At 38.0% G+C, this 108,581-nt stretch overlaps 1 protein-coding gene across 1 annotated transcript; it reads right to left on the bottom strand.

Annotated features, from left to right (window-relative positions):
* Positions 1-6,791: 6,791 nt before the first annotated feature.
* LRIG2 (leucine rich repeats and immunoglobulin like domains 2) lies at positions 6,792-48,288 on the bottom strand. Its single transcript, XM_072425864.1, has 19 exons — positions 48,007-48,288; positions 38,112-38,183; positions 37,091-37,165; positions 36,159-36,293; positions 34,849-34,992; positions 34,585-34,728; positions 33,536-33,679; positions 31,875-32,018; positions 28,106-28,186; positions 27,428-27,499; positions 24,406-24,474; positions 23,171-23,334; positions 21,280-21,600; positions 20,737-21,018; positions 20,013-20,462; positions 17,987-18,136; positions 16,447-16,596; positions 15,971-16,222; positions 6,792-15,407 (listed from the first exon to the last, which is right to left on the bottom strand). The coding sequence occupies exons 1-19, from the start codon at positions 48,183-48,185 to the stop codon at positions 15,172-15,174; spliced, it is 3,264 nt and encodes a 1,087-aa protein (XP_072281965.1). The 5' UTR covers positions 48,186-48,288; the 3' UTR covers positions 6,792-15,171.
* Between the last annotated feature and the right edge of the window lie 60,293 nt (positions 48,289-108,581).

Raw genomic sequence — 108,581 nt, 5'->3', positions numbered from 1 at the left:
AAAAATGATCTCTGTGCATCACAAAAATTTGAAGATTGCACTACATATGGTTCATTTATGTCTCCTCTTGAATCCTCACAGTTGCTCAATAATACAATGTCTGATAGAAATCTTTAAAGGTTCACTTACTCTCTGCAGGTAAGGAGACTAATATCTCATGGGTGTTGTGTGTGTAGGAAATGCATGGAAGACTCAACTACAGAAATACATTTTAATATACTTTTCTTTAATATATTTTCTTTTATTTACTCTAAGAAAGTTGGGGAAATGAAAACACATTTTTTTATCTTTCTTAAAGTGATGTAGCATATGCTCTTTGCATGTCTTTTGCTAGCCTTAAGAGTTTACACGGCTTCAGTTATTATTTATTCTGCTAAGTGTTCCTACTTTTATTTGCTGAGTATTTTGAAGGAGAAGAATGTATTTGTAAGTATAGGGATTCAACCTGCAAAGCCTTGAACTCTTGCTATGCTGTTCACCAACTAGATTGGCATCAAAAAGCTACAATCCAGTCTAACCTTTCTATTAGCACACTTATAGATAGTCTTCTCCTGTGCTAAAAGCAATTTGTCCAATTTCTCTGAACACTGAGACATCTACACAACAAGCATTAGAAGCTGAAGGAAGTATCTTGGGTCCAGTGTATTTGATGTCTGATAGCCTACAAGGATCATCCAACCCACTCCTCCCCATTTGTGGTGTCTTGGTTCTCCTATCATCTTTTTAGCCCATCTCATTTTCATGTCTGGGTGTTCCCAAGGGTGGCCTGCTTTCAAATACAGCCAGTCCACAAATGCCTGTGTGCTGATATAGTGTGTGAGAGGCAGTGCTGCTCCTTGTTGAAGTTTACTATTTTTATAACATTCAATCTGACATTCACTGAAAAAACCCTGATGGAGAATCAACTAGGTCCATATATTTCAATCACAGTAATTGATTCTTTATAAATAGAAGCTTTGGCATTTATAGGAGCTGCAGACAAACCTGCATATTTAAAAAGTACAAACAATGGCACAGAATGAGAAGAGGACCCAGCTCAAGCTTACAATCTAAGACATTACTATAGGAGATATAAATCCCAAAGGTGTAATCAAAAAGTAGCAGAAGAGGTAGGCAGGTAAGTACGAGAATATTGTTGGAGCCCAAATACAATTGCATCGCCGATCCTTGAAAGGATGTTTGTGTGCTAGGTAGAAAAACAGTAATATTGCTGGATATATGGGTTCAATAGTTTGCATACATAAACAAGCCTAATTTCAACAAACAAATAGAGTGGGGAATAGAGTGGGGAAGATACACAGTGACAATATTAACAGAGGCCACTTTGAATTAGTACAGTTTAGAAGTATATTTTATCCATCATCCAGGTATTAAATATTCTCTGAAGTATTGAGTAAATATTTTGCCTAAGCCTAATGGACTGGGTTCTTCTTTTTCAACCAGAATTACTATGTAATATGCAAAAACTGAGGACTTTGGTGGAGGTGAGGTGGGTCTCTTGGAGTGCATTTTGATATAATGGAGAAATGCTTTATAGACCATTCAGAAATACACATACAAATAGACTTATTATTGCATTCAATAATTTGAGCTTTTTTATGTTAAAAACCCATGATCATGATCATGATCACTGGAACAAAATGAAAATTCACTTATCATGAGAGCAACCATTGTTGACCTTCCCTGAAATACAAGGTGGTTGTCTGTCATGCAAATGCTTTGACTTCAATACTTGCTGGTTTACTAATCTAGGCCAAGTATAAAGAATAAGCAATTCTGACATTTCTTTGACCTTAATGTGCTGTATTCTCCTTACAGACATGAGCAGACATGTCTTTAAAGATGGCAGGGATGTGTTCTTTCATACACAGTGATGGGCAAAGTTGTGAGTGGAGTGCTGGGAGATGTACATAGTGAAGTTGCACACTGAGCTTAATGGAAATCATGAAGGTAAGCAAGATGTGGGTCATTTTACGTAATTACTAGTAATAATGCAGAACTATTGTATATTTGATCTAATATTTAGACATGGAGATCCTAAATGTTCCTAGATGTTTAATAATACATTATCCGCCCAAAAAGAGAGACAACTGAAAAAGAAAGTGAGACCTGATGGACTTGGTTCTGAAAATTCCACCCATCCATGTGAGGGATAGGAGGTATGAAGATAGCAGAACAACCTATTTCTAAGCAAACCATAAGCCATAAAATGGAAGGGGTAGATTGGATATGGGTTCAATATTAAAAAAGGTAGTATGGTAAAAAAAACAAACAAATACTCAAAACAAATAAACTGCAGGACCGACCGGGAAAACCCTATACCCATGTCAGGGTTGTTCAACTTACAACTAGTAGGATCCACTTTTGTGGTTTGCTAGGTCCCAGGTATCTCCCACAGAGGGAACTAAGCTGATAGATGAGGATTCTGTGCAAATACCAATTTAATCAAGAGAGATGATAACTCTTAATAATGAAACAATAAACAACTTTTCCATTGTAAGCACCGCTTTCAAATTAATTTAAAATTTGTTCCAAAGCCCCTGCACACAATGCTGTCATGACCATTCTTGGCTACCGCTGCACCACCTCTCCTGCACATTTCTGTACTGGCCACCTACAATCCAACCACATGCAGGTGCATTTCCTTAACATACAGCAGGAGAGAGCGATAGCTGGGGCAACCTCAGCTAACAGTGGCTCTCTGCAAAGGTGACAGGAGGGCCTCTGTGTAAGTAGTTCCAACGTCCAATGTTACGCCTGGAAGCACACAGATCTGAGAGTGGCCCTTTGTGTTTCACAATTTAATTTTCTCCTTGACTATTCTCTATTTTGGGATCAAGGTTCTCTAAAAGGGATAAGGCTATCGCTCCTTCTGCCCATGAAGCCTTGCGACATTTGAACCCCTCACCATCCAACTCAATTCATTGTGCTGTGAGCAACTCGGACTTTGCTTTCCAGGACTTCACGTGCCACATTTCTTTACAAGGACAATAAACATCATTTAAATACAGAAACGGCTACATTTTTCATCACCCTTACCTGACAGCTGCCCTACACCTAACTTGTGTGTCTTGGACTTCTTTAAGTTTGGCAGTACTGGTTATGCCACCCAGTGATACAAAGAAGTGTTATTAGTTACACAGAAAAATAACCGAAATAAACAAATATATTCTACATTATCAGTTTAATTTTCATCTGTGATTATAAACTACAGGATATAATCAAAGTCATTTAACTATCTTAAGTGTTCACGCTGTCCTACTTAAATAAAAGGGAAAGGGAATAAAAGAACAACTCTCATACACTGGCACCGCAGTACTGCTCATTTATCCATAGGAAGATTAGTTAAGAATTAGTAGGACAATGGGGGATTGGAAAACAGGACACATGTATAAGGCAATTGTAAGGATGCATCTGTTTCTCTATTTCTCCAAGGGAAACAAAGATTATTCATCTCGCTTGTGCAAGGCTGTAATTTAAATATTTAAATACTACTGGGTAAATGAGAATATTAAATATTCAGTGTTCCAAACTGTGGCTGCCATTTGTTTCAAAGCTAAAGCAGCAAAGCTCCTTTATAGAAGTGTTCATTTCAATTCCAAGAACATCTTAGAATAGTCTTGCAGGCATTACATTAAATTTTATTTCCTTGGGGTCAAGGTATTGGTTAGATTCAAACCGAAAGAAACTGGCAATTTTTTTCCAATTATCTATGTAACAATGATGCACTGTAACCTTTTCCCACAGGCCCCAGTTTAATTTGCTATATGATACAAGATGCAACATATTGCCCTGTTTGTTAACAGGTAGACAAAACATGTTTCTTTTTTAAAATTATAGTCCACAGCCAGCAAGCCTTTATGACAATGTCTAAATTGTGGGTCCTGGAAGGAATAGTTGTAAATTTTAATAATTTGAGAAATAGCTGTTTTTGTGTTGGAAAATATGACACAGATGGAAAATGTACTGGTAGTTATTACCATAGAATAATATATTATAGAGCAGAGGTCCCCAATCCCCTCGGTGTGCGGCCCACTAGTGACAGGTGCCGTCTGATGGGTGGGCCATGGCTCTGGCCGGTGTACCCACCAGCAGGGTCAGGAAAAGGACCCCGCTTGGGCCAGAGCCGCAGACCATGTCTCCCAGAGAAATCTCAGGCGCAGACTTGCGATGGGAGAGTTCTGGCATGTTCTTAAAAAATGTTTTAATTTGAAAAGTATTATTTACCTGGGAAGAGATGGCAGCAGAATGCAAAATTGGAAGATGGTAGGCTGGTGGAGGTAGTGTGAAATCAAGTTCTCCTGCTAGATACTACAGGACACTTTCAGAAGTCTGATGAAATACATGACTTGACAGGTCAGGGCTTCTGGCAACTCAAGGGGACCTACACAATATTAGGTGCCCAGCCATTCACATGATTAAAAAGAAACATAATGCATCAGGCCAGGCAATGGTCATGGTGGCATCATGGTCCAGTTCAGAAGCTCATTGCAGGGGTTTTCATTGGTGGACACAGGTCAACTAGTCCTTCCTAGTCTGAATCTCTGCAGCAAGCTACAATACCTCTTCAGCTATTGGTAGTTAGTAGTAGGTAGGTAGCTAGTAAAAACTACTAAATAGAGGTTTGAGGCCGATTTATAAAAACTTGATAACCTTAAGGTGTACATGGATGTGGATAGCAGGCCCTACCAACATATTATAAGCAGGTAGAGAGAGCTTTTTAAATCCCTCAAGATGTCCTTTGAAGTCTGGGGACTTTCCTGACACTATGCTATGGTTCACTCACATACTTACTAAAAGCAACATATCAAAATCGTTAATGAAGCTCTAAAGTGTGCTTCTGGAACTTCAGAATTGAGACAGTGGAATGATGAATGTGGATGGATGTCCATATTTAAAGGATAGACTATCTTGTTATCCCTCTCTGACCGTGCAACTAGACATCCTGGACCAAATAGAGCACATGCTATGAAGGGCCCCCCAACAGACTTCTGCTTGGATCAGCACACAACCATCCAGAGAGAAAGGGCAGAGAGGTCAGGCAGCGCACTGCCAACCTGAAAATTCAAGTGAATCAAAGCGGAAGTCAAGATTTGGATGCTATAAACAATAACAACGTCTCATTGCTCTTTCATCTTAAGGATATGTAAACTCGCTATCATAGTATATAAGTGGGGCAGTGTAAGATTATTAACTACAGGCATTGCATTATTGAAGAGAATAAAACATTATGTTACTATTTTCTTCTCAGATCCTCCCCTTTTCAAAGTTAAGGGTACAGTGCTATACAGGAGGTGATATATTTTCTGTTTACCATAGCCTCAAGCACACAAAACAAAAGGCAAAAGATATGTAAATGAAATTATCAGGGTTCAGATCGTTTGTAATCAAACTTTTTTAAGCAGAACTAAACTTTTTGATGAGCTTTTGCCCTAAACAGCATACTTGCTTTTTTCCCCACTCCCTGCAGCAAGAACAGTTCCAGAATCCTTTCACTGGTACATCTCCTTAAGTAGTCATCTTTGCTGCCAACTTTTTCTGCTCCAATGGGACTCTTGCAGAGTTACATGGTCTCTGGGCATCAAGGTCATTTCTTGGCAGTGCCAGGCTCTACATGACACGTGCCACTAGTTTTTTTCCCTTCTTTCCTGCCACAAACCTGTCTCTTAGGGCTTTATTGTATTTTGTGTTGATCTCTGCTTCATCTTCTGTTGGAAAACATACTTTGAACTGTTTTTACAGGTGCTGATGACCATTTGAAATGCACTGAATCAAACACTTATTTTCACTTTCCATAGAAGTCTAGTTTTAATTTTTTTTAATCAGACAAAACTGTAAATGCAGAGCATTTGTCTGAAACAATCTCATGCTGTGCAAATCTTCAAATATACTCAGTGATTCTGTTTTAAGCCTTTAGGAATACAAATACCCCTTCCACTGACAGAGGGACTACATGACTGATTTTAATCTCTTGCTGGAGATACTAAGAATTAACCACTTGTCGGCAGTCACCTAAATAGGCTAAAACTGAGCAGACTTTTTCTGTCTCAAACCCAATACTAAAGTTGCAAGTGATATTCACTAAGCATAGAAAATGATTGCCAAACGGATGAGAGCAAGCTTCACAAGTAGCAAAGAGAAGCTATTATTCTCACAATGTAACACTGATTGCAATGTGCTACTAGTGTAGCTACCATCATAGAGAGCCATGCCTTTCATTTGTTTAGCAACTTTTTTTGTTAGCTAGCAATGCATTGTTAGTGACTACTGAAATGATCGATCTAAAAAAGTTTCTGTGTAGCTCAAGACTATTTGGATAAGTGTCAGTAGGTGGTTAAATCTCAGGAGCAACGGAGTATTAATCAACCCGGTAGCTCTAACTTCAGCATTTACTATCTTCTCCAGCTTGCAGTTTTTTTCATTAGAACTTCTTAAAGAAGCGCTTTTACCTCCTATTGTTTGAAAGTGGCTATATTACCTTGAAGGGTCTTTTTCGTGGTTGTTTCAGCTAGGAACCTAAACCCATTGTAAAGATGCTGCCTACTACACCATGTATTCATACAGGCATCCCTGAACACAGGCAACTAGAACCACTCACCCCACAAGTGATTGCCAGCAGATCCCAAGGCAATGTAATAAATAATGAGACATGTAGTCACAAACACTGTAATCAGGTGATTTTTGTTCAGATTTTTAATGTCTGCTTCCCAACAGGAAGAGCCGCAGAAGGCCAAGGTTTAGAGAACACAAAGTGCTGCTGGACAAATATGGTAATTATAAATAAGACAATGTTATATAGAAAGGACTTCATACTACTTTATTATGACAAATTTACAGAATTGAAACACCAGGCTTTGTTAGGTCATAGGACAGCATGAAAACTTAAGCATCCTTGCCAGAAAAAAAGGGCCACACATCCAACAGTGAAGTTCTTGCTGAGATTTTCACAAGATAATGAGTTTCTTCCGCCAAGTGCAATGTAAAATTTATGTGCTATTGCATCCCCATGTACTTGTACACCGAAAGCATCTGGCATTAAAAGAGAATCTGCTACCACCACCCAAAGGTCGCAGAATGAATTGTTAATTTATACAAAGAAAAACAGACGCACACAAGATGTTTTTGAACAGATTATATTGTGTGAATACATAACAGTACCAGGAACAATTGAGCTACAAGTACAAGAATATAGTTATCTGCTGTTAACCCCATCACTGGTAAAAATGGCATGCACTGATTCATGACTTGTGCTGCATGCTTACAGAGCAATGGCAGAAAAATATCAACATCTAGCTCCCACTAGACATGGAATTGTAAATTTCATGGGGAACTCAGCCTTTGTCAGAAGATTCACGGACATGATTATGGATCAACATAAGGAAGAATATGTACAATATTGTTCTAAAGAAAGCCGAGATCTGTAACTGGTCTTTATATCTTTATAGTTGAACTATTCAACAGTAAAAACAAAATCCTCTAATATGTGGGCATTGGCCTAAAATATTAATACCACCACCTTGATGTGTCAGTTATCTATTTAGGAAATACCCTACCCTCTGCCAATAGAATGCATCATGAGGTATTCCCAACCCAGTTGTCATATTCTTAAGTACCAGGAGTGTCCAGAGCTGTTCTAACTGTCCTTTTAGCCCTGTAATCCCAAACCTGCACCCTCAACCTATTTCTGCCTCTCAACTTTTTTTTTTTTTTTAAAAACATTTGGGAACTCTTTAAATATTTTCAGGTCCTAGGGAACCCACCATAAATTACTGCATTCACAGCTCACAGTACATTAGTGTGGTGGTCATTAAATGACACCTCCAACATTATTGTCTAGTGAAAAGAATATCACCCAAAAAGATCCCAGGTGTCAGAGGTAACTGACCTGAAAAGAATTATTGCTCATTGCCAAAGGATCGTCCACCGTATTTTGAGGAAACTCTGGTTAAAAAGCACTGGTCTATTTGGTTGGGTGATCATGAAAGTGAAGATTACTTTTAAAAAGGGCCAACTGCATTTTGACATAAGCAAAACAAGAAGAATGTCACCATGGTGCAAAAGTAACTTAAACGGAACTGATGGCTCCAGCACTAAAACACAAGTAATCCCTTACAGGCCTTCTGTAGCCCAAAAGCTTTAGCTTGCTGTTTTATTGAGAGCTTGTGTGCATATACAATCCAACACGGAATTTGTTAAGTCTCCACCCTACATAAAAAAAGCTTTGCTGAAACATTATTCAGTTCCAAAATCAATCGATTTTAGTAAGAGAACTAACTTTCACTTTATTCAAGCCTAGCAGCTCTTCGTAATCTGCAGTACTACTTTAGCCAGATTAAATGTCTGGTAGCAGTGTAACCCCACTTCTATTAAAATCTATATTTAGCATTCCCTTACTAGAATTGATGTTTGCTCTAAAGGTTACAACAAAGCTTTGGGAAAACTTTGTAAATGCTTCTAGTACACATTGTTCTTTCAAATGCTGAATATCTAAAAATCAGTTTGGGTAATAACTACACCTAAAAGTATGTTCCCCTTATTACTAGGCTGGCATGATTGATCAAACCTTTTGTAAGTCCCTCCTAAGCTCAACTTTGTTACTATGATTTTTGAACCCAACTGAACCAACATAGCAAAAGAAAAAAAAGTCACGTAGGTACATAATGCACCATGCAGAATCTTTCAAAGGCTGAGTATCCCTCTTTTCTGACAAGATAATGATATTATAAACAGCTACACAAAGCGTGTGAAATGAAGTGTACAGATATAATAAGTAGACAATATCTGTTACATGGAGTGTACAAAGACAAGTTACCCATATCTGCATCACCCATAAGCTGCAGTGCTGTCATCTTTTTTACGATATACTAGGTTTTTTGGTACAAATTACAATCACATATATTAAAACGATTTGCAAGTGTAGCACATATTAAGTTTTTATCACTTAAGCGGCTCTTGTGTTTTATGGCGGATGCCTAGAAAACTTTTCATTTTTTTTTTTGAAGGTCATAGCTTACATTTGCAGAGATCAAGCAACCCACTGGGCTAGTTATAAAACAGTTCCACTTCTGCCAGAAGCCATATAAATTCATTGTAGCAGCATGTGACGCCCTCACCGCCGCATCCAAAACAGGTGCAATATAAAAGGCAGCAGGGCAAGTGACTACACTTATCTCAGCTATTCATCATCATTCCTAATATTCTGCCGAGACTATAAAACCCTTTTGTCCTTTGCCATCTCTAAACAATTTATGTGGTTTCATTTCATGGAAGATTAACCATTAAAGAGCTATTTCAAAGCTTAGCGCCGAGGCAATAACATCAAAATAGCTTTACATCTAAAAAGAGTTGACCCACACACATCTGCATTGAGGATGTTAATAAAAAAAAAAACATTTCAAACGTTGTAAAGTGGGATAACAGACTGTCTGAATAACATAGAATAATCTAACATTTTGCATAAAATAAATGAAAACAAAAACAGAACACATTTACAATGATCTGACAAACAAGTATGTGCAATGTGTACAAAAATATTTTATAATTGCAGGTATATTTACATATATAACAAGAAGCTATCATCTTTGGCTGCCACATTTGGAAAACATGGATCAGAATTAGTGCATAAAAACATTTGCTATGAAAGTTTACAGACGTAGTATATAAACTATGGGAGAAATAAAGGTTTGCATGCCACAGAGTCTAGAATAAACATATACAGGAGTTGTATTGCTTGCACTTTACATTAGCTGACAAATGTTCGCAATATTAAGAGTTCATATGACCTAGGCAGTTTTTTTTTTTTTTTGAGAAGCCAATAGTATCGGATTTACTAGAGACTAATAACTAAATCCAGACATAACAGTCTGCAATGAATGGAATAAGAATCACAGTATCTAGATCAGCAAATAGCTGCTGTAACATGGAAACAAAATCACATGAAATTGGATCAGCTTTCAGAATGGCTGCCTTAACATATGTAGTGTCAAAAGATGTGTTTGCAAATGAGGACTGAAATCACAGACTTTGGGATCTGCACTTTAAGAGTGTATGGCTACATACACAGGTCAGATGATGTTTTAGGGATAGTATTGGACGAGAATCTGGCGTGTATACAGAAGCTGACCGATGTCGTTCATGTATCCATCCTGGCGGATCCACGAACAACTGTAATGCAAGTGAAGGGGGACAACGACAAAAGTCTAACGTGTGTACGTAGTCTAAGTTGTGTATACAATATATAGATTGAGAAGCTCCTGACATTTATGTGAGAAGAGCTACTAGCTTATTTGTTTCTTACAACTTGTCTGTCACTGGCTTAAAACTAATTATCCTTTAAAACCTTGTAATGCAATTAATAGAATAGCAAGCTTAAGAAAAGAGCAATGTAATTTTGGTTGCACATTTTGTAAGAAAAAAAAAAATGAAACAGAGCATGCTGGGAGCTTAAGGTCCCTGGATAACCCAATCACATGAGCAGATACTTGAAAAAAGCCCATTAGACCTGGGGCCACATTACAAGGATAAAAGTTTCTGGAAAGTGTTTAGCTCAGAGCCTACAACCTGCTAGCAGCCTAGTGGTTAATGTAAAATATTCACATTAAAAAAATAAAAAGGACTGTAATAATAATCAGATACTTAAAAAATGGGCATTTCCTTTAGTGGATAGTGATTAAAACAGCAGCATTGTGACATATTTCTAAGATAAAATTACAAACTAAACTCGCCAATACCAGAAATCAACTGAATCCATTCACCTCTATACAAATGCAGCTTTGAGGTAAGCTGGCAGAATTGTGCCATGCCCTTAGCAGTTCAAAAGCTGCCAATCCCTGCCCCTAAGCTTCCATAGCAGTCTACAGCCTTCATCTACCGCACTGCATGAAACAACAAACTTATGGTAGTAAAAGCTCAATAAAAACATTAACTGTAGCTGTGTATGAATTGAAACGCTTAAAGCGTGGGAAAAAAAAAAGGAAAATAGATGCATGTGCATTAACAGAATGGATCAATACGCCAAGATGTAAGTGGGCTCCTAGGATTCCTAAAAACAAAGAAAGATCATACATCTGATTGTCCATATTAACTCCTGCTATGTGCTTGAGGAGTTCTGTATCTTCATTCAAAGACTGACTGCTTAAGTTTGCAGTACTAGAATTATACCTTTCGCTGTTATAGAAAATAGATTTTTGCAACAAAACATTAAGAGGAGTGTCATTTTGTATAATAAAGTGCGGCGAAAAAATATAGAGGTTTTGGAACAGGTTACATACAGTAAACCAACCTTGGAACTCGGATCACTAGAACGAGTACCAGAGAAAGGATTTTATATATTTACAGGTTGACTATCAAATATCCGGCAACCTCGGGACTTGAGGATTGCCGTATTTAAGAGAATCCCGTTTTTTTTTTTTTTTTTATATATACTTACCTCCACACTCAGGCCAGCCTTACTCTGGCAGCACCCACAGGCATCTGGCCTGGTTTCAGGGAGCAGGGATGTCTCAGCATGTATTTAGTTTAGCAAGCACACCTAACAGCTGTTTCTGCAGAACAGCGCCAAATCATTAGTGGCCAAACAGTGTACTACAGTCCCTGTGTTAAATACGCGATTTGAAATTAATGCCGGGAAACTGAAGTAAATGGATTAACGGATTTTTGGTAGCCAAATTTTCCAATGTCAAACTGTGTATATATATATATATATATATATATATATATATATATTCACACATATACACACCAGTTAAGAATGTGAACACTTTTGGTCTATACCTTCAGAAACATTGGAGGGATGAGCAGGTATTCCAAAGGCTCAAGTAGTGTATACATGTACTATAAATGTAATAGTGTACTATATAGACTATATTTTGGATTTATTGGCATTGTATTGGACTACATTTTTATAACTTTTGGGTATATGTTGCTGTTTGCATAATTCACCTTTGCATAATTTTCTAGATTGTCACTTAGCTATATTAAAAACTGCTTTTGAGATCAATGTTAACATAATCACTTTGTTATATATCTCCTGTCACATTGACCACATTTATTTCTGTTCAATAATTACAATTTTATGAAAAAATGTTTAAAAGTAATACGGAATAATGGTAAAAGAAAGTGCTAATGTTCAGCCGAAGGCAAAGGTTCAAAAAAACAAGGTACTAATAATCTAAATATTCTATTTGTAGGAAATATACAAAAGAGTCGGACAAATGAATTCGGTCAGCCTTCTACAAGACCCTCTGAACATTTTAGAGTTGCCTTCTGCACTACACAGGCTGTTAATCACTGGTGCGGTGTGCTATGTACTGCACAAACATTCATAAAGCTAGTTTCATCTGAATGAGTAAGGTTTCCCTGCTCCATTGGCAAACTCATGTAGCTGACAGTGTATAGTATGTTCAGTTTTGCTCCCAATGTGTAAATGGAGCCTTTTTTTAGTAAATAAAACGGACTTGCTGTATATTTGCTCTATGATGGAAGTTGAGTAGTAATGCCCATGAAAGCATATGAAGGGTAGCTCAGATTAGGTCTTTAGCTGTGCAGTATGATATGGACTGTAAAAAAACAATGTTTACTGCCTCATAGTGTTACATTAGTCACAGCACGGTGTATTCGCTTACATAGGTTTGATATTTGCAAAATTTCAGTCACTATTACAGGCGTCTCCACAAAACTCCCTCTGAAATCAGTGTATAGAAAGGGGAAAAATAGAATTCAGGATAGGCAAGAGATAAAAAGATACATTGATCAGCCAAAATATTTTAACAGCCTACTTAATATTATGCACCCCCATTAATGCCACTGAAAAAGCTCTGAGCACTCAAAGTGTTGCCTCCACAAGACCACTGAAGATGCCCTGGGGTATGTGTAGCATTTGTTCTGACACCTCAATTTCATAGCCAGCAATAGGTTTTTCAGCAATGATTGCTGCAGAAGTTCCGAGAGCTTGGACCAGACATTTCGCCTTCTTGAGCCCATGCTCATCACAGAGTCTTACAACAAATCACTGAATACCAGGACCACCTAACATGATCTACTCTTTTGTACATGTTCTGACCGAGTTACCTATAAACACAATAAAGTTTTGCCTTTGTCACATGTTTTTGAGATACTTACACTTGCCCATTTTTCCTGCTTCCACCACATTACCTTTCAAGAATGGACTGTTAACTTGCTAACTAATATATCCCACCAATTTGACACGTTCCATTGCAACAATATAATAAAATTATTCACTTCACCTGTTTTTAATATTTTGGCTGATCCTCGTAGACAACTGCATATTGCAGTTCAGTTTTTAAAACAATGCAATGTACCACAGAAGGGTGTAACTCACAAAGTGTCAATAAGGCCACATCAGGATATTCATTCGTTTTAGATCAGCAGTATTTATAGCAATGGCATAGTGAGGCTAGCCAAATTATCCATGCAAATGGGTAAATGTTTCCAATGAGAAATAGGTATTAAATAAAAAAAAAAAATAAAAAAAGTTACCACCTCTGAAAGGAGTTTCCTGACAACTGAACATATTTTCTAAAATCAACCCCCAACTTAAAGCAAAATACACTTATACTTTACGTCCAAGTAAAGTAACCTGTGTAAAAACACACCTTCCTCAAATGTATAGTACATTAGTTATGTAGCAGCAATGGTGAGGCCATATCCTGTTAAGGGGCTTCACGTCATAAAAAGCATTTTGTTGCTTACTAATCTATTATAGAATCTGGATGGTTTACTCAGCAATTAGAAGCTTATTTCCTGCTTTCTAAAAATGAAACAATAGGAGGCTGATCCAAATGAAATTAAGTCAGTTTAACTACTACAGGAACTTTTCTGTAAAAAGGACTCTTTCCTAGAATTAATGATGGTATGGTAAGAGGGGAAATGTACGCTTTATTTCCTAAAGCTAAAATGTAGGCAAATATTAAAAAAAAGTTATTGGAATCCATACAGTACATCTTATCAGTTTAAAAGCTGTAATATACAGTATATCTATGTGTGTGCACTTAGGAGGGGGGACAGAAGGACGACCATGTGAATGGTACTGCTGCTTCTTTAATTGGCATGTTAAAGAAGAAGCGACTAGGAAATAGAAGCCTTTTTTTGATCAATGATCACCAATCAAATGAATATCATAACTGCAATTTCAGGGGGAGCAATGGGGTTCACCTCAGCAGCTATAAGACTATATAACTATATATAATCAAACAGCATTTTACCTTGAACTCCACTTTATCTTTAGGAGTGATGTGCTGAAGTCATTTATGGAACATAATACACCTAGCTGTGAGGAATAAAACCCTACCTTAATTCAGCATCAGATTAATAAAGTATAGGTTGTTTTTTTTTTCCATCCCCAGGGCATCGAGCAGATGCAAAAAAATACTGTAACTTATGGAATCCGGACTCTTTATCTTTCCAGTACAACATAGGAAATTAAAAAAAAATATTTACATAGGTTACAGCACTTTTAAGCAGCTACCGGAGCAGCAATTTTATAATAATGCCAACATTTTATTTCACATACACTAAAGCTCTTGAAAGCTAAAAAAGCAATATTACACATGTTGCCTTTCCATGGAATGTTTTCTTATGTAATTCTAGGTTTCTGTTATCGTAATATAGCTGGTATAAATAACATCAAATCATAGCTACTGCTTTCATGTTAACTGCAGCAACCTTCAAAAGCATTACAGATTATCACAGTACTTGTATGAATTTCAGACTAGTACCACGTGCATGAAACGTCCAGTACCAGATGTGAAGGTACATGTTTTGGAGTGTGTTCACATGCACACGCCAACATTGCACACATAGTAATGAATAAATCCACTTCGCTGTGAACTTATGACAGGAACATTCAAACCTGTTACAACTGTCCTGCGACTGTTATTCAAGAGATCACTTAACAATAAGTGATGATGGTCCCAGCCATGTCACAACTGACTCTTGAACTTTGAAGCAAATAACTGTAGAAGCGACAAGTGCTCTTGTTTTGACCAATCCAAGCTACATAGTGTTCACCTCTCTGCACTTCAATGCAGTGGCATTTTTGCATTGGTCCACGCAACATTTGTAAACAAGCCTATTATAGCACTTTTTGGCCATGGAGTAAATTCTGAGGTAGTCCACACAAAGTCAGCTGACTTGCAGATTAATTTGGTATATCTAGGTTGTTTCCTTGTAATCGCCAATAAATGGAGTCCTGCTTAGGTCACAGTCTTGGTCATATGATCTCAAACAAGGTCTTGGCAGGGGATGCTCTTCTGCCTTGGCTGAAGATGGTCCTTCATTTCTAATTAAGGATTTGTCATGACCAACAACCAAATGATGGCCTAAATTGGTGTGTGGGAGAGGAATGTTGCCATCTTTCTTTATAGACCAGTTTGGACAAGAACAGGAATCTGTAAGGGCAAAAAGAGAATAGGACATCATTTTACTAGTGTTCTACAAAATAAAACATTATGGCTTTAGGTCAGATAATGTATAGGTATTTTTCAGGTTACTATTACTAATGTTTATAGATAGATGGAGAATAAGTCTTAAAAACTATTTAATATGGATGTGTGAATACACGCAGATATATTATATGGTTGCACATTAAGATTTGGTACTTTTTCTTGGCATTTAATGAACAACATATACAAATATTTGAAGTTTTGTAAAAATGGATTAAAAAAAATCTTATACTAGAGATTACAAAAAAGAAAAGAAATACAAAGTGATATGCCCCTAGGATTTGCTGTAAATGTTTAGTTGTACAGAACACTGCAGTTTAGTAAGTCTGTAGTTTGTGAATATTATGTCTGTTCAGAGGAAAAACAAATAAGGATACACAGCTGCGACTGTCATTTTAACGCTCAGTTTAAAAAAGCCGGATACTACAAATAATCCAGTCTTCCAAAAAATGTCTTCTAAACAAAAAGACTGACGATCACAGAAGAAAAGTATGACACAGATTGCTTACCACAGCTGGGTTTTACACTTTTTCTGTCAAAGTTGTTGTGGAATGCAGACATATCCCTCTCAGCAACAGATGCGCCCAACTCATGAGAATGTGACACCAAAGTCTCCTTTGGGATGTGCGTCAGAAAGCTAGACAAGGTTTGGTCCATTTGATCTTCTTCTGTCATGTATGTATATGGACAATATTCTCTAGTTCGTGAGTAGATATTAGCGTTGTCATAACAATCCGAGCAGATCATATGTTGTCCAGCACCTACAAACATATGACACACATATAAGCAACATAATATTTACGCCCGGTGTCGGGAAAATAAGGTAAAACTTACAACTGCACTGGATAAAAACTGTAAATGTTTACAACGTGAAGTGTACAACGTCAGTTTTTTTTTATACGTAAACCAAGTTAAAAAAACAAAACCACTATCCACAAAAATTAAAACAGCAAATCTGCTCATTAACTATATGTGAACATCTCACCTGGTACAAGATGACTGTCGCGCATCTCCCCAGGGTGACTTGCTCCACGAGCGCCATATAACTGTGGAATTCTGACACTTTGTATATTTGCTGCAAATGGAGTGTTCAGGATTTCTGCATCTGCCTCACTACCAGTATCTATATATAACCCTTGGATAGGGAAAAAAAAAAGTAATAATATTACTAAATATGAAAATAAATACACAATTAAATCCTAAATCTCAGATTTTTCACTTAACATGAAAGGGTAGACAACGGCCTCTGCGCCGTGACGAAGACAGATACTGGGATGACGCAAGACCCGATGGAAGAAACCTTCCGACGGACAGACTGATCTGCCAGATTGAAGGTAAGTGAGATTTTATTGTTTTGGGTTTACTTCTGCTTTAAAGCTTATGGTAAACATGCATACAGAGACACACATAGATGAGAGGGAAACATGTATGCACATCCGGCACTTCAGTGTGTGGCATACAACTCGGCATACATTAAGACGCAAAAGTGCCTTTGAGTGACAGAGTGCCACGTAGACAACATTGGGGGACCATATGGAGAAAAGGAAGCCTGTGGGAGAAAGGGGTAAGGAACGAAAAAGAGTTCTTTATTGGTAACCTACAAGAAAACCTTTGCATTGCAGGGAAAGCCCCACTGCATGGGTATTTTTACATTTTTCATGGATTTCAGTTTCAAGACAGGAAATCTATTAAGGTTTCTGCCCTGTATTAAAAGTCTCTATCCTTCTTGTATTTTTTTCATTGTCTTCAGTACAAGGCAAACTGTAAAACCACAAAACCCGAATATAACAGACAATGGAGCTGCACAAAATTGTGGGAATATTGAATTAACATTTTAGTCAGAAGGTCAACACAATTGTAGATTTATGGAATGTTTCATAAAACTATTGTGATTCTTTACGATAAAGTGAAAGTTTTCTTTTATAATAAATACAAGAACATATACATCAATCCTTCTGTCCTTGTATCTTTTTCTCCATATTTGTCTACATACCAGATTGATGACATCTGCCACCATTTAAACTGACCAACATTTCTTAAAGCAAATTTATTACAATCCCTAATCAGAATGGTTTAAATACATTTTTTACCAATAATGTAACAAATGCGATACACAACGTTCTGGAGAATATGTCCTTTGTTTTAAGAGGCCTTTAGTGCTTTAGATCAGTGGTCGACAACCTTTTCGGTCCTGTGGACCAATAAAGTTACCGGCTCCTAACTGTGCATCACTGCGCGGGGAGCCGGGTGTCATTCAAAGGGGGAGAAACAGCCCACCCACTTCCCTAGGCCAGGGATTTGTACAGGGGACATGGTTCACACCTCTGGCCAGTTAAATTTGGAATTAACCCTCTGCACACTATAGCTTTACATATTTTCTAGCAAATGTAAGCAATAATACATTGTTACTTGGGTTGGATATATTGCAATATATATTCAACATGGCCAACTGAGTCAGAATGATATTGGATTGGAACACAGACATCTCTCATTTGAATAAAGTAAAACATATAAAACTACTATACCATCGGTTCCTTTGTGAACACAGCCACTGGCAGTAGGCATAAGCTGCTGGTGGCTGCCAGCTTCAGAATTACTGTATCCTTCTGGTGGCTCTGACAATGTTCCCTGGGAAGAAAGGTAGCTTGGAATGTCAGCAGGTAAATTCATGTCCTCTGTGAAGAAAAAAAGAAAATCTGTCAAATCACGAGCATTATTGTAAATTAATCAGATGTAGTGAAAATACCCATGACTTTCTAAATAATGGTTCAAAAATATCTATACAGGTAGTCCCCGGGTTACATACAAGATAGGGATTGTAGGTTTGTTCCTAAGTTGAATTTGTATGTAAGTCGGAACATGTACATATTTTAATTAAATGCAATTAGGACAGATGTTTTTCTCAACAAATTATTAGGCAAAATGGTGTTAGTTACTGTATACAATCCTCACTGTGAGTTATTCACAAAGCAAAAAAAAAAATCTTTATGAAGCCTAGACATTCATTAACTTCTGAAGCAAGCTGTGCTTTGATATGCAAAAAGAAACAACTGCAGAGTTTGTCACTAAAGAGTAACAAGAGGCTGCAGAAAGAGCTCACCCCCTAAGATCACCCACAACCTCAGCTGTGTTTAGCAAAAGATTTTTTTCTGCAAGTCATGCAAACCCCCCCCCCTATCGAGCTTCTGTCCTGCACACAAGGGAGCAAGAAAACCCTGTTCGTATCTAGGAGTCGTCTGTAAGACTATATAGGATATAAGACTTTCCTCAGAAGAATCTCTTCTGCAATAACCCAACATTCTTTTTATTTACAGACTTTCAGATTACTGTTGTATGTATAGCGGTCACAATTTACGAACAATTGCAACCAATACATTTTTTTAATTAGGACACCAAGCTTTTGTATAACAAACCCACTTAGCAAATGGCATGTAAAATTGAGAATAAAAAAGTTGCCATAAACACACTTTTTAAAAGGCAATTAATTTAATGTGTTCGAAATATAACTCCCACGCACCCCGTATGAAATGGCAATATCCTACATATAAAGCATTTTGCTTTATCAGATGTTTGGAAAGAGATTTGGGAATGCTTTTGAGTCTGCTAAGTAGTAAGCTGTACAATCAAAGAACATCTAGTGCTTTCTGTATAAACCTTCTAGAACTAAATTAGTTTAAGAGATAAAATACTTATTTTAACAAAATGTCAATCATTATCATGCATCACAACATAAAAAACTTATTAAAGCAAAATGATCTTGCATGATTTAAATGATTTGCCCTAAAAGGTAAAATACATAACTATACCCTGAGCTCTTAAAAGAATATTTCTCACATTCTCCTAACCATAGTTCTCTAGTTGCCAGGTACAGAAATCTGAACTGTGTATGTTGTGTCATATTTGACTTAGCATATCAAAGAAGTGAAAAAAAGAAAGCTTTATTTCTATGTCAAAATGTGATTACCCTGTTCTGCTCCTAGAAAATTGGAAGGGGTGGGAGAAGAGGCAAATAATGTTTTACAAAGGGTTGCTAAATACCATACAAACTGTTCACCTAGTAAACGGATAACAGAATAAAGTGGAAATCGTCTGAAGGTAATTATTCCATACGTTAAATTTTACCAATGATACCCTAGTTACACTACATAAAAGACTGTTGTTGATGGAAATATTTATTCAGGACTGTTTTCAGGGAAAGCAGGAGCAAACACTGTACAGACAGTGCCATTCCTTCAATTAAGGGGAGGGGGGGATGAGCAAGGCAATGTTTGTCCCCATAGGAAAAGGGAGCAGCTGTTTAGTGAATTGACAAGATGGGTCACTGAGCGATGCTGGGAGAAACCTGTAGAGTTGCTAGAATTCACAAAAGTTTATACCGGAACACAAATATATAGTATTTGTATGCGGCTTAAGACGGGAACTAGTCTGAAAATACAACATGTAATAATGTACCCAAGACCCTTTCATTTCACCATAATTGGAAAGGAATCTGACTGTTTATAGACGTATCTAGCCACTTTAGCAGAAATCTGTTTAAAATTAAATACTCACCGGTGCTAGTTATGCTGTAATCTTCATTCTTCCTCCGCATATGGTATATGACAATAACCCAGACCAAAGATGTTCCCACAACACAACAGACAACAACGATTATAACAATGCCTACAGTTGTCCAACCATCTTCTTCGTAGCCTAGGACATTTGAAGAGGAGTCGCAATTAGGCGATGACAGAACATAAAGGTTGATGTGACCTCTCTCAGTTCCAAGGGTATTAGACATACTACATGTGTATTTCCCTGCATCTTCAGGTCCTGCATCCACAATAATGAGCAGCTGATTTGCAGCAGCAAAGAAATGGCGCTCAGTGACCACCAGGGGCCCATCATCTTTAGTCCAATTCAAGCGTGGAGCGGGGCTTCCTCCTGCTATACATTGCAGTACAGCAGTCTCCCCACGAGCAACTGTTCTGTCTTCTAAGGGTCTTATGAATGATGGAGTTTCTGAAACAAAAGCAACAGAATAAGTTATAGGGTTTAAAAAAGCAAACAGATTGCACATAATAAAAGCAACATATTTTTAGTGAGACAAAAGGAAAGCTATCAAGATATTTGCTGCACACTGAACCTTAATCGAGTAGTGATGTATGTAATATCATCAGTTTCATACAAAATGTACTGAGCAGTTAACCCAATGTGTTACTCGGCTCTGCAATAGTTACATATAACAATTATTTAAATGTTCTAGGATACAAAGGATTCTAATATAAAATCTTACCTAACACAGTCAGTGTGACATTAGTAGATATACTTCCAGCAGCATTTTGTGCTGTACAACTGTAAAGGCCCATGTCTTCAATTTTAACATTGACAATGAATAGAACTTCATCTTCAGGCATAACATGCATTCGGCGTTCTCGGGCTGCAGGAAAATCTGTTCCTCCATCTTTTTGCCATGCAATTTGAGGGGGTGGATGTCCTTCTGCTGCACATTCTAAACGAGCCATGGCACCAGTGCGGATGGTCAGATCCATTGGAGTTTTCAGGAATGAAGGCATTTCTGTAATAAATGATAAGCAAATATGCCATTTTTTGCCATTTTACTAAAAACTGGAATTCAAAATTACCCTTCTTCTGTCTAGGTAGCTAAAACCCCATTAGGACAAGAACTTGCAACAAATTGCTTAGGACAATTAATGTACAACATGGTCAGAACTGGGAGACTAATTTAATAAATTCAATTCAGAAACATGCTTTACCAAAACTGTTAACATACTTTATATTACTGATAACAGATGGCAAAAAAAATCAAGACACATACCATTGACTGTAAGCTTAGCTTTAGTGGAGTAATTGGAACCAAAATGGTTAGTGATGACGCACTGATATTTCCCTTCATCTGTAAAATTCACATTAAAAAGATGCAGAACTGTAGTGTACTCTGTGAGCTCTGTTCCATTTTTGTAATATCTGGCAAAGGTTTCTACTTTGGCATCATACAGCACTTCTCCATCTTTCCTCCATGCCGTATACATGGGAGTATCACTGCTACTGCCAGCAGAACATGTGAAGGTAACATTCATTGCTCTTAATGCCACGGTAGTCTCAGGATGTACTTTGATTTGTGGTTTAGGAAAGTTATCTGGAGGAAAAAAAATAAAAACATTTATAAAAATACACAAAACAAGATATTTATGTATCTCTGAAATACTTGAATCGAAGGGCAGTAAAATATAGAAGTAGACTATCATTTAGCTTTGGATAACAAGACTTTAGATTTACCCCCAAGCATAAATGTAACAGAAGATTTTCTGAATAGGATGTCGCAGCAAAGGTTAGGAGACAAAGGAAAGTCGTAATGATAGATCCTAACTAATGGAATCCACAACCCTACGAGCACTGGAAGCTGTTGCCTGCTGGCTATTTTACTATATTGACTAAGACTGTTGTAGCAAGCTCCAAAGCTCAATCATCTAAACTATAATTTTTAAGGTATTAGTTCTAGAAAAAAGTGAATGTGTAAACAAAAAAGAAAGGAAAGGTTGCAAAAGATCCTGTGATATAAGTAAAAATTTTCAGGCATCATGCATTTTACCCAGAGAAGAACTGAATGTTTTTCTGGCATAAATAAAAAAAATATAATTTGGTAAAATAAACAGAAAAGCAGACAGCAAGTTGCCTCTTTCTAATATATGTTCCCTGTCTGCGTCTGACCCAGTACTTCAAGTCTTTGTTTGAAACAATCATTTAGATAAATATGTCAACTCCAGGGACAAAACACTTATTTAAATGTCATTTCTGATACATAGCATATAAATAAACCTTGTGTGCATCAAGTGTCTTTTTAAACTCAGTTCTGTGATAACTGTGCTGCACATAACCTGTGCAGGAAAAAGGGCTAGGGGAAGGAGCAAGCCCATTTTAACAGGACAATCAACTACAGGTTGAATGCAGAAATGGGGGTGGTTTTAAGACCAGGCACCCTGCCAAGGAGAGAATGCCGCAGTAACTAGTCTTTTTTTTTTTTATTTGGGAAGGTTTTACACAAAACAACAGAAATTATTGAAATGATTGGACTAGCCTGACAGTCTACCATTTTTAGAAGGAAATGTCTAGGATGGTAACAAATTAAAAACAAATGATCTATTAGGGAGTAATCATCCTATCCTGCCACCAGAGGTTCTGTAGGACCCTAGCATAGGACCCTGCAAACTGGGTTTAATAAACCATTAAGATATGACCTCATGGCCCCTAAACACGGCATTCAATCTACTCATAATGTAGCCCAGATGTATTTTTTCACAGGCAATTGAAGCAATGTATTGTGGTGTGAGATTTAAGTCACTGAATATCTGAAAAGATAATTCGTTCTTTTCTGGGCCCCTAGGGCACATAGTAAAACTATTTTTTTTGAAGGTGTATTAAATTGAGAAAAATAAAACAAAATTCTGATTGATTTTCTGCAGAAGATGATATTTTTTTTAATACCAGATACCAAACAATTTTTTTTTAAATCTACAGCTGTTGAGACCTTGGTTTAAAGTACCGCATCTAATATGAATTTATATTCATTGCAAACTGCTTACAATCGTGAACTTTTATGTCTTTGTAAAGAAGAAATAAATTGAATAGGTTCTTTCTTACATTGGCAGGAGGAAAATAATGAAAAGTCCCCAAATCGTGCAATAGCAGCATTGAACTAAAATACTAACCGCAGATAAAATCTCCTGAATCCACGCTGAGCAAAGAACGCCCGGACAGCCAATCAGGATGAGCACAATTCACAATAACTGAATGCTGGAAACCACTGTCAATGAGCCACTGAGGAAACCATTTTAGCTGGCAGTCACAAAGCAAATTGCTTGTGTTTAGGATTCTGCAGGAAGATTCACACAGTAGGTTATCAAAGAAAGAAGTGCTTTGTAAAAAGAAAACATGTATATAATGAACATTTAACAATAAAAATGGGCATGCAGAGCAATCCAACAAGCAACAGAAAAATATATCAACCATGAATGGAGAAAATGTTTTAAAAAAATCTTAACATAATAACAAAAGAAAAAAGTTTTGGCTTTATTCTAAATAACTTTAAGAAACCCTGAAACCAACTACAAAATATTGCAGACAACACAGAAAAATCTTGCAGTGTCCTTTTTTTTTTTACCATAAGCTATTTTCTTTTGCCATGTGCTTTTTAACATTTAACTTCTTCTCCCCAACCTGTGGTCTGTGGCACCAGCCAGAGCCAAGGATCATGTCTCTCGTATGCATTGCAGGCTCAGGGCAGTGGGCTGGTTGTATCTCTGGACAAACCCACCCACTCTCCCATCGCAGGCTCAGACCAAAGGGATAGTGGGAGGGTTCTGGCATCATGACGTCACTCTGGGGGAAGCTCTTCCCCTTTGAGGGACACACGGCTCTCCGCGCATGCGCAATTCAGAGTCCTTAAATTTAGTGGTCTGTGAAGTTCAATAGGTTGGGGACCACTGCCATAAACTGTTTCCCTTACACATCTCAGCCCTCTCTTCCACTGTTCAAATACCCTCTGCGTTGGCTGAGCTCCTTCCCCTCTGACTTTTTCTAACCGTTAATGTAGTTGTCAGGGGAAGAAATTAAAGTAAATATGATTGTGTGTCACTGGAGTGACAGGAGCTGCTAACATTACATTCCAGAGGGAAGCATCAAACAGCAAATCTAATGCATTTGGATGTCAAGGATGGCTATTACCTCTAACAAAAGGGTGGCATTATTTTATATTAACATAAAAAGAATATATTTAATGATAATTATGGTAAAATTTCACTGAAATGTAATGGTCTGCTGACAGGGTCTCTTTGCATAGTGTATTTCCCCTAATACTGTAAAAAGAGTAATAAAATAAGGCAACTTCATTCAAACATAACATTTTATTTGCTGGTCATGCATACAAACTTATGTCACTACTTACAATTCCTGAAGTTTAATATGAGCAAAGGCGTTCTCTTGCACAGACATGACCCCATTATTGTTTAAGTCACTGCAAAGCAAAAGTAGCAAATGTCAGAAAAATAATTGCAAACAGAACAGCCTCAGATGTGAAAAATCCATAGTAGTTGTTTATTAGCAGAGCAGCTCCATTAATTATACATTATGAGTAAAGAGAAGACTAGCTTAGTGATGTCACATGTAGTGTCATTTCAAGGGGGCAAACCATAAGTTATTGCTTAGTAAAGTGTTGTAAGGTGGTTTCAATAATTAGAAATAAAATTATGTATAGCAAAGACCAACTAAAGTTGAGGTATTCCTCCTGTCCACGTAACATGGAAAGATTTATTTTTGCAAGGTGCATCTTCTTTGAATTAGGAGCTTGAATAGCATCTCTTAATGGAAACTCTCAAATGCAATCCTTTAGCACAGACATGTCCAAAGTCCGGCCCAGGGGCTAATTGTGGCCTGTGCTCAGATTTCCACCGGCCTGCAGCCTCTGTCATAAAATCAATAATATGCAGCCCACCAACAATGTTGACCACAGTATAAAATACACACGTACAAAAAAGCTATTTTATATTTCATTAGAGTTGATCAACTGCCTAGCAATTATCAGGCCCGCTACTCGCCGGGCATAATTGGCAGTACGGGAGTGCCCATGTGTGCACAGGGAATCCCCTACGTTATAGTGGGCGTGTGCTGTGTGGGTCACGCACGGACTACGCCCATTCCGATTCCAAGAAGGTGCTCTGCACGCAGCCCGCACTGACACCGGGCTCCATGCACAGGGAATCCCTCACGTCACCCTGGTGGGCGTGTGCTGTACAGGGCGTGTGCTATACAGGGCCCGCGCAAACCACCCCCACACGAACCCTGAGTATGTGCTAAATGGTTGGGCCCCACACATTTTCACCTCACCAAAAGTTTGGACACCCCTGCTTTAGCAGCTCCAATATCATTTGAAGTAGAACAAAACCTAAGAACAAAACCTAAGAAAAATTCTGAGCAGGAAAATGTTTTTTTCTGCAATAAAACAAACATGCTGCCTGGTCACAATCTTTTGTTAAAGTGCACAACTCAGTAAGCGATCTTGGTTTTACTCAGCTGCCAAGAATGAATGAACTCTTGTGTGCTACAGTAGCGTCATTTCAGCCTGGCCAAGTCAAGATGAGAGAAGACCCAAACTGGAAGAAGACCAGGTGAAGAGATTGGTGCAGACGATCAAGAAAGGAGGGGCAAGTTTAGTTTCCCATTGAAATATGTACACTATAAATCCTCTTTAGGGACTTTATATTCTATATTGATAGAAGTGACCTAAGGACCTGTAATAATTAATATAAGTATGGTGTTTTCCTTTTCTGTTACCGCACAAATGTGGTGGAAGTAGAATGCAAAAAAAAAAAAAAACTTTCTTTTTTGGACTAAAGATATGTTCAAAACACAGATGAAGTAACATCAGAATTCTATCCAATTTGTGAATATACATTTAAATATTTGTTGATATAGCTCAAAGTCCTTCTGAGGAAGCTGCAAGGTGAAATGCATCAAGGATAGGTTACATTAAAAAAAAGAGAAGTTCATAAATCAATAAAAATTATTGTAATTAATTTATTGTATCATTATGTATAAATTGTAAAAGTGATGTTTTTAATATGCACACAAATTTTTATATTAAGAATGTTAAAATTTCATAAAATATTGTAATTTTAAATTGGTACCAAAAAAGGTACCAAAAAGTCCCCAAGGAGAATTTATATTTTACAATTTTGATAAAATTGGGATGTGGTACCACAATCATATTCCTTATTTAAGTAATTATTAAATTCCATTGAAGTATATTACCGATCACATTTTACAACAAAGGATCAGCATATTACAAAAGTAATAAATCGGAACCTAAGATTGGACCCTAACTCAAAACACAAATTAGTCTGCCATGTTATGTGATATCTAGAAATATCTGCAACATGCTCAGTAAGAGGACCCAAATCCTGCTCATGATTATCAATACAATAAAGTTGAATTTAAAAAGTATTGTGGGAGGGGTTAAACAGACCCTCAAAAGTAATATACTACATATTTTGGCAATGCACGCAGGGCAATGCCTTATCATTGTGTATAAAAGAACACTTCCCAACACCCATGCTTTATTTATATATATGTAATCAAGCAATTAGACAGCATTTAGAAAAAAGCATGCACATCTTTATTGATGGTCATCACATCTTAGGAGCCCCAGGAGACCCAGAGTGTTACAACAGACAATTCTGGGATGGGGAGGGAGAACGGCCACCAGAATGAGAAAAGCAGGATTTGAAAGAAGCTTTAAAAGTTACTTTTTTTGCTATGGTACGGAGCATTTATTAAAAAAAACACAATCTTATTTCATATTGTTTTATAATATATTATTATTACCAGCTCCAACTCGCTAGAAAAATATAAGTACAATTCTATTGCATAGGAACTCATTGTTTATGTGCAGCAGGAGATTCAACATTTTACTGGCAGGTGTATTCAGCAGGTCAGGAACATGACAATATGTTTCACCTAATCACTTAATTCACCTTTTCAATATCCTCTTTGAACTTGATGTACGTTAAGCAAGGGACATTTTTTGCATTTGTGTGCAGTTATGTAAAACCCATATATAAAGTGCTTTTTGTAAAGATCAAAATACCATTACCTTTTTCTATATATCCTGCTGACTGGGCGTAAATTCACCTGGTATGTTTTAGAACAATGCAAATCCCCTGACACACTAAGAGATGCACCAAGAGCATAAAGAAATCACTGTATGCACTTACCAAGTGACACTATTAACTTCAAAGTCAGCTGCTCTAACAACTAACAATACATTTATTCAAGTTCCACTTTACACGTCTTCCTCACCCCAAGTTATTGCAAAATTTTAAGGGTATCTGTTTTCTATGTTAATATGATCCGGAACACTGGCACATATTTCAAACAAGATTATAATATGATATGAATCTGAAAACACTTACAGATGCTGAAGGGAATCCAGGCCAGTGAAGGCTTTCTTAGTGAGGGATTTAATCTTGTTTCCTTGCAAAATGCTGAAATAAAGCATTAACAGCTCAGCAAAACACAGATCTCCGCACCATTGGATCAGATGAAACTACAATACTTAAAAAACAGCTAAGTTCCATATAACACATAAGGTCATCATTACAATTAAAATATTTTGTCTGTTTTTCTAATGACAAGGCTGAATTTGTACATGGACACTAGGAAAATTACAAGTGGATGTAACAATATACAGGGCACATAGATGTCCTCTGTCTGCTACCTTAAAAGCCTCTTGAATGAAAGAACAGGTTGCCTAAAAAACCCAGAGGAAGCTTTGTCAAAGAGGGACTATTGTATTAGAAAGACGAGGGCTTTAAGCTGCATATTGTTTCCTCCAATGATTTAATTTAATTCCAATTAAGACCAAAAAATCCAGGCATCACCATGTGCACTACACCCATCACCACGTGTAACTGAAGAATATTAAAATACATTGGTTTCCCCAAGCAGCATTTGCATAGTAAGGGTAGAGCAGGCTATTAAGAGTTTAAACTTCTCTTTATTCTAAAACATTGTAATTATCTACTAAATCACAATGTCATGCAGTGTTATACGTGATCTAACAATGACACTTTGCAATATGCTTTACTTACAGTGTATGCAGCTTAACCAGTCCAGCAAAAGCTTCATTCGAATCTTCAATAGCCCATGAGATCTCATTATTTCGAAGATCCCTGTATTAGAAAAATATAAAAAAAAATGTTTAAATAGTTTTTCAAAATAATAATAATATTATAATTATTATTATTTTTAGGTACGCAAACATTAAACAAAATCCAGTAGAGAAGTCAGCACAAAGGCTTTCAGATAGTAGAAAAGACACTCGCCAGGTAATAAATGCAATTATACACGTTTCTTGTATATGATATTTTATCTATTTCAATAGTTATGTATTAAAAGAATTCCCTTTCTAATCTGGCATCCGTATGGTTAATGATACATGACCATATGAAGATGGGAAACCAGTTTCCTTGTCTGAATGAGTTTCCTGACTCATGCTTGGTTAAGCATCAGTGATTGGAGCCTTATTTACCAGTGCTGCCCTCCTGCTTGTGAACATTTTATGACCCTGAACTGCATAGTCAGCCTGTCATCTGTTCCAATGCCCTTCCTGCACCGCAAAAAACTCCTAATTAATGTATTCTTGTTCTCTTTCATGCAGCACTAACTCTACCAGATTGGTTTTAATTATTGCATTAGGAAGGTTGCACAAAGGTTAACAGATATGAATGAATTCAGACGTTTTTCTCAGCTAGGGTAAAGGGGGAAAAAAGGTGGATGAATAATTGGGAACAAAGTGTGCAATTTCATGTTCTTTGCAGTCTATGGGAATACAGTATGGACACTGTTAAATATTAGGTGCAGAAATCCAATTTATTTAGCAAAGCATACAGCATTTACATTGTCAAAACAGAAAATGGAAACAGGATGGGTGGGCAGAAGTGTTAAAATGTAAAGATAGCAAAAGGTCCAGCCAACTCATGTGTGGACAAGGGAAAACTTACTGCAGATTGAAAAAGCATGTGAGCATACCACAATCCCTACTAAGAAAATAACCTGATTTCAGGAGAAAATCTAAAAGTATATTTGATGATACAAATAAACATCTCCTATACCTGACTTACACTGTACTTAGGTAAAAAAAAATCAACTACAGATATAAGTGTTCAGACCCTGCATTTGTTTTTATGCATTGCTAGGGAATCTGAACTCTAAAATTCATTACAGTAACCATTCCTTAATAGCTGAACGTGAGAACTAAGACCTGTGGATCTAAATAACACTTTGTCATCCATCAAAAACTACACAAATTAAATCTCCCTGAAGATCCTCATTGATCCATTCCATCATAGAGCCTTAATTATGTCATTCAAATTGGATCTTTGCTCAATTAAAAGAATTGACCAGCACACAAAAGTGCAAGAAGGTGTGTTCAGAGCAGAGCAGCCCAATGAAACAACCTATATTTGGTGTATATATTCATACTCTTTGAAACAATCTTATTGATAAAAAGCATACCTGAACAATGGTATTTTTCTGTGTAAATGTCGGTATCTCCTACAGCTGGAATGCTCATCTAGTGATGAGGAATCATCCCTTGAAGTCTGCTGGAAATCTGACACTTTCAGGAATGTCAATCTCTTTTCATCCCCTACCCAGCACTCCTTAGTCAATCCTGCTGACCTTCATGGTAGTAGAGAAGACCTCTATGGTCTATGTCAGCCTTTCTCAACCAAATAAACATGAGAAAAACCTTGAAAAAAAACTTTTAGGCCTTAGGAGACCCCTGACAATAGTAACAATATCCACAGATCAGAGTATAATAGCATAGAAAAAATATTTGGAAGAATGCCTCCGACATTGTTGGACAGTAGGAAGAATGTCACCCTTACAGACAGCAAAATGTGTTAGTGGTGCCAATGGTAATGGACATGAGAGGCAAAAATTGTTCATTGCTTAAGAAGCCCCTAGCAGCCCCCTCTGAAGGAACTCTGGCAGATAAACACCAGTCTTTGGCAACCAATCTTTTAGACTTGCTGTACAACACAAAGGACAGGCAGAGCAAAAGGACACAGAAGGAAGACAAAAATGTATACTTTCACTAGCAGTTATTTAACAGCCCTAAACCAAACTTGTTACTTAGAAACCACTTGACAATAATAAGTGGTTTTATATCACCCTCCCCGTTCTCTAACTTGCAATACAAAGCTTGCCATTTAGCTTGCTTTTAGAGGATTTCCAGAAAATTTACCATCAAAATCTATGCTCAGGAACAGCTAACTAAATAGTACCATCTGACAAATTGTATGGTCAATAAATAGAGGAATGTTTGGTAAAGGTTTTATAACATTTTTTTTAAATGTGGTCAGAGTACGGTGATTCATAGCACATTTTTAACATAGTAACTTTGCAGCAGTCTTCAAAGTGCAGCTTTACCACCCATATGCATTGGGTCAGAATTACATTGACTGAAGAGGAACATACTGCAGATAGAATTATGAATTATTGTTCAAAATAGGACACAAATATTGTCTGTTATGTTAAAAAATGAACGTCAGCTCAATGTACTGTTCAATTCCTTACATTATGGACCCTTTTTGCCAAGCTTGAAGCTTACACACTTTGAACAGCCTGCACACTGTGACTGCCCAAAGAAGAATTGGATCAAAAAGATTGTGGTGGTGGCGGCAGTAAGGGCTGGAGTATATTCATCTCCTTCCTATTATTCTTCCTATTATTTCTGTAGATGTTTTGCTTAAAGCAAACCTTAGCTAAGCTTTCCTTCCCCTGCTCTCCTTCCTGTCACGTTGGACACACCTAAAAATTTTAACTGTCAATTTTGGAACATTGGACCATTCCCGGAATAATTATCAAACTCACATATTTTTCTGACTCTAATGGGTAATTATTTAGGAAAAAAATTTAAAAAGTTTGTTAACATTGCTGTGACCTTCTACGTTCAGCAGAACTGCCAGCTGCTGACAAGGAGAACAGTCAACAACTTCTGAAAAGAGATTGGGATGTACAACCAAAAAGCATGTGTTGTCTTTAAAAAGGGAGCTCAGCTGTAGATTTGCTTTGCAGAAGTGTTTCTGAGTTCAAGAACACTTTAATACCCTACTAATTTAGTTGCAAGACACTTTTGAAATATTAGACTAGGGTTTTAGTAACCGGTGGAAATGTGTGGAAATGTCATTTTGAGAGGCCTGTGTTGGCAGACTTTTGTTTGCGTCACAAACCGACTCTCTTTTTATCACTGAAAATGTAAGAAGAGCGGAGCGGCAAGCAAGTTGATGCAAACTAACGAGGTCAATTTCAAGTCAGAAGCTTTCAAGTAGACTTAAATGTAAACAAATGCACCCTGAATAAAACTTTGTGTACATTACCAGAAGCTTTAAGCCCATTCACTTAGGTCTTTAGTGTGCAACGTTACAGGTTAACCTGCACAGTTATGGTTGCTTTAATATTAAGCAGTCTTCAGTAGTAAAATCTTAGTATAATAGACCCCTGCTTTTACCTTCAGGAAACCAGCACAACTATTTGCAACACATGTATTTCAAAAAATACTGAATGCATGCAATGAATAGAATAGAAAACAAATCACTTTTTCCTTTCTTCTCTAAAAAAATTGTACTACAAAAGGACTTTGATGAGATGCATACCAATAAATCAACAAACAGGCAGAAACTGCATCAAGCCAAGAATTTTAACTTTCCAGACATTTATTTTATATGTCTCTAAAGGTTCATGTAAATAACATCCTAAACCTCAAACCACAGTGTAGGCCTCACCTAGAGTTTAATTTTAAGTGAGTGAAATTCATCTCACGTAACAAAGTATAGGGAAATTACTACCACTTACAATGTCACAAGATTTCCAAGACCCTTAAAAACGCCTTCAGCTATGTGATTTATTCGGTTATCGCCAAGGTTCAGTTTTTCCAGTGAGCTCAGCCCAACAAATGCAAACTCATCCAAACGGTTCAGTTGGTTGTATGACACATCCCTAGAGGGAGGAGGTACAGGAAAAAATGCAGACGGTCAGAAAAGCAGAACAAGCTGGAAAATACACACATTTTTTGAATTATTGAAGAAAAAAATGAAGCAAAATTAGACATAATGCTTGACAAATCTAAACAGAAAAGACAGAACCTACAGTTGACATTCAAAAATCCGGCAACCTCGGGACCTGAGTAGTGCCAGATTTTCGAAAATTACGGATTTTTGAAAGTTATACTTACCTCCACACAACAGGCCAGCCTTACTCTCGCTGTACCCGCGGACATCTGGCACAGTTCCAGAAACAGGCAGCAGGGGCATCTCAACCTGTATTTGGAGTAGTAAGCAAGACCTAACAGCTGTTTCTGTAGAACAGCGCCATCAAAACACCAGTGGCCAGACAGTGTACTACAGTCACTGAATTGAAAATGCGATCTTATTTAAAAATTCAAATGTCCAAATTTCGGGGCACTGCTTTTCAACTAATAGTACTTGGTGATTTTAGGAGAGTCAGTTTAAGTGAGAGACCGGGGCCAACTAACTGGAAAAAAACAAAGACAAAATTAAAGCAGCCTTTTAAATGCCAAGCCACCTATGGATGGTGTCAGAGCTTGCTGTTAAGCTCTGCCCCAACATATTTCTACTGGTCCATCATTAATGATGATGGGTAGCTATAATGGCCAATAAGGAGGGGAAGTAAGTGGTTGAACTCAGGTTATGGTTGGTTTCTGCTGTATCCAAGACTTACTTAACTCCTTGAAATTTTGTAGCTTTACCCAGGTAGGCAAAAAAAACAAAACTCTACAGCATACGGAGGTCTTTCTCAATTTACAGTTGCATACAAGCAACCTACAGATTCAAATGGATTATCTGTTTCATGAGCCAGATGCACTTGCACGCCACACTAAAGATTAATTATGACTATGGTAGGGAAAATTCATTGTGAGCTTCTCTGGAACACAGTTAGCAACATAAATATGTAAAATACTGCACAGTGACAGAGATAAAAACGTATAAATAATTTTCTCTATACTTTCAGCCTGGAGGTTTGGTCAATCCAGTTCATCCATGTGACACCCAAAGAAAGAACAATGGATGCCAGACTACATTTGCTAGCAATACATTAGAAACTATGTGTCTACATAAGGGGAAGTATGTATAGTACACAAGAAGTAGTAACTTTATGATTTTTGCATGCCAGCAGACCCACTGGTATATCAAGTCATAACTGAAAACTAAAAGCCAAGAGAGGTTGTTAGCCTCTGTAGATAGATACATGATTTTTTTTGTTTAAATTGAACATTTTTTAAAATATAATAAGTGCACCAAGACAAAAGGGTTTTGGAAATCAAATACCTAAAAGTTGTAAACTAGGAATGACCCCCTTTCCCCAGAGTGAATACCCAAAGGACCCATTAAAACTCACATTATCTATCATTATTAAGAAAGGAACAGATAAAGAAAGTTGGGGCGGAGCTCAACATCTCCACAAACACACTAAGTGCAATGTATTTAAACACTTACAGATCCAAAAGATTCTGGCAGAACTCCCAAGCATCTGGACTGATCCAGAGAACAGAGTTCTGGCTCATGTAAAGCTGTTGTAGTGACCGTAATCCATAGAGCCAACCTTTATTTATGTCTGTGACATTATTATATTCTAATTCTCTGTAGGAGACAAGAGACACTTTGTATTAGTTTAGTTAACAACATATCTCTGAAGTCATTTAAATTATTCAGAAACAGCCCTAAGCTATAGAATAGAATCCATGTTCATTGGGTCATTGTATTTCTCCCTCCATAACCCATACATTTTTTATTAAATTAACTTGCAATAAAAAACATAATGCATACATGACCCCCCAATCTTTATCTTACTATTTTGGAGTCAAACCACATTATATTATTTTTTTTAGAATTTTTTTGCTTGTTATTCTATTGCAATGTTTTCTACCTGGACACTAAGCTCCTGCCATTTTTAGTTTAGGAGTGCAGAAAGATTAAACTACACGTTGGAAAGGTACCTTTACTCACTATAAAATAAACAGGTCAAGTGAAGGGAACTCTTAAGACACCCAGAAGGGCTTTTAGATGTCTACACAAGGCAGGCTTAACAGGTAAATACCATGCCTAAATGCACCTTATAAGGAATGATATGGTGACAAATTCTCTTGAACCGCCATAGTTATCCCAGGTGGTAACGTTTAACCTGACGATGTCACTGCACTAAAAGAAGGAGGTTTATAACAAAAAATGTCAACTTCAACTAAGGATAATGACATCCTGTTAGGTGTATAGGGGGAATCAATTGTTCTGGGTGAGTATTTATTGTTTATACATTATTGAGTGTTAGGTGATCCTTTTCTTTTGAAAGCACAAGAAGCCGATGAAAGGTCTGGTAAAAAAAAAATTAACACTTAATAAACACTAAAGAAATACTTGAAGTGTTTAGGGAAAATAGACTGCTACCATAACTAATTATATCTTGCACGTGCCTGCAATCATACAGCGTCAATGTAATGCAACTATTGTTTTTACACTGCTATCTTGAAATGTAATCATAGTAAACTTACAACTGCTCCATGTTGTCAAGACCAAAAAACGCCCCATCCATTAGTTTGCCGATACCATTCCGTTGTAGTTTTAAGGATTTCAGTGCTTCCAGCCCTTGAAAAGTCAAACTCTCCACAATTTGAATTCGGTTACGCCTCAATTCACTGCAAGAATGAAGTGTGTCAATTTACATAACTATATTAGTAGTAATCATCTGTCTTTTATTGCCATTGATCCACTTTATTCAGACATTCTAAACAGGAGGTGAAGAGTCAATCACTTACAGGAACTGCAAATGAGGGAGTTTTAAACTTTTTGGTTGAATCATGTTGATCTTGTTTCTGTTCAATTTTAATACGATTAAAGATCCGGACAAGTTGTCAAAGCAGCCAGCTTCCAAAGTAGTGATTCTATTGTTGCTTAGATTCCTGCATAAAAAAGAATTAAACGTGTAAGTAGAGTAAAGGGTGACCAAAAATAACTTTAATTTTTTTTGAATTTTTATGAACGTCTGAGAGATACCTTCCACTGGATACTAGATCCAGGACCAGGACTACTACTCACTACTTCAAGTAGTCAGTAAGCGATCTGCTTGAGAATTTGCTGTCTTAGACAAGTGTTTGCCCACACCCAGAAGCAGATGTCATGTTATCTGGATGGTGGATTTAGGAGGGTACCTTTACAAAGCAAGGAAAACTAAGAAGCATGGGGAATGGGTTATAGGAGGGTTGAAGTTTTTGCCTGGAGATGGCCTAGGTCTTAATGCCTAAGTGTGGACAACCTATCATTTTCAGGGGGTGTTTTGTGTAAAAGAAATTAGTCACATAATTTTATTAAAAATTCTAATGTTTAAGCAATATAGGAGAATAGGTAAATTAGGAATAAAATTGAACTGCAACAGCCCAATATTTTTTTAGGGCGTGTCTCTTTGGCAACTTCTGGAGGAAAGAAATTATCTTGTTGATCTTAGGATATTTAAAATTAGAAACATATGTTATTGTTCCTTCAAAAGCTGTGAAGATTAATGATCTACAATAATGCTGTTATACAATAATGACATTTTCAAGCATTTAGCTGTGGTTTAATGATGCAGTATAGTATGCATTTGTGAACTGAATGAGTTATGCCTCATGCTACGTGCTATGTTTAGAATCTGCCTACTAGTCTTCGTATCTCTATCAAGAACTAAGTGAAAGGAGGAGAATCCAGTGGTGGCAGGGTATCATTTCTGCTAGGTTCCCAAACACCTTGAACAAGCCATATGACAATTTAACATCATAGGAGTCCATCAAAATATAAATAAATTGACCAATTCAGGTTTTTAGTGTTATGTTTTGTTCCAAAGCACCAGTGTGGTTTATTCTGCAGAATTCCCTAGAAAGTGTACTTTCAGTATTTACCAACATTATTATTGGTTTTAATGCACTGTCTAATTTGATACTGGAATATGTCTAATTAATACTCCATACCATTACAAAACGGTCTATCAAAAAAGTCATTTCATTTCAAAAATGTGTTTATGTATGCTACAACAAAAGTTTCTAGGTAAAAAAATATGCATCGTTATAAAATCTGACACAAACAGATCACTTACAAGTACTTCAAAGGGATCCGTGGAAAGTAGGAGCTTTTTATTTCTGTGAGAAGATTTGAGCTGAGGTCTAAGGATTCCAATGAAAGGTACTGCTGAAGCAAATCTCCATTTAGCTCAGAAATTTTATTATGTATTCTGCAGATTATATAGAAAAACAGAAAATTGTTACTGCATAAACTAAAACTTAATGACATCATACAAGGCTTACATGTTTTTTTGCGGATATTAATTCATACAGAAAATTGATATATACAAGGACTAAAGGTGCATGTTAAGGTATTACACTATTTTATCCCCAAACCTTGTCCTCCTTCTAGATTTGATTTTGTCTTCACATTATTTTCTTCTATCTATTTTCTGTAGAAGGACTCAGCTTATTTTTTTCCTGTGACACCATCATACAACCTGTATGATCCAAACATTTATCAGTCTGCGGATATTAGAGGCAGTAAAAGCAACAGTACAAGAACCCAATACACTGCTGTAACTGGCTTCACGTGATTTCTTTGCAAAATCTAGGCATTCTATCAACCAATACTATTGAAACTGCATTGTTAAATAAATGAAAATGGTAGCAAATATCGCATCCCACACAAAGATAAGAATAGATACCCACCATAAAAAAAACATGATTGAAAAGATATGGGGATGTTTATTTTTTGCATTTACAACTTAGGTCCTGAGCTTTGTCAAGCTCTGAAACAAAGTAGCCTTTAAGTAACTTTGCCTTGACCTAACTTTCTGTCGCAAAATGACCTCTACTCAGAAGATAAAACCACTACCTTGCACAGTGGTCCCAATATGATTTTAAGAATTTGCTGGAGAGTAAACAGGGAAGACAGGATAGGATAAAGATTGACATTTGCAGGAATCTACAATAGGAGACATGAAATAAATCATATGCCAATACAAACATTTTGAGAAATACTTACAAAGAAAGAAGAGTGATATTAGCTGTTGGCTCTCCAAGGTGAGGAATTGCAGTTAGCTCGTTGTAATTCATTTTCCTAGGTAAAAAGACACACATTGTTACTAAAGTATAGGCTTTTATTACCCACATCGATAACCTGTAATATACAGTTTTTCACTGACCTTCAATAGATTGTCAATTATCTTATCTAATAATGTTATACAAATACATGGCCTCCTAGTACAACAATCAATTCATTGAAGGGTCCAATAACAAGAACTCCCTTTTCCAAGTTCTCCAGTAACAGATAGAAGTGGTGTCAGATATCAGGACCCAGAGGAGGACATGACTGACTTAGGACCTCCAAATGAAAAGATTCCTGGAGAGTACTAGATAAACTAGAGAGAACAAAAGTATTTTTACTTCTGTCTGTATTGCTGTTAGGACTTGTTCCCACTAGCCTACCCAACGTGTCTTGAAAACACATATGCGCTGGTGTGTGTTGGCAAGGAGGGAGGTAGGGCAACCTACTCCTTAGATTGGACTGGCCAACATACCAGAAAGCACAGAAAATCACTTTTGAAAGTGCACACTAGCGTGTTGCCCCTACCCAAGTTTTGGGTATAGAGGGATAGAAACAAAAGGCGCCATTGAATGTGTCAGTGGAATCGTTTATACACAGTCAATTACCAATGTCTGCATGTGTTTATTATTTGGGAGTTTGGGACTATAATAGTTACAAAAAGTCAAAATCATGAGGATTTAGATAATAATCTTGTGGGTATGTGAATCTTTGCAAAAGAGAAAAAAAATACATTTTAATGGCACCACCATTCCACCATTATATTTCATTATACAGCATATAAAAATATATAAAGATGTGCTTTAAGATTATTATGGACTAGTGGCCAGTGCATTCTGCATTTGCAAATCACATTTATCATAAGGCTTACAATACATACTAGTTCTGTAAACACTCATCATCTCACTAAACAATCACGCTGGTTTATCAAAAGACCAAGAATCAAGAAGACAGAACTTACACTTCTTGCAGAGAGTACAATTCTGGAACCAGACTGCTGTTGGATAAAGTCAACCAATTATGGCTTATCTCCCTAAAAAGAAAAAAAATAATTTTTCAGAGGAGAGGCTCACTACAACACTGCTTGTATTTCATTAAAAAGAACATTATATTTTTTTTTACATTTTCACCTACAATTGCTCGCCACCCAGCTTGAAGAAAATTCTGGGTTGAGCACTTAAGTGATCCAAAATTCTATCCAAGGGCCATAAATTCAAGACATTTAGTAATTTGTCCTGTATGTCAACATTCAACTGTCATGGCATTTTGATATTTGCATCATTCTTCTAGGAGCCATATCATTGCTTTTATCAGGGTCTAGAGCTCTTGGGATGAGTAATGTGGCAAGGTAATGTGATATAGGAATGCTTTGTACAGTACCCTGCCAGCTTCTGGTATGATCTTCTTGCATTGCAATATAGAGGACAAACCTTACATTGCAGGGTTTAAAAAAGGATGTGTATTACAAACGGAGAGGTTTTATTACATCATTTCAATTAAACGTTGATGAAGGAGGAACCAGGGAATGTAAAACATAAGCAGATTAAACTTTAGCATTTCAAATCAACCAGAACTGCAGTGCCCATTATATAATAGTAAAATCTCATATGTTCTATGTATGCCTTTCAAGCAAGATTCTTGTTCTATCAGTCACCACACTGCTTCCTGCTCTCAAACAGAGCTAAAAGCAAGTGTGGTTAGTTTATATGACTCACATAGAAAAGTATTGGCCATCAGCATTAGGTCTGATAGAGCTGTGTCTAGAAGAGCAAATTGATCCTTGTTTGCATCATTCTTTATCGACAGACTGTAACTGAAGTGATTTTGTAAATATTTCACGAGCAAGAATGTGTGCGCACAACAGGATTTGGTGGAAATGAGTGATGTCATGTGATCATCTATAACCCAACAGATAACAGCCAATACCAAACAGAGAAGGTTTAGAAATTTTACTAATGCAATATTAAGTCCACAAAGTGTTTAATTTCCACTAATAATACCCAAAAATTATAGACAGTTGTACAAACAGCTATGTGGACAGTTCAAATATATTCAGGGTAAGACATTTTACATATGTACATAACCAGACATTTTTATGATTGGTTGGTGACCTATTTTTTTTTTTTTTTGCTATATATAGAACTTTAGGTGAAGGATACAGTAGGAAGAGAAGGGGCATTTGTTACATGTTTATTACTTTTTGTGTTCCTACCGAGATTCACCATCTCAATTTGAAAATCATCACAATGTGGAGCAATTCATCCTTCAAAAGCACTTAAGTCTTTTTCTTAGACAACTAAGCTACCCCCTAAGCTTCTACAGGGACACTGTTTCCATACAGCTCTTTAACTGAATATTATAAAATGTAAACAAAAATATAAAAAAATGAAAGTTATATTACAAACTATTTAAGTATTACACCCAAAAATAAAATTGACCTCGAGTATAAGTCTGGTCCCCACAAATTGGGCCAATACATGGTAAAAAGCACCTTCTCAAGTAAAAGTTGCACTTGATATGAAAGCAATGCATTTTTGCATGCACAGCACTAACAAGAGATAATCTTCTCCCAGCTGGATAGATGGATGGTGAAGCGATAAGTTCTAAGAGATGTGTGGACTTGGAAATTTAAAGTAGGTGCTAAGCCACAGATACCTAAAGCAAACTCTACATAACAAAATGCAACACACACAAGTCTGATCAAACAATTCAATCGTGATGCCTGGTAAGTAGAGGGCTGGTGTATGTAATATGATGCAAGCTGTCCTCCCTTTCTAACCAATTTTTTCATGGACCAGCAGCTACAGTTTGACAAAAGCAACAGTGAGACAAGAATGTTTACAGTAAACAGTGGCTGAAGCATTAACTGCATTACTTGCTAGCCAGGGGATATTTGCCAAGAAGTTAAGGTGGCATTTTCTGTACTCCCGATAATGCTTTTATTCTGTGTAGAAACATTTCCGACCACTAGGGGGGTAAGTGGGGAATCCTGTGTATAAAGTGATAAACTACCTTTGGGATCACAAAATTGAAAATATAAACATCAATATGTTTTAAGTGCTGTATTTACTCAAACAGTGTTCTCCCCCATCCCCTTTTAGCCGGGCACTTTTCAGTAACCCACCGGCTGTTTTTGGGTGGTAACTGAAGAGTTTGTTTGCAATACAGGGGCTGCCACCCAGCTTTAAAAATTTCTGGGCTGAATACTGTACTCAAGTATAAAACAAAATTTTGTTCCTCAAATGTCATTAGACAAAAAAGGTCTTGGTTTATAGTCGGGCCCCACCAGGAGATAATGATGAGTCTCCAAGAGTTCCCCTATGGTTGCCGGGACTGAAGTTACATCATCCTGGCCTGGACAATCAAGATGGCTGAATATCTGAAATAGGAGAGAAGGTAGATGGCAGCACCCAAGACAGAACAGGGACTGGTCTTTATACACAGGGTTTAATTCCTCTTTTATTTTGTATTGTCATGTTATCCTTTTGGCTTCATTCTATGTTTTTTTGCAAAGTTAAGTTCATAAAAAAAATTAGGCAGAGCTGCTTATCTCTTCTGAAGCAGCACAGCTTTAGTATATCCTGTAAAGTTGTAGCTTTCAGGCATTTCATATCCGGAATCAGACCATGTCATGACCTTTCTTTAACATAGCGCGACAACACACAATGTATCCCATTTTTATAAGCAGACAAAAACTAGTAAATTGCTTATTTCCAGGCTCGCATCACAAAACAGAACTGGGTAAACATTTCAAATCAAGGCTAGCCATAGAAGTCATTCTAGGGAATCACATTAGAAATCAGAATAGATTTTTATGATTGTTTCGGATGAATATTCGCAGTTTAAATATACCCCAAAAATACATATTATTTGAATAGATGTGTTGCAGTACATCTTATCACATGGCCATGCAGTACAGAAGGTACTCCGTCTATTCTCATTAACATTGTCTAAAATCAGTCTAACAATGTCAATAGGGCTATACTGATCTACAAAAAATGTGCACACAGGTAACCAAGGATGTTTGCATAATTCAATCCAGACTGGCCACCAAGGCAGAACACTGGGTAGCCACTTTTATCATTACCAATGTTTCAAACAGGACATAAAGGGTCAAAGTTATAGAATCCATCAAAGGTTGGAAAACAAGATGTAAAGGCAAAGTACTATTTAGGATTACTAGTATTTGTAGTAAAAGTGACTCCAAACTCAGGAGCAAAATATATAATTGTGAACTACACTGCACTGTATGAATAAGCAACACTGTAACCATAGGTTGCTTGCTAATGATCTGGAACAGCCCTCTTCTCCCAATAATGGATATTCTGTAGTCCACAGATGGGAACTGACCAGAGCTGGTAACACTGCTTGACATTTTACTGTTGCAAAGTGTCCATGATGCTGCAAGTTTAATAGATTTATGGCTTGATTGACATTTTTCCCACTTGCAGTATTGTTTAAGAGACAAAAATGTATTGCAGAGAATTTTTTTTTTTTCTATACTGGACTAACACTTTAAGAACTGCTTTTTAGTTCAAAATACTAGCAGACTTGTAATATTTTAAGATATTAGTTGCATGACACATCTCAAGTAAAATGTATCCACGTGTAGCTGAGTACAGCTTCAAAGTAAACAATGGCCAATTGTGGGGCTGTGACAGAGAGACTTTATTCTAGGCTTACCGTCTCTCCTGAACAATTTAAAGCTGATGGCTACTTTAGCAGAAAAGGATACCTGAAAGCTCCCTTAGAATGTTCTTAATATGAATTAACTAAAACCAGATGTCTGTGAGCCAGCTACGTGTCCATAATTAAAATCCTAAGCAGTCTCTGCAGAGATATAGATGAGCCTTTCCAGCAGAATCTGCACCCTGCAGCAAATCCAATCTGATAGGTGAAGTGACAACTGGTTCTATACATACTCTAACTCAGCTATATTTCTGCGGAGAATGAGAGAGAAAATACTTTGAGCAAGTATACTTTCCTAGCTAGTAAACATAGCACGTTGCCACATACGTACAAATCCCAAATGTTCCGTATACCAATAGGTTGACATGTACATATGCACAGACAAGAGACCTTCGGGAGCAGTGAGAAAATCAAGCAAGTCCTTCTTACAAACCTCCCTAGATAAAAACAAGCTATAACCAAAAAATCAAAGCTCCAATTTATAAACAATAATTATTATTTAATAATTATTATTAACAAAAATAATTCATTTTCATAATACTGTTTATTGATTCTATTGTAGCCCGTTTTTCATAGCTTTGCCCAGGACAAGTAGTGCCAGGTAACTTGACCACTAATTTTTCTGATTGACAGTAAGCATGAGAGCTAGAAACATAATTGCTGCAAGGGGTTTTGACTATAGAAGTACTGCAGTCGTAAAAAGGTTAAACTATTTATCTGTTTTGGCGCCTCCAATACGCTCAGGTAGAGACATCATGTGCTGTGAATGCTCTGCAACACTTTCTTTCCTAAATAAACTAATGCATTGAATCCACAAAATTTTCACACACATGAAAGCAGCTAAAACTGCTAAGGCTTTTTTATACCTTTCAGTGAAAATATTGCTCTTCAAACGTTTCTTTTAATTACAATGCCCTTAAAGAGACAGAGAAGTCTAACTAGAATCTGTAAAATTTGACACTTTCTCAGGAATGCAAAAAAAATTTAAACAAGGGGCCATAAATTCTTTACGTCTTTGGTTAATAAACTGCCATAAAAAACAAATGTCAGAGGCAGTGCTAACAAAAAAAAATGGGTCAGTGTAGAAATATTTTCTAGTACAACTTTAAAATTAAATTGTAAATGGCAAAATACTGGCATTTGTTACATGTCTTTCTTTTATTTTATATGGCGATCCAGTATTTTACTGTTACTGAGGCTTTTATTTCTACCACATGGCTAAGCACTGTCAAAGTAAAACTAAATGAGAAAGAGGCATTAAAACTTTTTTAGTGGTCAAGAGAGGGAAACTTGTGATATCTGCTCTTGGGCAGGACTTTAATGTTTAAAGGAACATTCACACCTATCTGCTCTTCTTGAGATGCAAGAAAACACTGGAACTCAGCTGCCCCTTTTGTTCACAATGGGCCATCCTGTTCAGGTGTCAGTGTTCTCCCCAGAACCTTTTAGACGGTAGCTTCACCCAGCACTTTTCAGTAACCACCCGGCTGTTTGTTGGTGGTAATGAAAAGATGGATCACATCACAGAGGTCACCACCCACCAAAAGCCTCTTCCTACCCAGGTAAAACACTTCTGGGGAGAATCCTTGCCAAAACTAAAGGTTTGGAAAGGCTGTTTAGAATAAATGATTTAAAACCTGTGCTATGCCATTATTCGGGTATAGGTCAATTGATTGATAGGAAAGCCAAACAAACAGGATCATGAGCAACCCACAAACTAATTATATATATTGAAGCTTATTTGTCCTCTGGTGGCTTCACCTATTTTTTCTGTCTTGTTTTCTTTAATTTTAATTTGGTGATCTCATCTGTAATACACATTTTATCCAACAACGATAACACTAATAGCATTGTATGGAGTACAAACACCTGGTCATCTCTTTTATATGAGGTGGAGATGTTCTATAGTTCACAGAAAAGAACTACAAAAGCTGATAACTTTGGAGCATTCAGAAGTCTGAAAACTAATGAAGCCACCACAATTAGGAATTAGTAAGATGAAATACAACTTTTATTTTTCTATGGCCAATATATACTCCTAAGTGTATTTTTATTGGAAGTTTTGTTTTAGGGCAAGGTAGTCAATGGTTATAATTTCAGCATTTGTTTCAGGCTGTGTCCCCTCTGTATTATTCCCTTCACTTCCCCTCCTAAAGACACAACACAGAGTAAAAGGATGCCGATAGGTTAATGACTATCTTCTTGTATGTCTGAAGGTTCCAGGCAATAAGATTCTCTCACCACCTTCTGCATTATAATGTAAACAAATTGAAAATCCATCAGGGAGAGTGAGAATTCTTTGTTATGGCTGGGCAGGTGGCCAGAACTGTTAATACAAGAGCAGAAAGCTCAGCATCAAAGTTCCCCAGAGACATAAAGAACTGATAGGTGATTCAATCTGATGAAATATGACTTTGGAATAAAATGAACATAGACAAAAAAAAGTACAATAAGAAAAAATGTTCTATGCACCTTTCAAAACAAATATAATGGGTTAGGGCCTATGTTCTTTTGGTGTTTAAAATGCATTTCCGTCAGTCTATTTTTCTAAGGCTGCACATCCATTTAGAACTTTTGTCATTGAAAGGGATATTTCACACAATACTGAACACAAGACTGAAAGATGAAGTGCCGTTCTGCTCTATGGAGAGAAGTGAGGGAAGAACAAGCAAGCGGGCACCCTGCTGCGCTCTCTCCCTTCACTTGCATTGCAGTTGTCTGTGGATCCACCAGAACAGATCCATGAACGAAGTCAGATGGCTGCTGTACACGCGCCAAATTCTCTTCCGATACTAGCCTGAAGCGATAATCAGACAAGTATCATCTGACATGTATACCTAGCCTAAGACACAGGATTTTGTCTAATGTACTTAAACATGAAAATGGGAATAAAGGTCACAGCTTCCTACACCTTGATGCTCATATTCAAAAAATACTAATGTTGGAACCAAACATCCAAAACTAAATAGAATATTTAGTAGAGCAGTATAGGATGAATAAGTAATAATTGTTGGCCTTGCAGCTTGAGGAGTAACTGAAAAGAATGAAGCTGTAAAAGCGTTCACTTAAACATTACATGTTGGTGTCATATACCTTGGGAACCAAATCTGTCCCTAGCAGAATTCCCAGTTCCACACCCATTACAAAAGCCAAATTGTGCTGTTACTTTCTTCTAATGGATTTTCCATAATATAGAATAAACAGCAAAGACAAATGGCTGTAAGTAGCACCATCATTGTGGAGTACAGATGGCTACCGTGAAACATCATTAGTGGAGAAGTCCAAAGGATGGCTGCACTTTTTTAAAAAGTTCTTTAACTAAGCTAACATTTACCCAGTTATGTTCCTTGTACCTATGTGTGGGTCAAAAGCTTTCCCTCCTGCTCAAGCCAAGCATGACTAATAAAATCTCCTTTCATTTCTACAGAAAGGCCACTTGCCATATCTCCAATCATGGACCTTCTTGGACAATAATGAGGACTCTACTTTAAATATCTAACTGGAAAACATGAACATCATAAGCCTGCTCCTGCACAGGTCTACAATAGGTGAGGACAACAGGTTTGGGATTTAGAGGGATATTTAAAGAAATAGGAGGAAACCTGACTACATCACAGAACACAGTCAGTAAACAATTGCTTTTAATTATCTGACTATGGATGATCCATGCAAGTGTACATCACCCCACCTGTATACAACTACATGGGCTCCCCACAAAAAAACCTAAACCCCTTTATACATGTAGACCAAGCCCTGCAACTATAGTGACCAAAGCACAGGGCAAGAAAAGTCCTAGCTTCACATTCATGTCACCAGTCTGTAAGGGGCACTCCATCTCCAACCCCTACACAATATGTTTCTTTGCAGAATCACTTTATGGATGGCAATCACCCCAAGTAATTGGATGGTATTTGCACTTCCGCACATCATACCAGGACATGGTTCTGCTGTGTTCTCCCCAGCCCCTTTTATCCAGGTGCACCACCCAGCATTTTTCAACAACCACCCGGCTGTTTTTGGGTTGTTACTAAAAAGTTGGGTGACAGTACAGGGACCACCACCACCCACCAACAACTTCTTCTCGCCCAGCTTAAAATAAATTCTGGAGAGATTACTGTTCTGATAGGACATTTAACAATAAAGTTCACCTTAAACATTTGTGGTTTGTATATTCATTTCCTATGCATGATAAATACCTTCACTTCTCCTTCTACTGATTATTTCATTCCAAATCATAAAAACCTGAACAGAAATGCAGGACACTTTTTAACCACAAAATAAATAAATACAAACAAAAGAAATTCTTGAATCTGAACTCTGGGGAAAAAGTAAAACCACCCCTGCAGTGTTCTTTATGTACTGCCAGAACTTTTTCTTCCTGGTCTTAGATAAAGAAATGAAGGTTTTACATTGCAACCATTAGAGTTTTCTCCTCACATCCTGTTCTGCTGACAACACTTTTACTAGACAGGAAGATTGGAAAACTCCACGAAACCAACTCAGAAACACAGAAATAAAAATACAAATACATTTGTAGGAAAAGGCAAGAAACCCATCAGACATTTATTGCCTTCTGTGTCCCTGTTGCATATTAAACAAAAGTTCCAACCTTTCCACACCAGCCAAGGTAAAAATAACAATAATATGAATATCTTCTTTAACTTTGAATAGAATATGAAAACTTTGATTTCTTTATTGTTCTTTTTCCCAGAGATGCAACCAGAAATTTAGTGAAATCTCAGAACTCCCTCCTTAGATGATTCAAAGTTGCCCCAATAAAAGATATGTCTTCATCTCTTGTTCTAAGGACAACCCCAACATTTTGAAATTATCAGTAATGGTGATTATCATCATGAAATAGAGGTGTAAATATTCCCTGATGATACAAATATCAAATAAATCTATACAGAGGGCCTTACACTTCCCTACTGCCTAGACATTGCCATTAGGTCAGTGGTTCTCAACCAGTGTTCGCTGAAATCCAAAGGGTTCCTCCAGAGGTTGTTGGGGGTTCTTTCAGCAATTTAGATCTCTCAGGTGAGTTAAAGTGACACCAATGATGTTTTTAGCTATCTGTATGCTTGCCATTCTTCCCACTGACCACCAAACTAAAAAACTCCTAAATCTGGGGAAAATGAATTATAGAAAGGGGTTCCTGAAGACATTAAAGTTATTAGAAGAGTTCCCTCATCTTACAAAGGTCGAGAATTACCACATTAAGCATCGATCCTAGGTATGTGGTACATCAATGCATGTTTTATAAAGAGTAATGGTAAACATAAACCTTAAAGCGTATCTAAACTCACAAAAAAAAAAGGGTGTAGCACCACTTCCTAATAATGGGAGCGCAAAGCCTCCCAGGATACCTACGTCATGCATCCTGGAAGGGGTTGGGTACTCCTTCTGCATCTCAGGCAAGCGCAGAAGGAGCATTTTACCATCTACGTCACCCGATCCCGCGCCTGGGATGGGTGACGTAGGAAGAAGAACTCGGAAAATAAGGCAAAGATGGCGGCGCCTGGAGCGCCAGCACGAAGACGGGTGTTGGGACGATGCAGGACCTGATGGAAGAAACCTCCAGACCGATCAACTGCCCTGCAGAATTAAAGGTAAGTGAATTTTTGTGTGTTTAGGGGGACTTTTAAGTTTAGTTCCTCTTTAAAAACTACTGTAAAAGGCAGAGTACTTTGCGAGACCCCACAACAAGCTTAATGTGTTATCTACACAGAAAGTCCATGTGTGATCATAACCATCATATCAACAATATGCAATGAGGAGATATACACCAGTCACTTATTTAGGGTGAATGAGAACAGAAGTGTAAATCTTCACAATAGGACACAGGCAGGAAATAAAACCTGACACAGGTATTCTGTGTGCAGCCCACATCCCTGGTAGCCCAGTGTATATGATTAGGATCCCTGATGATCATGTGTATAGTATATTATATATATATATATATATATATATATATATATATTGCACACCCCTGGTGATCCTGTGTATAATATATATATATATATATTGCACACCTCTGGTGATCCTGTATGTATATATATTGCACACCTCTGGTGATCGTGTATATATGTTGCACACTCTTGTTGGCCCTGTGTGTGTATACATTGCTCGGCCTGTGTAACAAACCAGGGAAGCGATATATCACTTACAGGCTGGTGATGCCCTCTGGTAGGGGCGCTGCAGGAAGCCGGCCCAGTCTTCTCCGGCTGCAGTCCAGCATTCGGCCCTCGCACACACAGGGAGCCGGGCAGGCCGTATCGGAGGCCGCGGCCTCGAGCAGCAGCACAGCCAGGAAGATCCCCGGAGCCAACCATGAAGCGGCCGCCATGTTCCCCCTGTGGCTCCTACCCCGGAGCCCTCACACAATCCCGGTCACACAGCTAACACTCCCCGGTTAGGCCCGCTCTACCCGATCCCCGATTAGTAGTAGGACCGCCTACTGCTCACACTCCGCTCTGCCGTACAGCGTGATGACGTCACAGATCACAGGACAATTCACGCGTCTGCAAGGAACCGGAAGTGTTCTGCATTGTAAACAGAAGAATGTTACTGGGAGAACATGAGCTCAAGAGGACCGGTCATGTCTGGGAAAACGAAAACTTCTGCAATAATTATGATTTTATATGCTTACTTGTAAAAGAAGGTTACAATATTCTTCTATTCTTCTAGATTTTATTTTTTTGTGCATTGGTGTGCTATGCAATGTTTGTGCATTGTGGCTTATTTTTTAAACAAATGCAAATGTTGCTGCAATGCACCAAAACAATGTTACTGTACACCACAATGCACAGTACAGCACAATGTACACCGCAACGCACAATACAGTACAATGTACACTGCAATGCACAGTACAGCACAATGTTCACCACAACGCACAGTACAGCACAATGTACACCGCAATGCACAGTACAGCACAATGTACACTGCAATGCACAGTACAGCACAATGTTCACCACAACGCACAGTACAGCACAATGTACACCGCAATGCACAGTACAGCACAATGTACACCGCAATGCACAGTAATGCCTCAAGGTGTTATGTGCTACGCTGCAATGGAAAAATGCATGGCCACTTTTCTTGACCTGTTCCTTTGAGTCGCCTATGAATTTTGAATGGTATACCATAGCACAATATACTTTAATGTGTGACTTCATAGGATTTAACCGAGCGAATAGGGAAGATGGACAATCTATAAAATAATGATCATATATATTAAAATTATAAAAGCATAAATGCAAGCACACTAAGTAAAAAGTAAACTACCATAACTATACCCCCTAAATAAAAAATAGCAATAAAAATAAATGGCAGTGATTTGAATGGATAGTTTTCAATTCAACAAGGTGCTAGAAAATATAACCACCCATTTCTCGGTTACAACAGGAGTAATGAGTGGTCAACTCATCCGTAAAGTAAAAATCAAGCCACGGTGACCACACTTTCTGGAACCTGTCCATGGAGTCCATTGGTTTTGTTCTCATATTTTCATTAGACAGAAACCAAGACATTTTATTCTTCATTTGAACAGTGTTTGGCCTGGCCAACCACCAACCCAGGACCATTTTGGCTGCAGTGATCAGTGAACCAATTTGGATACAGGTAGTCCTCGAGTTAAGAACATCTAACATACGGACAACTACAAATGAACAGGGCTTACCTGCTCCCTCGTGTGCAGGACAGAGGCTTGGATGGGGGACAGTTTGCATGACTTGCAGAAGAAATCTTTTGCTAAACACTTCTGCAAGCTCTTGTAACTCCTTAATGACCAAGACAAACTCTTTTTTTTCTTTGTTTGTGATTAGCTCACAGTGGGGATTTTATCCAGTAACTGACACAACGCTGCTAATAATATGTTGAGACAAACATCTATCCAAATTGCATTTATTAAAATAATGTACCGGTTCCTACTTAAGTACAAATTCAACTTAAGAACAATCCTACAGTCCATATCTCATATGTAAGCCAAGGACTACCTGTATTTCGAAACTGTACATTAGGAGGGTTAAAGGTTGAGAAGAGCCTCCACAGTATGTTTAGGAAGCAAATGATCATCACTCGTTTCTACTGATTCAATATAAATTCTATGTGAAAAATGTGTGTCTTTTTATTATTTTTCTTGTAGCAGCAGTAAAGACTGAAGGGGAAACCCTCAGACTCCTGAGATACTTTCACCACATATCCCTGGAAGCTGTGGGCTGCTCCTTCTGGGTATGGCCAGGTTTGGGCATGCATCATCAGGGTGCTTTCCTCTAATGTAAAAACAAGTGCTTGATCTCATGCGTGCACAGTGGGATCAGAACTCCTATTATATACATTTGGGGGTAGACTGATGTCACACGTTCTTGTGCCTGCACAAGGGTGGCATTGGACAGGATCGTGAGTGTGGATGACCGAGTGAGATTTTTAAGTCCAATCTTGTGGCGAAACGGGCCTTTCTTGCTTACCAAACGTAAACGAGAACGGCCCTGTGATTCGACGTGAGGTCGTGTTCGCAGGCGTACTGAACCCGCATGACTTCTTAATGGAGATCCTCCATTAAAAGGTCATATGAGTTCAGTAATCCACCTGCGGTCATAGCTGATTGGAGGCTTGTGCAGGCATTCACATCCCTAATGGTGAGCCCTTGAAAGAAGAAGGAAGACAAGAGAAGTAAAGGTAAGTTAAATTTTTTAAAATTAAATTTCCGCTTTAAGGATAGTTGATAATACAATCCACCATCAGGTGAGGAAGGGGGGCAATAGGTAATGCAGGTCATTTAATGTACAGAAACAAAAGTGTAAGGTATGTATGTAACCATACAGCAGAGAGGTGTGGAGTATATAATATACAGTTAGGACTATAAATATTTGGATAGAGACAACTTTTTTTTTAATTTGGTTTTGTACATTACCACAATTCATTTTAAATGAAACAACTCAGATGCAGTTGATCTGCAGAGTTTCAGCTTTAATTCAGTGGGTTGAACAAAAAGATTACATAAAAATGTGAGGAACTAAAGCCTTTTTTTACACAATCACTTCATTTCAGGGGCTCAAATGTAATTGGACAATTGACTCAAAGGCTATTTCATGGGCTGGTGTGGGCAATTCCTTTGTTATCAAGATCAACCTTTACCAGAATGATGGCAAGAAAAAAGTATGGAGAAGGAGTGGAACAGCTTATGATCCAAAGCATTCTACATCATCAGTGTAATGGCTTGGGTGTGTATGGCTGCCAGTGGCACTGGGACACTTGTGATTATCGATGATGTGACACAGGACAGAAACAGCCGAATGAATTCTGAGGTGTTCAGAGACATACTGTCTGCTCAAATCCAGCTAAATGCGGGCAAATTGATTGGGAGGCATTTCATAATACAGATGAACAATGACCCAAAACATACGGCCAAAGCAACCCAGGAGTCTATTAAAGCAAAGAAGTGGAATATTCTTGAATGGCTAAGTCAGTCACCTGATCTGAACACTGTTTTCTTCTGCATCTGAGTTGTTTCATTTAAAATTAATTGTGGTAATGTACAGAACCAAAATTAGAAAAAGTTGTCTCTGTACAAATATTAATGGACCTAACTGTACATCTCATTGCACATACAGCAGCAGGTAATAATTAATGTACATCACAGTGTGAAGAATGAAGAGTTGTGAAGTATATCATCTACACCTTAGCGTACAGAGCTGAGATGTGTGGAGTATGTAGCTAGTCGTAAATTGGTGTGAAGTATAGATTGTATGTGGGACTGTGTGGAGTACAACACAGCATAAACTGTGTGAAGTATATAACGTAACGCTCAGTGCATAGACTGGAGATAAGTGGCATGTATAACCAGGTATGAGCCATAAATTCCCGGAATTTAATAATTAAAAAAATGATACTTTTATACTTGAAGTTTTATCTTCATTAAAATTGTCTTCTGCTGTATTGATGTACATGTCACTGATTTTAATGCTTGCAAGCATCCATGGAATTCATTTTCTGTCATTTCCTTCAGTGCATCCTGTGTTATCCTCCTAATCTCATCTTCCATCTCAAATACTTTTCTCTTGAGCTTCATTTCCCTTGAGTAACAAGGCTGCTGTTTATAAACCACTAGTAGGCTTGAGTGTGACCCACAGCCTTATCCCTAAATGTTTGTTTTATCATTTGGTGGGTCACCTTTGTCATCTTTCCCAGTCTGAAACAAAAGTTTACATGCAAAACACCAATAACCAATGACACATTCTTGTTGGAATCTGGCAATGATACAAACTGCCTACAGGCTGGTGCAGGTACTTAATAGTATGAAGAAGAACCAAGTCAAACTGGATGGAAACTGAAGCTGGCACAAGATTTGGCTAAGGCTGGAGTGGACAGTGACTGAATAGAAACACACTGTGCCATCTTTCAACACGAGATACACTACCTGAGCCCATAAAGTTAGTTGAGTTACCAAACAAAGCCAGCCCAGACTAGATCTGATTAGTGGCTTAGAACAGTGATAACTGTGTGTTGCTATGAGTTGAAGAGGAGGCAAAGGTAATCAGGTTTCAATAGGTTAAGATGCAAAGAAAGAACTGATCATTTCCAGGAAGTTGAAAAGAGGGAAGGGAGATAGGGAGCTAATCCTAATCTAAGGGTAGGGTCATATATAAACTATTATTTCTCCCCTTACTGAATTAATTAACAGTTCATATTATTTTTTTCCTGATTTGAGAAGTCATGGTACAGCTGTTGATCACCCCCTTCTAATAGGCTTAGAAATACATTTTTATATAGTATCAGGTGTTATTTATTATTGCATTGGGAGTTGTCTCCACTATGGCAGGGAGTGCATTGTAAGAGACACTGGAACATAATATGTTGTGATAAGTCATCAGCTTCATACCTTAATGGAAACATACAACATAATATAATAATAATATAATAATAAATAACACAACAGTAATATGGGTCAACAGACACAGAAACAGAATCTGGAAAGTGATGGGAGATTTAAAAAAGAAGCTTCTGCAGGCAGTAATAATGGACTGGAATGAGGTGCTGCTTTAGATTGTGGGGAGAGTTTCATTTGTTTTTGGGGGAGAGTTTCATTTGTTTTTGGGTGGGTGGGTGGTTGGTGGCTGTCAGTAAAGTGAACATTTTATTTTCGTAGAAAGTCCTCTTTAACCATATGTATTGCCATAGGTTTGTGAACTACCGGGACATTGTTTTTCCAGTTTTAATTCACTTGGGTGGTTTTATATATGCCTGTGTTTGCCACCAGAATATAAAATTAATAAAATAAAATGTTAAATTGCTAATATAGCCCCCCCCCCATATAATGAACACAGTGCATGTGCAGACCCAGGAATTTACCAGCTGAGAAATCACAAGTAGAACCTGAGAGAAATATGGGGAACGCATTTTTTTTGGGTGGTGAATCCAGAAAAGACCCCAGTTTTTTGCTATCACATCCATTTTTGTCAAAAACATACACATTTTACATACAATGAAAAAATAAGGAAAAAATACCTTGAATGTACTGTTTATTTAAATTTCTTTTGTTCATTCAAAGGATTTATTGTTAATCTCTATGACATTTTATTTTACAGTAAAACATTTGAAAATCATTCAGGTGAGCAGTTAAGGTAAAAATTTAGGCTTGTAGCTTTTCCTGGAGTGTCCAGTGTTAGGACAATCCCGCCGGATGCTCCAACTATAGTCAGCCATCATATGTACATCCAATCTACCCAGATACCGTCCTTTCATGACCTTCAAATCTTGGTGGAATCGTTCACCTTGCTCATCACTGTCTGCATCAAGGTTTTCCGGGAAGTTGGAAAGATGGCTATGCAGAAAATGCACCTTGATGCTCATATTGCAACCAAGCATTTTGTAGCTCTCCAAAAGTTTCTGGACAATTTCTGTGTAATTATTTGCTCATGTGTTTCCTCGTGTGTTTCTTTGATGAGCTGCCAAATCTGTGGACCATCAAACACACCGGCCTTAATTTTTTCAAATCACAGGCTAGGAAATGCCAAAATGAGGTACTTGAAACAGTCTCCTTCAGTTGGCAAAGCTTTAATGAACTGCTTCATGTTTAATGAACTGCTTCAGGTTTAATGAACTGCTGCACATGTTTCATGTGCAGAGGCGGGAATATATTATCCTTTCTATCAACAAGTGGCTCATATAGAATGTTTGGATCACCTGGTTTTAGGGCAGATCTTGGAGGCCAAATCCTTTCCACCCAATGCTTCTCACATACTCTGCTGTCCCACATGCACAGATAACAGGGATCCTTCTTGTCTCTGACCAAGAAGGAACCATACCATTTTAAGGTCAACATAGATGACCCAATTGTGTTGGTGATATTGCAACAACTCAATCACTCTCTTTGTCTGCATTCTGCATATTCTTCACAAAGAATGAATCAATCAATGAATAGTCGCCATTCAGTTGAGTTATAGATTGGAATTTTCAATTCCTCCAATAAACCAGGTATGTTATGGCAATACACAAAGCCACTGTCAGTTCTAAAGTACTGCAGAAATGCTATTTCTCTGGTTCGAAAGTACGATACCTTCATTCCTTTTTCAAGTAAGTTTTTCTCACGCAGTCTTGATGCTAGAAGTTCTGAAACCTTCTTTGAAAGTCCCAAATCATGTGCCAAATCACTCAGCTCATGCTGATCAAATCCCTTACGAATAGAGTCCTCTTCAATTTCGAACTTTTCATCATTGTTGTCACCTAGTTCATCACCATATTCATGTTCTTCAAGAGAGGGTAGTGTAACGAAAACCGTCACTGGGATTTCATCTGAATGAGCCACTGGGCGCATAGCCGATGGTAGACTAGGATACTCTATGTTACATTTATTTTTCTTGTTATATCCTGAAGTTTTCACTATACAAAAGTAACAGTCACTGAAATGATCTCCTGGCTCTCGCCAAACCATAGGTATACCAAATGGCATCTGATCACGTGTTCCCTTTGTACACATCCATAAACTCGACACCTGCACACCTTTTGAGGTGCCCAAGACTTATCTTGATCAAAGTTTAACTTTGAAATAGGCCAAATAGGTTTGCTATACAAATGTGCTGATTTTTGTTCGCCCTTTGACTGGGAACGGTGAAACTGCCACAAAATGCAACAAAATTAATCAGGGTTGTTTAGGCACTTACGACGAGAAACAGCAGAGCCAGACACGATCTGAAAGAAAGGAAATACGTGTGTAAGAAGTGTTGACACTGCAGACATTTCAAGGCTTTATCATAGTATATGAAGATACACTTGGGCAACTGCTTCCAAATATAAGCATTGATTTACTGCATCAGTTCCTTAAAAAAAACAAAAGCACCCAGGATAGGTAAAATGCAGAAAATATAAACGATTTTATGAAGGGCTAACATTTTAAAAGAAGCCAATCTTCCTTACCATTAAATTTCAGATTGTGCCAGGATTTGTTACTCCAAAGAGAGAGATGAAAGCAAAGCCATGTAATTTAAATTGAAGGAGGTGTTAAATTAATATGAAGCTATTTGATATCACAATTTGGCCATACATATGGGAACTGCCTCTGCAATTTATCTTAAAGAGAGTTAGAAATAACCAGACAGAGAATCTATGAGGTGGTATCCTTGCCTTCCTAATAGAAAACTTTAAAATGCCCGTGTTTGATATTCTCGGGAACTCTAGGAAATGTAATAGTTTTTTTTTTAACTAAGGTGATCATATAACCATTTGCGTAATGATTTTGGATACATAAGACTAAAGTTACTATACTATGACTTATTCAGCATTTACAACAATTATAAATATTATCACTTACGTGCCTATTTGTTTTGACTATCTAACAATTGTTGCAGCTTGATGATTTATTCTTTAAATGCTAGTTTTTTTAGAATATTAAACCTGTATTCCCGCCTACTTTAAGTCTCATATAGTTGTACTGTATGGCTCCTCTACTGACTTTGCTTACTCAGGCTGATTGCCCTTAGCCCCTTTTCATTCATTGGATTTCAATTCTCATAAACATGGAGGCTCAGCAACAAATATAACTATTATGTTTTAGTTCAGACAAAGAGATCCGCTATAAGGCACTTAGTCCTTTACTGTAGCTCTGATGTTTTAATTTAGAGTTACAGATTTAGAGGAAGTGCAAGAGCCTCCAAATATTTTATCCTCTCTGATTCATTTGAAAGTACAAAATTTGAATACATCTTTGTGTCCATAGCCACCACTCTTGTACAGGGCAATCAAGGGCAAAAACAAAGTAAAAAAACATAGGATTACTATGAAAAATGTTAATAATAACATAAAGAAGATATTTAAGTTGATGATTATGCCCTTCATCTTGACTTAGATGTAATAGGTTAAAAAATAAACAAATAAGGATAGCTATTTCTGTATCATGAATTGGATTCAAAATGCTTTCAAAGTAGGTCATCTTCTAAAGAAGAGCTTCTTTCCCAAGGATGAGGATCCTTATTTAATCCTGGACAAAGCTGAGCAAGGCTATCAAGATACATACTGATTCTCCAGCATACTTTGGTTTTATTAAAGAAAAAAAAAGAGGAAGACGAGCAATGTGAGCTCCAGATGGATGACAATCTACTGGGACTCATGTCAGGAATATGGAGCTCATTAATTTTAGATTTTCAATTCACAGCAGCTAATGATAAGCAGGTTTTAGCGAGCCTTTTGGGAGCAGAGATAAGAGCAGTGTGGTATATGGATATACTGCACTGACAAGCATAGGAGAATAATCCTTGATACCAGATTCTATTTTACCAACCGAAAAGTACTTTACTTCCTAAGGATTGTATTGGGAAGTAAATGGCTGTGTGAAGCCTTATCCTCTTAACGATTTAAAGCCTACTGAACTTTAAAAAATAAACAATTTATTTCATGCAACAGGGTCAGCATATAAAACACTGCTTGTTTACTGTCATTTAGTCAATTGTTGTAATTGCGCTTTCTTAAAGGTTTAATATTTATGAAATAATATCTATTTTACAATTTTAGGAATTTCAATAAAAATGTATATGATCTTCTTAATTTAGAAATGTATTTGAAATGCATTTCCATTTGCTCCTCTATCATGTCCCAGGAGTGTAGGAATCTATTAGCTGAAGGTTTTAGGGTCAGTATCCCAGGCAGCTGAACCCTGCAATTATATCGTCATTAACAATAGGTTGCCTGCAGATGCTGTGATGTTAAACAACATTTATCAAAGATGAAGTCTGTTGTTCATAGTAGCTCAGAGTATTGCTGGACCAACTCTGCAATCTGTAGTTTGTAAGTTTTGAAGTCTATTATCCTTTTTCAAAAAAAAAGAAGGAACTCTTTTTTAGATTGTTATTATTGACTGAAAATGTTAGTGACTGGCTGTTTAATATTTTTTTGGCCTTCTAAGCCAATAAGAAACTGATATTTTTCTGACACTTACTTACATAATTTTTGGTCTAGATCAGTAATACATCAGTAATACTACCTGTAAGGTCACCACCGCCCAGATGTCAAAATTTGCTGAGCTGCGCATGAGCAGCCCAGCATTGGTTGCCAGAGCAATCTGCATTCCTGGCTTTCCTTTCTTGTGCCAGAAATGAATGAACTAGTTGTGTCATCCTGGCTTGGCCAATGAAAATGGAAGTTAAGAAGATGGAAGATGGCAACGCTCTGCTATGGAACAGGGATAGGTGAGTAATTCTGGCTTTAGTTCTGCTTTAAACCCATCTCAACTATCTGGTTAAAAGCAATTCCCTCAATGAACTCCACTTCCACCTATTACAAATCAACCTCCCTAGCAGTTCATTTCTTTCTGGTTTTATATGTCTAAAAGCGGTACGTTGTTTTTCATGAAAATTTATTTTACAGTATAATATAATAGTATGAGTATAATAAAGTTTGAAACACAAAATCATGTAAAAACAATACATTGAATAAATTAAAAAAATCTATATATTTAAAAAAAAAAAATTTAAACTTTTTTAAATTAAAAAAAATACACATTATACTCATACTATTATATATAATGTAAAATAAATGTTCTTGAAAACAATCTACTGCTTTTACACATATAAATCCAATGTATTGCATTCAATACAGTTATTTTGTATTGAATGCAATACAAATAGATTTTGAATTTCCCACCCTGCCCCGCCGGCAATGTACACACGTACCAACATCACCGGGAACTCCCTGGTGACTCATCGGATACAAAAGCAGGAAGAAGAAAGAAGACGAAGATCGCGGCGCTGGACGGCATGGGACGCCAGCGGATCAGGTGAGGCTGTATTTACTATTACTTCCCATAGGTTTACCTACCCTGAGTGTGACTCGGGGTTACCACTTTTAGCAACTTTTTTTCTAGCCCACAGTTAGGGTTACCTCTAGGGAGGTTAAAAAAACACTCAAAGCCCCATTTTACTGTCTGCCATCACTTGTTCCCCAAATCTTTCCCTAGTCTTCTTCCAAGACTGGTTACGGTGGGGATTGGTGATCCTCTTTGGCAGTCTGGGTCGACTACCAGCTGTCTATGTAACCCACATTTATGATATTTCCATAATATGAATATCAGGTCTAAATCAGTTATAGATCAACTGTATGGATCAAATTTATTATTGATAATATTCCTCTTGGCATTGGTGGTGAAAAAAAAGGTATTGATGTTTAAGGAAATAGAATATATAATGAAGAGTTATATAAGTGTAGACTTTTATTTATTTTATATTTATGTATGTGTTTTATGTAATTGTGTTTATTATATAGTTATATTAAAATTATATTGTATAAGGAGTAGCAGCTAAGCTGTTTTGTTGTCTTTTTTGAGGGTGGGTAATCTAATACTATTTACTGTAGTAGCTGGCATTGTGAATATGTTTATTACAGTAGATTTTTTTTAGCAGTCTAAATTACATTTGATACTCTAAAAGTATAAAAATATACAGAGCCATTAAAATGATTGTAAGTGATCCAATACAAGTGCATTCTAATATATAATGCATGCTTCAAAATATGTTTGTGCGTCAGGCCCAGTGGTTTTCAGCTGTTTTGATGTTGCAAAATAAATACTTGTTTACAAATCCAAAATTATTTGTAAGGGCATGCATTTGCCACAGTTAAATGTTATATAAATTCTAACAATGAACTTCTTTTTGCACCCTTTATTTTGTTTATTGTACTAATAAAATCATTTGTTATATCTATTTCAATAATAGTAAAAATACTTGACCAGGGCAACCCAGACCCTTCTTTGCCCTACCCCTTCAAAAACTTTAAACCAAAAACCTTCACCCCTCCCCCCACTTGCCAACCAACTTTTTCTCCTCTTACCCAGTAATTCAAGCGACACCAGATTTGGACATAAAATTGGCTGGCATGTAGCCTTTTTTTATAAAACACATTTTAATAAATATCATTTAAATATACCATTAACCAATTAACTCCAACATTATAAATAACATACATAAATAACATGAATAACTTACCATCTTTCTCACATTATCAAAATTCACAGAATTCAACTTTAACTTAATTTTTTGCAAACCCTTATCAACTCCCAACTCCAACAACCAGGCTGCAAGTCTGATAAGGCAAGGTCCGTACCACCACCAGTTTTCCTTCTTTCCAACACCCACACCAAGCTCCTAGCCGCCTATCATTGCCTCAGGGGGCCATTACCATAATAAAATTACAGGGGAACTCCACCATAAGATAATCCCCCCATACCAACTTTATCCATTTTTCCCACAAGACCCTTGCCTTCTCAGACCCCAACCGCCACAAAGCACAGGTGAGACACTTCACACCTGTGCACCTCACCACACTCAAAGTGCTCGCTGAACCCCATCTTGCAAGACCAGGAACCACATATTCGATGGCATTCAAGTGAACCCCATCACTTCTCAGAAACATCCATGTTCTCTCCTCCAGCTCTCTGTGCTGCACCACTATACCACAGTTCCGGGCCAAAAAGGACCCACCTCCTTATTAACTTTGATTCTGGCTTTATTATTCCACCATAAGAACGCGCTCCCCTCCAACTTGTCCTGGCCACTATATCTGACCAAACTATAACTAAACCTGGAAACTCCACTCTCAACTGAAGAAAATATTTCTTTACATCCCTTATCAATTACCTCATAGAACGTTTTCCCAGATCATTACCATGGATCGTTACCTTGGATTAGCATGGATCACCACCCACCCCAAAGGTCTATCCTGAACCGCAAACCTTCGAATCTCTGGCACCACCCTTCTCCCCAGCATTCTGGGCACACCAATCCATCGAAGCATCACATCTTCCCAAGACAGGCTCAGCTGTCGACCATATGGCCTCACTTCCACTCTTCTAGCACCCCACCAGACATAGGAATGCCCGACGACCCATACCAAGCAAGCTGGACCACCTACGAAAAACAATAAATAAAAACAAAATGAACCCTCTGTCCGTCCCAACAACCAAAAGAACCCTCCTAGCAATATTCTCCAACCTTACAGCAAATGAGGTCTAAAATATGACATTTTCCCGATATGTCTAATCGCCTCCCCCCCAACCCCCACCTAGCCGCCTCAGTAGCGGCACCGAGGTACCCATGAAAGGAATGGGAAAAATAACCTTGAGTCCTCATTCCTAATTCCCGTGGACAATGTGTAAAAACTCCCAAAAACTGAAATTATGAAAAAAAACTTACCATCCTCGTGAAAAAGCAACAGGGGCCTCACCCCGCGTTCGCCAACTCATCAACTTCACCACCTGATCTGGACAGATCCCCGACCCTTCTAGACAAAACAACAACACAGTGAAACCCCTCCCCCTTTGTTTCATAGTTTACCACAGGATCACTAAACTCACCTGAAGTAGTCAAAACTACATCCTCATAAAGGATACCACCTGGAGGGGCTCACCAACTCACTTATCCTCATTGTCCCAAAGAATGCCATTACAAACGCTGTTCTAAATAAAACATAGTCTCCTGTACACACCTCCCCTAAGCCCACAAAGAACCTGTAAAAAAGCTGAAAAGACACCAGCCTTCTCCTATCCAATGCCCGCTTGTCGCTCTTGTACCCTTTCACTGCCTGCCGCATTACAAAATCCTTCGTCACATCTCTCAACCCATACAACTTACACCAAAAAGCCATCTCCGCCAATTTTCTACTGACCACCGCAAAATCTAGTGCCAACCAATAATACAACAGGTGCCCATAACCCTCCACCAAAACATGCCTAGTTCACTCCCTCAGAACTGCCTATTCTCTCCACACCCCAGAATAAGCTTTCCATGTTGCTGCACTCACCGACCACGCAATCAAACCTCCAAGGATCCCATCGCGATCCTCCACAAACTGTTGGGACAAGGGCAACCATGCTGCTCTGCCTCCGGTGCCAGCTCTCGAAACCTGTCCCACTGCCAATGAGACTACGCGTCGGCCACCACATTACACACTCCCAGAATGTGCCTAGCAAAAATCAATTTAATAAATCGCAAACACCTCAAAACTAAATGTCAGAGCAACCATACCACTGGTACTGAAGACACCAAAAATCCATTAATAGCCTGAACCACCCCCAAATTGTTGCAGTAAAAACAAACTTTCTTATTCGCCAGTTCCACCACCCACAATTCTACTGCCACCACAATTGATAAGAGTTCCAAAGCTACCAAATTCTGTTCCAAACCGGCCATCACCCACTCCTGCAGCCATACCTCTGGACACCACTTACCACCAAAAAAGGCCCCAACACCAGACGCTCCCACCGCATCTGTAAACGGTTCTAAATCAAATGAATCCACTGGACCATCCAACCATAAAGCCCTCCCATTGAACTCATCCAAGAACCGCTTCCATACCCATGAAATCCTCCCTTAACCCTCTTCAGCCAAATAAAGTGAAGAGACGCTGTAACTCCAGCCATAGCCGCCAACCGTCTACAGAAGATCCTTACCTGTCACATCACCAGGCAAACAAAGTTCAACTTACCTAACAACGATTCAACTTCCCCCAACCTCATTTTATGCCTGCCACATGCTGCCCTAACCTCCTGCAAAGCAACCAGTTTATCCTGCGGCAACCTACTCTCCATTGCCACAGTATCCAATTCAATCACCAGGAAAACTAAAGCAGTTGCTGTCCCTTACGGTTTTTCGGCCTGCCAAAGGCACTCCAAAATGCTCCGCCATATGCTGCAGAGTGGCCAGCAACACCCTGTAAACGGAGCTGCCTGGAGGACCAATCAACAAAAAGTCATCCAAATAATGAATGACCGACTCCACCGCCGCCACCATCCTCACCACCTACTGAAGGAATGTGCTACATTTTTCAAATAAAGCACACAAAATCGAACATCCCAAAAGATGGCAACGATCAACAAAATACTGCCCTTCCCACTGAATCCCCAAGAGCCCCAAAGTCTCCGCATGAACCAGCAACAACTTGAAAGCAGCCTTAATGTCTGCTTTTGCCAGCAGCGACCCAGACCCATAACGGCGGACTCATCAAATAGCTGCGCCAAAAGACATTTAAGCCACAAAGATCCGGGTCGATACCACCATTTACCGATCCCCCCCGGCGGGAACGATAAATGATGGTTCATCCTAAACTTACTCTGTTCTTTCTTAGGTACAATCCCCAAAGGGAGATACCACCAAACCCTCCAATGAGGGTCCTGAAATGACCCACTCATTCAGCCCAATCTTACCTACTTTGCTAACTTCTCCGCCAGCACTGCAGGATGCCGCAATGCAGATTTTAAATTCCACTGTATCCCTGCTGACTGCATCCCTCCACATTGGATTCAAAATCTTTCTTCAAACCCCTCCTCCAGCACCCACACTGCTTCCCTGTCTGGGTATCTACTTAAAAAGGGGCGCATCCTTTCTACCCTCATCTGGGTAATCCCTCTTTCCTACCGCCCCTACCCCCCTGGGTTAAAGCAACACGACAGTCCGTGGACTTCACCACACCCTGAACACTCATGCTTAAATATACACCCACCACCAAACTTGCATCCCCCTTCATTAAAAAGCAAGAAGACCCCTTTTCCTTGTTGACCAGTGACCCTCTTGCCTGCGGCCTATCGGCCCCACTCTGAAAAGACTGCGTGCTCACCTGTCTCACCAGTGGCAGCAACGATAAAACCTCCGCACATTCACCTCTCCAAATTTTTTCTCTTACCTTCTCTCTTAAGTGCACTTCTAGTGGTCCCTCAAAGCATACATAAACCTCTCCACTTGCATTGTCATTTACCTCCCTTCTGTCCACCGATGCTGACGCTTCTCCGCCACTCTGTCCTCAACCCAGCCCCCCCTCCTGCCCGAAGCACCCCAACCCCTGACAACCCCCCTTCCCTCCCCCACCGCCTCCCTATGATCATACAGGACCCCCCCTTTGATCCCCTCCACAACCTTCCAAATTTTTTACCACCTCCCTAAGACCACCCAATACTTCAGTCACTCCACCCACCCCCTCGGCCCCACCCCCTACCCTCCCTTTTCTCCACTGGCCCCTGCAAACCTTTTTCATAACCCCTGTCTCATACCCTCCCCGCATCTCCCCCCTTTCACCCTCCTAAAGCACCAACATCCCCACAAACATTATCAAACAACATATCTGCATTGCCCCCTACTCCCCACCCTCCCCACGGACCCAAACCCAGCCTACCTGGCAGTCCTGCTGATCCTGGACCTGCCACGGATCCTCCTGGGCCCTGCACTGCATCCAGTGCCCAGCCCACCAGCTCTCCATTTTTCAATAATGAAAGCTCCGCTTCTGAGTGGGGAGCTTTCTGATTCTCTGACGCAGACGTGTTACTTCCGGTGGACGCTGGGGATGCGGCCCCCTGTCAGCCACAGCACCCACATTGGTAGCACTCCTCCGCCAGAGCCTAGCAAAACGCGAGGCCCCAGCTTCAGATGCAGCCTGCCCTCTCCAGGCCTCACCATGCGGTAAACGGGGCTGCGGCTGCCTGGGAGCAATGAGCTCCGCCGAAGTGGGAGATTCCTCCCTAGTCTAGACCCTACCTGGTCATTAGCAGAACCAACAGGCAGACTAGAAGGGTTCCTTCTGGGGCTTCCATGCTGGAGCTGAGCTCTTTGAAAGTGCTCTGGGCTCAGGCGCACGTGAGGCCTACGCCTCCGAGGCCACAGACACTCTATTTTAGCTCTATTTTAGCAGCAGCCCCCCCCCCCCACCTCAGCTAACCTCTCCTGCAGCCTCCATCACTCTAACCTGTGTCCTCGCTAAACTTTTTTTATCCTACAAATAGGCCTCCCACTCCCGATACAGCCCCCTTTTAATTTTCTAACTAGCCACCCCTCTGAAATCCTAACCAATTCCCTTACTTCTCCTGGGCTGTGTACCCTGTCATGCAGGCCCTACACTTATCTTTAAAGCTGCAAGCCTCACTTTTCAATGATTTCAGAAATACAGAGTTGGCCTGTGTCCAACACTAATTTCCTGTGTTGTTTAAAGGCAAAGCATTAGCCTCACTCCCTCCCAGTTGCTTCTTTGGGACTACGGAATGACTTTGCTATGGGACTGATTTATTAAGACTAGAGATGATAGACTATAGCTACGTACACACGTGCAATATTTATCAATGGAAATGAACGACTAATGACTGATTTTCTGATAATTGTTAACAAAAAAAGTGTACAATGACTGGCCAACGAGGCCAATGAAGGAGGAATGTCGCTGAAAATGAACGACCGCCCTGGCGGATCTTATTGGGCGACGATTGTTCGCTATCTATTGTGTGTATGGTCGTTCAGTGATCGTGGATTGTACTGTGATACACTTTCTCCTGTCACTTCCTGCATAGTTCAATCGATCGTATCTAGTTTGTGTACACTATTGGTGGATTATATTTGAACGATTGTCTCGTTTCAGCATGTACAGAGTTGTGCACAATACAATCGTTCAAAAAAATTGTGAAACATTGTTGATCGGTCTTTAATCGTTTGCTTTCTAACGTCAATTATTGCACGTGTGTATGTAGCCTATCATAGGTAAACCCGGATGATCCAGCAAACCTGGAATGGATTTGGTCTAGGATTGAAACATTTCCCACATAACAGTAAATGATTTTAAGAAATCTATTCCTTGTTAGCTGGATCATCCAGACTCATCAATTATGGTCCATCTTCTCCAGTCTTGGACAGCTTTAAATCAGCATAAATCAGGCCCCTATATGTTGTGGAGAAGGGAAAGTAGGTGGGTCTAAGTTATCTGTGAAGAGAAAACTGGGCAGAGCTGACAACTCTTAGTCCAAAGTGCATTTTTGGCAGATCAAAAGGTATTTTCTTGCCTTGCAGTAAAAAACAAGCAAATGTGCATTTATTACAGAAATGTACTGTATAGGTAATTTTTTTGCCTTGACATACACCTACACATCTACTGTTAAAGCAATCTTTTTATTCATACATTTATTTCGTCATAATTAACTACAATTTGGAATGAAATCAAAGTAAACTGTATTATTTACTGAATTGTACTACAGCTGTGATGAAAATCAAGTTCTTGACTTTAGCTTGTAATCTGGGTCTTTTTTATACATTCCTTAAGTGTTTATTCAAGACCAGCAGCGATATCAATGAAGTAATAGTGACATGTGCACAAAGACTTGGATTATTTTTCTGTCCCTGCTTTCTACACAGCATGCATTGTAAAACAACAATCTTTCCTAACAGGTACATGATAATTGTCAAAATTTAGGTTATAGAATGTTAAAAAGTTACATACTGAGTCCATTGCATGTGTTGATTGTTTGCTCTGCATGATTTTTCTTTTGTAGTTATAGCTGAACTTATTAAAGGTCAGGGTAGATACAGTCAAACAAAATTGCTGCCATGAGATAAAATTAAAAGCTGCCATGAAAAGAGATACAATCAAAAGCATACTGTGTAAGTGTCTGCTTCTATTCTCGCCATGTATAATGTATACAATACTTTTTACAGCTCACAATGAGTTCTCTACCTAATCAAGCAAGCTATTGTTTAAAGCTTTGAAAATGAGTGATTAGCCAGGGGCAGGCGATGTTCTTACACACCTGGCCAAACGCGGTAAAAAAAACCCCAAAAAACTGGCACACCCTGGCTTCCTCTGCTGCCGCTGGGATTGAATATACTCTTGCATGCATTGAAGTTATGTCATCCTCGCCTAGCCAATCAGGATGGCTGAAGACCTGTGAACATGCCATAGTACTTATGTGACAATAGTAGATAAAATATAAGAGGTGATTACTTGGTGTTGGTGCTTTAAAATAAACATCAGGGGTCAAGAGTTTTTTATTAATTCTAAAAGTGAACTATCAGCATAAATATAAAATGTCTATGAAGGTTCTACATATTCCCAAACCTTTAAATAGTATTCCAAGAGTTAAGATACAGTTGACTCTCCAAACACCTTCTGTAATAACATTTTCAGTGGCGGTAATCTCCTGAATACTAGTAGTATGGGGCCTGATTTATAGAAGCTCTTCAAGACTGAAGAGGATATACTTTTATCAGTGAACCTGGGTGATCCAAAAAATCTGGAATGGATCTGGTCCAGGATTGAAAAAAATTGCTAACAAACAAGAGTGTAGTGGGGCAGGAACGCCGTGCCCTTGCTTTTTTTGGGAGTGGACACGCATGTACACCCATACCCCGCCCCCTGTGGGGTCAGGAGAAGGATCATAACCTAACTTGAGTCAGAACCTTAAAGTATTCTCAAACCTCCCTCCCCTTCATTTTTGTATTACAATTTGGTCCTGTTTTTAAATTACCTTACCCCTGTACTGCGTAATCCCTCCTCTTAGCCCCTGTGATGTGATTACAGGGGCTGCAAAAGATCTATACTTGGAAATCAGGAGCAGAGGTGTCCGTCATTCTGTCGGTGACAGGTATCTGTCATTCTTTGTAACCAGTGACCAGTTAGAGTCAGCAGATGTATCAGTGCAGGGAAAAAAGGGACAGATCTCTCTGCTGCTCTTATAGCTTAGCCCGATCACAGAAAAACTTCTCTTCTGTTTTAACATTGAATGCCGGGCATACCAAAAACTTGTTCTTTGTCTCTCTCTCCCTATGTCGAGCTAGTTTGCCAAACATTTTTCTACCAAACTTTGTAATTTTGATGCTTTGGTTTTTGACAGCCCAAAAAAACATACCTTTGTATTGTGCCTGTGCTGGTGCAGGCACATTGTTGGCACAGAAGGAACAACCCTGTAATAGCATAACTTGCTAAACTGCCATGTAACTACTGAGTCGACATTTAGCAGAGGTCTATGTAAAATAAACACCATGATGGTAGAAAAGTTATTTTTCTGGATTTTTCAGTTAATAGCACGGTCTCTCAGCACAAAGGAAATTGATGTAAGGAGCTATGATGTAAGTTTGCCAGCCAAGTTTGCTGGATAATGTCTGTCTATCTGAATTTCCATACTTAAACAATACAAGCATCTAGACCTCAAAATGAACTGTACAATTACTTTTCAGGGCTTATTGACTGCATCAGATATTCACCTATTGATTCCAATAGTGGACATGCCACACTCATTCCTGCTTGCACATGGTCACATTCAAAATCCTCATTTTGTGAGCAGGGAAAATGCCAACAAAAGCTAAGGGAGACCTGTTCCTGAATTCTTTTGCTGTTAATAAATAACCACTTATGAATGTTTCTTTGAGTTGTGTTTGGAATATACTGACCACTCTGATCTCACAGATTTCCTCAATTTGCTACAGTGGGTATCCCATGTGCAATAGATTACACATCCTCCATAGGAAATTCTGGTGTTAACAAGTTTCCAGATAACATCACATGATTCACACATTAAGGCATTACTTATTTAATAACATCTGACCTAAGGAAAAAGCTTTGCTACATTAAAAGTTGGAAGGAGTCTTAAAATATGCCAAATAAATATTTATAACTCTTTCTTAGTGCTGAACATCTTACTGAAAGATATGTGTCTGTGCATACTAAACCCTGAGATTCATAATTCATTGCTTAACTAATATCAGCTTTTCAAACAAGAATATTGGAGAAGGCATCTTATCAAGACTATGCCATCTTTAACTCCCCAAAAAATCAATTCCAACAGAAATTACAACAGCAGTTCACACTCAGGGGAAAAATATATATCTTAAAAATGAATGTACTGTAGGATGTAAAAATACATAAGATTATGCAAACTCCAAAAAAGCTGAAATATTTTTCTTCATTTTCTTGAGGTATGTATGCAGCTACATTCCACCAATGCAATGATTTTCTAATAAGAGGAATCAAGATTTAAGAGCAAAAATGCAATATTTAAAAGCAAAAGGAGAGGTGTCCTTTTCTGTGTGCCCTTGCTATTTGCAGGATTTAACTAGTTCACAAGTTAGAAAGTTATGATGTGTTATCATTGATCTTCAGAAAAACATTATTGTTAAAATACACATTGATGGAAAACATTCATTGTTAAGATTGTGAAAAGACATCTTTTGTTGGGATCAGATCTATAGCAATATTAGTTTCCTGTATGGTTTCTAAAACCAAAGAAATAAAAAGAAATAAAAACTGTACAGATATATTACATGGCTATTGGGGACTGAGCAAGAGAGTAAAAATAATTTTTTTGGAATTAATTGTAATTTTAGTGGTGTAAGGCTCTGGTCAGTACCAGTATTCTCCAGACATTAGTCCCCCCTGCTCAGCCTCGGGACACTGGTTGCATCTCCCAGCGCTTGGTTGACCCCAGGACTTGGTGTGCAAGAATGGTGTCTGGAAATAGGCAAGCAGCTGACCAGGAGCCGACAAATACACTGTACAGAAAATATCAGGGAATCCAGAAACAAGCCGAGTCAAAACACAAGAGATCAGTCCACCAAGCGAGGTACAATGGAACGAGGCAGAGTGGGGGTCATAGGCAAAGGTAGGTCCAGGCAGAGTTCAAATGGAAAATTGGGAACAGGCAATAGTAAGCAACAGAGAACACTCAAAATAACTCTAGCACAGGTATGCCCAGCAAACGCTATAACAGGCACAGATTACTGGAAACAGAGAGATCTATTAAATACTGGAGAGAATTTTGTACCTAATGGAAATCCAGAATTTTTTTTAACCTCATACTCAGGCTCACCTTCCACATCCACTAGGGGGGCTGATTTTAATAACGAGACATGGAAGGAGTCTACATTCCTAACAGAGCAAAGCAGGGTTACCCTATAAGTCACTCAAATAAGTCATTTATTTTCTTAGCAATAGGGTATGGACCAAAACATTTCGGTCCAAGCTTGGCGGAGAGCTAGCGAAGGTCAAAATTCTGGGTGGAAACCCAAACTAGATCCCCTGGAGCAAATTCTTGCTTTTTGGATTATTGTCGATCTGCAAATTGTTAACTGCTGACCAAATTGTAGTCATGTGGGTGAGCCAGTCCTCCAACAAAGACATGTCAGAGGGGGGACCAGAAAGAGAAGAAAATTTCAATTCTGCCCACCAAGACATTGAAATGGAGACATTTTGGTAAAGGAATGTACAGAGTTGTTAAAGGCTATTTCCGCAAATGGGAGATAGTTCGCCCATTCCTCCTGACAACCTGAAACAAAGCAGCGGAGGTAATGCTCTAAAGATTGATTAGTCCTCTCAATCTGGCCATTAGTTTTAGGATGGAAACCTGAGAAGAAAGAAAGAAAATGCCTAAATGCGCAGAACGAACGCCAGAATTGGGATACCAACTGCACACCTCTATCAGAGACTACATTGTCTGGGATACCATGCAAACAGAAAATATTCTCAATGAATAGTTGTGATAATTCCTTAGCCATGGGCAATTTATGAAGGGGTACAAAGTGTGCCATTTTACTAAAGCGGTCCACCACCACTCAAACCACAGTGCATCCTCTGGACACCGGTAGCACTTTTATGAAATCCATTGCTATAAGAGACCAGGGTTTGTCAGGAACAGGCAGTGCCTGAAGGGTCCCTACTGGGGCTAAGCAAGGAGTCTTACTACGAGCACACGTGGTGGTGCAAGCCATTACAAATGCTCCAGTAGCCCTAATGTCCTTTTCTCTCCTGGGTGTCAAGTAACCTTGGATTCATGAAACTGTTGGAGGCCCTGGCATAGAGGCAGTGGCACATATAACCGACCCGAGGGTTTGCCTGGAGGTGGGTCGGAATGGTGAGGCTCTAAAAAGACAGTTAAATCATGGAGGCGGTGACTGGTAGACAACACCCTTAGCACACAGTGAGAGGGAAGGATAGATTCGGGCAAAAAATCTGTGCGGGAGCCTGCTTCAGGGAAATTGCGCAATTTAACACCCACTCTAACAGTTTTGGACCCAGGTCTGTATGTAATAGTAAAATTAAAACGTGAAAAAAAAAAAGCCCAACGTGCTTGTCAGGAATTTATTCTTTTGGCTCCCTCCAGATTTTTGTGGTCTGTAAATACAGTCACTGGATGCTCTGCCCTTTCCAACCATTGTCTCCATTCCTCAAAGGCTAACTTAATTGTCAAGAGTTCTCGATTCCCAATATCATAATTCTTCTCTGCTCGAGAAAATTTTCTGGTAAAGAAGACACAGGGGTGTAATTGTTCAGGACTTTACCAGTGCTGAGACAAAATTCTCGGACCCCAAGCTCGGATGCATCTACCTCCACAAAGAAGGGTTGCTGGATGTCTGGATGTACCAGGATAGGGGCGCCTTTTTCAGGATAGGGCCTTTTTCAGTCTTTTAAAAGCTTCCCAAGACTGGGCAGCCCACCGGGAAGGATCAGCACCTTTCTGTGTCAGATTGGTAAAAGGAGTGACCAAGAACAAGTAATTCTTAATAAATCTTCTGTAAAAATTGGCAAAACCTAGGAAGTTTCTGTAGGGACAGCGGTGACCTTGGCAGGGTCCATCATTAGGCCCTGATCAGAAACAATGTAACCCTGTTGGACTTCAAAAACGCACTTCTCTAATTTGCCATACAAATGGTTCTCCCTAAGTTTCTGGAGGACCACCTTAAGATGAACACGATGCTGGGCCAGGAGGATGAAAAGACTAGAATATCATCCAAATAAACCACCACAAATTTCCCAAGAAATTCACGGAAAACATCAATAATGAAGTCCTGGAGGACTGCTGGGGCATTGCATAAACCAAATGGCATAACCAGGTACTCATAATGCCCATTCCTCGTATTAAATGCAATCTTCCACACATCTCCCTGCCTTATTCTGATATAGTTGTAAGCTCCCCTCAGGTCTAGTTTAGTAAAAATTTGGGCATTTACTACATGGCCAAACAGGTCATCGATACTAGGTAACGGGTACCTGTTCTTAACAGTAATTTTGTTTAACCCTCTATAATCAATACATAGCCTGAGGCTTCCATCTTGTTTCTCAACAAAAAAGAAGCCAGCTCCAGCAGGAGATGTTGAGGGGCGGTTAAAGCCTTTTACCAAACTTTCTTTTATATAAGCTTTCATGGCCAAATTTTCAGGGACTGTGAGATTGTAAAGGTGCCCTCGGGGTGGCATAGTACCTGGAAGCAAATCTATTGGGCAGTCATGGGGCCGGTGAGGTGGAAGAACATCAGCAGCCTGAGGAGAGAAAACATCAGAGAAGGCTGAATATGGAATGGGCAGCTTCTCTAGGGACGTACCAGCAGATGGTTTTCACCAGAAAATTTCTTAGGTAAAGGAACCTTGGGTTCAGCAGGGGTGGCAGCTGCCACAGCAGGAGCAAAGTTTTGTCTCTGACCTTCCTGCATGGTTACTCACTGTGCCAGTTGGTTCACAGCACCCGTCAGGAGCCTGACTTGCTCCTGTAAATCTTCCATGATTATAAATAATTTTTATTTGTGTTTTTTGGCCTGTTATAATGTAAGGCTCTGGTCAGTACCAGTATTCTCCAGACATCAGTCCCCCAATCCAACGCCGCCATCTTCACCAATAGCAGCCCCCGCTCAGCCTCAGGACACTGGTTGCGTCTCCCAGCACTCGGTTGTCCGCAGGACTTGGTGTGCAAGGCATGGTGGCTGGAGATAGGCCAGCAGCTGATCAGGAGCCCACAAATACATAGTACAGAAAATATTAGGGAATCCAGAAACAAGCCAAGTCAAAACACAGGAGATCAGTCCACCAAGCGAGGTATAATGGAACGGGCACAAGCAGAGTGGGGGTCACAGGCAAGGTTGGTCCAGGCGCGGTTCAAACAGAAAGTCAGGAACAGGCAATGGTCAGCAACAGAGAACACTCAAACTAACTCCAGCACAGGTAGGCCCAGCAAACACTATAACAGGCACAGATGAATGGAAACAGAGAGACTTTAATGGCCCCAGCAGCCAATGATAGCATGGGATAACACAGGAACCACTCTGCTAACCAGCTCCACACAGCTCCAATTCATTCAGCTGTGCAGAGGATGCCGAGGGAAAAAACCCAGCTACAGGTAAACAGAGATACTGCCACCCTCAGAGCACTGATTTAATTGTGCACAATTGAAGGGGATTTTGGAGGCAGATTAGTTCCTGACTCATACCTGTGCTGCAATTAGCTGCTAGAGCTTCACAGCCTTTCTGCTGGTGTGATTTCGCTTGATTTACTGTTGCTGTCTTTACCTGTTCCTGACCCTTGGATTGTATGCTGCTTGGACCAACATTTTGACTGTGACGCCCAACTCTGCTTTGTATTTCCCCTTGAATACCTCATACTCTCACTATGGAAGCATGATTCTAAAAGCTGCAATTTTTTGGGATCATATGCAAGTAGAATAATGTTTTTTTTTTATATTCCCTTCCACATGCGTGGGTATTCTATGCAAAATACATTTTCACTCGCTCATTACCTAAGCTGTAAAAAATATCCTTTACAGAGTCATTATTCACTAACCGCTGGTCTGGTTCACGAGAAAATTTTGGTGGTCCTTAGTCCTACACAACCCGCCCACTCTCCCATCGCAGGCTCAGATCTGCGATAGAGTAGTTTGCAGGTTCTGGCATCATGACTTCACTATGGGGGAAGTTTCTTCCCCTTTAAGGGACACCCAGCTCCCTGTGCATGCGCAGTCTAGAGCTGGTGATTTTAGTGGTCTGTAGGTCTGAAAAGGTTGGAGACCACTGCCTTATAAGATAGGAAAAGGTTAGACCTATGGTCAAGTACATATTGCTGTCTGTGTTCTCAAGAGGAGATTACCTCTGACAATCTGTCACAGTCATCACTGTAATTTATACACATGTGTAACTCTTAGTGTGTACATGCATGTGCGTATGTGCACATTCTTAGTAAATCAGAGCTAATATATGGGATGCTATTTGATGTATATATTACTTTTAAAACAACAGTTAGGTCTGTAACTTATTGGTGCGTTGGTGCGTTGGTGCGGCCGGGACTTAGCTGCTGGAAACTCAAATCATTTTGTATTGGATTCAATACAAAATATCTGTATTGAATCCAATACAAAGAAATCTTCAAATAATATATATATATATATAATGATGTTATATATATAATTTATACATGCTACTGTACAGTTATTTTACATGTTTAACTATTCTTTTATTTTTGTTTTAAGATTTTTGTGTTTTTTTTATAAAAGTTTATTATTAAATTTAATAACTATTGTACTTATTTTGGTTATGCCTAAGAATTATAGGTCTATAATGTAAAAGAAATTTCCATGCAAAAAATTGTACTGCTTCTTGCACGGAAATCTGGACAAAATTAGAACGCTAGGGGGGTTAATGTTATAATTATTACGTGTATACTAATTTGTTGATATTTGATTGTTTTTATGTTATGTTTAAATTGGTTATTTATATGCGTTATTTATTTGGTATATTGGTATTTATATTGTTATTTTAATAATAAAGTTAGTTAATAATTTGGTTATACAAGGCCTACTGGCCACTGAACTAACATATGGTTTAGTCTTTATTTTTGGGTAGGGGTTAAGAAAATAAAGTTGTAGATTGGGGTATTAAAAGAGGAGGGAGGGATTATGAGGTTTTGTAGGTGGGGAGGGAATGCATGTTTGCGTTACTATGTTTTGCCACAGTCATGTACACTTATTGCTGATATTCTGTAAATAATTAGGAAGAATGAATGTCACCCATTTTGTGTCATTTGCATGTCTTGCACCCGTTATTTCCAGACAGCTGCAGAAGTTCTCCATTCTCATTTTGAATGTGTTTGCCTTTATATGCACAGTATTCCCTTAACAGCTATTCTTTTCCATCTCTTCAATAATTAATAGCATCACACTCTTAACAATGCTTTTATTGCGTGTCAAAACAAATGGGAACCCATTTCATAGCTCTAGTATATTTTAACCCTTAAAAAAACAGGTATGACTAATGATATTTTTGTGTATGAGGTTTTTTTTGCTGGTAATTTAGACTTTTCAGGCTCACATTTAAAACTTTAATGAACAGAAAAGAATGGTTAAAGTATATGTAAAGGATATTTAAAGTGATTTGTGTATTCTTTTCTTTCTTTTTGGTCAGGCCAACAGGCAGAGCTGTAGATGTAATACAGTTGTTCAATTCCTTTTCTCAGCAGCTCAGCTCAACCTTTCCAGCACCTACACTTTATTTACAGCCTCTGTTACTGCTGGGAGGGGTCATCTTCCTAACTAACTCCTTCAGCCTTAAAACTTTTCTATTTTCCTTCATTTCCTCTGCAATTCACCATTCCTCCTTACATGTCCTAACTCTTCTTAAACACATGAACCATTCCTCTTTACATGTCGGTCAAGTGTTACAAGTGTGTCAAGAAAGCCTTTACCCTCTTATATTTAGAAGAAGATAGCGTCTACCTCTATAGATGTCCTTTTTTTTACATCTATGGAATGGTCAGTTTTTTTGTTTTCTACCTCCTACGGAGCTGTACTTTTTTATACTGTGCATCTAAGCTCTGCCTGTACTGCCTTCTTCTCCTGCTTAGTGTACATGTTCTTTGTGCTTTCTTCTTAACATTTTCCTTCCTCCTGCTCAGCGATACTTGTCCTATGTACCTCTGATCTCCTCTTCTCCTTAACTGCCTTTGGAAAGAACAGAAATACCACATTTTTGAAAAGCAAAAAGCACATTTATTGGCATTTTTTGCAAAATATATTGTGGTTAATGGGCAAAGCACATTGGATATTTTTTTTTGCCCACAGAATGCTATTAGAAAAAGATTCTTGGTTTATACTTAGTTAATAATGGTGTGGGATTTGCTGCAGTGCTGCTCAAGGATATGTTACAAGATAAAAGACCTAATAAAGTCTGTTACACACTTAACCTGAGGACACAGTGCCACATACTGGTGGCCAACAACATTACACCATACCTCGGTTTACATATTATATTTGTTTCATGTGGCTCTGAAGGCAACATTAAAAATACATGAATTATTTAAATAGTAAGCTTGGGCATGCCTTATAAAATTAGCACCCAATGACAATAAATTACAAATCTCATGTGTGGCAGTAATAATAGTGTCAAATTAGGTCGCTGCTTTGTTCAGGATTACCTGGGAAACTGTTATTTAGCAATGGGAGCGTAATTTTTGATCTCATTGGTTGTTGAGTCATTGTAAATGATGCTTGCATTAAGGCATGCATCATGATGCACATTAACATATGTCTCGGCAGATTGAGAGGAGTGAAGAAATTTATAATTAAGTGCAAGGAGACGCACATTGAAAATGTACAACACACATCAACGTGCGTTGACGTGTGTTTTCAGTATATTTTGTATTCATAAGAAAGGTTAATGCATAGGACTGAATGCACATGGGCATATTTCAGAGGATTTGTTTACATGTCCGACATTAACAGACTTTCCACAACCTCTTTTGTGTAAATGCATTGCTCATCCCTCCTTGACACTTCTGCTTTTCAGCTCAATTTTATTGCTCCCTACTCCTCTTTTCTCCTGCCAAGTTGTAATTGTCATTTGTCTGTTTCTCTGTAATTGTCATTTGTTTCTCAGTTCTGCTTCCACTGTCTCCTTTTCCTGCACCTCTCAGCTTCTCCCAGGCATTAAGTTGATTTTACAAAAAAATCCAATTGAAATGGTTTCCTTAGCCAATTTTAGGTACCCTGTACAGCAGACTGCTCTCGTTTTTTTTGTTCCATTACCTCCAATTTTACTGAGAAAACAGACAAATTTTATGCTACAATGCAACAAAAATTGCCTGTGTATACCTGGAAATGACTGATGTGATCTCACTTAGTTAACAGTGACAATAGAAGACCAACAGGTGAACACGTTACTGTTGTAACACTCTTTTTGCAGTATATATATGCATCACACACCTCAGATCACTTTACAGATTTCACTTTTCAGAGTATCCTGTAACAGGGCATACTGAGAAACATAAAAGTGAACCTTCTAGCAGGAGGCAGATGGACTGAATTAGTCAGGTTAGCCTTTCTGTATAAAGCTTTCTGTATAAATTAGTTGTGCATAGCAGTACCAAGAGCTGCCCAGAAGTAAGCTATCAAGGCTTAAATGATTTAGCACAAAGCCTGCCAGAAAGCCTTTAAGGCAGACCCTCGCCCAAAGAATAATTTGAAACTTGACACAAAACTAGACTTTTTTTGTTTTGGCAAATTATTTCCAATGTGCGGAACATGTACCAGAACTGTGATTATTACTAAGAGTGACAAGTAAGTAGAAAATAATATGTGTAAAATTTGTAAAGTGCACAATAGACTTTGATCCTAGGACAACTTTGTATCCAAATCTAATCCAGAGAGAAGGGGTGGGAAGATAATGAAAGGTGCATCAAATTACCCCTCTATTTACTGTATATAAAGCCTGTAGAAGTGCTCAATAATTGACACTGGAAATGAATATTAATGATCATTTCCAGTGACAAAAGAATGAACAAGCACTGTTAAAATAGCACCGTTCTGCTCTATGGAGAGGAATGGGATATCAGGTACAGCTGTACAGAAACTGGATGAAAATCTTGCATCTCTACATAGCTTTAGTGATTACAACTCAGACTGTAGGATTTAAATCCATGAATTTAAACCAGACAATTATATCTTATAGAAAATGTAAGCAAAACATGTAAGAAGTCATTAGTTCATACATGTGTAGACAGAGGAGAACAAATGTTTCATAACTTAGGTCTTGGAACCAAAACCCTTTTTTGTCCTAATTCAATATTTGTTTAGTCAGTATGCTAGATTGCACTGACCCATCCCTAAACATTACCTAAATCCTAACTTGAGCCACCACTAACCTATAATACCTAACCTAACTGTTACAAGCAATATTTAAACCCTACCCTGTAAATTAGGCATAAATGAAAAGAGGGGAGTGATAATGGGTTTGTATTTCTGTCCTAGGCACCAATAGGGAAAGAAAGGAATTCTTCCCATGGGGACTTCTTCTTATGCAAATTGTCATAGAGGGACTTCTCTTACATTAAAAATATATCTTCACTCCTTATGTTGAGTCTAAAGAACAGGAATTAAACAGAACCCTAATGAAACAGATGGCAAAAAAAGAAAAAACAACTACAGTGTTTTTACCCTTTACTCTACTCAAAATAAAAAAGCCACCTCTCAATGTAAGCTAAAAACTTCTGATAAGGTCCAAATTGTTTTCCAGCATCAAAATAGATACTACAATGAGCTGTGTTGACTTACATTGCCCATCGTCTGTAGCAGGAAGCTGATCCAAACCACTGCGTTTTAGCATACGCTTGGGAAAATACATGTTGGCAGTAAGTAGTTGTCCAGATAACATTAACTAAGATAGAAAAAGGATACAAAAAATAGATAAAAACACATTTTTCTGAAATAATAACTATATGGTGGGTGTTTTTTTTTACATTGAGTATGTTCAAGGAATGTTTGCTGTTTACTTACCAAAGAAATTTCACTTAGCTTTGTAAATTTGGTTAAAATTTACCCTGAATGCATTAATTCTGAAATCTAAAACCTAACCCCCTAATGCACAACAAAAAATAATGAAGCTGATGTGAACTTAATGCACAATTTGCATGTTGCATTTACAATTTGGCAGCAACTTTTCAAAAGGGAAATGAAAATCAAGTATGATTGTTACAAAGTCACCTATTTTGGTTGCTTACATGGATACAAGCATATTTTATTCTGTCCCTAAACATATCTTTCTATATTTTTTCATTTCATAAATCACTGCTCAAGAAAAACAGTTCATAATTTTTTACTATCTATGATGGACCACACAACACACTAATGCACAATAAAAATGATGGATTACTTATAATGGCAGTTAAAGGAACATTCTGTAATTCCTGAATCCCATAGCATAAGCTCCAGAACCTATCAATAGGACAGCCAAATACATGATTCCATTTACATGTTCATCCTTTCATAAATCTCTGCTTCTAACACATAGTATATAAACTGAAATGATGAAAGGTGAAAAGGGTGAACATGATTAGACACTTGACCAGCAGGTTACATAATTATTCCAAAATCAATAAGGTATCCGTGAATCGTTGCACAATCATTCTAAGGTCAGGCCTGAAGTGTGAGAGGCAAGGGAGCATAGTGGAAAACCGGCATGACTAGGCAGACAGAATAGGGTTAATAGGTTTGTTTTGGAAGTGAGTGGGGTTAGGTTAAGGAGGCAGAGATGAGGAAAGGGTTAAGGTGGTAAAAGATCAGGAAGAGGAAGTGGTGAGGCCATTAGATCAGACAGGGTGCAGAAGAAAGTTTCCCCTCCCTCTCGCCACTTTTTTGTATTATATTTGTTTTATTTTAAGGGTTGGATGGGAATGTTAGGTAGGGTTGGGCAGTTGATGACCTCTAGGGGTGTGTGTTGATTGGTACAAAGTTGCAGTGGAGTTGGGTACGTATCCTAGGTATGGAGTATCCATGGTTTGAAAAAGTTGTGGTTGGAGAAAATATGGTCGTAGGCTGGGCCAGAAAGTACTTAATCCTTCCTCCAAATGTTGAAGACGAGTGCCCACCCCACGAAAGAAAGAAAGAAAGAAAGAAAGAAAGAAAGAAAAAGAAAGAAAAAAAGACACAATATGATATATTTATTAATATATATAAATCTATTTAATGATTTAATATATCCTATTGAGCTGCAAAAAAACCCCCAAAAAACAGTTTCTTATTTCTATCTTTCTTTGCTTTTCCATATGGTTGTAGTCTGTTTTAAAGTATTCTATTGTTCCCGAACTGGGAGAATTGGTGGCTGGGAGCAATTCATATGAGATGGAGGCAAACTACAAGTGTACTTAGGTGGCCTTTGAGGACCAGCAACCAGTTCGGTTTAGGTTGTGAGTCTAAGATGGGGATCGTGAAGTTTCAGTGAATTATTGTTAATTTATAGTTATATTGTTGATATTTGGTTATTATCCCTGCACACAACCCGCCTACTCTCCCATCGCAGATCGGACGTCATGTTCAGTGGCGCCATGATGGCATAACCCTGCCCAATCTCCCATCGGCCCGGCCCCTCTGTCAAATTTTATTTCAGATTGTAGTCCCGACTAAAAATTCAACTATTCAGTTGAATGTCAATGCTGTAGGGAATTCAGGCCGCATTAAACATGGTTTACATAGTTTACAATTTAGCATGAATACATTTCCTACATTTCACAGACTGTATTATGTGCACCCATTAAAGCATAAAAGAAAGCTTTGTTTTGTAGATAACATCGATGGTGAATATTTATTTTGGTTAAAGTTTGGTGTAGAAAAGGCCCCATTAAAAAAGAAAACGTAAGCTGAATAATAAATTTATATCAGATAGTAAATGTCAAATTTTAACTAAAACTCCACATGTAAGACCATAGGTGCTTTTTTGCTACTTTCCTGCTGTACATTTGGAGTGCAATGTGGTTTACATGTGTTAAACTTAGTCCCTATGGAAAATGCCTTGTGATGGAAACTGCACTGAAAGTCCCGTACACATGTTGGTCAAATTAGGCGATTATTGATCATTGGGTTATCATTCTTTACAAAGTGTCCATGGAAAATCATAACGATACATGCTTACTCGTGTGGATAACAAGCAATTCATCCTGGCATATTTATTTGGATGATTATCTGTAATGTGCAGACTGTGCTGCTCAACACAACAGTGTTTCTAGAATACAGGAACACCAGTAAATACAATTGTATCCTTTGGGCCAAAAAACTAATTACCATCATTTTCTTCACTTCCACTACCGGTTAAACATGCATAATGATTTAACATAAGTTAAACAATTAGTATCTGCTGTGAGTAAAGTAGTCTATGCACAATTGTTTTGTTGCTGTATGTATAAGAATGTTAATCATTAATTTGCAATTACTTCTGTATGAGGTTTAAAATTTTATAAGCACAATTCTCTATAATCTACCAAACTAATAGGAGCTGCTTTTGTATCTGTAGTCCTAACAAGTAGCGGGGAAATGTTAAAAAAGTTATTTTCCATATTAGAAGTTAACTCATCTTTGCTTCAAATATTTGTCTTAAGTATTTAGATTTGTATAAGAAACATCACACATCATACTTTCCATTTTCATCTTCACTCCATCACTGTAGACCCAATAAATATTCTCTAAATCAGTTTGTTTTATATTTAGTGTGCTTGATGGACTAATGCCACTAGAGGGAAGCAGAGCTTTTAAAATGCAGATACCTGGCTTTACTCATTTTATTTCTCAGCAAAGAGAAACACAAACCTAGCCCTCCGCTGGGGTGTAAATGGAATTATAATTCCTAGGCTTAATTTACCAGTGACATTTGGAAAGAGATAGAGCTTCTTATTAGACTTTAAGGGCAACTCTAATTTCAGAAATAGAAACTGGACAAAGGTCTTGGAAGGATTTACGCTGGACATGCAGCGAAAAAGGATTAGGAAACAGGAACAGGAAAATTTGACTGACCTTATTCAATCCCCTGTCTTCTATTTAAAATTAAGGTGGAACAATCCTTTAAAACAAGGGCTTTGTAAGCCATTTCATCTCTGGTGAATAAAAACACTGTCAAGGATTTGTTGGTATTGCTGATCTATCAACAATAGCCAAAGGGACACAATGATGTGCAGGAGCTTATTGAAATAAAAAAAACAGCTTCTTTGCTGATCTGATTACAGTAAATTAGAATGTGATCAGTGGTTTTTCATTACCCTCATTTCCTCATCTCTACTACAATTGCACTGGTTATTAATATTTTGGTCTGCAGGGGATACTGTACCACCAGCTAGGTGGTTCACATGACAGGGTAAATTCTACACCATTCTGCTGCAGGTTCAACTGGAAGCTGGGAACTATTTTTTGCATGCAGCTGCTGCAGATCACGGCATGGTTCCAAAGCCGCATTTGACATTGCGGTAGCTGTTTAAAGAATTGTTCTGCAGCCACAAACAAATCTGGTTACTTGTGGCTGTGTGCCCGGATGCTACCAGCTGAGGACCCATTCGCACCTATTCTTTTTTTAAGTACAGTTAGTCACCAGGCTAAGGACATCCTACATATGGACGACTCCTACCGGTAGATACAAATGGGGCTTCCCTGCTTGTTCGTGTGCAGGATGGAGGTTGAGGAAGGGGGGTGGCAGTTTGCATGACTTGCAGAAAAAATCTTTTGCTAACCACAGCTGAGGTTGTGGGTGATCTTAAGAGCTGAGCTGATCTGTAGCATCTTGTAACTCTTTAATGACCAAGACAAACTGTAGTTGTTTGTTTTTGCATATCAAAGTACAGCTTGCACCAGAAGTTAATGAATGTCTAGACTCCATAAAGTTTTTGTTTGCTTTGTTTGTGAATAACTCACAGTGAGGATTTTATACAGTAACTGACACCATGCTGCCTAGTAATATGTTGAGACAAACATCTGTCCTAACTGCATGCATTAAAATAATGTACCTGTTTGGACTTACAAATTCAACTTAAAAACAAACCTACAGTCCCTATCTTGATTGTAAGCCAGGGACTACCTGTAATGCTATGGTTGTGGTACTGCCATGCTACTGCTGCATTCATTTACTAGCCCATGCTCACTGTTTTAGGTATATTTTCTGTTAGCTTAGCGAATTAGGTGAATCTATCTAAAAATTTGCTGTGCTCAATCGCTCAAAGAATGCTCAATCATGTGCAAGGAAAACACAGAATAACCTAATTTATTAAACTGCTCCAAAACTTATTTTACTAAGTGAACATCCAACACTTTTTTAGTAAGTCAATGTAAAATAGGTAGACTCACCTAATGCATGTTGTATAATATGCCCGGTTTCCAGTGTCTCAGGTTTTTCACAGGTTTAATGTAATGCATTGATTATACAGTTTTTTATATTCTGTGTGATTCATTGTTGTTTTTCTCTAGTTTCACTCGATCCATATTCGCTTTCAATAAAACTACAAACTTGCAATACCGTTTTGATTTATTGAACAGAGTTTGAACTTCAGATACGCTGAAACAAAACATGTAGTGAGGACAAAACAATAAGAAACTACTGCAGAGTCTACTACTGCAGCAGCCAGTACAATCTGATACTGACCACAAAGTGCATAATCTATAAAACAAAGAATACACTTCCAGTTTATATAATAGACAAAGCAAACTGCAGTAACTGATAGAAACCAATCAGAATTGACTTTGCTGAAGCTTATCTAGTAAAAAAATGTATTGTAATTGCTTGCTTATTTATACAAATTAGAATTTATGTGATTCAGATCATTAATCCTAGAATTCATTATTGCCCATTATAGCTATTAAAGAGACATGGTCACCAACTTAGAAAAAGCATGGTATGATTACACATTTTAAATGCTTGTATTTTAGTTTCATAAATAATTTTTATTCACTAATAATAAGTTTGTGAAACGTATTACTAGTGAATAATAAGTAACGTGTTAACACATTCGACTACCCCAAGAAAAGGTAATTTTTTTTGCACAACATAGCCCTCATTAAAGAGGAATATTATAGGGCAGTCATTCTCAACCAAGGTTCCATGGAACTCATAGGTCCACCAGAGCTCGCCAGGCAATTCTTGTGTTATGGCTGACTGCCTTCCTGATTGGTGTCTGCCTAGTTATGGGTCTAATGCCATTTTGCAGGGCTAAAAGCATGACCCCAATGATCTTTGTAGATGTCTAAAGGAATTTAATTTGGACCTCTGTAGTAAGTGGGACATTCTTCATCTTTTCTATCAAGGGCAAAGACACCCTGACCTCCATGAGTTTATTCATGGGGTTCCCTGAGATCTGAATATTAGTTTAATGCTTCCTCTGGGATAAAAAGGTAAATTGCTGGACTTGCTGACAATATCACATCCTAGCAGGTAATAACATACATATTATACATTATGTGAGCTTGCAATCCTTTTTGGGAGATCTTTGCTGAATAAAAATAGTTAGACAACCAGGTCTCATTATTTCCCATGTCACTTAATTAAAGTTATCAGCAATTAGGGAATATGTATTTCTTGTCATTGTCACTGCTATGGCTAGCTAACATTAACAGGGGGAATTCAGCTGGAAACTTTATACCAGCACTCTGGATGTTTTAAACAGCTTGTTAAAGCAATGATTTTTTTATTAAATTTTAAGTATGCAATGTTTATTACACCACTTAGAATAAAACTAACATTGTGTGAGTTACAGTGTGGAAAAATCATTTCTGCCTTCTAAAAGTACTATATTTAAAATGATGGTTTGCTATACATGGTATAATACTGAATAGTAATATTCATAAAAAGGGATAAACTAGTAATATTCACAAGATAATATGTGAAAATTATCTGTACTATTTAAAGTTAACATGACATCAGATAAATATGCTGAATATTAAGAGTAAGAGTAAGCGGAAGAGTAAGAAGTAAAGGCAGACAACCTGCAAACAGTTAGTATGGGCCACGAATGTACCACAATGAAATGACTGAAATGAAATACTGGCCATCACAGTGTTGTGGTTTGCTACATTGAGCGCTTCAGATAAACTACAGCACTAATTTAAAGGCATTGTAACCAACTACAATGTGTACAATGAATTGGGTTTAGGCATGGTAAAGCAAGAAGCTGCATGGCATTACTTACCCTTACTCTAGGAGTATTTTTTTTTTTCTTTTTGGTCCAGAGGTAGGTAGGTTTATACAAGACATATAATGTCTTTAGAGCAGTGGTCACCAACTGTGAGAAAATTTTGGGGGTCCGCAGCTTTGGCTGGTGCACCCCCGAGCAGGGTCAGAAAAAGGACCCCGCTGGGCGGGCGCACTGGCCAGAGACGCTGACCATGCCCATACAAATTCCAGGCTCAGGGAAGTGGGCGGGCTGTGTCCCTTGACACAACCTTGACCACTCTCCCATCGCAGGCTCAGATCTGCGATCGAGAAATGGGTGAAGTTATGATATCATGACGCCACTGCGGGGAGGTTTCGCCCCCTTTGAGTGACACCCGGCTCCCTCCCCATGCGCGGTCAGGACCTGGTAATTTAAGTGGTGAGCGGGACAGAAAATGTTGGCGACTACCATTCTCCAGCAGGATTCTATGGAACCCTAGGGTTCCTCCAGACATTGCCTGAGGTTCCTTGAGCTTTGGCTGATTGACCGCCCAAAAGTTGGTGCCTAAATAGTTCCAGGGCCAACACAACTTGGCAAAGCCAGATACATGAAACTAAGGACCTGTTTAGCTGTCAGTAATGCTGGCATTCTGATTACACAGCTCAACAAAAAAAAATTTTTTTTCACTCGCCAACGATTTTTCAATATATTTAGTGTATTTCAGGTCTGCAGAATCTAGAAATGACATCATTTCAGTTTCATTGAATTGGCTCTAGTTCTTGTGATACTGGAATCAGAATAGACGATTTTACCAACAAAAAATGTTAACATAATATTATCAATCTTTATTTACGCCAATGTTTTGCATTTTATATATTAAATGTAGCATTATTTTCATGAAACTTTTATGTGCCTTCTTTTTATTTATACATTTACTTTTTTACAGAAATATGAGTTCTTCAGGAAGTAGTTGTTTAATGACCCTAATGTATTTTGCTACATTTGTGGTGAACATTCTCAGCAAAAAACATTATAGAATTTGCGAAACAAGCATATCTTGCATATTTTGGTTTTAAACTGTGGGACCAAGATAAGTATTGGGCTCCCCATATGGTATGCAAAACTTGTGTGGAGTGTCTACTGAAAAGTTTGAAATTTGGAGTACCTATGGTATGGCGAGAGCCCAAAAATCATCGTAATGATTGTTATTTTTGTGCTGTGAATGTAAAAGGTTTCAAATGTTACAAGTAAAACAAGTGGGAGTACCCTGATTTGGAATCAGCAAGAGGACCTGTGCCACATGGTGCTGACGTTCCCATACCATTGTTCAGTACACTCCCCGATATTCTTGTATGCAACATGGAGGATGTACAGGGTTTAGAGTGTAATCCAGGAGTTAGCAGTGCAAGTGAATATGAAGGAAGTGTTTCATCAAACCAGCAGTTCTCCCAAGAAGAGCTCCATGATTTAATACGTGACCTAAGTCTGTCAAAACAAGCATCTGAACTTTTAGCATCCAGGCTAAAAGAAAAGAACTATTAACCAGAAGTTAAAATAACGGTTTATAGGACAAGAAAGGTGGGACTCCTACCATATTTCAGTGAAGATGAAGACTTCATGTACTGTTGTAACATCCCTGGACTGCTAGCCCATATGGGATTACCGGAATACCGAGCAGAAGATTGCCGGCTTTTCATAGACAGTTCCACTCGAAGTTTGAAATCTGTTTTACTGCATAATGGCAACTGCTATGCATCAATTCCAATTGGTCACTCAACAAAATTTAATGAAGACTATGAAAATATCAAAATGGTCTTACAAATGTTTTGCTATCATGAACACCAATGGTCCATTTGTGTTGATTTAAAATTGGTGAACTTCCTTCTTGGACAGCAAAGTGAATACACAAAGTACCCATGTTTCATCTGCTTGTGGGATAGTAGAGCAAAGCAGGACCACTGGAAAAAAGTGACATGGCCTCCAAGGGAAAACATGAAAAAAGGTGCAGCAAACATCATTAACGAGCCAATGATTGACAAAGAAAAAATCATTCTTCCTCCATTACAAACAAAATTGGGATTAATGAAGCAATTAGTTAGAGCTCTGAACAAGGACGGTGATTGCTTTACATTACATTACAATACATTTGTAGATTCTTCCCTCAATTGAGTATTAAAAAATAAAAGTAGGAATCTTTGATGGACCCCTGATTCGGAAACTGACAAATGATTCAAATTTCACAAGTTACATGACTGATACTGAAGCTTCTGCCTGGCACAGCTATGTCATGGTTGTCAAGAACTTCTTGGGTAACCATAAAGCACAAAATTATGAAGAACTGATTTTGCTTAATTTTCATGTTTCGTTAGTTTTCTATAAGGTTAATATCGAGGTCATTTCAAAAACTTGGGCCAATCTAGCAAAACCAATACTATATTTGGAATCTGTGCATCAAACATAACCTAAAATGACTTTATTCCATTTGACAAGAAAATGTTCGTTGACAAGTGTTATTAATGTATGAAAAACATTTTTCCCCACTGACAAACAATGCAAAAAGAATATTTTCTATTGATTATAGCAGGGGTTCCCCAACACCTGATTATAATTTTTTGTTTCAGTTAAGTTTATTGAGTTTTATAAAACATAAGTACAATTATTTTAAGGGTTCCTCAGGGGTTAAAGGGTTGAGAACTGCGGGTAAGCCTCTTCTCTCAGTCGCCTTTTCCTTGGATGCAGTTCTTATCTCATCTTTCCATATGACAGCAAAGAAAAACAGCTCTTTAATACACTCCAAATCTGTTAACGTAATCATGCTGTCCCAAGTTTCACAGCCAACGCTTACTTATGCACTTTTATTAGTCAAGACTTTAGTAAAGTAAATTGGTTAACTACATGGTAATTGGAAAAATATGACAAATTAGTGCTGCATAGGATCTGAGTTTGACAACCCTGAAATATGCAATTAATAACAGGGAAACATTGATTTGCAGTGAAACATCACATGAAATAATTGGAGGCCTGGATAACACTATAACAATGCAATGTCGTGCAGTTTGTCCTTAGTTTCCCTTCAAAGTTTTATCCTTCCGTTATTGTATTGTCATTTTTTTTTTCGGAAAGAAAACTCTATTCTTTTTTCTGGCATGAGCCTCAGCTGTATTGGTTCATGAAAACACAGAACAATTTGATTGTCTCTTGGTCCCTTGAGTCCCAGAGCTCTCAATAAGGCACATTCTCTAACCTCTGCCATATGGCTTTGTACTATGTCACATTAAACTAACTATTATAAATGTCTAAAGGGAGACAGGGCTAAGGTTACACTTCCATTTACCTGATTAATGTTCACTGTAAAATATAATCATAATTGATGATTTTGGTGTACTCCCCATTCTGCTGTGTTATTTTGTGTTTACAGAGAATGTCTTGTGGTCATTGGATTCTGTCATTTCAGAGCATCGCATCTTCAAGCTGCTGCCTGCCCTTGTATTGTGTGCACAGAGCAAAGTTTTCAATGCAAGATATTAAAGTTCATGATATTTTCATGATCTACAAATCGGTAAAACGAGAAGCCAAGAGGGAATTTGCCAAACGTCTTTCTTTTCATTTACTAACTTGTAAATTACTCACCTTCCCATATTGCCAGTCACTGCAAAGGATCAATACCTAAATACATAGCAATCTTAGTAGAAGCTAAGCCAACATATGCATGTCTTTTAGAATATTAAAATGTCACGTGGCCTTAAGGGCTAGTAATTATGGGAGATTTTTTACTAATTAAGAATAAATAAAATGATTGGATCAGAAGTAAATATGAAGGGACTATAACAGCTGACAGATCTTTTGGCTATCCATTGGTTGTGGCTAGATTGGACATTTAGGTCAATATCAAATAAATTTACACATGTTGTATCCTGTGTATGAAAGATTGACTACATTCTATAAAAATGTAATCTTTCTATCCTGGAAAATGATTGGAAAAGCAGAATCTATAAAACATGTATGCAGTGTTTAAGGACTTACAACCAAGTAATTACTGATAATATTGATCAGATTGTTTGGTTGAGGGTAAAACTGCTATTGATCTGTGTGTGTACTAAGCCTTATGGTGCCAAAATCAACTGAATTTAGAAATAGCTCTGGCAAAATAATTACCAATAAGTAGACATGGGGTTCAGTATCTTGCTTAGGTGCAAATCTGATTTCTGTGCGGGACATGCACCACAATAATACATTTTTCTGGAAGGACTTGTAGAATTAGTGATGTGAGTCTAAAAGTTCTGCACAGACTTTATGTGAAAATTAGAGTAATGAACATGATTGCAGGGCGTGTTAAAATTTGCCATGGAAGTATTTGGACACCAGATGTCCTTCTCAAACTAACTAAATGTCTTAGCATTAAAAAGGTCACATGCAGCAAGTTACATTTTAGTCTTCTGTTGATGACCGAAGTGATATGACAGATATGAACTCGGTGAAATGTATGAAGGGTCATATATTAAACCTGCATTCAGCTATTCTGATCTTTCTGGAATTTATTGATCAAAGTGTGCAAATTACACTGTTCTTCACTTTTAGCCAGAATCTCTATATGACAGTACTAATGGGCCTATTTATCTAGTAGCTATGAAAAGATCATTGATCAGAAGACAACTCTGGTCTGTAGGTATGTCATACTAGTTCAAAACATATAACATTTCACGCTACATTACATGCAGCAAGTTCAGAGATTCCAGCAAAATAATTACAAACCACGTGATGTAAATAAATTAGCATAGATTAGGCAACAGTGTTTGAAAAAAAAACTGAAACAATCACCCCCTAGGAAACTTGCAAGATAATCAGATGAAAAAAAGAGTATTATTGCTTACACTTTATATAAGTTTCATAGCAGGGATATTATAGAATAGTCCTGAAATGAATAATCTGCACTAGCAATGACACTTAATAATGATAAGCATGCTCCATTGTGTGCCTAATGGACTGAGCCACCTCCCTTTTGTCCAGTGATTATCAGCTCTTTAATGACTACGTTAAATATCCTCATATCAACAGGCTGCACCAGTCCCCATCAAGAGATAAACTAATGAGGGGAAGCTCGATTAATTACTTGACGAGAGAGTAGATTGGCTTAATGCCATATTCAGCTTCTGCCCTGAAAAGATATGTTTCTCCTGTTGTTATTTGTATTGTTGCATAACATGTACGCTAAGAAACCAAAAGGCTTTCAATGGTGAAACAGCAAGGAATTAACAGTTATAAATACCAGAGAATAATTCTCACAATTTATGCTCGTATTTTGCTTCCCTTACTCGGCATAATAAATATTTGGGAAAACGGCAAAATGAAAAATGGAATGGAAAATCAAACCTAAAGAAAATGAGGTATACGGATGTTTTTAAAAAATCTCTAGAATAATGACATCTGTGAAGAAGGTCTAGGTTGGAAAGTTAGGGATGGGTGGGTTGCAAGGGGTCAATGTTATTCGCCAGCTGGTATCAATTAAGCAGGTAGATAACATAAAAAATAGGCATCCATAAAGGTCGTGTTCCCTCATACTTTTAGGGGAAATTTTGCACACTTTTTTTAAACAGAAAAGTGGGACATATTTTAGAAAAAAATTTAAATAAACATCATATATATTTATTAATTTACTTACTTTATTAAAGTAGGGAAAATACAAAACATCCGGGTTTCTTTGGCTATTTATATCCCATTAGGGAAATCACCCTTTAACTTCTGACCTGTTGACACAAAATTTGGTCTGACCCAATGTATATGTAGGTGCCTTTGAATATTAGAATTAAACAGGATTTATATAGCGCCAACATATTATGCAGTGTTGTACATTAAATAGGGGTTGCAAATGACAGACATTTACAGACAGTGACACAGGAGGAGGAGAGGACCCTGCACCGATAAGATTACAATCTAGGAGGTGGGGGAGTATCACACATATATGTATGAATATGAGTGTATACATATATGGGTGTGTGTTGCTGAAATGTCTCATTAACTGTACTGCTGTGCTATGGATAAATTTGTTGGAATATTTCATATGTTTTTTTTTTTTTACTTTATGTCTAATCCTTGCACAATGCACTTTACATACTCTTGATCTCTGCGCTTTGTTCATCAAGCTATCAGTTACTTTTACTCCTGACCTTTGGACTTTATACATACTCTTGTCCCCTACACTCTGTACATTACATACTACTTACCCCTGCACTCTGTATATTAGGCTGTACATTAGTGTTACCCTTGGCCATTGCACTGAGCAGTGTTACTTTTACATTCACTTATCAAATAGGAGGTTTTTAATCCTTTTAATCTTCATATATTTGCTCTTCGTCTTTGAAGTTCTGCAACTATGCTTTTTTAAATCTAATACACATAAGCAGATTCACTGCCAATTTTGCAAAAAAATCAGTAGGTTGGAAGTCTCAAAACATTGGCCAAGTGTATGAAATTCTGTCCTTCTAATTGTTTCACCAAGATAGAAAAAATGAAATTCCATTGGCTTTACTAGAATGTTTGCACACTTGTGTTGAGGTATTCCCCAAGTTACATACGAGATAGGGACTGTAGGTTTGTTCTTAAGTTGAATTTGTATGTAAGTCGGAACAGGTACATTATTTTAAAAAATGCAATGTGTGTATTAGATTCTGCCACGGATCTCGGAGGTTTTTGTCCACTCCTTCATGCAAAATTTCTTCATTTACAAAATGTTTGTGGGTAACCTTGCATGAACTGTCTAATTCAAAGCTCCCCAATACATTTAACCCAGATTCAAACCAAACCTAATCAATAATTATTTATTTCTACTTTTGGAGCCATTACTCTACTTTTATTTCCCAGGGGCTAATTAAAGAGGAAGTAAACCCAAAAACGACCCATAAAAGGGTTGTCTACCCTTTTATGTAAAGTGAAAATTCTAAGTTTAGGTATGCTTTAAGCAAGTTAGCAGAAAGAAGTAGGTGGAGAAGCCATTTCACTGCTGAAAGAATACATGTTTTGTATGCAAATGATCAATGATGTGTGGCTTTGCAGCTTTTGTCTATTAGTGAGGGATTCATATCTGGATTTTTCAGTGTACTTTTGCTCATTATCAGTTTTTGGCATATGCCCTCAAATCCTTTTTAGGCATATTTGATATGATGCAGAATTCATGGTTGATTGAACTGCAAGCTACCCAAGCACATAACATTTCACAAATTTTATTTACAGTTGCTATGACGTTCTTGACTTAAAATTGTGTTTTTGGTTGTGTTACTGTGGTCAAACAACTAATGTTACTGTAGTCAAACAACTTTTTCTATGATTCCTCAGGCCACAGCACATTATTCTAAAAGTCTTGGTCCCTGTCTGTATGTTCACAACAATGTAACATTTCCATGATGTTCCTTTTTGACTTTTTTTTTAAATGACCTACCTCCATGTAGGTTACAAAACAGTGGGCCTTTAGGAAAGTTTACATGCTAAAATGTTCTTCTTAGCACACAATGGGTTTAAAATTGTGCTTAGACATAACAACTAATCGAGTAGACAACTTCTTTACTACATACAAAAAAAGAGTAATTTCAGCAATTCCTCTAATCATAGAATAGTTTGGGTATCAAATCCTCTATGTTTAGAGCTAACATCAAGGAAAAAAAGAGAGCATGGCTTTTCTGACTGGCTACTACTGTCTGTTTCCAATTTAAATAGTTATTGGTCACTAACAGATGACAAGATTTATTCAGGATTTCCTAAATGGAAAAAACATTAAAGATCTATAGTGACAACTGCTGAGAATGTTTGACTCTTTTTGGCCTTACATGGTGGTTCAAAACGTAAACATAATACTAAAGTTTATAGTATATATATTTATACTATACATTTTAAGGTTTATACCAACTTTAGTATCTCCTGGAGTCACAGAAAATACCTGCAATAATTTTTTACCCTTGTTGGAGTGGCCACTGACCTCTGGTATTTGCCTGTTTATTTACCCTTTAGGCATCATAAAGAAACATGCGAATGCCAGTCCTTACACAATCAAGGCAGACCTCACAGATGACCGGCCTTGAGTAACTGCCTTTGTAGTACTAATCTATCATGGACATTTTCTGTAACACAGGACATGAGAAATGACAAGTAACTTAGGCACTGCTGGAGCTGCTATCATGAAAACCTTATTTTAATTCCCCAGATCTGTAGAAGCCATAATTGGGCCAACTAAAATGAAACCCAACAAGGAAACTGAAATCTGAACTGTACATTTTAGAACCAGAGCCACATTTTAAACTTCACTTTTTATTTTCACAGGGCAAATAGTATGATGCCCTTCCTGCAGAGGTAAACAGATTATCATCCATACATGGTGCAATTTGTAAGTGACAAATAAATGTATAATTTGTCCTAATAGGAGAGTTGACTTTACCATAAAGCTGTCTTTTTTTCCATGCTTTTTTTTTTTTTACGTACATGTAAAATAGGTAAAATGACCATGTGATAAGTGAATATTTTCATGCTTGCATAAGCGCATCTTCACCTGTTGTGGCCCTGAGACCATAGGCAGCTGCTTAGTTTGCTTATACTTAAAGCATGCCATGACGGTGGTAAATAATGTTAATAGTAGGCCAAATGTATAAAATCCAGCATCTAACTGAGGTTTATTGACCTCTAAACCTATACATTTTTCAAGATTAGGATGTATGTGGGAAATATGTATACAGATTCTATATATAAACCCTATCATATTCACTATAGATCAAATATTACAGAACATATACGCTAGTGCCTGCTTTTACAGGACACCTATCTACAACCCATAAATTAAGTAACTTATTTTTTACTTTCTGAGGTGCCAACCCTGGATTAAAGTATCAAATATTAAAATATCAAATATTCAACAACAATATTTATAAATAATTTATTTACTCTTTTTAGTTACAAAAACACATACACATACAATTTAATACCTCCAGGTCTTCTAGTGTGAAAAGTAACTAATAATTTCTACAACTTGCTATCACCAGCAGAGATAATAAATTAATAAATGACAACAAAAGAAGGGAATAAATACACTCAATAATCAAAAATATAATTACAGTGATTAAACATATAAGTCTTCCAGTGTAATAGCTCCATCACGACGGGTGAACCCCTCAGTGATAATTTAATCACATCATTTAATGTTTAGGATTTTTTGCTACTACAAAAATAAGTGTTCTCTGAATCCTTTGAACCCAAACATACTCTTGGGTAGGACCTGTCATGTATCACACCTATGTCAAAACTCCTTATGTCCACCATTGGAACTCGTAGTCTACCATATATGGCAGTGATTATTCACTCCTCTTCAAAACCAGCTACTCACGAATATGCAAAACTCATATAAAATCACTCAGCAATACTGTAATTCAAAAATGACAAGCATAAAATTCAGTTGCAAGGCAATGTGTACTTAGAATAATAGCAAATAGTGTATCTACCTCTATATACACAAACCTCACTCTGGCAAAAATAAGGCTTCTCGGATAATCACAGATTTACCTCCACTTTATACGCTTTCACAACAGGACTTCAGGGACCCTTTTTTTGGAGTAGGTTGCATTGGTTTTCATGAATTATAGATAAGTATAGATATTCCTTACTTAACTTTCAACCTCCATTCCTATGACTAGGTAGGAACTAGCAAATTGTTTTTTGGGTGAGGAACACAGGCAGGTACCAGTCTTCAGGGCTGAGAATGTGCATGTCCTACTTATAATCTTCTTTATAGGCACTACTATTTCCCCTCATTTCCTAGCTTGTCTAAAGTCCCATACAGGTGTCATATATATGTCACTGGAAATAATATTTTGAACAGAAAAAAGAACAAGCACTGTATGCACACCACTGTTCTGCTCAATGGAGAAGGAAGGGAGTTCAATGAAAGAAGGAATGGGCAATTGTCACCCCCACTGTGCTCTCCTTAGCAAGGTACAGTGGTCACCCCCACTGAGTTGTTCATTGGTTCCTCAAGGACAGGTTGGTAAACGATACTATTTAATTATTTAGTGCCTAATTATTAATTATTTAGTAATTTAAAAAATTAAGGCCTGAAAACATATGGCGAAGCAAAACTTCATTAAAATAAAAAATCACACTTACCTTTACTTCCACAAATCACGCTTGGGGAGACAGGGCCACTAGGGGGGCTACAGCACAGAAATGGTGTGAGCCCTGAGAAGGGTCAAGGCATCTAAGTAGTAACCCGGTCTTCTCCAGAGCTTCTAGTGGTGAGATGTTGCGCTGCTGGTTACTGCCAGGTTGTAGTCCTTGGGCACACCAGGGTGGGCAGGAAGATACACGGTACCAAATCATTAAGCAGAAGAATTGTCAAGGAAGGCCAGGGTCAAGGCAAGCAGCAAGCAAGAGAGGTCAGGTCACAAGCCAGGGGTCAAATACCAAGGATCCAGGAAATAGACAGGAGTGACACAGGGGCCACTGCAGACACAGGGAACACAGGAGACACTGGAAGCAACAGAATGCACAAGTGACACAAGAATATCTACAGACAGAGATGAACACTTGAACAGCACAGGGGAAAAAACTGGGAAACAACAGACTGGGCAACAAGAGGTTAACACAGGAGCTGGACAAGGGAAACACTGAATTAACAAGTGTACAGGAACTGCTCAGCAGAGCCAAGGGGCCTGGCACTAGTGGAGACATGTTGCACGAACGCTGAGTGCTGTGTCTGCGCTAGCTAAATAGCCAGGCATAATTAAGAGGATATTTCCTGATTGGCTGGCGGGATGGGCGAAACTGATAAAACTTGTAAGAACAACTATCTTCCTGCGCAGGAGAGAGTTGCCTGTGCTTTAGCAAGAAAGAGGTAAGTGTGACACCACAGAGTCCCTGATTGTGCCACACCTACCACCCGGTCCTGTGCCACCTTGATTCTTCCCTCGTCCCGGCTCGAAAGAAATAAATTTAGGTAAATTTAAAATAGAAAGTGCTGATCTTACTTTTTTTCAATGCCTGGAAAAGCCCCTTCTTACTTTTATCTACCTTTTTGTATAAGGTAAAAGTTGTAGTAATAGGTGAACTTTAATACAAAAATAATAAACTGTATATACAGTATAGTAAAAAATGGGTAAGGCCAGATTAATATTACACAGTATTTATATAGCACCAACATATTATGCGGCACTAACAGTCATATACTAGCTGTCCCTCAAAGGGGCTCAAAATCTAATGTCCAATAACGTATCCACATGTTTTTGGAATGTGGGAGGAAACCCACACAAATATGGGGAGAACCTGCAAACTCCATGCAGATTGTGTCTAGGCTAAGATTGAACCTGGGACCTAACCTATAAGCAACTGTGGATTAGATGGTATCTGGTAGTATTCTCTTCCATTTCACCTGGGAAATAGGTTAAAGGCTCTGTATACGTCTGTAGTTAAAAATAGTTCTGTGAAATGCTGATTATATGTGAGAGCTAAGGTTGTCTTGAGCTGAAGGAGATAAGGATAGAGTTGGAGATAAATGGCATTCATTGTCTATCCACTACACACTACCTGCAGAAAATAAAACAATGATGGTGGACACAAGGCCAATTCTGACAAAATAGAGAGCAGCAGTGATTCATCTTATTACAGGAAACTCTTCTTTAGGGGCACATTTTCACATTGAATTACTGCAGAATTACAAAAATGCACAAAGCACACAAAAAGTAAGAATGTAGAAACCTCTTTTGTAAGTAAGAATGTAGAAACCTCAAATAATTTATGAATATATTTGTAAAAAAATTTTGACCCAATAAAGACTGTATATCTGTATACATCTTTTTATACTAACTACATAGTATAGGAAAAACACGTTGAGGCATTGACCTCAAAAAAATTATGTGGTAAAGATAATTATAGTAGGATTTACAATTGTAGACAACAGAATATTCTTATTGCCTAGCATTTGTGAATAGCCCCCAAACTTATTAAACAGCTAGTGCACACCCGTTGTTTTTCTTTCCCCTTTTTTCCATCCGAAGTTAAATGTATCTGAGCTTGTTTAAAGTAAAAATCAATGGAGAGAGTTTACAGTGGAAACCATCCATCTTACCTCTACGTTGATTTTGTCAGGGCTATGTATTGTACTAGTTTCCCCTGTTTTCTCCTTTGTGTCTTCATGTGTCTTTACCATTAATCACAGTACTGCTGCAACTGGGAGACATCTGCTGTACATCTCCATTTTCAGCCTATAGTTTGAATTTATATTATGAAATGAACGGTGGTAGAGCTATAGGTCTTGCAATACTATTTTAGTCAACAGTTGCTTTGATATAAAAATATATATTTTTTTGTGCAAGTGAAACATGTTGGGACCATGGGCCTGATTTATTAAAGCTTTGGAGAAAATATAATTTCATCTGTGAACCTGGGTGATCCAGCAAATCTGTGATGGATCTGGTCTAGGATTGAAAATATTTGCTAAGAAATCAATTCCACATTTGCTAAATCACCCAGATTCACTGATGAAAGAATATCTTCTCCAGCCTTGGGGAGCTTTAATAAACTGACTTGAGAGTCACAAATTGCTCATTGCTTGAGGCAGCAGCCTCTGGAAGAACCCTAGTTGAGAAACACCGCACTAGACTGAAAAACAACGGTGCCCAAAGAGGTCTGTGGGCTACATGTGACCATCCAATGACTTGTTTGTAGTCCGCCATGCTCCAGACCTTGATTCAGGTCAGTCATGGGATTAAGATTTGTCTGAATGTGGATTACAGTGATTTTTTGGGATTCGTATTCCTTCTGATGTGGCAAATTTTAGACAAATTTTCTGACAACAAATGTTGGATCTATGCATCCCCTTACAGGCTTTGAGAGCATCCTCACAGTAGTCAATAAAACATTGCCCAACTAAACCCATCATTTACAGAATGCTGGGGACATTTAGCTCTCGATGGCAGGCACCTCCTGCTGTGCATTTCTCCCTCTCCCAGTGTGAAACATCAAAATCTTGCTGTGCTGGAAGTCAAGCAGAGGAGAAAAGGGCTTGAGGCATACTGCTGATTTGGGAGAGATGCATTGACTGGCAGGGGATGCCAGCGGGCAGGGATGGGGAGGTCACAGACCAAGTATTTGGGCCATAATACCCTTGTACTTGGCTTCATGCTGTGGCCAAGCATGATAGCCTTACTCTCATGAATGATGCAGAGAGTGCGGCCAGAGATCAGCCCTGCTCCCATCTTATGTCACACTTACCTGTTCCTCACTAAAGTACAGGCATCTCTCTCCTGCACATGCAGGCAGTTCTAACGCTGGGCGTGCCTCTGTTTCCGGGCTTTATGGACTCCGTCCATGCTCCTGGCCAATCAGAAAGTAGCCTCTTAACTAGCCCTGGCTATTTAGCTAGCTCACAGACTGTATTCTGAGTTCATGCAACAAGTCTTTACTAGTGCCGAGCTCCCAGCCAACTTCCCTGTGCTGTTCCTGTCTACCTGTGGATATCCCTGCATCACCTGTACCTCCTGCTGTTTCCAGTGTACCCTGTGTTCCCTGTGCCCACAGTGGCCACTGTGGCATTGCAGTCTGTCTCCTGGATCTGGATCCCTGGCTGTTGACCCCTAGCGTGTAACCTGACCTCTTTTGCTTGCTCCCTGTCTTGACCCCGGCTTCCTTGACTATCCCTCTGCTTAGTGATTTTGTACCGTGCTTGCCCACCTTGGTGTGCCCAAGGCCTGCAACCTGGCCGTAACCAGCAGCTCAACATCCTCACCAATGTTATTGCCCATGTGATTATGTACATAAGATGAAACATAAGACTATAAGGAAAGAAAAATTCTTAGTTCACAATTTTCTTAAAGAAATGCCTCTAGTTCTAATGTTTGATTTAAAGTATATCTATTACGGCATGTTCATTTTGCACCCAAGGCAGCTTCTTGGAGATACAAAATGACATGTTTAGGAGCAACCCTGCCTGTATCCCCTGTAGCCAGTTTTACAAACACTTTCCTCCCAGGCCTTCTACACAACTGTGAACAAACTTTCCCACTGTGTGTGACTTCACAAAAAGTACAGAAGTTATAGGAATACTACAGTTACTATAGTATTCTATAGGAATTAGTATTATATAGTTACTATAGGAATACTATAGTACAGAAGTTATAGGAATGAAATTGTGGCCCATCTACATTGTTCACTGTTTATTATTTGGGAGAGCAATGTTCATTTGTCAGCCAAAACTTATAGTTTCAATTTTGGATTAGAGCAGGCAATTTCTAATTAGTAGTTAAAATTGTGCCTCTTTCAGCAAAAATTCCAAATATTTTGTACACTATTTATTATTCTTGGCACAAAGTGCGAGAAGAGCCAAGGCAAATTGTTATGATAATTATAATGTTTTCTCAAATCTCTCTCTATCTCCACTAGCACTCATCTACGTATTAACATATATATGGGTCATTTCATAAATATTGCATTACATTGGCCTATTATCTGTGACATGAATAGAATCTCTGTTCTAAATGGAGATGCATATAAAAGCAATGTAAGAAATATGACTTGTCCAGCTTAGGTGGGCCAATCATACTGTTTTGTAGACATTTGTCATTATTCATTCTTAGCACATCTGAAGGTGAATTAAAGGTGCAATTCATCTAAATGAATAATAATAATAAATTATTTGCAGGAAGAACACAAAAGATAGACATATTCAAAAATGAGTGAACTGATTCATGCAAACCAGGATTTGCACCAGTTAAGGCAATGCAGCCATCTGCAGGCTTTTGGTTGTTCATATTGTAAAGTGTGCTGTGTTAGAAGTCCTTTATGACCTTTATGTTCTCTTTTATTGCTTTGCAATATACACTTCTTTGTACCTATCTGCCATTCCTAATCGGTAAATTGTTTTATGTGATGCATCTTCCTGATAAATGTACTACAAGAGTACAGTAGACAAATTTTTTGAGAGCTTTGTCTTTTCACTGTACAAATGCAGTGTACTCACTCAAAAATTCATAACAGCATCTTCATGGCAGAATTGATGGCTGTGATGGAGAGGTGGGAAGCTGGCAGTAGCAAGATAGCTGTGGTTAGGATAGAGAAGTGAGAAGCTGGTGGTAGCAGTATAGCTGGGAAGAAGAACTGAGCAGCTGGCAGTAGCAGGGATATCTGATACTGAGAAAAAGAGGTGAGAAGCTGGCAATAGCAGGCTATCTAAAGCTGAGAAGAAGAGGTGAGAAGAAGCTGGCATTAGCAGCATGGCTGAGACTGAGAAGAAGTGAACATCTGGTTGTAGCAGGAGAGCTGAGACTGGGAAGCAGAGGTGCACTGGCAAAAGTACAAAGGTTCCAACTATTCCAACACAATGGCATACATGTCCTGGCTCCTATGAGCTCTTCATTACTGTAGGATGCCAGGAAGGGCAGTTGCTAAAAAGGCTGGTGGCACCTGACCACATCTGTAGGAGGGTAAAGTCATTAGCCAAGTCCAAGTAGCACAGTCCCCCACAGTGGGTCTGTATATACAGCCAAGCCACATCTACCTTTCAGTTTCCAACACCAATTACTGAAGAGGCAGGTTCATGAAGGAGAGGAACAGGAGGAATCAAGGTCACCAGGAATTGGGTAGTTAGGGTCACTGAGGGGGTCTGTTACTTAGGGCAGTCTTCAATATGTTAGTCAAGGAGGGTCTGCACCAAGCAGTCAATCTATTGACCTTTCGTTGATATGTGTGGTGGAAGGGGGCAAATCCAAATGCTACACCAGGTTTTTAGCTACACCAGTGCAGAGCAAAAAGCCAAAAGTAGCAGGATAAGTGGGACTGAGAAAGGAATATGAGAAGCTGACAGTAGCAGAATAACTAAGACTAAGTAGGATAGATAGAATAATTAAGGTTTCATTCTACACAGCATTTTTGGCCACTATAGTGGCATATCTATGGGAGTGATCCACATTTTCCAGGGGCACCTGCAAATTTCTTATGAAGCTCTGTTATCAATGGGTCATGTTACCCATGGCATTACAGGAATACCTCTATAGTGCAATGGGCCTGCCTTGAACAGATCTTAGATGCAGACTGGCAAAAAAGTGGAGGGAGGTTCTTTCAAGCATCCCTTCATCTCTAACATGTCAGATGACATAAAGCCAATGAGATAGCTTAGAGGACTTTCCACTAGGCACTGTTCTGCATCTGATGACTGATAAGTGTATTATTGGAAATTTTTGCTAGGAGGGAAATTTTTGTTTAGAGAGAGGGGAAACGTTTGTGTTTTACAGACTTTCTAATGTTCCCCATTATATCCAGACAAATACACTTATGGGAGATAATCTCAGATAAATAATTGGTAAAAATATATATATCCTGTTGAAAACAGAGAAAATAGAGTTTTTCATTAGGTGCTTCTGAAAATACCTGGGTATTGTTGCCAGCATAACAAAACATGGGATGAAGGTGTCAAGCACTCACTGGATAGGCGTAAAGCGATGACCAAATAAAATCATTTTAGTGGATGATTCTGAGTGACATTGATCTGCCATGATCTGCAAAAAAGTGACAAGTATCTGGAAAACAATTTCCCAATCTTGTGCATTGGATTTTGAACACCTGCAGGTGTTATAAAGAAGTATAGTGATCTGTCCACTTAGACATAAAAATAAAAGTTTTCTTTTAGTTAATCCTAAATTCTTACATTTTATTAAAGAGAAGCTAACATATTGCTGTCTGCCCATCTCAGTCAGACATTGGTCTCCGAGGACTTGCTGCTTTGGCTTGTTAGGTTCAAGGTGAACACAATCTGCAGCGGACTGGGCTCCGTTATACAGCTCGTAGATAATTAGCTTTTGCCTCCTAAGGAATTCTGAGATCATGATCTATAAATGTGATTGGCAGCTTGTGATTGATGAAAATGGATTTCAACACACAGCTAGACATTTCATGCAGTTTTATGAAAACATTTTCTATTGACGGGTTCTATTTATAATAAAAGCATGCCCTTTACATTAGAAGAAATGCTTTAATGTTCTAATAGTCAACTGTTAAAATATGGTGGTTAAAATTAGGGACATTAGGATTTTGCTGCTTTCTTACAAGAATCATTCTTAATACATTCTATTGTGTATAAATTTATCATAGCTATAATTTTGTAAAAAATTAACCTTTGAAGTCACTGGACTTTTTTCTCTGATGTTCCCCTTAAGTCCCAAAGCATTTTTTTTATTTTGCCGATGTCTCACTTCTGCAAATTATACCTTTTAACATTTGTAGTTCACAGTAACATATTACACATGTTATTGTTCAGCTTCAGGTCTTGTCAGCCTGTGGTTCCAGAACAAAACTCTTGAGACAAAAAAGAGACTTTTTGTTTTAAATGTTGGAATAAACAACCATTATCTCAGTTCATTTTTATGATCAATTCATAAAACAGTGAATCTGACATTTACTCAAACATTCCCTGGTCTATAATTTCCATTAAAACACATGAGATAGAAAACACAAGACTTTCCACCATGTTTCGGGAAATATCAGATTCACTGCCATTATAAATAGTTCCCAAAGTGTTTGTGAACTGTTTTCATATGATTTTTTTCTTTTTCCTAATCTTTCTGACTGAATTTTCATTGGTCTTGCATTTTGCTATTTCCATTGTCACTATTGGTCCTGTACAGTAGCATGAAGTGGTTCTGCAGCCGTCGAAGGCTGCACAGGTATTTTATATTCCACACAATGGCACATGCATGTAAGCCATTACACGAAGATTTGCTAAGTCTCTCTATAAAGTCTCAAGATAATGGAAGAGATACCAGCAGATGAACCTTTATACATGGAGACCTAAATAGGGCCATAGATGTGCAACAACCCAGCAGCAGGAACTTTATATTTCTTAGTACAAGTCTCCAATACCAGTAGCCAGCTCCCAATCACTTAATTGTTCCTAGTTTGCCTATTAAACCTAATTTAGTCAAAGCTTAGAGCAAGATTCAGATTCCATAGACTTTAGGGAGTTTATCTGCTTAGTTTGCTACCAAAACTGGGTTACCATACACAGAAAATTGTATACGTGTAGTTATATGCTACATCCTTATAGCAGTAGTTTTTCTAATGATGTAAATTTTTGTTTTTATTGAAATATGTGATAACTAGCAAAATGACTATTTTATACCTTACCCCAGGTGTTAAATTCTATTGACCAAAAGTTGGTTGTAGCTCTCAATTCTGCCCCTCAGCTGCCCAGCCGTTCTATTTGTGGACGCATACCATTTATCCATCTCAGTTTTAACTTCAATTAGAAGCTACATACCAGTTACCAGTACAACACTGCATAGAATTTTAGTGAAGCAAAGGCAGCGTTATGAGTTCAGTACAGGAAGTTAGGAGCCCAGTGGTTTTTGAGCTGATCATCAAGTAATTATCTGTACTTGCAGTATTTTTTAAATAATAAAACATAGGGAATGTGTGTATTGCACTGATGTACTAAATATTTTTTTAAGATGTCATAGTAATGGCTGTTACAAAGTCATTCCAGTAAAGGGAATTGCTTAGCTACATTACAGATAATGTGGTAGCAAGGAAACATTTCATTTATTACCTACGGAAGGCTCTGGAGCTTCTCTCAATTTAGATTCCTAAACTGTTTATCACAAAGAAGCAGTAGGAAAGTCACAATTGACCCCAAAAACAATGTCTGTTTTTGATAGACTCAACTCAAGATACTAGTAGTTTATTTCATCAACTGGCAGAATGACTGGATTTATCCTTTCTCTGTGTCTTCTTACTATACCATTCGGGGTACATTGAGCAAAATATTTTGTCTATGACAACTTTACTTAATTAAATCTCTCCAAGATTTATACCAAAATCTTCCAAAAGGAAGATAAGTGTATGGCAATAAACTGTTTAGACTGCTTATCAAAGTGCATGCCAGAGGAATTTCTAATGAGTTGATAAGTACCCATTTACATAAAAAATGACATAATTCACTCCAGCTATATCACTAATAAACATGTAGACTCATTTATATAATTAATGGTAGGATAACTGTATTTTTAATTTATAGCTCTACAAAATCTAGTAATATAGCTGTACTTGATGCCAAAACATATACAGTAAAGTGGCATACTGGGATTTAATGTATTCGTCGTAGCGATATATGCAAGCATCTTCAGGCATACTATTTTATTACAATTAGATCTGATTTGATTTATTTCAATAAATAAGAAATGATAAACTAAACAAAAAAAAGTGTACAAAAAGAATTTGTCCTTTGAGTGGAAAGGTTCAGTAATCAACAAATGTATTCAGAAAAAAATAAAGGTATTCACATTTTTTTGTTTTGTACAAATCAAAACATAGGATGTTTGCGAATTGGCCACATAATAATAGTCCAGTTTGGTGTTTTTCACTTGTTTTGTCCTTTCCCAATCCCTGACACCTCTCTTAAGGACCGAAAGTCTAAACTTGGGAGAAATACAGCGCTGGTCCAGGACCAATCCCTACAATGTACATTAAGTTATGGCTGTCCCTTTCCAAGATGGCCAACAATGTATAGTAAACACTATGGCAGTCAAAAGGATAAAACCCATCTAACAAGCTCAAGACTGCAAAAGAACATGTTTTAGCTTCATTGTATATACATTGATTCGAGTAAAAACTATGGGCACAAAATGCAGCTGTCAATGTACCTTTCAAAACACTAATCAATATAAATTTTATTAAAGATAATATAAATAAAACATCCATGATATGGTATTTTTAAAACATTTATTTAAAAAAAGAAAACATTTTTGCATGCTCTCCACATTCAAACCATTATATTTTTGCTGTCGCATATGGTCCATGTGATTTTTTTTTATAAAGCTGTTAAACTGGCTTTGCAAATTAGAGAGCTGCAATTGACCCATTATACTATTTATTTAATTCCCAGGCAAATGTGGCAGGAGGGACATTACTGTTTGAAATTGCAATATCTGGAATGAATGGTAGGAAGATAAAGGCAATGACACACAGGGAAGCAGATGGCTTGTCTGCACAGAGAGGTAGGTATCGCAGCTCACTCCCTGGCTCAGGCTAATTTAGTCTTAATGCATTTTTAGAGCCATTGTTTTAATATAAAATCATACTGAATCACAGGAGTGTAAATCACGGAGCATCAAATTGACTCATCAAATGTAGAACATTTTGCACCAGCTAATTATATATATCTATGGCTTCGGGTTAACAGTAGCTGAAATTTTGAATAGGGTGATAAAAAAAAAGAATGTGCTAAAATTTGCTTGCACAACCTTTTAACCTTCACACTCGTAAACAGAAGCAATTGTTGCTTGATATATTGGTGTATTTACTGCAAAATATCACCTACACATGACAGGTAATACACCAGTTAAACTGCAGTAGAAATATATTCTCTGGATTTATGTTCAAAATTATATTTAAATGATCTGTCCACTGATACTTATATTTCAACCTTGGATAGATTATGATGGATGGAATCACCCATCAAATTCACACAGCTCTATTAGTGAAATGTTCCACTCACATTGTTCCTCTTTCCTTTAGTTTCCTTTACTAACAACGCATAAGAAGCAGTAATACTCCATCAAATGTATCTATAATTTTCATCTACTGCATTTGAAGAATGAAGAGTTAATATTGACTCCCCACACATGCCAAGTTTGTTACACAATGAAAATCAGGATCCCTTCAAACTAGATCATAAATTACTTGTGTTTAAACTTGCTATATTTTGCCATCTTGATCAGGAGTTTGTTCAATGTCCGCAAATGTAGGGGAAGCTGAGACTGTTGGGTATCCGGGTAACGCATGCACAGCTCAGCGATTGTACACATTTTTGCACTCAGACCAGTGAATGATGAATTTTTTTATATATTTTAATGTCACAAACAAAGACAAAATAAAGACAACTATTATACAACAATCACACAAAAAAAATATTCAATGGCATGAGTGCACACACATTACAAACATAACAGAAGAGTAGGTAGTAAAAGAAATAAAGAATGGGGCGGGGGGGATTACGCATTTATTAACTTTGAGTAGACAATCACATATTTCTATAACAACCGTTTGGGTAAGTATGTTATATTGCAGTCCACCATTGTCTGTCCCTTTCTGTAATATCACAAATTTTTAAAATAGAGCTTAAAATTGACTTATAGGGCTTTCCAAGACTAGAAAGGATACACTTTAATTAGTGAACCTGGGTGATCGAAAAAACCTGGAACAGATCTGGTCCAGGATTGAAAACATTTGCTAACAAATAGCAAATTACTTTTAGGAAATCCATTCCAGGTTTGCTGGAACACCCAGGTTTATACTTGAGTATATATATACAGTACACTCATATATTGATCGAATCCTGAAGCAGGTCTGAACCTGCCTTTAGGGTCAAGTGTTCTCAAAAATGTGTCCCATTGTAGATGCGTTTGTGTAGAATGTGTATGCATTCTAGTGTAGGAACTCCAGAGTGGGATGGATTCTTTTAATTTCTGTTGTCAAAGGCAAAAATGTTTGTTTAAAGGCTTGTCAGATTTGTTTTTTTTTTCTCATTTAACTTTAAAAAAGGGCATTCACATAAAAGAAATGTTTTCATTAAGTTTCATTCGATAAGTCGTTTTGATATAATTGCATGTGTCCTATAATATAAACTCCCAATGCTGAAAAAGTTTAAAACATCAGCGAAAAGGGCTTAGGAATGTAGAGTGGGCTGCATGCTGACCAGTTTGTGATCAATGTAGACACCTGACCTAATTCTCAGCGTAAATCTTTTATCTTCACATGGTCCACAAAAGAGACCCAGAACTCATCTCAGCTGAGCTATTGATTTCACTCCGTTTACTGCATGCATTCTGTATTAAAAGGTAAATAAAACAGTTAAAAGTTAATTATAATGTACTTAATTTGTACAGAACGTACTTAGTATATACTTTAGTGTGACGTTTTCCAAAAAAGTACTTGTAAAAGTTAAACCTATATATTTAAATATTGTGTAATAAACAGCACTAGTAAATGCAGAGTTATAACGGTAGAGCTAAATTCTGCAGATACAGCATGACAAGGTTTTTGTCTATAGATAGTATGAACAAAAGGAATACTTCTGGAAAAAATAATTATTCAACAGTATGCAGCAAAATTTAGAATGTACAGTACACCAGATGGGGTACTTTGTTTTGTTTCATTTTACCTGGAAAACACTTTTTAAAGACAATCTGTCCCAACAGCTAATACCTATATAAAGTTTAAATTCCCTGCAGAAATTCCGTCATTCATGAGCCATATGCTAATTCTAGTCAATAGAATTATTAGCGGTGAAATTGTTTTGGCTAATGCTAACTAGTAGTAGCAAATGTGTACCTGGCTGGTTACAGGGAACCATTATGACAAATTTAACAGTAGTACAGTCTATTTAACAAAGTATACTGAGTGAAGGAATATGTAGTTCAAAGTCTGTACAGCACAGTGTTAAAAGTGGTTTTGAGCATATTAATATAAAGCACAATGTGCAAATAAAAATGGTGTGAAATAGGTAACAGTGTACCAAATAGAATGATGTAAGTAACATGACATACATTGTACAGGAGGGAGCAAAAAGTACATTCTCTACCGTACACATCCATGTGCATGTTGTGTTGTACATTATACACAGTAGAGTATCCTGAACAAAGCCGTCGGTAGTATAGACTTTATACCACCTGCTATATAATTGACCAGTGTTGGGAACAGAATGTAAATCTGAATGTGTAGAGTGTAAGTATTTTATACACTATGCAAAATGTAGCAGAATGTGTACAGAATGTACAGCACAGATTGTAAAGTGATTTCTGATAAGTTCTGCACAGAGGGAAGCTCATACTTGAGAGGTATGATAAAATTCAGGGGACAGAGGTAAGAGGTCTCAGTGGTATAAAAGCTAGGATGTGCAGTGCTGGGCGTAGAGTGGAGCAGTACAGAGGGAAGGCCACAGGACTCACAGAGAGGCAGAATAGGAGGTTTGGTGAGTGGTACAAAGAGCACACAGATGAAAGATTTAGGAAAATGCATAAAAGAGGATGAGTGAGAGGTCTGATTAGTTGCACACCAAGGATAAGATTGAAGATAAGCTGTAGACAGAGGAGAGGGTTAAAGGTGATGGGTTATACCAAGAGAAGGGGGCTGACAAGTTTGATAAACTACAGAGATGGGGGCTGCAAATTTTGATGATCTGTAGACAGAGGAGAGGTCTGGAATGTCTGATGAGCTATATTTAAGAAGATGGCTAAAATGTCTAATGAGCTGTAGATAGAGGAAAGGGGTGGGAAAAAAGTAGAGAGGTGTGAAGAGCAGCACATACAGGGAAAGGATGAGATATCCTGGGAGCTGCACACAGAGGAGAAGACTTAGGAGCTACACTGACTGCAGAGTAATGAGAAGTCTGTCTAGGGGTATACAGAGCAAAAAGCTGCTGAAGATCCCTTCAAAGGGCTTTTAAGTATTCAGCCCTGTTCCTGGAACCTTTTGTTTTGCATTTTAATGGAGCACTAGTGATAGGGAGTTCTACCTGAATTGAGATAGAGGCAGTAGCTGCAACTGTCTTTTTAGGAAGTAAAGCCAACTTTCCATGCTTTCTCAACTCAACATTGTGGGCCTGATTTATTAAAGCTCTACAAGGCTGGGGAAGATACATTTTTATAAGTAAACCTTGATGATTCAGCAAACCTGGTATGGACTTTTTAAAAGTCGTTTGCTATATGTTAGCAAATGTTTTTATTCCTGGGCCAGATCCATTCCAGGTTTGCCTTGATCACCCAGGTTCACTAATGAAAGTGTATCTTCTCCAGCCTCGGAGAGCTTTAATAAATCAGGCCCTGTGTGTGAGCATTCCATTTATTATGGTAAAAGTCAAGTGAACCTGCATGAAAGAGTGTGATGAACTGGACTTTGCTGATGCCAAAAGTTGGCATTTCCTTAGGTAGGGAGTGGCTATCAAACTGGATTGACAATGTGTTAGTGGTCAGTCTTAATCTTTTAATTATGTTGATAGGCAGTGTGTACACCCAGGTATATAAGCGGTTAGTGTAAAGCTTCCAATTACATTAGTGATCAGTGTAAATACTCCTGTTGGATTGCTGTCAATTATAAATATCTTTACTACATTTGTAATCAGTGTAAACAACCTTGTTGTGTTGGTAGTCCATGTGTAATTCCTTCATTATACTAGTTGGTAATGCAGGGAACTATTATGTACATATACCTAGGTGAATTTCTCCAGTGGAATAAGCAAGATTTGTTTCTGATGGATAGTTCTTCTAGCATAAACAAAAGATAAAACACTGCAATATGACTTTATATTACATGGAAAGATAGAATAGGATATGAAAAAAGATAATGATAACTGCAATAGGAGAATTGAAATTGCTTCTCACACGGGTATAAGCTGCTGTTACTGGTTCAATTTAAAATACAATCAACTTATTAATAATGCCCATAGCCTAAACAGTGTCAATAAATTATTACTGGGAATAGAAAATTATTGAAATATAGGTATATTGTATGCCAAAGCATACATTGTTCATAGCTTGTCATTCATGTGAACAAGGCTAGCAATAAAACATAGACACTAAAGGAAAATGGGCAAATGGTTACCAAGGTAACAGTGAATAAATACTCAGTGGTAATCTGTTTTGTTCCTGCACAATAAACTTTTATGTAGTAAACACGCTAAGTTTATTACCAGCTAGTCTGCTCACAAACATTTCTAATTCAGTTAATGGAGTTCAATGTTTTCACCTCAGCACAGCAACTTCAATAGAAACATATAGGAATGTGCACAAGGCAGGTGCTGACAATAACAC

The sequence above is a fragment of the Pyxicephalus adspersus genome, chromosome 1 (genome assembly GCF_032062135.1).
Source record: "Pyxicephalus adspersus chromosome 1, UCB_Pads_2.0, whole genome shotgun sequence".
Classification (NCBI taxonomy): domain Eukaryota; kingdom Metazoa; phylum Chordata; class Amphibia; order Anura; family Pyxicephalidae; genus Pyxicephalus; species Pyxicephalus adspersus.
This window is presented reverse-complemented; position numbering and strand designations above follow the sequence as displayed.

Excerpts from the sequence above, each read along its gene's own strand:
- LRIG2 (XM_072425864.1), bottom strand. The coding sequence starts at position 48,185 with ATGGCGGCCGCTTCATGGTTGGCTCCGGGGATCTTCCTGGCTGTGCTG. Across the intron at positions 24,475-27,427 it reads CTGGATTCCCTTCAGCATCT|TGACTTAAACAATAATGGGG; the intron begins GTAAGTGTTTTC and ends TTTGCTTTGCAG. Across the intron at positions 15,408-15,970 it reads AAGTGTAAAACCCAGCTGTG|ATTCCTGTTCTTGTCCAAAC; the intron begins GTAAGCAATCTG and ends TTGCCCTTACAG.